A 124,412-nucleotide genomic window follows, 5' to 3' on the forward strand; every position below is an offset into this window, starting at 1 on the left:
GTCAACTGCACAAAAATTCCTATTTATACATCGCTAGATTCAAATTACTGACATTTTAACAGAGTTCCCTCCTGTTTTCTAAAATATTACATAAGATGGTATAATTTCATACTTAAATGCATGATAGAATTTACCAGTGAAGCCAACTGGGTGTAGAATCTTCTTTGTGAGAAGAATAGTAATTCAATTTCTTAAACAGATACAGAATATTCAAACTCTCTATTTCATGTCTGTTTTGGCAATTTGTGTCTTTCAAGAAATTTATCTATCTCATTTGTCCAAGTAACCAGTACACTGTATCTAAACAAAGACAAAGAGGACAAAGGCTGGTCCTTCCTTTGGGTGAGGCCAAATTCCTTACATTGCCTTTGCCGTCAGGAGAGACTTGATGATGAACTTAGGGGTAAGACTTGATGATGTCTGCGACCTACTTAAAAGAGAGAGCAATATGTAGCAGACATAAAACCGGTGAAGACATATGGGAATTTATTATACTATTTTTACAACTTCTCTACAGATGTAAAATTTTTGAAAAAGATTAAATGATCTATTCATATTCTATAACCCAGCAATTTAAAGAAATAACAAGAAAATCACACACATATTCAACACAAGGAGCTTTATCACGCATCAAAGTCTGAAAACAACCTAAACATCCTACAAAGAGGATTCGATAAACAAATGATAGTACATGACACAAACACCCAACAACAAAAACAAAATTAGATTTTTTTTCCTCAAGCGTATCTATGTGGGAAAATTTCAGTACAGACCATTGAAGGAAAAAGTTGCAACACTGAATATATGACTCCATCCTATATGCATAGGAAAAAGACTGCAAAAAAACCCCGTGATCTAAATGTGGTTGTCTCGGAGTGCTGGGGTCACAGGAGAACTGGAGTCTTCCTCGCACTCCTTTTCTCAGTTTCTTGAAGGATCCCAGAGACGCTCATCGCTCCAGGGGCACCAGAAAGGAGAGCCTGCATTGATTTAAGGGTGGAGCAGGCCAAGAGGCATGGGTCTGAATTAAGCTGAACACGGAGATACAGCAGGCCACAAGACAGCCCAGTGGAGTGGACACCACCGTGGACTAGGCAGATGCCTCCACTGGTGAGATCTGGTCTCACTCCCTCCGAGACAGGCAAAGGTTGGGAGACTAAAACGGTACACGTAAAAATGGTAACATTTCATACAAATGCAAAAGCAAATGCTTTTCTAATTTGTTCCACAGGTACATTCATGGACTTGGTAGCTCTTATTATAGGAAATCCACATGGGACAATGAGGTCTCAAAGTTTAAAGATCAGAGTGGAGATTTCAATAGGTGCTTCCTGCATGGTCCTGGGCTACCCGTTTAGCCTTTCTGAGCCTATTCCCACCTCTGAAAAACTGGTATGATGAAGATAATTTTAATCCCTGTCCTTCTGGGTCAAAGGAAGAGGTCTGTGAGGGCAGTCTATAATCTATAAAGTACTTTGTGAGGTTACTGTTCTTTTAGGGCATGAGTGGTCCAAAATGCTGTCATATCTGTGAAGACCTGGCCTTGGGTGAGAACAGCAGCATTTCAGTGCACCAATGGGCACTGCCACATGAAATCTCGGGGTAGTCAATGTCCAGGGTGACAAGGACAATCAACTTCATTTGACGGGCAGCACGGAATACCTGGGATCCGGGAGCCAACTGGGCAGAGGCCCTGCCAGGGAAGGATTAGGAGGGCAGGAACCACCCCTAGAAAGGGGAGGTGAGTGTGTGAGAATTCTTGGTTTTCACCACAGACTTAAACATCCTGTGAAGCTGTATTAGAGAATAGGGTTAAGGAGCTCACGTGATCCCCCCAATGCACCATGAGAGGGGAAAACTGCCCCAAGCCATAAAACCTGGGGCTGCGTTGGGCCCCCGGAGAGGGTTCCTGCAGCATCCCTGAGCACGGTGCCGACTGTGTGGGCTGCACCCCGGTCTAGGCTGCAAACACAAGAATGAGCACATTTCCTCCCGAAGTGCCCACGTGAGCCAGCTGGCAACCACACTAGTAGGAAGATTACCTTGGCTGGGCGTCAGAAGCCAGGGACTGGACAAGATATCTGCCTAACCTGCTGCTGGAGATGTGGCAACACGAAGCAAAACTAGCTGCTGAGGGAATATTTGGCTTTTCTACCCTTTTTATTGTTCTCCCTGTAATGCCAAGGACAAATCTTTCTGGGTTTGGGGTCAGTGACAATACGCACAGCAAGGAGCTCAGCCCCCCACCAAGATTCCTTTCACAAAAGCGATCTACTACTCTTTGAGTGTGAAACTGACCCATTTATTTGACTAAATCACTGTCACCCAGATACACTCAAAAAAATTTTTTTCCCCCAAAAAACCAATTCATTGCTTTCTGCATTAGGAATAATGAAAGCAAGAAATAATGTCAAATTGGGATGTTAAGAGGTAGGCTGCCCACTAAAACTGTAAAAATAATACAAATGCAAACGCCAGAGGTTAAATTCAGGCAATTTATTGTAAACAGGATTACCCTAGCACTCCACCATACTGGCTGTGTCACATGCTCTCCCCTTCACATCAACTAGGCGAAAAGAAGACTTTTTAAAAAAGTCGTAACTAATAACTTAGTCTGTTTCCCACAAATCTCATTTACTATGCGCTGAGTAAACAGCAGTATCCAAGGTGGTCTGTTATTGCTCATGGACTGCGGCTTGGACCCATTTCAATGAATCCATTAGAATGCCCGGGCGATCCAACAGCAGCCGGAGATCCAGTCTGGAAACCGGACAGTGCTGGCACACCCAGCGTGCAACCCCAGGTTCCTGGAAGACTACACGAGACTCCCTTCAGATTTCATGTGACTTTCTCACAAAAATGACACTGTTAAATTTCACCCATTTTTTTTTTTAAAGAGCTAAAAATTACTCAATAGCACATAATTTTCCACAGAAAAGGTAGGTGGAGTATTTACTCTTCCAGTGGTGGATTTAAACACTCAGGGCTAATAAATAGATCCCTCTTGTGTATATCTGCAGTTTGATGAAAAGCTGCATAGTCTACAAATGCATAAAACCAGAAGGAAGTGATGGCTCACCCACCTTCTGAGGGACAAAGACAGGCTTCCCACGAGGAAGCTCCTGCAGGTAGGGGTAAAAAGACGGGTACAGCACCACATTTATCTGACAGTAGACTGGAGGCCCGCTTTTGAAAGCAGCCTCCACAGCTGTGATTATATCACTCTTGCCCCAAATGTAGATTATCTGGGAAATGGCAAATGTGAAAACTGAAGGTGTGAAAAGACATGACTCTACAGAAAGAAGTCCTGGCCAGTCACTCACGTAGAGGTAAGATGTCATCAGAGAATGTCATCCTATACTTTGCCTGAGTTAGTGGACAACGGGGCCACGTACTATTACTAGGGCCTATGTGTGGAAGGATATTCACAATTTCTCCTAAAGCAAGTTTTAATAACAGTAAATATTTCAAAACAGCTGTTAAATCTACAGTAACAATTTCATCTAAAATAGTATTTCATGAAAAAAATAGTTTTTTAAAAGTCCACTCCAGTCTTCATCTGTGTTTCTATGTTTATATTTATATATTCAAAAAATAACTTAACACTTAAGGCAATATTAGACTGGTAGCAAAAAGGGATTTTAGAGTCTTCTGGAGATCACACTACTTAAGAATCAAGGCTTTATTTTTTATACCTTCAAAAAGGTGGCTTTGTACTTGCTGTCTTTTAAATTCATAATGGGGCAAATATTTTGGTTCATATACTGACTGCAATATCATGGCAGCAAAAAGTTACAAGTATTTTTAATAGCTGATGTTGGAAAAGCATGTCACACACTCAGTGGGATCTGAAGTTGACCCTATTTGTACTCATCAAATAAATACAATAAATGTTATTGATGGGAAAAGGTAAAACTGATGGAACACGGCAAACCATGAACAAAAACATCAATATAATTCAATCGGAAAGAAACAAATCACAGTAATCCTGAGAAATTCAGTTTGGGACAAAATTGATGTAAGGTAAGTCTATATTTCTAGCATTGTAAATAAGTAGGGTGTTCTAGGGTTTTCCAGCATTTTGCTAGTTTGAATAAAAAACATGTCCAAATTTTATAAAAAGATTAAAACCATGCTTTATATAATCAGCAATTTTACTAATAAAAGAAAATTATTTCGCTTTGTTCATTATCTGCCAAATGTTAATGTTCTCCATTGATTTACATGAAACCACCAAATAGAAAGCATATTTGAGAATCAGTTTTTAAAAAGGTATTACCTTTCTAAAGGTTTTAAAGCCTTTTCTGTCAACCTAGGAGGCTTTTAGGAAAAAAAAGTGACTAACATATTGTCTTCTGACAAGTGACTATTTTACAGAACAGGGAAGGTAAGATTCTATAGGAATATCATTTATCATTTTAAGTACTGTTATAGAAGGGTGATTTCTCTTAGTAATGAAAGAAAAATTTTAAAATATTTAAGAGGCATGTATTTAAAAAATATTCTACATCTATAAGATTTTGTAATTTAATTACTTTGGATTTTTAATATTTCTACATAATGACATTTGACAAACCCCTCTTTTTTCTGTTTGTCTAATAGTGAGCCAGAAACTACTAAAGTGGCTGAGGTTTTCCCAGCTCCTGGAAGACTCAGGGACGCATCCACCTGCACTCTCCCATCCTGGAGGAATCTTCAGAGTTTTGCAGCCATGAAGTTAATATGTGGTTTCACAAGGGGAAACAGTGGCAAACCACGCTTGAACTCAGTCATGTTCTGAATCACTTCAGGCTGCAAAGAAAAAAGTTCTTAGTGTTTATAGTCTAAAAAACCAGACTGACGAGAACGTTGACTTTTCTTTTCCTTCTTTCTTTCTTTACTTTTCTTTCCCTCCCTCCCTCTCCTCCCCCCTTCCTTCCTTTTCTTTCTTTTTCTTTCCTTCCTTCCCTCTCACCCACCCTCCCTCCCTCCCACACACACTCGTTTCTACCCCACTTATTAAGATCTAATCTTCCTGGCTCAGTAGGGCTGGATTGTCTATGCAAACCTATGGTGAGTGTCTGAGTGGGACCTGGGGTCAGAAAGAAGACGCCTGGCTTTCCTCTGGGCATACAAGGGTGAGGACGCAAGAGCGGGCACACAAGTCTCCAGCAGAATGCAGAGGCTGTTGTGCCTACTCGGCAGGGGCCTGGGCACACTGCCAGTTCCTTCCTCCTGCCAGGAAAGGCCAACCTTTCCAGATGATTAAAACATGCTTGCACCATGAAAGGGGCTAGATAAAAAGACATGGCTGGAGGTAACTCACTGCAGAGCAACATAACTCTTCAAACTAGAAGCAAAGGCAAACAAGGTCAGAGGCCAAGTCTTTCTGCTGATGAAAAGGGCATGAGCCCTGGGAGCTGTCAGAATGGCGAACCAGACTTTAAGGGGAACGTAAAGTAGAGGCTCAAACACCTGGTGACCTGAAACCTCTAGCCTTATGTGTCCTGATAAACAAGCTCCCTCCACAAAGGAAGTCCTCTAACCATGTGCTCTAACATGAGATTTGCATTTCTTACTTGTGGCAAGGCTGGTGCTTGTGACAAATTTATATCATTTTGACATGGGAACTCTCCAACCACAGGACCTAGAAGAAAATAAGAGGTTTACTACTGACATAATAAATACTGGCCTATAAGAGCAACTTTTAAGAAACTGAAACTGGACTTGGCCCATTTGGAAACTGTACCAGACCTGTGTCCCCCCCCAGGCTGTCTGCTCCCCAACACCTCAACTGCTGGTCCTACCTCCTATCCAGAATGTTGCCAGTGATGGTTCACAACATTACTGTGACTATAAAGCCTGGCCCACAGCAACTCTGATGCCCATGCCTGGCCTCACTGGACCCTGAGGCTCTGACCACCAGGAAGGATCCAGTAAAACAACCCAGAAGGCCAGGGGAGCTAATGGTTGGGTAAACCTTGGCCACTCAGAGACAGAAGATGGGAAGGACTGAGCAGATGAACTATATGCAGTGGTCCCTCACACAGCTTCTCCAAAGATGTCCTACGACTAACTAGCTGTGTCTCTTTGAAAAGCTGTGACCAGCTTGGCACTGTGGCAGCTAATGCTGGCGCTCTCTCCTCCCCTGCCTCATTTCCCTTTGCTCCTTATTTTTGCTTTGATAGAGCAGACCCTGCCTCCAGTTCGTCCCCTCCTCTCTTTACTCTCTGGTGCCCAATGGAGGGATGCTCCTAGGGCAAGGGATGACCATCAGGTGCCTAAAAATACACTTTAAGAAAAGTCAATATTTAATACTTACAAGAATCCATTTCTCTGGCAAGAACATGGACGGATACCTTATGTCTCCTTGGGGCATCTACTGCCAACATTTCCTAGGGAGAAAGAACAGCAGGGTCACCCTTCTGCGCCACTTAGGAACTTAAAATGAAATACTCTTTTACAAATGTGAAGAATTGGCTCTCACATAGCCAGAAACAAAAAAGAGGTTTCCCCTCACTTAAGAGTATTTCCTTTAAACTCTACAAAGGTTAGGTAAGGTAGCCAAGAATTATTATTAACCCCATTTTACAAATGAGAAAATGGAGTCCACAGAGATGAAGTAATGTACTCAAACTCCTACAGTTAATAAGTATCTGGGCTGGGATTGGAAACCTAGCCTAGGACTCACTGGGGTGTGACGCAGGACTACACCTAGTAACCTTTAATGACTCCAGAGGCGATGGCCGGAGCTTAGTCAAGGGTTGAGCACAACCTGCTCCTCTAAGAACCTTCTTAGCTTTTGCACCAGGGCACTACCATGGTTCCTCATCTACCGAAAGAGAAAGGAAACTAACATTTCTCGAGTGTCCCCTTATATCAGGCACTCTCCTGCAGCAGCACACTTGAGTCTCTGTAAGCTAAGTGTCACGATGGTCTGATTTTAGAGACACAGAGAGGTATGATGACTTGCTGAAGTCACACAGCTTACAGTGATGGTATGAGAGAAGCAAGCTGGTTCTCTTCACTCCACCAGGCTCCTTTGAAGGACTTCCCTAGGTCATACCATGAACACCAGGACCGATGAGTTGATAGATCCTGTGGCAAAGTGACTCTTGACCTTTTCCTTAATGCTGGACCACTATCTGTCTTTTCCAAGGGGAAAACACAAGTTGTGTGGAAGCTGCCCCTGATTACACTCTCAGAGGGAGAGATCGCTGCCAAAGCCACATCAGCTCACTAAGTATTTACGGAGCAGTTATGATAAGGCAGGTCTTGTGCAGCTGCAATGTGAACCCCACTGATGCTGCACCACTAACGCGACCACAGCTTCCGCCAGCTGCCAGGACAGCCCAGGTTTGCCCACAGGCCTCCCCCCAGGCCCCCCCAGCCTCTTTCAAGAGCTCGGCCCAGGTATGCCTCCAGTAACACAAAGTACCTCACTTGAGACTGTCTCACTTACTGAGTAAAAATTTGCTTCCAAAGATCTATTCGCTATTGCTTTTTACCCAAATCTTCACTGCCCTCTTATCAATCTTTTATCAGTAGAGTGTAACATCACCCTCTTCAGTTTCAGACTAGTCTCAATTTCCTGACCAACTTTGGACAATCGCCTTCCCTCCCTCCCTCCTTTTCTTTTTCTTTCTCCCTTTTCTTTCCTTCTTTTCTTTTTTCTTCCTTCTCCCCCCTTTCTTCCTTTCCTTCCCCCCACTTTTTAAAAAGATTTTATTTATTTATTTAGTTGAGAGAGAGCACCACTAGAGGGAAAAGGCAGAGGGAGAAGCAGACTCCCAACTGAGCAGGGCACTCGAGGCGGGACTCAATCCCAGGACCCTGGGACCCTGACCTGAAGAGAAGGCAGACGATTAACTGACTGAGCCACCCAGGTGCCCCAATCTCCATCTTTCTAAACACAAACGAACCAATAAAAAAATTGCATTTTCTTGCAAAACGTATTCTAAGGAACACTGGAGTCCCAGGAGATACTTATATTTGGTGGGGAGGAAAAAAGAAAAAAGGATGCATGCTAAATCACTTTAGGAAGTTTCGTTAGTCCGGGCACCTGGGTGGCTCAGTTGGTTAAGTGTCTGATTCTTGGGTTTTGGCTCAGGTCATGATCTAGGAGTTGTGAGATTGAGCCCACGTTGGGCTCTGGGCACTGTGCTCACCCAGTCTGCTAGGGATTCTCTTTCTCTCCCTCTGCCCTCTCCCTGCTCATGCTCTCTCTCTCTCTTCAATAAATAAATAATATCTTTTTAAAAAATGAACTTTTATTAGTCAAAATTAAATGCTAGGCTAAAGAAATTTTTACTGTGGGGTTTCTCAGAACTTCTAAAATGCTAACACACTGTTGATTCTCCAAAAACAAGAATGAAGAGTGTAGTCTTTCCCAAACTTGCATGGTCATGAAACCCTTTTTTGTAGGTGCCCCTACTAATATCTTGTGGAACACTAGTGTACCATGGAACACAGCTAGAAAAAAGATGCTCTAGACTTAGCTTAAGCTTGGTAATAAAACTCTTATTTTTTAAGACAAGAAAGACTCAGTCTTATAAACTGCTATTCTTACAAATTCAGTAATTAGGTACTACTTGTAATTTCAAATGAATAATAGAATTTGTGGAGGAGAAGAAAAAAAATCCTCACTGCTTGTGGAAACACAAGAGTAAGTTATATTGGGACATCACTCCTCTTAAATACCCACAACTAATAATGCCTTAGAAGCCAGAAAGAGCTGAACATGATCACCCTTTCTTGTAAGCCCTGGGAACAAAGACCTAACCTCACAAAGCAAATAGTCTGAAGCAATAAATAGACACAACTAAAACTTATTTTGTAATATCAACAAAGAAAACATATTCTGATTCAAAGCATTCTGATTAAAACATTTAAAAAACTCTGAGGCTGAGAATTACTACTGAAGAGGTAACAGCAACAGATACCATTTATTAAATGCTAAGTGCCAATGACTTTGCATACCTCACTTCAACTCATACTCCGATTAATCTCTATTGCATAAATAAGAAAACTGAGGTTCAGAAGCTCTAGTCCCCGGGGTCTTCATTCAGAAGCCATGCACAGTCCTGCTCCTGCTTCACAGGTAAAAGACCCTTCAGAGAAGGTCAGCTGACCGAGGCTGCAGCAGGTCCAAAGCAGTAACATACAACACGGCACAAATAATATCTGCTTATGAGTCAAAATCTCAACATGTAAGTTCAACTTACCTTGTAGAATTTGATGATATCTTCCTTGGTAAGTGTCTTTAAATATGCAACTTCTGTATTGTCTGAAACAGCAATCAAACAATAATTTACTAATATTTCCATCTTAAGTAGCCCAGAATACTACAGTAAATGACCATTTACTTCGCTCCAGTGCTCTTAGGTATCCCTATTTTTAAGTGATCTTCTGCTCCTGCAAGTAGTCAGGGGATAAATATCAAGTAAAGCGCCTGAAGACATCCTGGCTCTCTACTTAGGAGCTACTGGATCTGCAGTCCAGTCACATCAGCTTTTCTGAGCTTCAGTTTCCTCATCTGGAAATTGGGGGTAATAACTACTTAAAGGGGCTGCTGTGAGAACTAAGGAAAATGATGAGTGACAGTCACACGCTACTACCCACGTGGCAAATGCTCAAGAAATGGTAGGCACCACTGCCAATGGCTAAAAAAATGACAGGTAAGGAAACGGGAGCCCCAGATAAAGGCATCTTGGCTAAGATCTTCAGCTTGTTGGCGTCAGAATGAGAACACAAGCCCCTGACTTCCAGTGTGGCGCCCTGCCCTGTGACTCTCCACTGTAGAAGAAGGAAGCCACTGAGCAGGCGACTTCAGGGAGCACAACTGTCCCAAATGTAATGGCACTGACACATTTCTAGAGATCCCTGCAGGCAAAAGTTTAAATCCCTGTGCCTCAGGGCAGCCTTATCTTAGGAGAGTTCAATCTGCACATTTTCCTTTTTCTTTTTTTGGTGTTATGAGCCACAGATAAGTACATCATCTGTGCTCAGTGCCTCAGGGGCACGCTAACTCAACACAAAAAAGTGAAATTAGATTTATTATTACTGCATTATTATGAGATACAGGGAAATCCAGCTCTAGTTTTAGAGAAGAAAAAAAGATAAAGTTTTTTAATAAAAATTGTTATGATGTTAAAAAATGGCTCTTCAGAAGTGCTATTCTTCACACCCCAACCAAATTAGCACCAGAACATCACCTACAAGACGAGTACCATTTTGTAGAATGGCCTCCGTGTCCTCAAACATTACACTCATGTGTCGTAAATGTCGGGGCCCTCATTTTGCCTTACCTCTGTCAAAATTGTATTGCTGAGAGATGATTTCCCCCCAATATTTAGCACACTCTGCGGATAGTTTCTTTGGTTTGTCTAGTCGACGAATCGCTAATGCTTGAATGTGTTTTTGAAAAGCTTCTTCTGTCATGTCCTCTATGGACTTCTCCATGGTGATTAGGAAAGCTTCCACTCTGCTCTCTAGGTAGTGAGGCGGCTTTTCTGACTGGATGATGAATCGTAAGCCCTGTATGCCGTTGGCTCGACGCGGCCCGCTGAAGACGATATAGCCTGAAAAATGAACATCAGCCAGTCAGGACTCGGGCATCTGAGCCTTGGGTCACTTTTAATCCTTCAAAACTTATCCTATCAGAGCAGTAAAATCTACTTATAGGCTTTGTATTATTCACCTCTGAAGAAATATGAATAACTAGGATATCCTAAGTCCCTAAGGATAGAGCAAAAGAGCTCTTTGAAGAACAGTTAGAAAGTTGGGAGATAATTCTTTTTCTTAAAAAAAAAAAAAAAAAGGAAAAAACCCTCTTCATTATTCAGTCGCACATCCCACAACTGCTCCCTGTCCGCGAGCTAATCATCCTCCATCTATGTTAAAGTCATTCCCATCCCTAGGATAGACTGAACTCATTTTCATCCCCTAACCATGATTCCACCGCTGTTTCCTTTCACATCCAAGTTCCCTATGTGAATCCATTCCTAGACTGACTCTATTCAGACTAAAAATCTCAAGAGACCAAGTAACAGAAGGTCACACTTCTGCAGTCACCTTGTGAGTTCCTGCACAACCACCCTTCCACATCTTGTTCAAACTGAGCTGTGACTTGCGTCCTTCAGCTGCTCTTCCCTGAACCACATCTCTGACAGCTGTGGTGTCTTTGGGTCCAACTTCTGAGGAAGTCACTATCTTCAGCGTGACCTTTAGTTGCAGTGAAGTCTCTCAGCAACATTTACCACGTTGCACGGTAACTATTCTCTTATAGTTTGTTTATGGTCTGTCTCCCCCACCATAACGTCAGCTCAGAGAGGGCAGGGACTTCTCTTCTGTTCACTGCCGATCAGACAGTGAGCACCTGACGGGAGGGACCATCCATAGCTTATCCCTTTTCCGTGATGAGCATCTTAGCGTAGCGGTGGTTTAAAAAATGAAAATACTTGGAAAGATACACCCAAATCCTCTTTCATTGGTTCTTCCCAGTCATTACTGGGGATTCTTTCTTTCCTCATTGATTAAACCTGCCAGGAACTCCAGGACTTTAAATAGTGCCTAAAACATTGTCTGAAACATTTTCTCAACCCTTTCTATATGCCCTAGACCTGGGATGCAAAGATGGGTAAGAAATAATACCTGCCCTCAGGGAACCCAAAGTTTCACGAACCTAAACTTCTCTGCATGGCTTGCTTTCCATCTTGCCTTCCATAATAAATAATCTTCTGTTTGCATCCTCTCCCCCTACCCAAAATGTCCCTTATTGACAGGTTATGTACCGTAAACACACGGCCTTCTCCTAAGAAGTGCTTTAATGTCCACAAGATGTTAACTGCTTATTTTTTAAAGTGGATTCCCCATAACTTTGCCTACGGGCAAAGTTTTCACGGCCTTTCTCAACGCAGCAAGGCCGAGGCACCATGCAAGTGGACAGTACATGTGGAGAATGCTTCCTGAGGACAAGGGTTGCTCAAAGTCTATGGTATCCCGCTACTCCCCACTTCCCTCTCACCCAGCTGCTCCTTGGTGCGCAGGGTGTTGAAGCAAGGTTCAGAGATGATTTGACAGAAGAGCTCTAGAAACATATTCTCTGAGGTGCTCTGCATGTCTGTCTGGTAGTATATCTCGATGCCACAGTTATTGTGAACTTCATTCCTCTGCTGATACACAAACCATCCTCCTAGGAAGTTTTAAAAAGAGAACAGGTTCAAAATCTTATTTAGGGTTTAATAAAGCCAATGTTTTGTCTGGCTTTTTAAAGTTGTTTTATTTGGTTGGTTTTTTTTGGCAATTCCAAACTGCAATTAATTTATTAAGAATGTGAAACTCAACTAACTTACCTAAGGGAAGCCTTTGCTGAATATAGCAATTTGAACTTGGCAGGCCCCCAATAAACATTCATCAAATTTAAAGGGCAAAGAACTTATAAAAGACCCATTTTATGGCTAAGTATTAATGCTAAGTAAAACCCACAGTTAATACAATGTACAAGTTAGTGCATGTACTAGCTTAGAACTAGCTAATACAGATAAGATTCTCAACAGAAATACCACTTATGTTTTAATAAACATACAAAAGAATTCTTTTAAAACTAGTAGTTGTTGGGGCACCTGGTCGGCTTGGTCGGTTAAACATCTGCCTTTGGCTCAGGTCATGATCCCGGAGTCCTGGGACCGAGTCCCGCATCAAGATTCCTGCTTAGGGGTAAGCCTGCTTCTCCCTCTCCCACTCCTCCTGCTTGTATTCCCTCTTTCTTTGTCTCTCTCTCTCTCTCTGTGTGTCAAATAAATAAGTAAAATCTTAAAAAAAAAAATTACTAGTTTTGACTTTATTATCTTGGATTTCTATTTAGCATTTTATTTTTAATATCAACACCCACACCAAAGATCATTTCACAAATTTACAGAAATGTGTACAATGCTTGGAGATAACTTAGCCTAACTCCTCACTGTAGAGATGAGGAAGCTAGGGCCCTGAGAAGTGGGGGGACTTTTCTAAGGACACCACATTGAAATGGTGGACAAATACCTCATCGGAGTTACCCAGAGATGATCACGCTTCATGATTTAATAACTTTACTTCATGAGTCATCTATGTGACTGAGTATATATAGTGTTTAGTGCTTAGTATAAGACTCCCCAAGAAGATTTCTCAGAGTAGCAATGATACGTTGTGTTCACTTACAGATGGTGATTTAGATATCAACAGTGAAGGGAGACACACAAGCTGGAGTTGTATTTCACCTATTTCATTTTTCTGACCAGATCCAAGTTTGACCAACAGTCACACTTTCTGATTGTGTACTGGCGGCACAAAGTTTCCTCTTACCACAAGAGGAAGGGGAACATGGTCTGTAGCTACTATGACTTCCCCTCTCCCAACTTCTAGCCTTTTCACATATATCCCAAACTGTCTCCTTCACAAGGCTTGAACATTTCCTTTTTAAATTGTGAATACTGTCTTCTGGAGAGTTAACTGAAGGACTGTGTAAGACAGTCACACCTGGTCAACTGGCTAAGTCAGAATGACTCCCTAACTCCCAGTATTTGGAGACTGGGATGTGAAGTGAGCTGTTTCTGAGCATGGAACATCTGGCCAGTGCACTTGAAGAGAGAGAAGGCCCTAGGAGAGGAGAGAGAAAGCAGGAGGTGTGAGAAAAGAGGTGTGAAAGACTGATTTCACTTTGAAAATCTGTTTCTGGACTGGCCTCCCTTTGCCTGACACTCAAATGCTGTGGTGTCTGACTGGCATATCCTGATTCCTCCTCTCTGCTCCGTGGTGGTGAGAGACAGCGCCAGTTTGACATGAACCATTGCCAGGCCTGTGATGATGCAGAAGAGCAAGAGCTGTGTGAAGGGGTCTGCGAGCGTTCAACAACAGGAACACCGTGAGGTAACACGGTGAGGGAACACTGTGCTGGAGTAGCTTCAGCAGCTTCTCAAAGGGGTCAGACACAGAGCCCGACCTTAAGGACTGTACAGTCCAACAACGGAGATGGCGATGCACCTTAATCCCAATGCAAGAGAAGAAGGGCTCAGCATCTTCAACAAGGAAAGCTTCAGAAAACCTGTGCTGGGAGGTCGGAAGAGGAGGACTACTTCCAGCTGGGAGTTTGAGGAAAATTTTAGTGGAATGGGTGGCTAGTAAGATGGGGCCTGGAAGGAAGAATAGGGTAGAGATGTTGATAAGGAAGAGAGAAGGAAAGGGAGCACTATTTCAGACAGATAAAATAGTGTATGTGTGTGTGTGGCGGCGGGGGGGTGCCTGGCTTGGAGCACAGACCATGCATGCATGGGGAATAGCCAACATCCCATTTAGCTAAAAACAACAACAAAAAGAACACATAAAAAAAAAAAAAAAATCAATGCTTCTCATCCTTGGTCTAATTATTACCTATTACAAAATTTTGAACAATAAGTGAAAATAATGCTTAATGAGTTCTTCTATGAAAAGAAACCATTGTTAATACAAAAGTAATCCAACACTGCAAACTCCAGTGTATTAATTATTACCCATTCTTTTATGCTAATTCCTTATGAAATATGCATGTAATGAATACATGCTATTGTCTGCACCTCTGAGTTTCCTAAAACTATTTCTGCCAAAGACTCCTAGGGGCCTCCAATTCGGTATTATGACTCTAGTTTCCATTTTTCATAAATAGATTTTATTTCATGCTTCACAGTCAACACTTCTTCAGCTTTGTACCTTTCTTACTTCCTAACTCTTCTACATTCAACTGCCAGTCAATTCCGATGTCATTCTTTTAAAATTACTGCCTACCTCCAATTTCACCTCTTTGGCCTTACTGCAGAGAATTTTCCGGCAGAATTCTCCTTAACCATACTTCTATGAATAGTAGAGGATCCAGTAGATCTTCACCATAAAACTTATGTTATCATCCAAGTGACTTCAACCTACCTGTAATCACCCACAACATTATGTCAAAGCAGTCTGGTACCAAAGTTAAGACATCCAACTTACCGTCGGGGAGCTGAACTTCTCTATACCGAACCAGCTGACTTGGAAGGAGAGGTTTTGTATGAGCATGTTCAATGAGGGTGTCTTCAACCATCTGCATAATTCCTAGTGCAGCCTGTGGGAAAAGAGCACAGCACATTACAAAACCAAAAATGTCATCTGTGAGAATAAAAATGGCATACTGGGTGGTGGCCCATGCAATATGAAAACAACATAAACTAGTTATCATAAAAATGGATTTTTAAACCTTAAATATATTTGATCCTACTCAAATGGGTAAAAACTGAATTTATCAATCGGTAATATAGTCAGTGTGGCAGAGGTGAAGAAAAACAGACCCAGACCAGCATCGACAATGACCTCAGTGCTGTGGGAAAAGGTACCGCCAAAGCTGGAGAGGTACTGGTGATGGAAAGTTGGTCCCAAGTGAATGACCCTGACCACAGACACAAAGCAAAGGAAGTGAGTGAGCATAAGGCTTTTTAAGAAATACAACTGGGGTGCCTAGGTGGCTCAGTTGATTAAGCGCCTGACTCTTGGTTTCAACTCAGGTCATGATCTCAGGGTTCTAAGATCGAACCCCGCCCTGCGTTGGGCTCGGTGTTCAGTGGGGATTCTGTTTGAGATTCTCTCCCTCTACCTATACCCCACCCCCAATCGTGTGCACTCTCTCTCTCTAAAAATAAATAAAATCTTTAATAAATAAATCTCACCTTAGTTAAAAAATCCTGTCTCTGCTACTTATTAGCATCTGACCTCAGGCACACTGTTTTGGAGACAGTACAGCAGAGTAGTAGGGAATGTGTGGGGTCTTTTTTTTTTTTTAAGATTTTATTTATTTATTTGTCAGAGACAGAGAAAGAAAGCAAGCAAGCACAAGCAGGGAGAGTGGCAGACAGAGGGACAAGCAGGCTCCCCGCTGAGCAAGGAGCCTGATACAGGACTCGATCCCAGGACCCTGGGATCACGACCTGAGCCAAAGGCAGACGCTTAACTGACTAAGCCACTCAGGCATCCCGAAAGTGTGGGGTCTTGTGAGAGGCTGCCAGAATTCCAGAATGGGAATTCCAAGATGCCTTCCATGTGCTAAACCTTTGGCATGTACCATTTAATTTTATCTTTAAACTCTAATTTACAGATGAAAAAAACAGTACTGAGAGGTTAACACATTCTGGAAGAATAAGTATCTAGTACGTGACAGGGTCGGGATTTGAATGCAGGCTGATTGCACACCATGTGCTCTTATGCACTACACAGTCCTGGTGTCCTACACAGAGTAAGGATTATTATTTCCATTTCCTCCTGTGACTGCACAAGGCATCAAGAGTGGAGGAGGCAGCCATGAAAGTAGGTCCACAGTTGACCACCATCATTCTACCCCCTCATATGCTGTTCTATCTTCCTCCACAGAGCAGAGAAGTCAACACTAATGTGCTTATAATCACACTGTGGTGGTGAACAGTCTTAGGCCAGGGTAAAGAAAATCTCTTACACTGATCCATACAAGTCTGCTAGAACCTCAACCACTCACTTGCTTTGTTATGTTTCCATGGAGAAGGGCTTCAATGTGCAGCCGTGACAGGAGTTGAGGTATGAAGGCCTTAAGGCGAGGAAGGGTGACATCTGTAAAGGTGTAAAAAAATAGTGAGCTCTACCTATGAGGTTTCAAAAGAAACCACCCTGAGCTAACCGAAGACTTACAGAAGAGCTACAAAAACAGTACAGAGTTCCATATGCGCTTTACCCAGTTTCCCCGAATATTGGGAGCTTTCCATAGCACAATGGTCAAAACTAAGAAATTAACCCTGCTCCAATACTAGTCACCAATGGAGGATATATTTGATTTCAGTTTTTCCTAATATTCCTTTTCTGTTCTGTGACATAACCCATGATTCCACCTTGCATTTTAGTAACATGTCCTTAGTGCTGTAGGTCTCCTCTAATCTAGGACAATTCCTGTCTTTCCTTGACTTTTACGATCCTTAGATTTTTGAAAGTACTGTTCAGTTACTTTATAGAATGTCCTTTGAATCTGTCTACTGTTTTCCCATGATAAACTGAGCTTAAACACTCAGCTACTAGGAAGAGTACCACAGAGGTAATGTGTCCTTACCAATGTATCACAACAGGGGAATAGGATGTTGGTATGCTGTCATCCTGGTGATGTTAACACTGACCACTTGCTTACAGTGCTGTCTGCCAGATGTCTTTACTGTAAGTGCACTGTTTCATCTTTCAGTTAAAACAGAGTAACTCATGCATGTTCATCAAGCAATTAGGTCAAGCCATGTGCCCATCAACACTAACTTTTCCCAATGTGATTAATAAATATTTATTTGGGGGGAAATGTACTTTGAGACTATACAAATAACACCGTTTCCCCTTACTCACTAATTTAAGCATCCATTGGTGCACACTGCCTGTATCAATTACTGCTATGGCATCATTAACAGTGATTTTCCCCTCATTCCTTTCCCATGCATTGATTTATTTCTTCAGTAAGAAAGAGTCGTCCCTTCTCCATTAGGACATCATACTAGTAACTGCTGCAGTAGATGCTAAAAACAGTGACTAAAATTCAGAGACATGGAAAGGGAATTAGCCAGTGCTTACTATGGGTCATTTTATATGTGTTATCTTATAAACCTCAAAGTAGGCACCACAACCCCTGTTTTAAAGGTGAGAGAACCCAAGGGAAGATAATTTAAGTTTCTTTCCAAAGGCATCAAGCTAGTAAGTTGTAGAGCTGGCATGTAACCCCTGGCTTCACTAATCTTGAAGCGCACGCTTGTTCTCCAGACCCTGTGAGCACGCTCTGCAGATCACTATCACAACACCTACTCTCTCCGCCTACACTGAAATGATCTGTTTATGTTCAGGCTTGGCCACTAGACTGGAGGTCCCTGAACCAAGAAACCCCAACTATAACTGATCATTGTTTATCTCAAGCACCTGAAGTCTAGGGCCTGGTGCACAGCAGGAAGTCGGTAAGTGTTGTAGGACCGAACTGAACTCTGAGGTTCCTGCTACCCCAGCACCTGGACGGCTGACTGACCGACTGACAGTCATGAGGGAGCCAGCCTCTCACATTGAAACGTCAACATTCCTGGATGACTGTATGAGTATACACATATGCCGCAACAGAAGGATTATTTTTTGAGCAGAGAGTGTCAACCAAAAAAGCGCTTTCTCTATAAAAAATACATTTTAGGTTTCATATGCCTATGATATATTTTAGAGCTTATTCTGCTTAAAATTAATATACCATCTGACCCAGAATCTAACAAAGGGAGGAAAAAAACCAACATTTTTGCTTTCTGATTGTAATGAGTACAGGTTCAAGTTTCAAAATAGTTTTAAAATCAATTATGTGGCTTTTTTTTTTTTAAGGTAAAACTCTTGCTATTAACTAGACATGACTCAAACATTTTGTGAAGTATATTAACTGTCCAAATTAAAAATGCATTAGTTCTAGTTAATGAATTTTATAATCTATATGCCTACCCAATGACTGAGGCAACCACTAAAATGATTGTCAATACTCTGCTCTTGATTTGTCACTGAAGACATCAAAAGCATTATACTTACATAATAAGTAAGGACTTGTCATACAAGGTCATTAAAAATTCAACAGTATTCTTTTACTGCTGAGCATGTGGGGGAAAAGATGAGTTGGTGAAGTAATGCTGAGAAGCGAGACAGATAAAACAATAAAGGGCACTATCAGTCTTCATTCTTCCCAATGAAACAATCCTGAAGTAATTTCATTCCATTCAGTAGGCATTCATTACATGCATACTGAGGACATACTTTGCACTGGATACCAAATAAAGAGGGTAACAAGAAGGCATAATCACTGCCCTCAAGGAATTTAGGACTTTCAAATGAAACCTATGAAAACTAGATTTGAGATTTTAGAAAAAAAGCAACAGAGGATGACTCTTTAGGCTTTACACATTTTTCTGTGTTTAACTAACAGAGGTTCAGATGCCTGAGCACGATTCCTACGTGTCAAGACTTTCAACCTCAGCCCTTTTATCCTCTTCTGAAAACTTCAATATTAATAAGGTTAAGTGTTTTGGTCAAAACCTTTAGTCACCTGCAGAAATCTATGAACAGCAATAACTAACTGCTATGGGTCCAGGTTGAAAGCAGCAAATGTGGCAACACAGCCTGAATATGAAAGCCACTTCGAAGGGCACCACTATTTTTATTAAAAAAAAAAAAAAAAAAAAAAGAAAGTATATGCACAGCTGGCTTTAATAAAATTAGAAGTTATTAGAAACATAAACACTAGATATCAGGATAAATCAAAATGATTTTAGAAAAAAAATGAAGAGGCTTATAAGCAGAAAAAGTCTCACCATCCAGGGCTTCCTTTAATTCATCTTTAGTCCAGGCCACTTCAGTCATCAGCAGGCGGAGGTAGTACATGGCGTGCTGGTGAGGCTGCTCAGCTCGGAAATTGTTAAGCGATCGCATATACTAGTGAAGGAAGACACAGGTTCATTAATTTTATAAATCCTTTTAAAATCATCTGAAAAGATCAACTATAATCAAACTTTATTCTGCATAAATCCTGTGTTACTGGGATACAGGAATATTTGCTTCTTTCTCCTTTTTGAAGTGAGGTAATTTAGAATGGGGCTTACTCAAATATTCTCTGAACCTTTAATTAAAGGGCATGCTTTTTCTTTATCTGGGCTGCTGCTTTATCCACAGCATCTGACATGTATTCTAAGTGTCCTCCCTGTGGGACATCTTTCAACCCTCAAAAAGTCATCCCCAGTTTTCAGGGCCTGCATCTCTTGGTGTCCTTAGATTCTGTACCATAAGGACATTCCAAAAGTCTGTATAAGCAAGGAAGTCCACTTACATATGCAAAATATTGGATCTTCATCCAAAAACTACATTTGAAAATGGTGATTTTTCTTTTCTTTTTTTTTAATTTATTTATTTGACAGAGAGAGATCACAAGTAGGCAGAGAGGCAGGCAGCGAGATGGGGGAAGCAGGCTCCCCGCCAAGCAGAGAGCCCGATGCGGGGCTCGATCCCAGGACCCTGGGATCATGACCTGAGCCGAAGGCAGAGGGTTAACCCACTGAGCCACCCAGGCGCCCCAATGGTGATTTTTCTTTTGGTGTACAATTAAGGTCACAGTTTGGCTTCTAAAACTGTTATCTATCCCCTATTTCCATTATCAGGCCAACTATGAGTTGAGTTTAACTGGAAGATACCTCAAGCCTAAATAGTTTGCACTCATGTGACAAGGTTCTCATGACAGGCAGACCTCAGTCTGAAGAATCATGTGTCCTTCTGAAGTGGAGGGGGGATGAAAGTTTCAAGGGGTCTCTCGCAGCTACTAGGTATACCTCAGGCTTCTCTCTGAAAGTCAGTGCGGCAACATCCCCAGCTCTTGAGGGTCAGGTGTCCCCGAGTCACCAGGGGTCACTTCTGGGTAGAGGAAAGGACTTAGCAAAGACAGAGTGAGAGGCCTGCCATAGGGTTAGCAGTACTTTCCCTCCTCTCCTCTTAAAAATGTTCGAAATAAGGCAAAATTACCACCTTATGAACAACAAGATTACAAAAGTGAGTTCTGAAAACTTACTGCCTCTTTGATAATTTCAAATCTTTTTTCATCAATCTCAAAAGTAGCCATTTTCTCAATAATCTTCTTTAGCAAAATCGGCTGCTTGTCATTGTAACCTTTCACCGAGAGCTACAAAAAAGAGTTCAGAGTATTAGAAGTCTAAAAATATCACAAAAAAACCTTCCAAATAAACACTTTAAGCTTGATTTTTAAACACTGAGAAAATCCAAAGCCAGGTATATTAAAATAAAAGTGAAGAAGAAATTCAACTAATTTATCTTCTCATAAATATAATTTAACTTAGGAAGAGAACATCTTTATTTACATCTTTATTTACTAATAACCCAAAATCCTAATTTTGTTATTCTTAAACAAAGGAAATAATCAGAAAACTCACCTGATGCAAGATTACAGCAGAACACACCACATCATCAAAATTCAATTCTCATTAAATCAAAATTAACTGCAGAATGTGTTTTAAGTTTAATCTTAAAAATTAACTTCTAAGGAATGCCAGGCTTAAGGTGGTTTTTAGAGACGTGGTAAGAAGGTAAAAATCACCAGTAGTTATCATCTAGCGAACTGTTAGGAATGTCTCAAAATTGTTTATATTTAAATATTTTTTAAAAATCATCTTTGGCGAAATCAGACAGCCCCAATTCTGTGTGTGGGCATGTATATTTTTGTGGCATTTTGCCATTTTTGTCATTCAGTGTTGCCTTAAAAGGATCCGTATGTCTCACCACTTGCTTGTTTGATGAGTTCTCCTGATGTATCAAAAGCCAATGGCAAAACAGATGTACTATGAAGACACACTGTCTGTATCATCAGGATTTTTGCCTTGGGACAATTTACTTTAATAGTCTCCAAAAGCTAACACTGGAAAAGCAGAGGCTGCCTATTGTACTTCCACACGGTGGAACCCACAGCAATAGAGGACCTACTGCAACTAAAGAACTATGAAAGCCTCTACCTTACACAGAATGACGGGCAAGAATCTCAGGAGTGAAGGCCATTATTGACTATGGAGGCCACATCGTGTACCATGGGAACTAGATTTACAATGAGCAGAAAGCTCATTTTGTCATGAATTAAAAATGATCCATTTTAATGGTAATATGCTACTAAAACTCAAGAGCAAAAACTAAACAATAGATTATTACTTTTCTATTTGGAATTTATTTTGATCTCTGAGCTTCAAATTTCCCTAGACTCTGAAAATGGTTAGTTATGTACATACTTACACATTAAATGAAAGCTACCAGAAATTTTACTTGTTGTGGGGGGGGAAGCACTGCAAAATAAAAATTTTAAAACCCTAAAACCTTTTGTATAAGAATTGATAAAGAGGAGTACAGAGTACACAGCACATGCTCTCATTTTAGTTGTTACTAAAACGTACAATATTTTTTCAAGAAAAGTGAAGATGAATGTGTGCCATGGAAGGAATGTTAATTTGGAAATGAGATAGAAGTTGAAACACATCCGAAATAGTTTCAGGGAAAAAAATCCAGTTATTTTTTGGGATGTTTTTAATAATGATTATTTTAAAACACACTTAAAAGTAGTTAATGGTGCACGCTACAAAATAAATTAAATGAAAACATCAAATGTATTTGAACACAGGAGCTTTCTATTGCTGTCAGCAAAAATAAAAGAAGCTTATATAGGAGTAAAATTCAAGCACCACAACAGTAACTACAGATATCTTTCACTTATGGATGTTAATACACGCAAGCACATGGGAAGAACAACATGCTTTCAGAATTAATATGTTAAACATTTCAAGCAGAGGAACATGCAAATAAATGTAGCACACATACATGTTCACAAATTGCACTAAACTCTACGGAATCATTCATTAGTGGAACTACTACTAATTTGAGTTCTTCAATCATTAAAAAGGTGCAAGGAAAAAACCATCAACCTTCTCGTTTAAAAATGCGGAAGTTAATAGTTTTCCCAAGCTCAACATAACACTTAAATGGTGTGGCGCCTTTTCTTTGGTTTTCATTTTACTTACAAGTATTGCATTCATCCCTGATGCAATGCCATAGCTCAAACCTGAGAGGCGTGCTGCATATGTATACTCTTTTAAATCATCCTTCAATAACCTGATAAACAGGTATGTCATGTTGCAATGGAGAGGATCAGCATAAATGTAGCGACTAACAAAAAGAAAAACAAAAGAAATGCTTTGATACCTCAGGCAGTGGCATGGTAATGAAGAAACATGACCGAAGAGTATGGATATGCAGCCTCATGATCTGAATGTCTAGGGAAACAGAATCAGCCAACCTTATGTTTTACAATGGCAGGAAGACATTATTCTGTTGTGAAAGACCGAGATTTCACATAGAGAATGGGTGAGATCTAAACCTCAATCAGGGTCCCATTTTGTTTGAGGAGAAAAATACGACAATCTGATGAAAGATGTTAAAAAAAAAAAAAAAAAAACAGAAATCAAGGAAAATTTGCATAATGTGAATGTAATCACTGAATACTTAGAATAAGAGCTAACTGAAAAATTAAATGAGAAAATATGATTAGCCATAAATATTTTTTTAAAAAGAAATTAAACTCATACCCTCAATCAAAAACGCTTCCATCAAATCAATATAAAAAAATGTTGATGAGTGGAAGGCTCTAAGACGTGGGTACTTACATACATCCCATAGATGGTATTTTGGAGGTCATAGCTCAAGCCTGCTAGCTCTGCTGCATATGCATACTCGTTGAGTGAGTCTTTGAGGAGCTCAAGGTACAAATAGGCCATGTTACAGTGCAAGGGGTCCACATAAGCAAATGGGCTGGAAGAAAATGTTGACAGTAAAATAGCTGATTTATTACTTCCCAATGTGATGGGGCCTTTCGAGATGGATCAAGAAACTGAACATCGGTTAATATCATTTCCTGAAGATATGGTTTGAATTCTTGAGTCTGTTCTTCTCGGGAGGCAAAAAAATACAAGATGTCTGAAAAAGAAGCCTGAAGTATGCCATGTGTTCTGGTGGTGCCGAGGAGGGAGAAGCGACTGCTTGCCCCAGATGGTGTGCGGTCAGACTGACAAATTAGAAATGCAGGTAAGGAGTGGGGACAGGCCAAAAGGCATGCCTGCGTTGAGGATGAAAGGACAAGGCATGCTGGGGTGCCTGGCTGGCTCAGTTAGAAGTCACATGACTCCTGATCTTGGGGTCGTGAGCTCCAGTCCCACACTAGCTACTTAAAATGAAAAAATTAAAAAAAAAAAAAAAAAAAAAAAAAGGAGGCATGGCTGACAGAGCTCATCTGGCATTTAATGTCCTCCTCCCTTTAAGCAAGCCATACTCTGGGTGGACATGAGTATGAGACTGAGAAGTTTGTGTGCTGTGATTTTTGAACTTAAACAGGAAAAACGGATACCTGTGAAATGTTAGCTCATATCTGAGTTCCCCCACAAACCAATAAAGCTACAGCACTGTCAGTAAAATAATTGATAATTCCCACCATATAACTGCAGACAGAGCTAGGAAAAAATATTAAAATTAAAAAAAAATAAAAACTTAAATGAAGAAGAGCAACCAACATGAGGAAACAATCAGAGAGTGCAAAAGCTAAACAGGATCACAGCGATCCCCTAACTTGAATCATTTCCCAAATAAGAAACACAGCTTTCTGCATGTCACCTGGGCTGGTAGTGGCAGAATTAGGATTCAAATGTAAGTCAAGTGACAAAGTCACTTGATTATATGACACTGCTTACCTTTATGACAAATAAAAGTCATTTGCTCAACAAATGTGTACCACATGCTTACTACTGTAATACATGGAAGCAGGTATGACTCAGAAGAGCCTACTGCTAGGCCTTTCTCTAGGTACTGGGAATAAAATCAAGCAAAGCCACTGACCTGACTGAGTTTAATAGTCTAGTTGGAGGAGAGAATAAATCTTAATATATCAAATGGGGATAGTGCTATGAAAAAAATTAAGCAGGGTAAGAGGAACAGGATTGAAGGGCAGTGGTAGTAAGGTGGGATGATTGCTAATTTACATAAGATAATCAATGCCTCTCTCATAAGGTGACACCTGGGCCTAGACCTGAAGGAAGCAAAGGAACAGGCTCTGGGTATATCTGGGTGGGGCTGGTTGAGGAAAACAGCCAGTGCAAAGGACCTGAGCCCAAGGTGCCTGCTTGGCTTGTCTGGCAGCAAATTAAAGTTTCACTCTATCTGTAGCACAGTAAATATAACCAATATACTGATGGAAAAGGCAACAATTTTGTCAAACCAGATAATGAAGCAAAAAGAGAAGAAGCTTAGCCACTAAGAACTAATATCAAAGAGAAAATTCTGTAACTACATAAACATTCTCCATCTGGAAAATCTAAATGGATGCTCTGTCACTGTTTTTAAAGTACTGTATTATATACATGACAATTATAGTACCATATATAGTACAATTAAAGTACTGTATTATATACATGACACACTTCCTTCTTTAGGCAAACAACAGCTCAGAAACTCAGAGCACAATTCACAAAAGCAAAATTATCAAATAAAAGAGAACCTAGGAAGGACTTAGACCCACAGGCACCTCTGTGCCAATCTCAGGTGGAAGTGAAAAGCCAGAAAAAGCCAAGTCTGGGAGCTCAGAGCCATATGGCTCAAGCTTAGAACGCAATTGCAAAAAGTGTCCTAAAATGCTGCATGCACAGCAGCTGCGCTGGTGAGCTCTAAGAGAGAACATGATTAAATCGCAATGTTCAAACTCTGGTTCACTTGTTAATTAAAAAATATTATTATTTTGTATTCAGGTGCTGTATGCTCAGAGTTTTTAAAACTGTATCTAAGAATGGATAATATAACCCGGTTTCTGAAAATACTAAAAGGTGTACACACACAGAAAATGTCTTGAAGAGTACATAAGAAACCTAACAGTGTGAACTCTAGGAAGAGCAGAACACGGAGAGAGGAAATTTCAGGAAGCAAAACTATCAAACGGTCTCTCAAAAGGTAAAAAAAATCCATAAGCATATAAGTCAAATGGGAAAGTGGTGACAAGCTGCTTGGAGTGCTACAAATATCACTCTGAATATCAAAAAATAAAACCAGCTTTGTAATGCTCTCTACCAACACCAAGCCATAGCCAGACAGCTCATGTTTAGTGTGAGAAGTATCTCAGGAAGTTCCAGGCTAAGTCCATGAATCTCCTGCTATAAAATACAGTGTTTACATCCACCTGCAAGCTCAGCTGTACATGTTGGTGAAATACTAATTTTCTATTTAGAGTTTCTTTTTCCCTATTCCAAAACATTTAAAAATGCATTTAGTTTTAATTTCAAGTCAAGTAGATCAAATAAAAATTAGTGAACATTATTATGTGATGACCGATCTCATAAACACACACCATTGAATTTTAAATAAAAAATCATAAAGTATAAACTCACAAAGTAAAATTTGAACTGGATGGTACACTGTACTATACAAATAAATAAAAGGAGACAGAGATGAGCTGCAGATTTATATTGTGAAATCATTCCAACAGTAGTATTCATAAATGTTACTAAACATGTTCTTCCTTTTTAATTAAATCATTTTTAAGTGGCCATGCCAAGAACAGAGAAAACAATATCTAAGGGCTTCAGACATGTAAAGGCTGGAAAGGACTCCAAATGGTTTAGTAACTACCACCTCCTCCTCTGGGCAAGTTTCAGAAATACAAAACTGAAGCTACAACAGAAAACACCCTCAATTATTTAACTTTTCCTGAATGAAATTTCTGGGTAAGTCTACAACCTCCCCAGGATCCAAAGTTTTGAAGGCTAGGAAGGTCCTCAAGATGGCTAACAGAAATCATGTCAGTTAAAGGGTGTGCTCACCAGTGCAAAGGAAGACTTAACAACCTCGACTTTTACAATATCCCTTACCAGCAGCAGCCCTCCCTGGTCCAGGCTATGTAACTCTAGTTCCTTCCATTTCTACACATGGGTCCTCCCGGAAGCAAAGAAAACTTTTAGGAATGAGATTGTTGATTTTTATAAGAAACTGTGTAGCTAGATTCATTTAACATACCTGAAAAATTCAAAGTTGAGACAAGCCTTTGGCAAGAAAAACTTATCATCTTGTTTGAACCAGAGTTTGCTCATAGCTGTATCCTGTGATGGAGAAACAATTCGGTTAATAAAATATGGGCACATTCGGCAAAAAGCTCAAACTACTCTTCAAGAGGAGTAGGATAGAGGCAATGTTGAGTTTCATGGCCTTGAAGCATACTCAGAAGGTCACCAGGTGGGAAGGTGTAGAGAGAAAACTGCCGATTCTAGCAGCAGAGAGAAATCACCCTTCTGTCCCCCCTTGATGAGGGAAAAGGGGACATAGCAGAGGAAGAGACAGACTGGAGAAGCCAATACCACTGTCCTATTCTTGTCTTTCTGAACACTGGGAGGCAGATGCAGGAGTCCTTAGCAGGGTGCGGCTGCCAGCCTCCAAGGTAGGCTACAGCAACTCCTGCCTAAGGGCATTTACCTCCCTGTAGAGTCATCTCTCCCACAATGAACCAGGACTGGTATATGCGAGCACAGACTAGGACAGAAGGGATGGCATGGTACCTCTGAGATTAGGCTCTAAAAGACGTCGTGGCTTCCATCTTGATCACCCACTTTTCTCTCTTGAATCACTCACTTTGGGGGAAGCCAGCTTCCAGGTCAAGCAACTCTACTGAGAGGCCTATGTGTTGAAGAACTAAAGGCCTGCCAACAACCACACAACTGAATTTAGAAGAAAATCCTTCAGCCTTTATTGAGCTTCAAGAGGCTGAAGGCCCAGCCAACAGTTTGACTATAACCTAATAAGACACCCTGGGCCAAAATTACCCAACTAAGTCACTTCCAGATTCCTGACACTCAAAAACCGCATGGAGATAAATGTTTTAAGTTCCTAACTTTTGGAGGAATTTGTTATGTAGTCATACATAACACAACCAAAGATGAACAAATAAGGCACTACTTTAATTTTCCACTTCACTCATACTGTATTAAAACTCTTGAAACTCTTACAAGAGTTAGAAATGTTCTCCTTAGTTTAGTTTGAGAAGACCTATTTAAAACAAACAACAAATAATAGGAGAGGTAAACAAGATTTCTCCTTGAATAACCTAACCTATGACTCATTAAAAGATCATTTTTTTTTCTTTTCAAGCTTTTAATTTAAATTCTAGTTAGTTAACGTATAGTGCAATATTAGTTTCAGGAAAATTCAGAGATTCATCACTTACATACAACACCCAGTCAGTGCTCATCATAACATGCCCTCCTTAATACCCACCTCCCTCTGTTAATCCTGTTTGTTCTCTAAGAGTCTCTTATGGTTTGTTTCCCTCTCTCTTTTTTCTTTTTTTCTTCTCCCTCCCCCCTATGTTCATCTATTTTGCTTCTTAAATTCCACATGTGACTGATATCATATGGTATTTGTCCAACTTCTTTCTCTTAGCGTAATACACTCTGGCTCCGTCCACACCATTACAAATAACAAGATTTCATTCTTTCTGATGGCCAAGTAATGTTTCATTGTATATATATGCCACATCTTCTTTATCCATTCATCAATCAATGGGCATTTGGGCTCTCTCCATAGTTTGGCTAGTGCTGATAATGCTACTATAAGTATCATGGTGCATGTATCCTTTTGAACCTATATTTTTGTAACCTTTGGGTAAATACCTAGTAGTGTAATTGCTGGATGGCAGTGAATGATTCTTTAAATGTACTGTTGGATTCAATTTGCTAGTATCTTGAGAATTTTTGCATCCGTGTTCATCAGGGATAATGGTATATAATTCTCCATTTTAATGGCATGTAATTCTTCTCTTTGTCTGGTTTTGGGATCAAGGACTAGCTTTGTAGAAGGAGTTTCAGAGTTTTCCTTCCATTCTATTTTTTGGAACAGTTTGAGAATAGCTTTGAACTCTTCTTCAAATATCTGGTAGAATTCCCCTAGAAAGCCATCTGGCCCTGGACTTTTGTTTGTTGGGAGATTTTTGATTACTGATTTAATTTCTTTGCCGATTATGGGTCTGTTCAGATTTTCTACTTCTTCCTGTTTCAGTTTTGGTAGTTTGTGTATTTCTGAGAATTTATCCATTCCATCCAGATTGTCCAGTTTGTTGGCATATAACTTTTCATGATATTCTGATTATCTGTGTTTCTGTGGTGCCGGTTATCATCTCTTTCTTCATCATTTAAATTTATTTGGGTCCTTTCTCTTTTCTTTTTCATAAGTCTGACTATGGGTTTATCAACTTCATTGATTCTTTCAAAGAACAAGCTCTTAGTTTTGTTGATCCATTCTGGTTTTTTTGTTTGTTTCTATATCATTTATTTCTGCTCTAATCTTTACTATTTCCCTTCTTCTATTAGCTTCAGGCTTTATCTGCTGCTCCTTTTCTAGCTCCTTTGGGTGTAAGGTTAGCTCGTGCATTTGAGACTCTTCCTGCTGCCGCTTTTTTTTTTTTTTTTTTTTTTTTTTTTGAGACTTTTCCTGCTTCTTGAGAAGGTCTGTATTGCAATATGTTTCCCTCTTAGGACTGCCTTTGCTGCAACCTAAAAATCTTGGACTATGGTATTTTTTTCTTTTTGATTATTTTTATTGATATATAATGTATTATTTGCCCTAGGGGTACAAGTCTGTGAATCATCAGGCTTACACATTTCACAGCACTCACCATATCACATACCCTCCCCAATGTCCATAACCCAACTACCCTCTCCATACCCCAGCATTCCCCCCAGCAGCCCTCAGTTTGTTTTGTGAGATTAAGAATCTCTTATGGTTTGTCTCCCTCCTGATCCCATCTTGTTTCATTTTTTCCTTCGGACTGGGGTATTTTCATTTTCAGTTGCTTCCATGTACTTTTTAATTTCTTCTTTAATTTTCTGGTTAACCCATTCATTCTTTTAGCAGGATGTTCTTTACCCTCCATGTATTTGTGGTCTTTCCAAATGTTTTCATGGTTGACTTCAAGTTTCAAAGCACTGTGCTCTGAAAATATGCATGGAATTATCTTGATCATTTTATACTTCTTAAGGGCCAATTTGTGTGTGATCCAGTATATGATCTATTCTAAAGAATGTTCCACATACACTAGAAAAGAATGTGTATTCTATGTTTGAGGATGAAATGTTCTGAATATATGTTAAGTCTGTCAGGTCCAATGTGTCATTCAAAGCCATTATTTCCTTGATTTTCTGCTTAGATGATCTGTCCATTGCTCTGTAAGAGGGACGTTAAAGTCCCCTACTATCACTGTTTCATTATCAATGACTTTATATTTGTTATTAATTGATTTATATATTTGGATGCCCCTAAACTGGGGGGCATAAGTATTTACAACTGTTAAATCTTATTGATGGATAGATTCATTATGATATAATGCCCTTCATCTCTTAAGTCTTTGTTTTAAAATCTAGTTTGTCTGACATAAGCATGGATACTCTGGCTTTTTTCTGACATACATTAACCTGAGAGATGGTTCTCCATCCACTCACTTTCAATCTGCAGGTGTCTTTAGGTATAAAATGAGTCTCTTGTGGGACACCTGGGTGGTTCAGTTCATGATCTCAGGGTCCTGGGATCAAGCCCCCCATTGGGCTCCCTACTCAGTGGAAAGCCTGCTTCTCCCTCTCCCACTCCCCCTGCTTGTGTTCCCTCTCTCGCTGTCTCTCTGTCAAATACATAATTAAAATCTTTTAAAAATAGTAATAATAAATAAAATGAGTCTCTTGTAGGCAGCATTTGGATGCATCTTGTCTTTTTTTTTTTTTTAATCCATTCTGATACCCTATGTCTTGTGATTAGAGCATTTAGTCTGTTTATATTCAGAGTAATTATTAAAAGCTATGAATTTAGGGGCACCTGGGTGGCTCAGTGGGTTAAAGCCTCTGCCTTCGGCTCGGGTCATGATCCCAGGGTCCTGGAATTGAGCCCCACGTCAGGCTCTCTGCTCGGCGGGGAGCCTGCTTCCTTTCCTCTCTCTGCCTACTTGTGATCTCTATCTGTCGAATAAATAAATAAAAATCTTAAAAAAAAAAAAAGCGATGAATTTAGTACCTTTGTATTACCTGTAAGGTCATTGTTCCTGTAGATTTTCTGTTCCTTTCTAGTCTTTGTTACTTTTGGTCTCTCCTTCTCAAAGGGTCCCTTTAATATTCCTTGCAGGGCTGGAACTCCTTTAGTTTTTGTGTGTCTGGGAAACTCTTTACCTCTTCTTCTGTTCTGAATGACAGCCTTGCTGGATAAAGTATTCTTAGCTGCATATTTTTCCCATTCAGTACATTGAATATATCCTGCCATTCTCCTCTGGTCTGCCAAGTTTCTGTGGACAGATCGGTTGCAAACCTGATTTGTCTTCCCTTGTAGGTTAAGGACTTTTTTTTCCATTGCTACTTTTAGAATTCTTTCCTTGTCTGTGTATTTTGTGAATTTGACTATAATATATATAGGTGATGCCTGGCCTTTGTTGAATTTAATGGGAATTCTCTGGGCTTCTTGGATTTCAATATCTGTATCCTTTCCTGGATTAGGAAAGTTTTTAGTTAATTTGTTCAAGTAAACTTTCTGCCCCTTTTTCTCTCTCATCACTCCTGGGGCTCCTATGATAGGAATGTTATTACATTTTAAGAAGCTGCTGAGTTCCCTAAGTCTACCTTCATGATCCAATACCTTTCCCTTTTCTTTCAGCTTCATTATTTTCCTAATTCTATCTTCTATATCACTGATTCATTCCTCTGCTTCATTCACTCTTATTGTTATGGCATCCATTCAGGTTTGCATCTCGGTTATACCATTTTAATTTCGGTCTGACTAGATTCTAGTTCTTTTATCTCTACAGTAAGGAATTCTCTAGTGTCTTCTATGCTTTTTTCAAGCCCAAGTAGTATTCCTATAATTGTTGTTTTAAATTCTAGTGCAGAGGCGCCTGGGTAACTCAGTTGGTTGGGCTTCTGCCTTCGACTCAGGTCATAATCCTGGAGTCCCAGGATCAAGCCCTCATCCAGCTCCCTGCTTAGCAGGGAATTTGCTCTCCCTCCACCCCTACCCCCCTGCTCATGTGCTCTCTCTCTCCTTCTCAAATAAAGAAAATTTAAAAATAAAGTAAATAAATTCTAGTTCAAACATCTCACTTATATCTGTATTGGTTAAATCCCTCGCTGTTACTTCTATTTCCTTCTCTTTCTTTTGGGGTGAATTCCATCTTGTCATTTTGTCCAGAAAAACAAAAACAAAAACAAAACCACAACAAACTAGATCCTAGGTGTATTTTGGTCTGCCTATCAAAAGAAGCTAGATCCTATTGCCCCTAGAGCTGAAGCTCTGTAGCACTTTATGATCTGTAGACTTGGTACATGCAAGGGGTTTGTGCTGGTCTTCTGGGGGAAGGGCCTGCTGCACTGATTCTCAGGTCTATTTGCCCTTGTAGAGATGCGCCTGTATGGTGTTGCGGGGGGGTGGTATAAGTGACTCTGATCTCTGCTTGATGGTGTGGTTTAGCTCACTGAGGTCAGTCAGTGTTGATGGGGTGGGAGATGGGAAGAACAGGGGATATGGCTCCACTCTGCTCTCATCTCTGCAGCGCAAAGCTCGTGCCCACCACTCTTCAGGAAGCCCTCACAGAAAAGCAAACAATCACCCCTCTTGTGCCCTAGCTTCTGTCAAATCCCTGCCTTCACCCTGTCTGTGTCCAAGCTGTTTTATCTCAGGGCACAGCTAGGATTCTAAACTCCAAATTTTAGGGACTCCCGCAGCACCACTCCATACTGATCCTCTGGGGAAGCTCCCCACTTTTGCTGTTTGCATCCAGTCCCAGGAAGGACTGCAGGACTGAGAAGCAGTTCAGAGTTTATAGTAAAGCAGAGCCAAAAGCCTGGTGTCTCCCTGTCCTCAGCTGGTGTCCCTGCTCCTGTGCCTAGGAACAGCGCAGCACCTTGGTGCCACCCTTTCTTCTGTCCATGGAGAGGCCTTGCTGTCACTCTAAAATGTACTCCAAAGAGGGGAACTGTTTCCCCCTGCAACCCAGGGGATCCTCAGACTACATTGTCCACTCCTAGGTATCTGCCCTCTTCCCCCACAGGAGCACCACTAAGGCAGGCATGACCCTGGTGGCGGAAGACTTCTAAAACTTCAGATTTTGTGGTCCAATGCTTATAATACCCTGCAGTAGTCTCCGTAAGTAGGGGTCCCTCCCCTCTGCAGCTTCCACAGTTCTTAACTCCCCCAAATCCACTCTCCATAGCCCCTACCTTCCACAATTCTACTGGTACACTTGCGGTTTTGTTCTTGCAGTCCTCAGATTGATTTCTTGGGTGATCGGAATGATTTGATATTTATCTGGATGTGTTCAAGGAACAAGGCAAGCTTAGATTCCCCTACTCCTCTGCCATCTGAATTCCTCCCTTTTTTAGGGAAAAATGATTGTCTAGTTAATAATCTAGTTGCTTGTGATAAATTTCAAGTTTCTAAACACTAATTCTTATCTCATTGAGTTGATCTGAATGTTAGGTGCTTTCAAGAAAAGAAAAAGATGTATGTCTTTGGTGGTGAGCTTAGAAAGAGAATTTAGGAAAGAGGATGTGCAGTAATAATTTGATCCATTTTTCTACACAATCTACTCAAGGTGTGAAATAATGAAAAGAGAAAATTCTGAAAAAGAAAAACAAGCCCCATTTCTCAATCACTGTTCTCACTGACTTACTAATTTCCTAAGTTCATTGTTCTTATCAACTTCCTAAAGCCACTCTAACAAATTGAGAGTTAATTTTAAGGGCAGGAAATCCAACAGCTTCCCTTGGATATGCCCTCTTCCAGGGTTTAGAAATTCTCTTTATCTCTAACTTTAACGATGCAGCACATATCAACTTCCTCACTCGGTCTTCAGTGAATATGGAAAGTAGGCCAATAACTTTCAGTAGATTTGTGGTTATACAAGGTGCCTGAGTGGCTCAGTCGTTAAGTATCTGACTTTGGCTCAGGTCATGATTCCAGCATCCTGAGATGGAGCCCCCATATAGGTCTCCCTGCTCAGCGGGAAGACTGCTTCTCTCTCTCCAACTACCCCATGCTTGTGTTCCCTCTCTCGCTATCTCTCTGTCATAAATAAATAAAATCTTGAAACAAAAATTGTGATTGTAGTCCAGACTTAACTTTTTTTCTGCAAAGAAAACAATACCCTAGATTCTAAATTGTTTAGTAGTTTGTTTGCTTTAACACTTCTAACCTCTTAATATTCCTTGCAATTATTCTTTCTACAACTTTCGGTAGCTCTTAGGATGTGAGCCCCCAAAACCAACATAGTACCAAATGCAAGAAATCATCTCTCCATCTCTCCAGTCTCTTCCATGTAATAGGTATATCGCCTAAATTTAAAAATCACCCATTCCAACATGTTACCTTAATAAGAGATGGGTACGGTGTCGCTTCTTTTTCCAATGATAAAATCTCAAAATTCGTGGGAATAAATTCATTCTTCGTTGGAAGTTTAAATTTCCCATTCAAGTCAGCATTTTGCCATTTCTGGATGAATAATGAAAAAACACACAAAAGCAATTAAAGTTGGATTCAGAAGTTTAAAATAGCCCTTTTGCTTAATATCTAGCCAAGTATTAAGGGGATAAATGTCACACAGCTTTTCTTCTCCACTCCCAAGATCCACTGATGGCTTTTCATGAAACTTGAGTTGTTCTCTCTGTTACTAATCAAGATTTTATACTTAGTAATCTTTCTTCTTTACATATTTCCAAAATGACTGGCTGAGGTTAAGGGGCAATCTGTGACTACAGAAACATGAGAGACTACTTAGTTCATATGAAGATCACATGGGCTCTAGCTCTTTAAAGAAGGAAGAATAATTGTATAGGGATATATTCCTGCAACTGGTAGACAATAGGTCATTTACAGAAGAATAAAACTTCCAGATGCACTAGGTTATTTTTATGTGTAGCCTGAAAACTACTAAGTTTCAGTATTGCTCCTTAGGGCCTGGTCCACAACTGTCCTAGACGACCATGTGAACTTCCAAGTGAACCAGTAATTCAAGCACAAGGTCAAGAACAAGGTGGAGTCTTAAGCCTGGATTGTGCAACAGGGTGGATACAACCTGCAGGTTGGATGTGCTCGATGGGCTAGTTCTGAAAGCTCAGTGGGACAGATCACAGGTCAGTGATTGTTGGACTCTTATTATAAGACTTCATTATTAAAAAAAAACAAAACAAAACAAAAAACCAAGTGCCAATAATCCCGGGTTCAGTAATTTGTTCTCCAGATTAACTAGCACAGCCTTGTAGCTTCTGCAGTTCTATTTTGGTCCCTGAGTTTATGTTTTTTGGCACTAGCATGGTGGGGATGTTGGCCATATTGTTTATGAGTAACAGCTTAAATCTCCCAAATGGCTGAACAGTGGGGGCTGGGAAACATGTAGTAAATCGTTTCACTGCTAAACTCCCAGATAAATTTGGATTGTTTTGTTTTTAAAATTAAGTAAGCTCTATACCCAACATGGAGCTTGAACTCACGACCCTGAGATAAAGAATCTTGGGCTCTACCAACTGAGCCAGCCAGGCATCCCCCAGGTAAATTTGTTTTAAAAAAATTCCCATTCAGGCAGCGCCTGGGTGGCTCAGTCAGTTAAGCATCCAACTCTTGGGTTTAGACTCAGGTCATGATCTCAGGGTCATGAGATCAAGCCCATGTCAGGTTCTTTCCCTCCCCACCCCCTGGCCTTCCCTCCACTTGCACACTCTCAAATAAATAAATAAATAAATAAAATCTTTTTTTAAAAATTTGAGGTAGGTTTGTTATCGTCAGAGTTTGGTGACTAGAGGTTCTCTTCTGTTTTATGGATTAATTCATGGGAGATCAGCATTCCTCATCGTTTAGCTAAATGAGTATTTTTCCACACAAAGTGGCTCCAGTGATCTCATCCTATGTTGTGAACATGTCAGAGAAGTACCAGCAATGATTTTCTTAAACTATTTCTTTTTTTTTTCTGTATTACACAGGTATACTTAAGAAATGTCCATTACTGGGCGCCTGGGTGGCTCAGTGGGTTGAGCCTCTGCCCTCAGCTCTGGTCATGATCTCAGGGTCCTGGGATCAAGCCCCATATCAGGCTCCCTGCTAAGCAGGGAGCCTGCTTCCCCCTCCCCCTCTGCCTGCCTCTCTGCCTATTTGTGATATCTCTCTCTGCCAAATAAATAAATAAAATCATTAAAAAAAGAAAAAGAAATGTCCATTACTCAAGTTTAACTAGAATCTAGTCAGAGCAAGGCTTTCTGGTGTCTTCCCATGAATAAAGGACACAATCTCAAAGATAAAATGACAATGAAAACCAAAAAAGAAAAAACACTAGACAAGTAGAAAAGACTCAGAAACAAAATCTGGACTACTGATGAATGCGGTAAGATACTATCTAAACACGCCTGTTTTGAAGCAAATTTTAACTCCCTTACTTAGAAAAAAGAGCAACAAGACAACATGAGGCATACAATATAGCATCTCCTAAAGTGAAGACAGTGTGAATCCAGAGTCCGCTCCCACCTGTATACACAGAATGACCATAAGGCCTCTGGAGCCCTTGTTATCTGTCTTTCATGCTCTCTACTTCCATCTCTTCTTGCCTGTTTTGCTCCTCTGTGTACTTTGGACTTCAGTGATCTCTGAGTGCGTGAAGCCGGGAGTCTGCTTTCAGCTCTGCTGATCTAACAGACACAAGAGAAGGTGGCCATAGTGCCATTTCTTAATGCAAAAATCTCTCTAGTTCTCCATCTCCTTGTTCATTTTGTTCAGGACAGCACAGACAGCCGTGGGCCATCACTCTCCATACTCTGGGCTGTGAGTTGGTTGATGTGGAAAGCTCATGCTCTTGTGTGTCCCTCACACATCAAGTTTATTCACAGATGAACGAACCCTACCTTAATGACTTCATCTGGTATAGCTTCTTGCTTGTACTGGGTTCCGTACCACTCTTCTGTGCGGTCAGTTTTTCCTTCAAAGGACTTGGAAACTATTGCAACCCTAAAGGTAAGTGGAAAAAAACAAACAAACACTATAAACTCATGTTGTATATATGCATTTATAAAACCTGAGTCATGAAAACGTACATAATATCCAAGAGCATGCTAAGACCCAGTAAATCCAATAACGCTTAATCAAAACAGGCAATCAAATATAGAGGCTTCTGATCACGGTCTCTATTACCCTTTGGCTAGAGCCCTTCATTTTTAATGTGAAAAACTGCATGCAGGAATCTTGTGGGTAATGCTACTGACTAAAATTTTAAAAGAAGAGTAGCTAGGGAAAAAATGGAACCAAGTCAGTTGAAAAATAGTCTTTAAAAAAGCAAAACAAAGTACTCCTTCCCAGGAACAGCTGAGGCCCGGGGTTAACAAAAATGGTAAGAGAAAAAAAAAAAACCAACCCACCCTTATTGGCTCATCCAGAGATCCAAAAAAACAAAAACATACTTTTATTATTATTTGCTAAGTTTGTGCTCCGTGGGTTTTTTTCCTGCCAGAGACTACCATCAACTATATTGGCCTTTATACTTCTAGAGGTAAAGAAAACAAGACCAAGAAACACTTATGTTCTGGTTTATTAAAATCTTTCATTGAGGGCAAGACAGAAACAGCCCAGAAAAAAAGTCAGAAGGAAAAAAAGTTCAGGGAGAGAGGGTAGAGATAAGATGATGTCAAAAGATATGTGAACAGAAGATTACGAGAAGCATAGCAAAAGCAGCTCTGTATACCACAGCAGAACTCCTGTCCCCTGCAGCATCATCAAGGACATTTCTGCCTCTGCTGCCTTGTAATTATCAAAGTGGGAATCACTGCCATCCTCTCAGCAGACTCAGTGCCAGCCTGGGACCAATCTTATTTGAATCTTGTGGATAAAGAAGCTCTAGGCCAAGAGCTTTGATGGCTTGCCATGAGGTCAGTCCTGTCACTGATCCCACTTCTCCCTTACATCCCAATTCAAGTAACAAGGCCTATGTCTTCTCCCACTTGTTCTTATCCATCCTCTCAGAGGTTTGGTTCTAGCCTCTGAATGTCCATCTCACAGCTGAAAGCCCACTACTTGCAATGAAAACTCCCCTTTACCGAATACCCATCCATTTTCAATGTGTTCCTACTCCTCATTGGACCTTCGCAACTCCAATGCCTGACCATCAGAACCACTGTCCATTTCTTATTTATTCTAGACAAAATACTCTACCTGGCTAGCTGGACTTAGTCCTACTGCCTGGTGTAGGGTAGATAAAAGCAATCTGACTAACCTCTCTGTGAGTATGGCTGACTAATCCCCCAGCTGATGGTATTCCTGATCTGGCCTAGCTGCCTCTGACCACTACCAGTTCGAAAAACATGCTGAGGGGCACCTGGGTGGCTCAGTGGGTTAAAGCCTCTGCCTTCGGCTCAGGTCAGGATCCCAGGGTCCTGGGATTGAGCCCCACATCGGGCTCTCTGCTCAGCAGGGAGCCTGCTTCTCCCTCTCTCTCTCTCTTCCTGCCTCTCTGCCTACTTGGGATCTCTGTCAAATAAATAAATAATCTTTTAAAAATTAAAAAAAAAATTTTTAAAAAAACGTGCTGAATAAGAATATTTTCCATACAAACACAGGGAGGAATCGTAAGGCTTAATGGATGGAAGAGTTCTGTTACTGTGTCCAGAAGAAATGTTCCATGTTGGCATTTTGAGAATTCCTTTTGAGGGGTATACATAGGGTGCATACAGAACTCACATGGCCACATGAAGGACATGTAATGTTTGTTTAGGACTTTCTTTCAATACATGGGAGAACCTGCTAAGACTCAGCCCAAGAAAGTGCTTCTACTCCTGCTGACTTCCTAAAAAAATGAATGGGCTAAGTCTCAAGGAGAACTCTGAAAATTGTGTTAGGAAGTAAAATAACTTGGTAGACAGATGGTATTACCATCTTCTCTTCCACAAGGTGCCTGATTTTGGACAAGTTTGTTACACTGGTGGCTTTGGTCTCCCTGAATGACAGCCCACGCATCAGAACAATGTACAAGAGATTGATGACAACTCGTAAACATTCATGAAGCATTCATCTGGGAGTGGACACAGCCCCTGCAACAAGAGCACTTTCAACTCTGTCCTGAGAGAAAGTGAAAAAGCTCGGGGAGAACTGCCAGAGGCTTTGGAGGATGACTTCTGACACAAAATGCAACAGACACTGGCGGCTGCGCAGTAATGCTCAGGTTACGAAGGGGGAAATAAGGGGGGACTGGCCAGGTACAATCCTAAGGGATTTAGACAGCTGTATGCCAAAGTAAAGTGGATGGGTAATATTTGAAATGTTATTCTAAGCAAGTAAGTACGAAATAGATGAACACAGTTCCCTCAAACAAGGCAAACATCAAATACTGGTCTAACAAAGAGGGATACATTTGCAAAACAAGAATTAGTGTACCACTGAAGAATTCAGAACTGAAACACACAGTGAAAGACAATTCAAAAATAAATTACAGGGCACAGACCTGTATCCCTGGGGCTAATAATACATTATATGTTAATATAAATAAATAAATTATAGGGGTGCCTGGGTGGCTCAGTGGGTTAAGCCTCTGCCTTCAGCTCAGGTCATGATCTCAGGGTCCTGGGATGGAGCCCCACATCGGGCTCTCTGCTCAGCAGAGAGCCTGCTTCCCCCTTCCCCTATGCCTGCTTCTCTGCCTACTTGTGACTTCTCTCTCTCTGTCAAGTAAATAAATAAAAAATCTTAAATAAATAAATAAAGGTAAGCAAGAGGAATAACAAAAGAGACACAGCATATACACATCAAACTTACACCAAAATCTACAAACCAGAGTATGAAAGTGTAAGAGACTTAAGTTAGGAGAAAAAGAAGAGAAAGCACAGTAATCTAAGTATGCCATGGAGAGCTGCAAAATATTTAACTGCAGACAGCTGAGAGAAACTAGCACAGAGACTGCTGCATCCTTAGACTATCTGCTGGAAATCTAATTATGCTTAAAAATAGTCTTGACGAGTTTTTTAAGTGTGTGTATGTGACAAGGCTATTTTTTTTTATTTATTTTTTTTTTTTTAGATTTTACTTATTTATTTGACGGGGAGAGAGAGGGATCACAAATGGGCAGAGAGGCAGGCAGGGGGAGGGTGGCGGGGGAAGCAGGCCCCCTGCTGAGCAGAGAGCCCAACACGGGGCTTAATCCCAGGACCCCGAGATCATAACCTGAGCGGAAGGCAGAGGCTTAAACGACTGAGCTACCCAGGCTATTCTTTAATTGTATCCACAAAGAATTGGCTGCTGATATGGTACTATACAGTCCTTAGGGGAGAGAAAAGAACTTTTCTTTTCATACTGAAACTTACAGCAGTGAACTTACAGTGAAACTTACAGCAGTGGGCTAGAATGAATGCCCACTACCAACTTCAAGTCAGCCATTTAGAAATGTTCAGAGGAAATGAACAGCTGTTATGGCTGGACAGCACTCTTTCAGAAACAATAAGCATCCTGACTATAGACAATCGGGAATATGGCTCCCCAGACATGAATTCTCATGAGACTTTGGCAAATAATTCCTGAGAGAGCAAAGAAAGACATCCAAGAATGAGAAGAGGCTTCACAGGTAACTGTGATGAATTCAAACAGAATTAGTACAGAGAGTACAGATCTGGCCATCAGAAACTTGGATTCTGGTCAATACTCTGACTCATTTTCTTTGAGATCTTGCCAAAATCACAGTTAAGATCTAAATTAGGCAAGCCTCTGAGCTTCGGTTTCATTACTTTTTAAATAAGGATTCTAAGTAGATGAATTCTATCCTTCCACCGGAAGAATTCTACCATATCATGATATCAAATCCTATTTCCAAAAAACATGCCTCAAAGAAGAAAAAAAGTACAAAAAAAAAATTATTGATGAAACCCAAAGCCTTAAAGAATTGTAATAGGAAGGCTACAGTGCTGAAGAAATAGAGGTTCATGAAACATGATAAAAAAAAACACTTCTTAAAGGGGTTTCTTAAAGAAAGAAGGAATCAAGAAAGGTTAGGCTAAAGGCTTAGGGAAGTCAACCACCTTTTTTTGAGCCCTTGGTAACTTGATTCTGAAAAAAACACAGTTCTTACCTGGAAGGACCTCATAATCCAATAGGACATAAGACCTAAAGCAAAATGTGATACACTGGTCTTAGGCTGGCAGATGACAGGACTAATAACATCTTATTTATATTGTTTTTAGAAAACACATGGGCCGGGGTGCCTGCATGGCTCAGTCCATTAAGCAGTCCATTGCCTTCAGCTCAGGTCGTGATCCCAGGTACTGGGACTGAGGCCCACGTTGGGCTCTCTGCTCAGAGAGAAGCCTGCTTCACCCTCTCTCTCTGCCCCTCCTGATACTTGTACACACTCTCTCCCTCAAATAAATAAATAAAATCTTTTAGAAAAAAGAAAAAACATGGGTCTTTAAACTGCAAAGGTGGACCAAACAACAGAAAAAAAGGTGGTCAAAACCCAGGCCAGTATTAATGAGTGAGCCAGCCAAGTAATTCAAATGAATTCACATCTCCAGTGCAGATCATTCACATTCTCTGATACTTAGGCAACTAACAAATCCCAAAAGGATCACTGCCCACCACCTTTTTAGAAATACCGGAGGTGAGGCACCTGGGTGACTCAGTCATTAAGCGTCTGCCTTTGGCTCGGGTCACGATCCCAGAGTCCTAGGATCAAGCCCTACATCGGGCTCCCTGCTCAGCAAGGAGCCTGCTTCTCCCTCTCCCACTCCCCTGCTTGTGTTCCCTCTCTTGCTATGTCTTTCTCTGCCAAATAAATAAAATATTAAAAAAAAAAAAAGAAAGAAAGAAAAGAAATACCAGAGGATGAGAGAAGAGGCAGAAGATGGAGATGGACAAATGTGGAGCCTATAAAAGCATAAGCCATAGGCACTGACCTCTCATAAAATTCTAGTTAACTATCAGACTACCAAACATTTAGACAAGAACCCAGTATCCTAGGACCTGCATGGATTCAGCAAGAACTCCTAAGCAAAGATTTATTTATGATTTAAGCAGGGCATGTGGCCAAGACTCTACAGTCATATTTGTAGATTTGGCAAAACAAATTCTGTCACATAGTACAACACCTTTGAATCTAACAGACATTATGTTAAGTGAAACAAAGATATATTGTATGAGTTCACTGATATTACATAATAAGTAGTCAAATTCATGAAAACAAAACAGAATGGTGGTTACCAGGAGATGGTAGGAGGGAGAAAAGAGGACTTGTTGTTTAATGGGCACAGTTTCAGTTTTACAATGTGATAAAGTTCTGGAGATCTGCTTCACAATATGAATATATTTAACAATATGAACATAATACTGAATTGCAAACCTAGAAATGGTTAAAACTGTAAATTTCATGTGTTTTACCACCACCAAAACAAAAATTCTCTGAGCATGTATGTGTGGGCCTATTTCTGGGCTCTGTTCTATGCTAATGATTTCTTTTTGATCCTCAGGCCAATGCACAATGTCTTAATTAACATAGCTTTATAGTTAGCCTTTAAATCCAGCAGCTTGAGTCCTCCAACTTTTGTTTTTATGTTCAAGGGTGTTAGGGCTGGGCACATGGGTGGCTCAGTTGGTTCAGCATCTGACTTTTGGTTTCAGCTCAAGTCATTATCTCAGGATCCTAGGTTCAAGTCCCCCGTCCGGCTCCAGGCTCAGCATGGGGTCTGCTCGAGATTCTCCCTCTCTCTCCTGATGCCCTTCCCCCTGCCCCACATCTGCTCTCACTCTAAAATAAATAAAAAAATCTTAAAAAAAAAAAAAAAAAAAAAAAGGTGTATGGATAATCCAGGTCCTTTGTATGCCCATAGGTATTTTGGAATCAATTTACCAATTACTGAAGGAAAAAAGGCTACAAGGATTTTGATTGTGATTACACAGAGCCTCTGAATCAGCCTGGAGAAAATTTAATAGCAAGTCTCCTAACAAGGTCTTTAACTTCTTTCAGCACTGTTTTGTAGTTTTGTATGATGAAGTCTTGCTTATCTTTGATTAAATTCATTCCTAGTTATGTTACATTTTTGTTGCTATTGTAAATATTTTTTCTTTCAAGTCTGAAATAATTACAAATTCACAGAAGTTACAAAAATAATACAGGGAGGTTCCATGTACTCTTCACCCAGTTCCCTCAATGGATACATCTTACATTAATTATAGTAAAATACCCAAACTAGGAAAATTATATTTGATAGAATGTGTACATAGAATGAGTTCTATGTCATTTTATCATATTTATCACATTACATAACTACCAATAATATTTCTTTTAATTTTCCCATCGTTTGTTGCCAGTACATGTCTGGAAAAATGCAAACAATGGTAACTAGGAAAAAGACACTGATGGAACAGTTCGGTCAGAAGGATTTTTCTTCTTCAAAATCTTCAGCCAGATTGTTGATTTTATTCATAAAATGACTGTTCCAAAAAACATATTTACTCAATCTCCATGTTCCCAGGAGAATTTTGGAAATACGTGCTTGACAGAGGAGAAAAAATAAAAATGCAAAATATGTGCCCCTTAAATATACTTCTGGTATTATTTCACTTTGGAAAACATGGATGAAATTCAATTTTAAGGCAGAAATATCATGGGATAGTTCATAAGCTCTGTAGGGCTGAACCTCCTCTAATAAGAACATATTTGTTACTGTGAGAGCTCCTCCAACTTTTGATCTGCTGGTTAATCACTGGTCAGTGAGAAGGCTTTTGAGACTGTAATCCCTACTTCCACTTAAGAAAAAAGAGGGTGTCCTCACTTGTTTATGAAGCCAGATATGTACAGTGATTTGAGTTGGGATGAAGTCAGGTTAAGATGATCTATTACTACATTTTATTCATGACAATGAAATTATGATTTCTTTTTAATATTTATTTATTTATTTGAGAGAGAGAGAATGAGTGGGAGAAAGAGAAAAAGAGAGAGATGGGGGAGAATCCTCAACAGACTCCCTTCTGAGCATGAAGCCTGATGCGGGCTCAATCCCGGGACCCTGAGGTCATGACCTGAGCCAAAATCAGGAGTCAGAAGCCCAACCGACTGAGCTACCCAGGCACCCCTTGCTTCATTTTTTAAAAAAAAAAGTCTTCATGGTTTTAGGGCACCTGGGTGGCTCAGTGGGTTAAGCCTCTGCCTTCGGCTCAGGTCATGATCTCAGGGTCCTGGGACGGAGCCCCGCATCCGGCTCTCTGCTCACCGGAGAGCCTGCTTCCCCACCCACTCCCTGCCTGCCTACTTGTGATCTCTCTGTCAAATAAATAAATAAAATCTTTAAAATAAATAAATAAAAAATAAATAAAAAGTCTTCATGTTTTAGAGGTCCTTCCTCAAAATAATCTAGAGTGGAGGGAAAATGAGTGAGGAGCAGTGGTTAAAGATAACAAAGGCTGGTCATGTTTTGATTTGCTGATGTTTCTATTCTTTCTACTTTAATCATGCTCCATAACAAGTTTAAAAACGTTTTACTCACAGTTCCAAATTTTCAGCTTCTAGCCATTATTGAAAATATAGTATGTAGCAGTAAAATCTATAGAGTGACTCACCGGACATTTTCTGGTCTGAGTTTGTCGAGAACCATCTCTATTAAGTCAGGTCTAAATTCTTCCAGTAAATATTCAGCTGTGAGCACTTCTTCTAGGGGATAATACTTATTAAAAGGAAAATAAATAGATAAATGAAATGTGCAAGGCTACTACAGAGTCTAACTTATTAAGAGCAAACAAATATCTAACACATTAAACCCATTATTTTACATCCCCCCATCCTCCTTCAACTAAATTTTACTCAGCTGGAAAAATTTCCTTTTTCTTTCTTACCACACTTGAAGCAGTTTCCTATTGCAGGATGATTTTGCAGTTAATCCCCAAATACATTTACATTATTGAGAGCAAAATCACAATTTTTTCAGGGAAAAGTGTAATATTTCTGGCTAAAAACTGAATCCTTGTTAATGAAGAAAATTTGATAGTGAAATGCTGACACCTGTAGGATTCTTACTATAAAGTACACACATTTTTATAAACAGAATTTCCTCTCAAATTTCTATGAATGAAATTAGAAAAGCATTTAGAAAGGTGCTGGGGGAGGAGTGGCTTATATTTTTGGCTAGTGAAGAAAAATAATGTCGAAGGTGTTTTTTATTAGTAAGAGCAACTTCCAATATACTGAGACAGATTGAGTCACTTGTTCAACAAATATTTAACAAACATCTACTCTGTGCCAGGCAAGACAGATGATATCCCTGCTCCCTAATGAGCTTATATTCCTTTTTTTTTTATTGTGGTATACAATAATGCAGTTAATAATAATAATAATTCATTTGGGGATTAAGACTCAAGGCTGAACTAAAATACAGAACAATGAACATGTAAGTTAGGAGAGGGAGTGACCAGGGTTTTAAGGTTTTGGTTTTTTTTATTCCAGTTTGGTTAACATAGAGTGTTATATTAGCTTCGGATGTACAGTGATTCAACAATTCTATATTATTGCTCAGTGTTCATCAAGGTAAGTGCACTCTTAATCCCCTTCACTTACTGGACCCAAGGAGCTTATATTCTAATTAGGAGGGAGGCAGACAATAAACAAATTGTGTTGTTATAGTGATAGGTGCTATGAAATAAAAAGGGGCAGGGCATGACTGAGAGGTCAGGGAAGGTCTCTGTGAGGAAGACACACTTAAGTGGAAACCCAAATAAGAACCAAGCCATGCAAAGACAAGAGAGAGGAGTTCTAGGCAGAGAAAACAGCTAATGTAAAAGGTTCCATGAGGGAGAATAAACTTAACACTTGAAAATTAGGCAGGCAGGCAGCCAGTACAGCTGGAGGGGAAAGAACAGGGAGATGGGTTGGGGAGTCATATAGAACATGGTTAGAGAGTCAGGCAGATCACTTTGTAATCCAACATGCCATTTTGGATTTTATTCTGATAGGGAACTACTGAAGGATTACACAGAGAGACAAACAATCTGATTTTGGTTTTCAAAATATTCCTGAGGCTGGAAAAATAAACTATAGTGTGAAACAAGAGGGAAAACAGAGATCCCAGGTAAGAGATTATAATGGTAGTCAAGGCAAGAAATGATGGTAGCTCAGACTAGGGTAGTAGCAACAGAAATGGAGACCAGTAGATGATCTTTATAGCTTTCACACAATCAGCAACTGATACATTGTAGAATTGAAAAATATTTCAAATATTTAAAATATTTAAATCCAAGAAACAAAATGCCTCTGTAATGAGAAATATTATAGATGATAATTTTTAGGGTGATGAAAATTAAGATTTTAAGCATGGTTTGACATCAAAGTTTGCCAGGTTGCTACAACATCTGAAGTTTTATACTACAGTTTCTATTTTTATCATTCGTGTAGTACTGAAGGTAATATATGCAGGATCACAAAAATACTCTATATACTAATGTATACATAAAATAACAAACTTACATGCAATATTCCTGCAATCTTAGAGGTATAGCCCCGTGGCCTCTCTTTATCTTTAAACCTAAATGCAACAGCATTCAAGTCCTAAAATGGAAAATTAATCCAATTACATGTAAGTCAACTACTACTTAGAAATACTTAAAAAAAGTTCTTTTTTTAGTGTCTAGCTTGCACTACAGACTTTCTACTCCATATTTAACTTTATCAGGAAAAATCAGCTATGCTTGATTTAGAAATGTACCGAACACAAATGAAAATAACCAAAACAGAGTATGATTGTTTAGCCTAAAATATTGAAACTATTAGTCAAAGAATTTAGGAAAATTGTGCAAGAACTTTGCAAGATCAACAGTTACACAGATGATCATTTTGTTGATCCATTCAGAGAATTGCACCCAGATTAGAAGCTCCTATCCTAAGTTCCACAAGCAGAGTATCCCTTTAAACTTTAACCTAAGTAAAAAGAACTTCTTTTGGGCACCTGGGTGGCTCAGCTGGTTAAGCGGCTGCCTTTGGCTCAGGTTATGATCCCAGGGTCCTCGGATCGAGTCCCACATACAGTCTCCCTGCTCAGCGGAGATCCTGCTTCTCCCTCTGCCTGCTGCTCCCCCACTTGTGCTATCTCTCACTCACTCTCTCTCTCAAATAAAGAAAATCTTGAAAAAAAAACCACACAAAAAAACCAGGATTTCTCTCTTTTTATTTATTTATTTTTTTAATTTGACAGAGAGAGAGAGAGAGAGAGAGAGATCACAAGTAAGTAGAGAGGCAGGCAGAGGGAGAGGGGGGAGCAGGCTCCTCACCAAGCAGAGAGCCTAATGCGGGACTCAATCCCAGGACCTTGAGATCATGACCTGAGTCGTAGGCAGAGGCTTAACCCACCGAGCCACCTAGGCGCCTGGATTTCTCTTATCTTAAAAATACATTTCAGAATCTCAATAAGCCTTAAATATAAAGCACATATTTCTAAAAAACATTTTAAAGAAGGCTTTAAAATTCTGGCAGGGACACCTGGGTGGCGCGGGTGGTTGAGTGTCCAACTTCTGGTCTTGGCTCAGGTCATATCTCAGGGTTGTGGGATAGAGCCCTGTGTCTGCTTAAACACTGCCCTTCCCGCTGTCCCTCTCCCCTGTGCGCACTCTCTCTCAAATAAATTGAACTTTAAAAATAAAGCAATAATAGTAAAATTCTGAAAGAGAACATCTGTTTTATTAAAAAATAGTAAGAGATAGCGAGGCTTTTCCAAACATACAATAAAAGCACTTTTAAGAACATAATCATATAAAAAACAATTCACAATTTCTTTCAAAGTTCACTGTAGATTTTTGTCAGCAGATCTGAAAATGACAGAGGCTCATGAAGCTTTTGGCAAACACTAAGGTACGCCCTGATAGATACAAGCTCAAGAAACTGCTGGCTTTGTTCTGAGGGACAGAAAAGCAATTCCTTTTTCCCTCCGAAAAAAAGTTACTTGATGCTTTAGCCCTAATTGTGCCCCAGGTAGTCAATCAGAGTAGTACAACTAAGCTTTAACTAAAGCTATTACGCATTGCAAGATTTTAGAGTTTAAATAACAACAACAAAAAACCCCAAAACTTTAAAAGTTTCATTGGGCCTTAAATTTAAATTAATTCACATATATATGTTTCCTGAAAAAATTTCCTTAAGAAAAATTTTGGTGAAACAAAATTACCTTGCACTCTTGGAAAACCCATTCTTGAGGTCCTTCTGCACGTAACTTCTGAATGTACTGAAACATGTGCAAAATTATATCTTCAACGTGTACTGGAAGAAAGGGGCACACTTAAAAACCATTCAGTCTTTGTATCCTTCAAAGCAGTGAGCTCACTCCTAAGGTAAAGTCAGGTAGGTAGAAATGGAGTCCTCACCTCCCTGACACTGGTTTTAGGGTTCCACACACATGGCCCTCCAGGCTCTAGGACATGGGACAGAAGGGACTTTGGGGAAGTTAATGAGCCAACGAAAGGCCAAGGACACATTTCATAAATGTAACATAATGACAGGTTGTTAAGGAGGAAAAAGTCATCCATGAAATGAAGGCCAAGCTGCACATGAAAAATACAATGGATGAATTGTATGAATTAAAGGCTTTATGGCTTTACATAAAACAGATCCACAGCATTAAGAAAATTTTAAGAATTTATCATAAGAAGTCAATTTTCATTAAAAAACAAACAGGTCAATACTTACATAATCCTTCCTCAGTCAGGTCCACATTAATGATAAAAAACATAAAACCTCGGGCTCCTTCCTTCTGTCCACCAACAAGAGTATTTACCCAGCCTGTAAAATTCAAAGGAAATCAAAACAGGCTTATATGTGTAGCTTCCTTTAAGATAAAGAATTTTTTTTTTAAATTTATACTGTATGTTCCCAAGATATTACAATGGATCATTTGCACAAAAAAGCAGAAAAAATTGGTTCAGAAAAACTACTTCAGACACTGTGGAAGACTGAAGGGATTTTTTCGGGTTGGGAGGTTTCCTCAGGACTCTTTAAGTCATGAAAGAAGAGCCTGAGCTGAGAGGGGCCTTGGAATCACCTACTAACTAGATCCTTATACAACCTCTGGTCTGATGGGTAAGAGCAGGCAAATAAATAATGTGTACTGTTATTCCACAGAGATGAGAAAGAATACCAACGTGAACTTTTACTTTTGAACCTGTCTGTTATTTAAAACATGCAGCACAATCTCTTGAAAAATCTAAACCTCGCTGCACAATACTGAAGAGTAAAACAAATTATGGCGGCAGGGGGAGAACCCAGAGCAAAAAATCAAAAGCACATTAACAACCACCACCTCACTCTCCCATAAACCCAAAACTGTCTCATCCAAATATGTTCCTTCACACAAAAAAATCTAGGAGAAAATAAGAGCCAGAGTAAAAGGATGTGTGGTACTACCCTCGGAAGCTGGTACCCAAAAGACTTACCTTTTGATTTAAGTTCTGATAACAGACTTCCAGGACCTTCATGACCAATGAGATGACCAAGATAATGGCCAGGATTTGATTTGTAGTATTTCTGAAGGTCAGGTATGGGAAATGTCACGTAAAGATTCCTAATGTCCTTAATGGGTACTATTTTGTAAAGTTGCTGGAAAAAAAAATCAAGAAAGATTAGCTATATCAACTCCTACTGAATAAAATATTTATGAACTATGAAAAATACAGATTTTCATGGAAAAATCCCAAATTCAAGAGAATCAATTGCCCCAGAGAAAACTGTACTGACCACAAACAGTAATTGGCTTGGGCTCTTTCTAAATGGACTTTCATTACAGTTGGTGTACAGCCCATGTCTGGTCCCCTCGGCCATGCGGCTCAATATGCTTGCCTTCTGGCACTGGAGAAGAGCTTCTACAGTTTAGCAAGGCTCTACTACCATAACTACTTTTAGTATGCAAAGATCAGATATATGTCGATATCTCTTTGGTGATACATATCCCTAATAAATGTGAAACTGATTCAACTATCCAAACAAATATTAAAAACTGTATAAACACGGGCACCTGGGTGGTTCAGTCAGTTGGATGTCTGCCTTCAACTCGGGTCATGGTCTCTGGGTCCTGGGATCGAACCCCACATTGGTCTTTCTGCTCAGTGGGGAGTCTGCTTCTCTCTCTCTCTCCCTGTCTGCCTCTCCCCACCACTCATTTTCTCTCTCTCTCAAAATAGATTAATTAAATCCTTAAAAAAAAAAAAGGATGAAAAAAACCTGTATAAATAAAACTTCCAAAATTTTTCATCTACTCTTTGGTAAACTGGCATATATTATGACCCTGAATTAAAAAAGAAAAAATAACAGAAATACATGCACTTACTTTAAGATGTTCTTCTTGGAAAGGGTGTTCAGGAAATTCTGGCAGTGGGACATTTTTGTTCTCAACTTCAGAAAATAACTTTACCACCAGATCAGTTAGGTCGTCTAAAGATTCTGTAAGAAAATAATGAAAACAGAACTTAAACTACTTGTAACATGACAGGCAGTATTTAAAACCTTAGGATCTTTTATACATATATAAAATCACTATATTGTATACCTTAAACTTATCCAATGTTACATGTCAATCATATCTCAGTAAAGCTAAACAAAACCTTAGGATCTCCTGAAAAACCTCCAGACTATTAAAAAGAAAACCTATGATTTTTTTAAAGCTGCATCTGATGAAACTGAAGCACTCTGCTCAATCCCGTCGGGGCCTGTGCAACTTCTAAAGCCGAGCCATACCGGTAACTATACCTCACACATGTCTAGCTCTTTACGGTTTAAAAACTGTTTTACAAATGTTGTCTTGCAATAAATTTAAAACGTGTATTAAAACAGTAAAAGAAGAGTTGGCTGCATTTGGAAAACTAATTGATCTACAACTGCCAACAGGCACATATGAAACCATCAGCTGATCGATGATAGCATATACTTTATAAACAGACACAGTCTAAGCCCATTGTTAAAAGTCAAATATTAGAACTTGTGAGTGATTCTGTGGGAAAAGAGTACAAAATAGTGAAAAGAGTCCTGGGTGGGGAGATGAGACGACTTGGATCCTAACCCTGGCTTCACCAACCATATCAACTGACTACCTGGACAACCCTGGTTAACCACTTCAGGCTCTGTAAAATGAGAACACTGGGGGAGATGATCACATGTCTCTTCCAAGGTCTAACATTATATGGTTCTGTATCATAATGTGCCAAACCCATTCAAAGGCTTGTAATTACGGTTAGAATGAAATGGCCACTTGAAGTTATTCTATGTTATCACCTACCTATATTCTTTTATAAAGAGTTATACTTGAAAAGTTTATAAACATGTATGGCATGTTCACTGCAGCATTTTTTTTTTTTAAAGATTTTATTTATTTATTTGTCAGAGAGAGAGAGGGAGAGAGAACGAGCACAGGCAGACAGAATGGCAGGCAGAGGGAGAAGCAGGCTCCCTGACGAGCAAGGAGCCCGATGTGGGACTCGATCCCAGGACGCTGGGATCATGACCTGAGCCGAAGGCAGCTGCTTAACCAACTGAGCCACCCAGGCGTCCCTGCAGCATTTTTTTAATAACAAAAACTAGAGATGACCTAAACATCTACGAGTATGTGAATATTATTAAATGTCTATACATTAGAATTTTATGCAGTCATTAATAAGGGAGAGATCTCTATGTGCTGATACAAAAATATCTTAAAGCTCTATGAAGTGAAAATGGCAGGCAATCTCAATTTTTTTAACAGGCATACTTACGTGTGAGTATATTAACAAAATCCCACTTTTGGAAGTATAACAAAAAATGACTTAAGGTGAGATTTTTTTTTTTTTTTTAGATTTTTTTTTTTAAGGTTCTTTTTAAAAATTTACTTATTTGAGAGACAGAGAGAGAGCGCATGAGAGGGGAGGTCAGAGGGAGAAGCAGACTCCCCATGGAGCTGGGAGCCCGATATGGGACTCGATCCCAGGACTCCAGGATCATGACCTGAGCCTAAGGCAGTTGCTTAACCAACTGAGCCACCCAGGTGCCCATAAGGTGAGATTTTTGAGGAGAGGGCACTATTATCACAGGATGGGAGAAAAGAGAAAAACTTGATTTCTACTTTGTATCTTTCCATGTGGAGTAAATTTTTTTCTGTGTATACGTATTTCCATCATTCAAAAAATTAAAAAGTGGAAAAAGGACTGTTTTTTTTGTTGTTGCTGTTGTTTTCTTTTTAAGTAATCTCTATGTCCAACATGGGGCTTGAACTCATGGAACCTGAGATCAAGAGTGACATGCTCTGACTGAGCCAGCGAGGTGCCCAAAAAGTTATCTTTTAATAAACAAGATAACCACTCACCTTGATTCTGTCTCCTCAAGAATAGGGTATTTATATATGGTATAAACATTCAAATCACCTGTAACTGTCAGGAAGCATTTGGATCAAGTAAGAAATTTCCCTCGGTATTCTGTAACCCATTTTGAACTTTTTAAGAGAGCACTTAATCACTACTTGAGATCTGCCTTTATATAGTATGAAATTCTCCTTTAGGCCTATGAATATGAGCATTTGTACTTCACGTATTAAACGTACATATTTTTACTTCTATTTTTTCTGACATGTACACAGGACCTCAAAATGTCCAGAATCCAATACAAGGCAGACCAGCGGCTGCTCGTTATATGACAAGGAAGCTCAGGAATGGAGTAAGTGTATCTGGAGCAAGAGACGGCAGGCATATCTTCATGCACAGATGGAACATGTGACTTGAAACAAGGTGGGCAGTACACAAAGCTTTACCAGGCTGAGGGGCTGGCAAGAGCGAGGCTTATTAAAGCAAGGTTCTGCCTGGTGAGCCTTTCGAGTATTTCTACCCTGAAAGCATTAGGTTCACAGTGTAGTTTTTTTAAAGGTAAAGCAGCTCTATGATACTGCAGTCTGTCTTTTCCCCTCTGCAGTGCGCTACGGGACATCACGGAAGCAAGTCCCTTTCATCGTGACATCATGAGGATTTGGCAATCCCAGGGTCTGTACTTGATAGTTACCTATTTGCCAAGTTTCCAGGTAATTAGTGCTGTCACAACTAGAGGGATGGTGGTGGGAGAACAGAGAAAAACCTTTTTGTCCCTTTGTGATAGAGATCCTTCCACGTGCTTACTCTTTCTCTCCCCCTCATCCTAGAAGAAGGAGCAGATTTTCTATTAAACCTGAGAGTTCCTGTTTCCTCCTCACACCTCTTGTGCTGCAAGGACACCTCTCCCAGGCCCTCATCAAATCCACTGAACTGAGCACAGGTCAGTCCCACTAGGAGAGTGGTGTGTATCCAATCAGGAAACTGAAACATCTGTTTCTTTTAGACACTTGTTCTGTCACTTCCAATAAACAGGGAACAAGGAAGGCAGGCCTCCTGGATGATTCATCTGTTGTCATCATCACTTGCCCAGTAAGTGCTTACTGAAATCAAGTGTTTTTTATTTCAACACAACACAGATAAAAATATTCCCAGGACTAGGCTCTAAATACCCAGGGTTACTTAACACTCTAGAACTAGCTACTGTTAGCAAGCACACAGAGTTACAAAGACTCCTTTTATTTTATTGCCTTCACTCCTTGGACCCATTTTATATCCTGGTTCCTATTACCAACTTAAAATATATATAGTTGTTTATTTTCTACTTACAAATGTAACATTTGCCAAAAGTAGAAAACGAAAAACAAATGCAAAAAGAAGGAAACAAAAGTTGCTCATAATCTCAGGATTATGGGATGCTAAAAGCAGCTACCGTTTATGGAGCGTTTGCTATGTGCCAGGCACCATGCTAAACACTTCCACGTTACCTTGATTAAACCTAATAACAGCTTGTGAGGTAGCACACTTCCATTTTAAAAATGTAAAAACTAGAGTACAGAGATCTGAAAAGTCTGTTAGCTCAAGGCCGCACAGCTAAGTAGGTGGTATATCTGGAATTCAAACTCAAGTTGTAAGAGTCTAGAGCATGATTCCCAACTACTATATCACATTAAATTTCTAGTATATGTTTATTTTGTCTTATGTCTATATTATATATGTCTATTGTAAGTTTTTATAAATCCCCAAAGAGACCATATAGCACATTGTTTTTATAGAGTGCTTTTGCTTTCTATTGGACATATTAAGAATATTTTCCCATGTTATTGAAACACTGTCATAAAATTATTTATTCACTCAATATATATTTACCATGTGCCTATGATGGTCAAGCACTAACTCAGGCACTGCAGACAAAGCAGTGAACAGAATAGCTTCTATTCTCAAGTACATTACTTTCTAGTATGGTGGACAATGACAAATAAATATTTAATATTTCAGGTGGTAATAAATGTTGTAAAGAAAAATAAAGCAGGAAGGAGAACAGAAAGTGGGAGAAGACATGCAGTTTTCTATAAGATGCCATATTACATAGCTATAACATCATTATTTAACCTACCTTCCATTAGTTGAACAATCAGATCATTTCTAACTTTTCACTAATACTATACTGACAGAAACATCCTAGTACATCCACTTTTTGAACAACTCTGGTTATTTCCTTAGACTGCATTTCTAGAAGTAAAAACAAACTTTTTAAGGGTGATACACCTTGTTAATTTGTTCTCCAGAAAGTCTAGAACAACTGCATAAATTGTATACACCATCACCAACACAAAAAGGGCACTGCTCCTCCATAATGAGTATTACTTAAAACAAAAACAAAATTATGGTAATTTAACAGGAGGAAACAGTACATTGTCTTACTTAATTTGCATTTAAAAAGTCAAACCTTTATGTGGAAGTACCCAAGTATCCACAAATAAATGAATGAATAAAGATGTGATATATAGAGAGAGAGAGACAGAGAGAGAGAGAATGGATTATATTACTCATCCATAAAAAAGAATGAAATGTTACCATCTGCAACAACACTGACAGAGCTAGACAGCATAATGCTAAGAGAAATAAGTCAGTCAGAGAAAGACCAATACTATATGATTTCATGCTTTTTTTTTTTTAAGATTTTATTTATTTATTTGACAGAGAGAGATCACAAGTAGACGGAGAGGCAGGCAGAAAGAGAGAGAGAGGGAAGCAGGCTCCCTGCTGAGCAGAGAGCCCGATGCGGGACTCGATCCCAGGACCCTGAGATCGTGACCTGAGCCCAGGACCCTGAGATCATGACCTGAGCCGAAGGCAGCGGCTTAACCCACTGAGCCACCCAGGCGCCCTATGATTTCATTCTTATGTGGAATTTAAGAAACAAAACAAGGGGGCGGGGAAGGAGAGAGACAAATCAAGAAACAGACTTGTAATGACAAAGAACAAACTGATGGTTACCAGAGGGGAAGTTGAGGGGGATGGATGGAATAGTTGATGGGGATTAAGGAACGCACTTTTGTCATGATGAGCACTGGGTAATGTACAGAATTGTTGAATCAGTATACTGTACACCTGAAACTAATATAACACTGCATATTAACTGGAATTAAAATAAAAACTTAAAAAATAAAATTAAAAAATAAGAAAATAAATAGTCAAACCTTTAAACCTTTATTTATATTCCAAATCATTTTTCCAGTGTACCATCATCTGATTCCCCCCACCCTTCACCTGCCTTTTAATCCTATTCCTAGTTTTCTGAATTGCTACAAGGTCAAATCTATTAATCTGTTTATACTTCCTTTCTTTGCTTTTATATGTTTATAGGACCTACTATATATAGTGCCTACTATATATAGTGCCTTTTATATATAGTGCCTACTGTATATTTTTCTCAGGTCTCCATTTTAAAGCATCTATACTCCTTTTTAGAATACAGAGTTAAAAACAAAATTCCCCTCCACATATTCTCCAACAAGGATATCATTTTCAAAAGCCTCTCTGTAGATAAAAGACCGTATATTCTTCTCCCAATACTTTGAAAGAGTCAAATGGAAAACTAAGATTATCCAATTCTATGGAAAATTTTAAGGATTCTTACCTCGACCTAACACACAAATAGCCATTAAGTTGGATGAATAATAAGTAGAATGGAATTTCAGTAGCTCCTGTCTTACATCAATGCCTTCTTGGTTTGGTCTAGTCTCTAAAGTATATTTGTTACCTGAAAAGGAAGAAAAACATTTTTTAGAAAAAGAAAAATATGTGAACTTTAAAGTTATGGAATTGTTATGGACATTGCTATAAAGTAAACTTAAAAAACAGAGTTCTAGCTAACACACATAATGATTAGTTAATATGTCTGAATGTAAGCCGGATACACAGGAAAGAAGAACACAAATTAATAACATTTTAAAACACAGAGAATGTCCCCTTAGGAACTTAAAGGGCTTTATGAAAATTATACACCTTAAAATCCCTATGAGATAGTAGGTATTACGAGCACTTATAGGACAAAATGAGATCTACATGGCCTCCATTCACACTTACTTTAATTTTCGATTCCCTATGTGCTCCATAATTAATTGAAGAAAGTCACTGAGGGATCTTTTTGGAACTTGCCAAGTTACTTGTGGAAAGAAATGTACTATTCTTGGCTGTAACATTAAATTTGTGATGTGAATTCTCATGGATTTGATCTAGACTGGTAAAAATAGGATGCAATGCTATTTTTATAAGTCTCAAGCAATGTGCATACATATATATGAACCACGGAGATCTCTTACAAAATGTAATAACTCAATTACAGTAAACTAGGCAAGTCAAAAGCAAATGGTCACAATCTCTAAGTACTACCTTTCTAATAAAAATCCTGCCATTTAGGGACTCGGAGAATTCTAGTGATTGGAGTCTCCCCCAAAATAGCATCTTGACTAGAAACATCCTAAAATCCTTGTATAACAACTTTAATTGTTGTTCCTTCTTACACTACTAAATGGGTTGCTTTCATCTGCAGAGATGAAACTATGGCAGAACACATTCTTGGGGCACCTGGGTGGGTGGCTCAGTCAGTTAAGCGTCTGTCTTCAGCTCAGGTCATCCAGGGTCCTGGGATTGGCTCCCTGCTCAGCAGAGAGCCTGCTTCTCCCTCTGCTTGCCACTCTGCCTACTTGTGCTATCTCTTTGTCAAATAAATAAATAAAATCCTTAAAAAAAAAAAAAAAACATTCTTTATATATTTTCTTTCCTTGGGCCATTATAATGGCTGTGCTGAACTGGCATTGGAAGAGTCCCTTTCATTAACTTGGGTATCTATAAAGAACCACCAGATGGCGCTCTTAGATCCAGTCTTTAGCCCTGTATGACTGCATAGTCCTGCGCCAAGGTGAGATGCCTCAGTGTTTGAATCCACAGATCTAGTGGAGAGTGTGTGCAAGCAACAGCCTAACAATGTGCTTATTAAACTTTTTCTAGTCACAAAGCAATCAAATGTACTCAATATTCACTAGCAGTAGCTTTTTAGTCAAGTTTTCAGGTTCTTAACCAGTCCTCTCAGTTTCTTACTTAAGAAATTACTTAAATTCAATTCCAGATTTGCTCTACTTGGGGTCCTGAGATATCCCCTCACTCTATCTGAGGGATTCAAGTGCTCTTAAAAGTATCCAGAAGAGGGGTGCCTGGGTGGCTCCGTCAGTTAAGCATCTGTCTTCAGCTCAGGTCATAATCCCAGGGTCCTGGAACCCAGTCCCATACTGGGCTCCCTGCTCCGTGGAGTCGGCTTCTCCCTCTCTCTATACCTCTGTCCCCTTCTTGTGCTCGCTCTCTCTCACAAATAAATAAATATGATCTTTTAAAAAAAGTATCTAGAAGAAAAAGCACTTTTTGCTGGGTAATGTTTTGAAGTTCTCTCATATTAAGGTAAAACTTGCATACTGATGGTATCTTCCTTTCCTACTAACCGAAGATTCTAAAAGCCTCAATTCCAGAGGATACTAGTCGTTACATTTTCCTTAGTCATTTAGACTGTGAAGCTCAGATTTCTATAATATGTGAACTAAATGACACCGGGACACTCAAGTTTGGAGAAATTAAGTTTTATTTCAACAGACTATAAATGTCATAGTGTGAGATCAAAACCAGAATTTTAGTCTAAATGTGCTCTGATTTGCCTACTCACAATCAGGTCAATATTCTCGGTTTAAAAAAACAACCCTCAGATCAAAGCTTATGTAGACCGAGATCATGGCCTCCCTCCATCTAGAACATTAAAGTTCCATCAGGTTAGCCAGCTCTAGAACATCCTACTTTAACTTCAGTGCACCTGAACATCCTAGCATTCTAGTCCCTATTCTTTTATTTTTAGGCCCATTTTAAAAATAAGACATGGGGCACCTGGGTGGGTCAGTCAACTGAGCATCTGACTCTTGGTTTCAGCTCTGGTCACAATCTTGGGGTTGTGGCTCTGTGCTTGGTAGGGAATTTGCTTCTTTCCCTGTGCCTCTGCCCTTCCCCCTGTGCCCACATGTGCCTGCTGACATGCTCATACTCTCTTTCTAAAATAAATAAATCTCAATAAATAAATAAATAAATAAAATAAAAATAGAGATAAAGTAGGAACATACACCAAACACACTAGACCACAGATTATGGCAAAACACTGACGATGCTGTATTAAAATGAGCAAAAGAACTGCGACAGAATACTAGACTAGCAAAGAGAATGAATAATCCACTGTTTCTATGCAACAGTATGAACGAAGTTCACAACCTCAAGGTACAGTGAGAGAAGTCAAACACAAAAGAATACACAGTTTTTCATTTCACTTATATAAAGCATAAAAACAGGCAAAACTAACCTGGGTTACTAGAAGTCAGACAGAGGTTACCCTTAGGGGATGGACAGTGACTACAAAGGGGCACAAAGAGGGCTAGGGAGGTGCAGGTAATGCTCTGTTTCTTCACTCGTTCCATGGTGTGCTCAGTTTTTGAAAATTCAGTGATTCATATATATATAACAGCAGAACATTCATTTACTTGATTCTTTAAATAGCAACAAAAGTAAGAATAACAAGAATAATTGATCAGAACCACACACAGGCTTATGCATACTTGCTATACTTTACAACACAAAGTTAAAAGAAACAAAGAGCCAAAAGAATCATTGTCAACAACAATTTAGCTCACCTGAGGTCCTATATCTAATGATATGGGACCTCTGGCCAAACTGCTGAAGAGAAGCTCAGTCACATCTGCTCTGAAAAGTGGCTTTCAGCCATAAATAGGTAACTATTCCATCAATCTACATATTCTTTGCTGCCTAGATGTTTTCATCTTTTCTAATACACAATGACAGAAGGAAGTTACAGTCCACTTGGGAACACAGCCCAGCGTGGCAGCTCCATGTCCTCCGAGGTACCTGAATCAGAAAGAGGAAGGGGTTCTCCACTATAACTATCTTGGGATCAGGATAGTCAGCTCTCAATCCATTGACAGAGAAACACGGATACTAGGTATGATGAGCCAACCAAAAAAAATTTTTAAATAATAAATCAATACATACATACAAAGCATTTTTCTTGGCAAGTGGCAGAGGAAGAAGTCAAAGATTCAAAAAATAAGAAAGAACTGACCAGCATACCATCACGGCTACAGGACCGTGTAGCAAGGAATACAGGTGACATTTAGGAGCTCAGAGCAGCCCCTGGTTGACAGCCAGCATGGAAATGGTGATCTCAGTCTGATGGCTAAAAGGAACTGAATTTTGCCTATGGTTAAGAATAACCTTGGAAGATGTTTTTCCCAGGTGGGCATTTTATGTAGTCAGTATCTTGGTTTCAGCCTGTGATACCCTGAGCAAAGAATTCCATGCCATGCCATGCCAGACTTCAGACCTATAAAACTAGGAGCTAATAAATGGGTACTGTTTTATAATAATAAGTTTTTAAAAATTTTTATTTATTTACTTGAGAGAGAGAGAGAGTGAGTGCACAAAGAGGGAGAGGGAGAAGCAGACACCCCACTGAGCAGGGAGCACAACACAGGCTTGATCCCAGGACCCTGAGATCACTACCTGAGCCGAAGGCAGATGCTTAACAGACTGAGCCACCCAGGTGTGCCTGTAATAATTTTAAAAATCCAAAAAACAAATGGGCCAAAGAGTCAGGCTCACTGTTAAGTTTATTAATCCTTTTATAACAAATCCTTTAAAAGAGTTTACTAAAAACAGGAAGTCTAGCTGATGGAATTTCTCAAGAAACAGTGAGACAAGGAAATGAAAGGACAAGCAGGACATAAAGCACAGAACTCTGTAATTAGTCCTTAAATCAACTGGGCTCTGCTAGAGTTGGTGGCAAGACCCTTAGGCAGAGAAGTGCAGAGAAACAGGCCCAGCTTTGGTGCTCACAGAGCTCTCATCTCATCCAGCCTCAGCCAGCTTCCACTGCATGACCTTAAGCAAATTACTTTACTCCCCTTAGGCTCAGTCTCCATTCTGACATTGGTAGGTTTATACCAAATTAGAAAAAAAAAAAAAAAAAAAAATTCGTGTAAAAAAGCTTAAGAATAATATTTACATTCAATAAATAGCAAAAATATGAAAGTCTGATGACAGCTACTGCAGTTTAGGGATGCAGAGAAACAAGAACTCAGCCACCGCAAGAGAAAGTATGAACTGAATCAGCTGCTACAAGCACCAGTTTGGCAGATGTACCGAATGTGAGGAGGGACATACCCTACGACACGGTAACTCCCTAAAGAACTCTGTGCACAAGGACACATGTACGAGACCGCTCACAGCAGCACTATTTCATTAACAGGAAAACACAAACAGTGACACAATTAATTTGTCAAATAGCAGCAATGAAAATTTAAAAACTCACCAGAGGTACATTCACCAACTTACAAATATAACAGTGAATGAAAAATACAAGTGGCAGAGATTATTCAGAATAAAATACCATTTTTGTAAAACTAAAGACTATATTAGTTTAGTTTACCTCTAAACATAATGTTTAGAGGTAAATACATGACTAGCGATTTTTTTTTTTTTTTTAAACATGAGACCTGACAGTCACCAAACTTAAGATAGTGGTTGTGTCCCAGAAGCAGGGAGGAAAATGCAACTGGAGAAAAAAACATCAGATGTTCAAACTGTATTTGTAACGCTCTGCATCTTTAAGTACTATGTAGAGAATGACCTGCCAAATGCTTTTGAACTTATCTCTTTTATGACCTAGCGAATCTGTAAAAATGTTAACATATTCAAGAGAATACTTGATGTATAACAAAATAAACACACAATAAACAGCAGCTACTGCTACTATGCTGTGGACTGTAGGAGGGACTCCTGGCTTCTGAGAATATCACAGAAACCATGGCACTTAAGCAGAGAAGAAAGCTCAGGAAATGGTCTAGATGACTTTCCTCTACCTAAGAATCCATTCGTGGAGAACAATGTGAATATGGCTGGGATACCAAATACCAAGCAGTTCAATCTCTAGACACATACTGTCCTAATTTGGTGCTAACTCAGTGAGGTCATTCCTATCAAACGGAAATGCTGCTACCAAAATCCTGACTCCTACCTTTCTGGCTCTGTTACCATTCCAGGGAGCTCCAGCAGTGGACTGAGGACATCAGGGTTGCTGACTGGGACACTTCCACTCTGGGCTGAAGAGAGCACTGGCTTGGCAGATGGGAGACTCAGGGTTTCTTGTCCTGACTCCATCATGTATCAATTAAGCAACCTTGGAAAAGTCTCTCAATATCTCCAAGGGGTCATTTATTTGATCTGCAAAATAGGGGCAATATGGATACATGCCCAGTTGTTAAGAGCTGGGGCTCAATCCCTGACTCCTCTGTCTCCCAGCCACGAGACACAGGCAAGTCTCTTAACCTCACTAGACCCCAGTTTCCTTATTTGTAACTAAGAATAATAAGAGAACCAAACTCACGGGATTGCAAGGATTGAATGAATAGCCTCTGTCAGACAATAACTATTAAATATTAACCTGGATTGTCATGAAGATGATGAAAAGTGAAAATGGAGATGAAAAAGGTTTTGTAAACTATAAAGCTCAGTAAATACGATCTTCTACTTTCACTGCTACGACTACTTTAAACACTATTAAAAAGAGAAAAACTTACAAACTCAGTACTAATAGATACAAAAACTGAATTTATTTTCCTAGAAAATTCTGGAGCCAGGAATATATTCCTTACATTGTAGGAAAGACTGAGTTTGAAGTTTTAGATATCTGTTTTAGAATATAAAGCTGTCTTCAACCGTGTCTGATAAGGTGTTCAAGGAAGGATCAAGTTGATAGTAATAACCATGAAAATCTTAAATGTTTTCTGATAACCCAAGATTCTAAAAATTAGTATTATCTATAGCTAGTTACTTGAAATTACATTTGAACCTTGAACAACATGAGTTTGAACTTCATAGGTCCACTCCTATGCAGACTTTTTTTCAATAAATACAGTACATGTGTAAATGAATACAATTAAATAAATACTATAAATGTACTTTCTCTTATGATTTCAACATTCTCTTTTCTCTGGCTTACTTTAAGAATACAGTATACAACACAAAGAATATATAAAATCTATATTAACTGATTGTTTATGTTATTGGTAAGGCTTCTGGTCCACATAGGCTATTAGTAGTTAAGATTTTGGGAAGTCAAAAGTTACACAAGAGGGGCCCCTGGCTGGCTCAGACAGAGGACTGTGCAACTCCCACACTGTTCAAGGATTGAATGTATTATAAATCCTTTTTTCTAAAAAAGCTCTTTCTTCCTGCTATAACAATCTTCTAAAAATCCTGGAAGAGACTAGGGCCTTTTGAGACACATATGAATTTTCCTATAAAATTAAAAAGGGCAATTCTCCTGCCCCTGGGTTAGTACATACAAGTACAGGATGCAAATTATGAGACAGGACTAGAAGTGAAAACCTCACAAGTGCCCTAATAAAGCATCTGTACACTTGATTAATCCAGTTCTGGATTCCCGTAAATTTCTAGTTTTCCAAAGACCCATATCCTAGCAAGGAAAAAAACAAGACAGTAAAAACATCCTGGAAAAACTTAGGGAATATTAAATGACTAACTGGGCTGAAACATATCAAATATTTGTAATGTCCAAACAAATGAGTCATCATCCAAAGATGCTAGGGAACCAACTCATTATTTTGAAAACTGTAAATGAAGGGAATGAATCAAGCATTTGTCGGGGTGCCTTTCCTATAACAACTATTATTCAAATAGGAGGAGAAATAACCGAATTAGAATTAGGGAGGCGAAGCACTGAGAATCAATGGTTGTGACACTACAAATAGACAACTAGACTTTATATGCCCCTGATGGAAGAACACACCACCACCTATAAACTCTTGTCCAAAAACACCCCAACTACCAATTTGTGGAAATTATGACAGAGGTCAGAGGAATATGTTAAACTACATTGTTGGGATGCACGTAGAAAAATCTGGGCTATGCAAAGTTATATACAGCAACCAACCTAATCCTTCATTAACTAAATTCTAGGGGGGTAAGAGGAGGGAGATGAAGGATGAACCTATACCTACCAACCAGAAGATATTTAAAGACCTATCAATTACTAACATTTCAACATTATGTGGACCCTAATCCAAATAAACTTTTAAAAATTATAGATTTTTATGAGACAACTAGAAATTTGAAAACTAGATATTGGAGATTAGTGATAGTGCTATTTTTGTCATTGTTAAAAGAGTCATTATCTTTTAGAGACATATATTGAAATATTTGTGAGTAAAAGGATATGATGTTTAGGATCTCCTCAAAATAATACAAGAGGGTAAATGGGAATGTGGATTAGCCAGGACTGGCCAGTGGCAGAGTGATACATACATAGGGTTTATTATAGTATCTGTCTATTATTGTAGGTTTTAAAGTCTTCGTTTAAAAAAGAGAAAGGGATGGAGAGATGAGAGAAATGGTAAATAATTAACTGTTATCAGGGTCCCATTCTGTGTCATTATCATCATCCCAAGATCAGAAGTCAATTACCTTGGGGTTTATATTTCATACTTTTCAATTCTAATCTATTTTCTTGCTCTGTTCCTCTTCCTATGGAAAAGTGTCTTTTATTATAACTAAATTACTCTGAGTCATATGCTCTAAAAGATATTGGGTTCATTCCTCAGTCACAGTTTCTTCTTCTTGTCACAGTTTTGGGGGCCAAGCTAACATTATGGTAGAGTACATAGGCTTTGAGTTAAGACTGACTTGGTATGGAAACTTCTAACCTACACAAACTTCAATTGTCACCCTACCTCCCTCTCCCTGCTTGCCCTCTCTTAGTTCAGTTCAGCATCTGTCAAAGGGCATGAGGAAATTTCAGTATTGGTGGTGAAGGTTAAGTGAAATCATATTAGGCAGAACGCCTACCCAGTGTGTGGCATTTAATACTCATACAATAAATATTAGTTCTTTTTCCTCTTGAATGGCTCTTCCTTCTGCTTAAGAAAATCCTACCTACCCTTCAGAAGAATTCAGTTTGCATTTCCTCTAAGGTCCTGGAAAATTTAATTCCAGGGAACACTAAGCAGGTAGAATAGAACAGTGATTAAAAGCTGGGTTTTTAATCACTGGTTCACATCACAGCTCCAGCATTTAAAAGCTGAGTGACACCAAGCAATTTACTGACCTCTCAAGTGTTAGTGTACTCATCTATAAAGTGAAAATAATAAGCACGTATCTACAAAGGATATTTTAAGAATTAAGTTAAATAATCCATTTAAAATACTTTGCACAGTGCTCAATAAAATTTAGTGCAGAGGAAGAGAAAAAAGAGATAATGATCCTGGAAAATCAAACCCGACATTATTCTCCAGTGAAATCCTGGATTTGCCATAAGTTTCCAACTCAACTATAAGCACCTTGAGTGCAAAGATATTGGCTACATTTCTTCACATATTCTAACGTACTTTACATGTAGGGGGGTTAGAGAAGAATTACTTGTCAACTAAGGGAGACAGACATCATCTGGGCTAACTTATAACACTCTACTCAAATTCTTTTTTTTTTTTTTTATAGATTTTACCTATTTATTCGTCAGAGAGAGAGAGAGAGAGAGCGAGAGTGAGCACAGGCAGATAGAGTGGCAGGCAGAGGCAGAGGGAGAAGCAGGCTCCCTGCTGAGCAAGGAGCCCGATGTGGGACTCGATCCCAGGACCCTGGGATCATGACCTGAGCCGAAAGCAGCCGCTTAACCAACTGAGCCACCCAGGTGTCCCATCTACTCAAATTCTTATAATCCTGTGGCACATACTACAAAGCGTACTCAAGTAAATAACAATTAAGTAAGAAAAATAGCACCTATCCCTAAAATACAATGCTACCCACCCTCTTTTTCCATGTGCCCTCCTACTTTGTCTTTCACTCCACCTGTACAACAAGGAGGGCCTGTTTTGTTTCCCTCATCCACTCCCTGATTTCCTTCTTTTATTTCCTTTCCAGCTGACTAAATCCAGTTGTTCGCACAGTGTGTGTGGTGTTATGTTCAGAGAAAGAGATCACTGAAAATAAACGAGAACTAGGGGCTCGTGGGTGGCTCAGTGGGTTAAGCCTCTGCCTTCAGCTCAGGTCATGATCCCAGGGTCCTGGGATCGAGCCCCACATCAGGCTCTCTGCTTAGCGGGGAGCCTGCTTCTCCCTCTCTCTCTGCCTGCCTCTCTGCCTATTTGTAATCTCTGTCTGTCAAATAAATAAATAGATAAATCTTTAAAAAAAAAAAAAAAACAGAACTAAGGTTTTCCCTTTCCTTTTCTAAACTACTTTAAAAAATCCAATTGCTCCTGCTTTTATTCCAGGGAGAGGCAAAATGAATGAATAAATCCATAAATGGCATCCAATTTATCAGGAACCATGGAACTCAAACTAAAGGCACAGGTAACGATACATGAAGTAAAAAGCTCATGTGGACACCAAGAGAACAACATTCCTCTAAGAACACAATGCCTAAAAGTCAGTTCACCAAACCTACTCTGGAGTCGCTCTTGGCTGACCAACTTACCTTTCATGGCAAGGTCCTTTTCAAACTTTGGACCTCTCTCACAGCTATGATATAATTATTGTGAAGACTACTATTATTTATTTAAAATTATTACAGTCCCCAGACATTTTGCTAGCCACTTCACATGTATAGCTTCATTTAATTCTCATGTCAACCCAATATGGGAGGAAACTGAGGCTTACAGAAGGTAAGAAACTTGCCCAGAGTCTCTGAGCTGCCCAGTGGTAGTGGAAATATTCACCTTGAGTACTGCCCAACTTTGGAAGCCAAACTTAAAATCACCTAGGAATATGCTAGTTGGAAGTGGGATTCTTGGCTGAAGTCTGAGGCTAGGAAAGTCACACAGGGATTCAATGAAGACATATGTGTGGAGACAGATTTAACACACAGTAGCTATGAAAACAACTTTCAAACAGATTAACTGACTTCAAACAGAAAAATACTTGCCAGATGTCATCTTGAGAATGTGAGAACTGAGCATGGGAACCCAAGACACAAGAAAAAGGACAACAGTTTAAGGGCTTGTCCCACTTGGTTAGACAAAGGTTTACAAAACCAAATGCTTAGTAGAACAAGACAGGTAATCTGCAGATTTCTTTCAATACAGACAAGCTTAAGTAGTAAACATACAAACAGTCCTCACACACAAAAGTAGGCTTTCTCCCGCTCATCTTGAGAAGTGCTACCCTCTCAGCCTTTCATTTTCCCCTTTTCGTTAGGTAATCGGGTAAAAGAAATATTTCATTTCTCTTTTAATCTTAAAATTGTGAAATATTTATAAATATTTAAGCATCCAGCATTACACCATTTATACCTATGTACTCACTACCCAATTTTATCACTCTTCACATTTTGCTGTATTTTGTCACAAAATTATTTCCGCCCAGAGATAAAGTCTTGCCTCCCCTCTCCTCCTGTCTCTCTCTCCCCACTCCCAGAGATACTAAAAAGAATTTGGTGTTTAATCATTCACATGCATATTTTATACTATATTATATAAACATAAGGACATTAACAAGATGCAGTACTGTTCTGCCTGTTTTCAGATTTTATAGAAAGCTATCCCACAAAACACAATCTGCAAGTTGAATTTTGCTCAAAATATTTTGTTCTTTACTTGGTTTCGATACATGAGCTCTAGTTCACTCATTTTAACTTTTCTAGAATATTCCACTGTATGAACAGACAAAAATGTATTAATGTATTCAACTGTTGACAGTCATTTTAAGTCATTTCCTACTTTTTACTAGTTCAAAAAAATGCTTCTTGACCATTCTTGTGTATGTTCCCCTGTGCACAACAACTAAACTTGTTTCTCTCTAGGGTATATGTCAAGAAATGGGTTCCTTGGGTCAAAGGGCATGGGCACCACTTCATTAGATATTGCTAAACTGCTTTATGATGTGGATGAACCAATTTATTTCCCCAAAAACAGCATATGAGTTTGTTTTTCTACATCCTAACCAACACAATTCTCAGTTTTGCCTGACTTTTGATTGTTGCCAACCTGATAGATGTGAAATGGTATCACATTATTTATTTTTATTTTAATTTTTTAAGTAGGCTCCATGCCCAGCATGGAGCCCAACTCAGGGCTTGAACTCTCAACCCCGAGGTCAAGACCTGAGCTGAGATCAAGAGCCCAGGCGCCCCTCGTTATTTCATTTTTTATTTTTTTATTTTATTTTTCCCTCATTTTAATGATTTGAACATCTTTTTAATGTTTATTCGACTACCCTCTTCTTTTAACTCCATATTCATATTCCATGGCTATTTCTCTAATGAGCCCTTTTATCTTTTACTTATTTACTTACAGAAGTTTTTCTGTTATATGCTTTGTAAATATCTTCACTGGATATGTGGATTATCTTTTGCTTTTAGGTCTATTGAACAGAAATTTAAAATTTTAATGAAGACAAATTTATCTTTAAACAAGTAATTTATCTTTATCTCTAGAAGATATGATTTGTGCTTTGTGTGTTTAATAACACTTCAAAAAATTTTAATTCCAGCACTGTTAAGATAAAGGGTATTAGTTTCAGGTGTACAGTATAGTGGTTTGATAATTCTGTACACTAGTCAGTGTTCTTCATAAGTGTATACTTAATCCCCTTCACCTATTTCACCTATCCCCACCCACCTCCCCCCTGATAACCATCAGCTTCAGTTTGTTCTCTATAGTTTAAAAGTCTGTTTTTTGATTTGTCTCTCTCCTTTTTTCTTCCCCCTTTAAGAACACTTTTCTTAAGATGAAAAAAAAATCTGTATTTTTCTCTACAAGTTGTAAAGTTTTCTTTCTATAATTAGAAAGAATTATAATTGACCTGCAATTTATCTTTCTGTATGGTATGAGACAAGCACCTAATTTTACTTATTTCTATACAGGTAATTTCCCTTCATCTTTTTGTAATGTAGCTCTGTCTTGGGTCAAATTTCCATATATGTGTAGTTATATTTCTAGGGCCTATAATCTGTTATCTTTCTGTATTCTTGCACCAATTCCCCTACGGTAACAACTAGAACTTTATAAGAAGTGTTGGTATCCGGTAGAATTAGTATTTTCTTTGTTGTTCTTCAAAAGCATCTTTGCTATTCTTGGCCCTTTACTCTAATTTTTTTTTTAAGATTTATTTATTTTAGAGAGAGAGAATGTGCACCCGCAAAAGGGGCAGAGAGAGAGGGAGAGAAAGAATCTCAGATTCCCCACTAAATGGGGAACCTGACATTGGGCTCAATCTCACGACCCTGAGATGATGATCCGAACTGAAACCTTTTTGGTTTTTGGATGCTCAACCAACTGAGTCACCCAGGCACCCCTCTTTCTTACTAATTTTATAATCAGATTATCAGATTCCTCAAACAAACAGATAAACAAAACAAGACAAAACTAGGGCTTTCAACTGGCACTGCATTGGATTAAGATAAATTTGTGGTGAACTCACATCTGTGTGATACTGAGTTTACCCATTCATGAACATGGTTTATTTTCCCATTTACTAAAGTATTCTTTCATATGCACTATATATTTCTTGCACCTCTTGTTAGATTTATTTCTAAATACCTTATAGATATTTTTATACTAAGTAAAATCACTTTTCCTGTAATATTCTTCTAATTGATTACTAATAATACAAGAAAGCAATTTTAGTGTTTCTTGTCTTTTGGCAACCTTGACGTATTATCTTACTTTTAATGGTTAATGTAAAGATATTCTTGGGGGTACCTGGGTGGCTCACTGGGTTAAGCCTCTGCCTTCATCTCAGGTCATGGTCTCAGGGTCCTGGGATAGAGCCCCACATCAGGCTCTCTGCTCAGCAAGGAGCCTGCCTCCCCACTCTCTCTCTCTGCCTGCCTCTCTGCCTACTTGTGATCTCTCTCTCTCTCTCTGTCAAATAAATAAATAAAATCTTTTTTAAAAAAAATAAAATAAAGATTTTCTTGAATACTTTTATGCAGACAATCATGAAATAAGTTTTCTTTTGCTTCCTTTCTACCTCGTACATATCACACTGCCTTCCCTTATTTCAACAATTAGTAACTATAGTATAGTAGCTGAACAAAAAACAAAAAAGTAAGCACACAGTATTCCTGTTTTGTTTTTGCCTTTCAATGGAAATCCTTCTGAAACCCTATCATTAATTATGTTTGACACAGGTTTTTATCAGCTCAAGAGTATTGTTGTTGTTTTGGAGAGAACACATGTGTGCACATGTACACACACACGTATGTGCGCAAGCTGGGGAGGGAGGGGAGAGGAAGAGAGAGAGAATCTTAAGCAGGCTCCAGCCCAGTGCAGAGCCCAAGGTAGGTCTTGATCTCATGATCCTGAGATCATGACCTGATTCAAAAATCAAGAGTCAGAATACTTTATCAACTGAGCCACTCATGCACCCTCTTGCTGTTCTTATCCATGAACAAGTGCTGAGCTTTAACAAATGCTTTTTCTGAGTCTACCAAAATGCCTAATAACACTTGGTTTGGGACCTATTATGATGAAATAAAATTTTTTAAAAAGATTGTATTTATTTATTTGACAGAAATCACAAGTAGGCAGAGAGGCAGGCAGAGAGAGAGGGGGGAAGCAGGCTCCCAGCTGAGCAGAGAGCCCGATGTGGGGCTTGATCTCAGGACCCTGAGATCATGACCTGAGCCGAAGGCAGAGCTTAACCCACTGAGCCACTCAAGTGCCCCATGATGAAATAAATTTAATGTACTGGCAGACCAGAATTTTTTTTTTAAAGAAAGAATATAACAGAGGGATCAAGATATTAGATAGAGACTATTTGGTAAAACTTTCATTTGGCTGCTTACAAAATCACACATCTATATGCTCTGAATTATTAAGTAAAACATGCTTCTACAGTGGGCTGTATACAAAAAAGTTTGAAAGCAACTGATCTATACTATTTTGAAGCATGAAAAACCACTATGAAGGACAAACATCTTACTGTAAGGTTTTCTTAAAAATAAATAGCACAATACTTGGCCTTTGTTCATTTAAAAATACTCAGCTTTTCCTGTTATCTTTATCTAAATAATGTTTTAGGGGCACACGGGTGGCTCAGTTGTTAAGTGTCTGCCCTGGGCTCAGGTCGTTATCCCAGAATCCTGGGATCGAGCCCCGCATCAGGCTCCCTGCTCAGCGGGGAAGCCTGCTTCTCCCTCCCTCACTCTCCCTGCTTGTGTTCCCTCTCGTTCTCTGTCAAATAAACAAAATGCTTAAAAAAGTTTTAAATATATTTTAATATTTTAAGTATTATTATTATTATTATTAACATAAGAAGTCCTAATCCCTTGATGGAGAAAATGACCCATTCACAGAAATATCTGAAGTCAATAAAAGTAAAAGAAGTAAACTAAGTATAAATTTCTGAAAAGGATTCTTTTTCAAGGATCACTTTTGTAAAATGTTATATGTGTAATTTCTAGAGTAAGTGTATACAGCTTCCATCATGTTTTCAAACATATCTGTGACCTTAAAAATGGACAGAACCTCTACCCCAAAAAGTTCAATGTTAGGTTATACTTCTTTTAAAAACAATTTTTTGAAAAGATTATTTTAGAGAGAGAGAGCACGCACACAAGCGCGCGTGCCTGCATGAGTAGAGGGAGGGGCAGAGGCAGAATATCTCCAATAATCTCCTTGCTGAACACGGAGCCCAGTGCAAGGCTCAATCCACAACCCTGAGATCAGGACCCAAGCCCAGACAGAGTCGGACACTTAACTGACTGAACCACCCAGGCGCCCCTAGTTTATACTTCTAAAATAAGAAGGTAACTGGACATTTGCATTACATCTATCACATTTTCTGTACTTCTGTGCTGAGTCTGGCTCAGTCATCTCTTAACTGTTCCTCTTAGCTCATACTTCACTGACTAACTCCCAGCCTTGTCATAGGTTTATTAAAAACAAGCATGCCCTCAGAATCCATCCATACATAAATGACCATTCAATGTTTCTCTTCACCCATCACTCCTAAAACCTTCCTCCAGAACATTTTAAGACTGTTCCTAGCTTGTGACCAGAAGTAATATCACCGGCCTTATTCACCGGATTTATTTCTGGAAGATTTAGGGCTGCTTCCTGATTATGCTGATTATGATTTGTCACCAGTGAGGCTATTTAAAAGAAAGCAACTCTCAAAGAGGAGCTCCAACATGTTCTGCACAAAAGCAGCATTGTTGGTATGGAACCTACCAGAGAGACGACTTAAAGTACAACAGTTTGGATGGAATGATTTTGAAATTTGTTGTTTTTGTTATTGTTTTTACAACTCATATCCCCTTCTTGATATATCACACATGTTCACATTCTCTACCAAAGCCACCTTTCTTTTTCTTTTTCTTTTTTTTCTTATGGGGGGAGAAGCAGAGGAAGAGGGACAGAGAGAATCTTAAGTAGGCTCTACACCTAGCACAGAGCCCGACACGGGGCTCAATCTCTCACAACCTTGTGATCATGACCTGAGCCAAAATCAAGAGTCGGACACTAAACCGACTAAGCCACCTAGGTGTACCCAAAAGCCACTTTTCAGACAACTGAGATCTGCACAGACATTTGAGGGACCACAGTATTCATGTTAACCATGATGCTGACACTGACTGCCACGTACTAGAGATAAAAACCTAAAGAACATAGTATCACTGCTTCTAACCGCAATGTTTAAAAACTCTTATAATTCTCTTTTCTCTCTCTGCCCCTCCCCCTGCTTGTTCTCTGGTTCTCGCTCTCTCTAAAATAATAAATCTTTTTTGGGGCACCTCGGTGGCTCAGGTCACGATCCCAGAGTCCTGGGATCAACCCACACATCAGGATCCCTGCTCAGCGGGAAGCCTGCTTTTCCCTCTCCCACTCCCCCGGCTTGTGTTCCCTCTCTCGCTGTGTCTCTTCCTGCCAAATAAATAAATATAATCTTAAAAAAAAATAGAGTAATAAATTTTTTTTGAAAAATAAATGAAACAAATAAAAACTCCTAATTCAGGGCACCTGGAGGGGCTCAGTCAGGAGAGCATGTGACTCTTAATCTTGGGGTCATGAGTTTGAGCGCACTGAATGTAGCAATTACCAAAAAAAAAAAAAAAAAAAAAAAAAAAACAAAACCCTTAAAAAAAAAAAAATCCTTCTAATTCTGCAAAGCTATGCTAATTCCCTGGCTGCTGTTGGGATATACTGGAATGGTATCCAAACTGAAAGAAAGCTGTCTTTATAGTCTTAAGAAATGTTCCCAAATTAAGTTATATAAGATGCATAAATTTGTAAGTGCACTGAACAATCTATTATTTTTATGCCATTTTATAATCCCCAAAGCAGTATTTTAATCATAGCAACCTGTTAACGATTACATCTGGTGAGTGGGATTGGCAGAAGTAGATGACGAAAAGAGAGTTTTTGTTTTTGCTTTTTTTAAAAAATACTTTTGCACTGTTTAAATATTTAAACACACACTTTTTAATGAAAAATTGAATAAAGAAAAACACTACAATTATGAAATCAAGAATCTCCACATTTATTGTATTCTACTCCCTGTCATCACCACCTCTAATCTCTTTCCAGGAGATTGCAGCACCCTGACAGCAAGCGCCTGGTGCGTCTTCCACAGTGTTCGAGCTCCCACAGCCATCCCTAGGAGGGATGCTAAGCCTGTGCAGGGAGTAGAGGTGGAGGCGATGGGAGCAAGACAATTCAACAAGCCTTGAAGTGAGCATTAAAAAAAGCACTCCTGGGGCGCCTGGGTGGCTCAGTGGGTTAAAGCCTCTGCCTTCGGCTCAGATCATGATCCCAGGGTCCTGGGATCGAGCCCGGTATCGGGCTCTCTGCTCGGCGGGGAGCCTGCTTCCTCCTCTCTCTCTGCCTGCCTCTCTGCCTACTTGTGATCTCTGTCTGTCAAATAAATAAATAAAATCTTAAAAAAAAAAAAAAAGGCACTCCTATTTGGAAGGTAAACTTCAGAATACAAGGATCTATTTTCTCTTTGAAATGCTACTTAACGTCTATTCACATCTCTAACTGCTGTGCTCCTTAAACATCCAGACCCCACCCTGTATGAATGACGGCCAGAGTACATCTCCTAGAGGGCGAAATAATTGCTTACGTCATTATTACCATCACTTTGAGTATATCATCCCAAGTTATATGTATGAAGTCCACTGCCCATCTGACATCTGACATCTTTTTGAACTACCAGCTAAAATGCTAGTCACCTGTTAGAGTGACTTCATTCTTACTGTTGCTAAACTCTGAATACATTTTATATCTTCTTATCCAACAAACTTGCTTCATATTTGATCACTGTTCTTAATAACCCATCACTTTCTCCATGCATCTCTTACAACTAAGCTTCAGCCTCATTTCAGGTCACAAGCCACAAATATGAGTGCCAACACAGGGACCAGACAGATAACAAACGTAGGGGTATGGTAAGCAATAACAGGGAGTAGCAACAATATAACATCTTCTCAGGACTGCCAGTTTATAAAAAACAAGGTACTAGGAATGGGGAGTCCTAAAATCCTCTAACCTGAACTGTAAAATACAATACTGTGAAAAGAGGCCATGGGTTTAAATGAGGTCAGAGAGAACTAATGCATGAAAGCCGATGTTTGACAAACCTGTCCCAAATTTGCTGAAGGGGTGTTTGGGATTCCCCGTAGCTTTTTCCAACTGAAAGAGTCTCCAGGCATCGTTCATCACATTCTTCTCATGTTCTGAATCAACCGCATTCACCTCTCTGTCTTTGCAACTCTCATCAAATAAAGGGCACAAGAAAAATTGTGCAAACCTAAGGGTGTGAAACACAATTAACAATTTGAAAGCTGTTATTTTAAAAGAGTGGCCTTTAAAAAATAAGTTTGAAACTTAACAGATAAGAAATATGAATTCTACTGAACCAAAAAACTGCCATTGCTACCAAGAAAAAAGAAATGAGAAATAAGTTCCAAGTAACAGAAGAAAAATACTGGACATGTGTAAATTCAGAGGAACCAATCTACCTCAGATATTAGTGAAAATATACTCCACAGACACACTTCAGATGCCAATCCCAAGTTCACCTTGTACCTGGGCTTCTAACTAACAGCCTACAGGTCAGAGGTTCCCACCACCTCCTCTGGTTCAATTAATTTGCTACAGCAGCTCACAGGACTCAGAGAAACCTTTTAGTTACTAGATTACCAGTTTATGATAAAAGGATACAATTCAGGAATAGCCAGATGGAAACAATGCACAGGACAAGGTACACAGAAAAAGGCATGGAAGCCACTCTCCCCAAGCTCCAGGTTTTCACCAACTAGGAAGTTCTGCAAACCCTGCCCTCTTGGTTTTTTTATGGACGCTTCATTACATAAGCATGACTGATTAAATCACAGGCCATTGGTGACTGAACTCCAGCCCCTCCTCCCCCTCCTGGAAGGTCTAGGGATAGGAGTGAAAGTTCCAACCTTCCAATCATAGGGCTAGTTGCACTGGAAACCAGCGCCCCATCAGGTTACCTAAGGGCTTCCCAAAGTCGCCTCAATAACATACCAAAGACACCTTTAACACTCTCAATCACTTAGGAAATCCTAAGGGTTTTAGGAGGTTTTGGCCAGGAATAGGGAGAAAGACCAAATATATATTTCTTTTTTTTTTTTTTTTAAGATTTTATTTATTTATTTGAGAGAGAGACAGTGAGAGAGAGCATGAGCAAGGAGAAGGTCAGAGGGAGAAGCAGCCTCCCCATGGAGCTGGGAGCCTGATGCGGGACTCGATCCCAGGACTCCGGGATCATGACCTGAGCCAAAGGCAGTCGTCCAACCAACTGAGCCACCCAGGCGTCCCTATATTTCTTATTATAAGCCAACAACAGCAAAAAGTCAGGCAGACTTAGAAGACAGTAGCAATCTATTTAAAATATGCAATTTGACAAGTCATGAAAATCCTTGCTATGTACGGCTAATTCTCCAAAAAAGGAAAATGCAGGTGACAGTTCTTGGGCAAATCAATCTTAAATTTACAGTTTTAGGTGCAAAGACACAGACATTTCAGGACAAACTAAGTGACCTACTTTTTTTTTAATTTCTTTTTAAGTAGTCTCCACACTGAGCATGGAGTCCAACATGGGGCTCAAACTCACGACCGTGAGATCAAGACCCAAGCCGAGATCAAGAGTCTAACACTTGGGGCACCTGGGTGGCTCAGTGGGTTAAAGCCTCTGCCTTCGGCTCAGGTCATGATCCCAGGGTCCTGGGATCGAGCCCCGCATCAGGCTCCCTGCTCAGCGGGGAGCCTGCTTCCCTTCCTCTCTCTCTGCCTGTCTCTCTGCCTACTTGTGATCTCTGTCAAATAAATAAATAAAATCTTTAAAAAAAAAAAAAAAGTCGAACACTTAACCAACTGAGCCACCCAGGCACTTCAAGTGACCCACTTTTTTAAAGGCTCTACTTGAATAACTTTTCTTCTTATGGAGAAAAACAAACCACCTTTAACTAGTGGGGAAAGAATAATGGAATGAAAATCCTACAACATACTAGTTTGACAAAGACACAATTATGGGCTTTTATAAAATATTAAAGAGAATTTAAAATTTTAATATTAATTATTAAATTATTAATGGCTCAGTGGGTTAAAGCCTCTGCCTTCGGCTCAGGTCATGATCTCAGGGTCCTGGGATCGAGCCCCGCATCAGGCTCTCTACTCGGTGGGAGGCCTGCTTCCTCCTCTCTCTGCCTGCCTCTCTGCCTACTTGTGATTTCTCTCTCTCTGTCAAATAAATAAATAAAATCTTTAAAAAAAAAAAAAAGAAAAGAAAAGAAATAGGTCAGACAGAGAAAGACAAATATGATCTCACGTTTTGTAGAATGTGAAAAACAAAACTCATAAATACAGAGAACAGACTGGCAGTTGTCAAAAGAAAGGGGATTTAGGAAGTGAGTAAAAGGAGTAAAGAGATACAAACTTCCAGTTGTAAATGTCATGGGGCTATAACATGCAGCATGGTAACTATAGTCAATAATATAGCATTGCAAACTTGAACGCTGCAGAAGGGTAAATCCTAAAAGTTCTCATCATAAGAAAAAAAATTTTTTTGTAATTTTGTATGATGACAGATGGTAACTAGACCTCCAATGGTGATCATTTTGTAATGTACACAAATATTGAATCATGATGTTGTATACCTGAAACTGCTACAATGTCAACTATACTCCAATTAAAAAAAAAAAAATTCCATATGCACTAAGTATCCCTGAGACTAGAGTAACTAAAGGAGAACAGAATGTTTAAGTTCTAGCATTCTGGAATAGGAGCACGTTTGAAAAGAAATCCATGACACTATTACAGTTTATTCTTCATGACATGCTTCATATGGAATACCAGTAAGAACGGGAAGAGCTGGTGAGAATTCTGTAAGTCAGTAAAATATTATGTAGGGCTGAAGACTGGCTTAAAGTCATGCCATTATTTTCCCTCTACCACAAGGTAAATACGTAATATCACCCATTATTTTTCTTCTTTTTTATAAAACATAGGGGAAAATACTAGTTAAAATACTTTTTGTTAAGCTATAAAGCTGTGGAGACATCTTTGTAAAAACAGTAACTGTTACTACTATTAATGTAATAAAGTACACAAAACTGGATAATTCATAGGGTATTTGGCATTACCTGTCCAGGGCACCCTCTAGGTGTTCGTGGGAAACATCAAAATAGTAATTGGTATGTTCTCCACTAGTAAAGGCATTTGAACTTCCTGCATGCTCACTGAGAAACTGGCTGTATTCATTTTCTTTAGGGTATTTCTTTGTTCCCAAAAATAGCATATGTTCACAAAAATGACTTAAGCCAGCAATATTTGGAGGATCTGACAATGAACCTGAAAGAGAAGAAAAAAACACATCTTTTTTTATGTTGAAAGTTATAAAATACAGATGGATTGCAAATGATCTGGAACTTCCGTTAACATGACAACTCCAACCATAGAGCCAGAGAAAGTTAGGCACAGTCTGCTCTAAAATGGTATTGTGTAGATTCTAGCCTCAGCTTCTGATAGTAATTAGTCGGTAACTTGGGACAGATTACTCAGTCTCTCTGGACATTAGTTTCCTCACACATCACTGGAGGGAAAGAAAGAGTTGAACTGACTCTTTTATAAGAGCTAGAACTTTCTAGTTCAGGCATCTTATTGCAGGAGATAATACAGTGTAGTGGTAAGAGCATAGATTGAGGGTTACCAGCTCTGCGAAATTGTGAGCACAATACTTTATCTGGCCTCAGTTGCTTTTTCTATACATACCTAATCTAGAGAGCTGTGCGAACACAAATCAAATGAGAGCTGCAAAGTGCACTATGTCATACTTGGCAATAATTATTTGTTCAATACATGATGGTTATTACCTTATTTCTTCAATTTTAAAACGCTATTGAGTTAAATAAAAGCTTTTCAAAGAGGAAAAAAAGAAACACACCTATGTACAGATAGGTGAGAAACAACCCGATGAAAGCTACATTAAATTAAAAGGAAATGTGCACACAAGAATCTAGAAAACATGGTATTCCCTAGTGTACCAAAAGTATACAAAAGTGAAAGCATTACCATTGCTACTGTAAAGGATGGGAATTGATTTCCTTACCACTAGGTCACCTTAACTGAGAACCTGACAAAATGTCTTGGTAAATAAATGTAAGATTATTTGATTTTGATGAATATAGATTGTCAATAGCTGTACAGGGCTACTGCACGAAGTAAGGTACATCAAACCGGTAACTAGGAGGTCTTCATTTGCACATATATGGAGAGTTCTAATAAATGTCAATATTAGATGAAGAAAACAGAACCAAGCTTAATTCACAATTTTAAACTGTACCTATGTGCACATCAAGTGCTGCTGATGACTTATCCGTGGTCGGATCACTGATGAGAAGTACTTTGATACCATTGGCCAGCTCTAGCCCACGGTATTCTCGCTTGTCTTCGGGAGATTTGATAATGTGATTTCCTAGTCTCTTGATAGCTGGATTATTCATCTTGCTGTAAGTCTTCTCTTGGAAACTGAAAAGAAAAAAAAGTTTTAATTGTTGCATTGTGGCTTAATTTTTTTTAACGAATAAAGAATAGTATCAAGCAAACCCACATATCATCAGATAAAAAAATAACTGGAGGAATTTTTTTTATAGCTCATCAACAGAGTATAATCATTCCTCTCTTCCCTCTTACCCCTCATTCTTTTGTTAGAGAAATGCTAACAATATTGTTTTTGTGGAGCCCTATTTAATCAAGGAGAGCATCTGGGATAAGGATTTGAGACAGGATAGCTGGTCAGCTGTGCTGACCTAGAATGGATTCTTAATTACCAATAACTGCTTTCCACATATTTCAGAAATATTTACTAAAGTAAGATGAGAGATTGTGTAAAGATTATTATTGGACCAACCAAAACATTGCTCAACCTGATGATATTCAAAGACAGGACAGAGCTAGAACTCACACGTCTGATACGCACATGCTCATAACATAGAGGACAACCCCCCATGAGAAAAAAAACCTGTTAAGTCCTGATACAAATAAGAGACCTGGGTTACACTATGAAAGCAAAAAAAAAAGGAAAGAAAGAAAGAAAGGTAAGAAAGGGAGGAAGGAAGGAAAGAAGGAAGGACATACAAACAAAAAGTGGGAAGGATCCCAAGTAATTTTTATAATCTGGTGAAGCAGTCCTCTCCTGTCCTCTCTAGGAAAGCTGAATTACTAAGATGGGAAGAGGCTGTTAACACACAGAATTCTGTAGGAGTATTATCTGGTATTAGCACAGGGAAGGGATGTTCCAGAGTCTGGGATTATGCATGTTTTTGAAACAAAGAGTAGATGCTTTTTTGGTCTATGTTGGGAATCATCTAAGAGACAAAAATGAGCCTGTTATTATCAATAGGCTAATAATCAGGTAAAGCCCAAAACATCTGACATTAGAGAGGAAAAATGACCCTATGCTAGCATATTTTCTTCTTACCTGAAAGACAAAAGAAGTAGATCTGTCTGCTCCTTAAAGACTGACAGATGTTCAGATTTAAAGATAAATCAGAAGGGGCATAAATAGGCATTACTATTATCTTCAATAAAACCTTTATTTTTTGCATTAAAATACCTGGAAATTGGGGAGGGAAAAAATCTGGCTTGCTTTTATCACAATACCTTCCTCTCTGAAATTGTCTAACTATTCTTCTGAGTAACAACTGATAAAACAAAGAGGTCTGCTCCTATTAAGACTGTCATCTAGGCACCTGGGTGGCTCATTAGTTAAGTGTCTGCCTTTGGCTCAGGTCATGATCTCAGGGTCCAGGGATAGGGCTCCCTTCTCTGCGGGGAGTCTGTTTCTCCCTCTGCTCCTCTCCCTGCTTGTGATCTCTCTCTCTCTCTCTCTGTCTCACTCTCCCTCTCTCTCAGATAAATAAAATCTTAAAAAAAAAAAACTGTCGTCTAGATGTCGTCTAGATCTCCTTTTGGGAAGACTCTTCAGAATTTTAAAATAGTATAAGTCATACCAAAAATATAATACTGGTTTTTTAAAAATCACATAGTACTTTATATAGATAGTGCTAATAGTCATGCCCTATTTATAGTAAAACTATTTTTTGAAAAATAAAGCATAAAATATAATGCTAACATTTTTGGAATATAAGATCACCACTGGAAAATTCAAAAGCAATTTGGAAGTTATAAGGTATTATTAACAGCTCCTTTCTATTTCATTAGTCACAAGCCACTGAAGTTCGATGCTCAAGACAGATGAAAATATCTGAGTGCAAAGTCTTAGAAAAGGTGTTTTGCGGTTAAAAAAAAAAAAAATCTCAGGGTAACAGAAAATGATCTACCTGAGCCCCCAAAGAGGGGCACAAAGATAACAATCCTGGCTAAGACATTTCCCAAAGGACAATCTGTTTCCACTACAACAAATGCCTTCAGTACGTAGCTGATTTCAAGGACTTTAATCTGGGTTAAGATTAAATAAACCACGAGGCAACCTCCATTAAGACCCCCAAGAAGAAGAGCAGCATTAAAAGAAAATAGGAAAGCTCAGTGTGTACCACAGAGAAGAGCCTATGCTCCTTCCTATAAGGCTCTACTGGGTGGGCGGGGGGGATTCTTATGGGTTTCACCAAGCGGGAGGAAAAACCAAAGACTATTTTTTATTTCAATATGCCATTGCTTTCACCTAACTCCCTCTACTGTGCTCGCCCCAGTTAGTCTGGCCTAGGAGAACCAAGGGCTACAAATGACTAAAATGTAATGACAATGACAATGGAGCTCTAAAAAGTCTGTCCAACCCCCAGCTGTGGTGGGGAAATGAAACACAGCTTACTTTCCTAGGACGAATGGTCTTATTCTGTGGGAGGTGAAAAATTCATTAGAAGATAACCACCTTCCACTACAGGCTACATTCCCCTTATCCAGATTTCCATTTTTTCAAAGGAAAAAAAAATATGTGCCATCACAGTTCATCACAGTCATGTACAGAACTCATTGAGATAGTGAAGGCATGCCTGATTGATATCCTTGCTGCGGCTGACTACAAGGAGATGAATTTATTCTCTAAGTCAAATATAAAAATTAGTCCAACTACTTTTAGACATTTGTATAAGAGATCAAGGACAACTATAAATTTCTATGCTGGCAATGCTACCAAATCAAATATCATGACTTCTTGAGGAAGTAAAAGCCGAAAGAAACAGTAGCAACATCTTCGAACGAGACCCATCCCCAGCAATCTATATTCAGTAGGCATAGTCTGGATCCCTGCAGCCTAGCTATATCAGCACATCCAACAACAATCCGATTCTCACCTTCTGGAGAACTGAAGGAAATGATCGGGAACTCCTCTGATGATGAATTCATCAACAGCTTGTCTGTCTCTGTATTTATACTCATGAGATCATATCCCAGCTCCCTCATTAGCATAAAGCCTTCAGGAGTAATTCTGACTTTCAGATGACAGGCTGATGCTAACTCAAATGCTTTCCCAGACACTTATTTGATATTTTTAACCTAAGTCAAAATCTTAGGAGCAATAAAACTACTTTCCATTTTAGCAACCTTATCATACATTGGAAACTTCGTAAAGCACAACATTGTCAGTGTTCAGCATTCTGATAAACTGGAGAGAGATCGAGTAATTACAGCGTATTTTGTAGTTCCGTTCAGAATTTAAAACAATGCCTAAAATCACATTAGGTAAAAGCTGGAAGAGTCATCACAGATTATCTGGTCGTTTGCAGTATGGGGACTGGCAGCACTGGTCATTCCAGAGAGCTGGTTAATAATGCAAAATATCAGAAACCACTGAGATACCCACTGAGCCAGAATCTGCATTTGAACAAGCTCCCTAAGTGGGCTAGTCTCATCTTACTTATATGGAAACTGAAGGTCAAGGAATTTAAATTGCTTGTCCAGGATCATACAGCAAAAGGTTACAATTAGAACTCAACTCTTAACTTCCAGTCCTGTGTCCACCCCAGCTCCCCCAGAGCCAAAGGAATATTTAAAGACGTCTATTAAAGGGGCGCCTGGGTGGCTCAGTGGGTTAAGCCTCTACCTTTGGCTCAGGTTATGATCTCAGCGTCCTGGGATCGCGCCCCGCATCATCGGGCTGTCTGCTCAGTGGGGAGCCTGCTTCCCTCTCTCTCTGCCTGCCTCTCTGCCTACTTGTGATCTGTCAAATAAATAAATAAAATCTTAAAGAAAAAAAAAAGAGGCCTATTAAGGTGCAGACACTACATCACATATGTTAGCTATAAAGATGCGTGCCCCAGAGCCCTTGCTCTGAAGGAACCAGGACTAGTGAAGGGAAAACAGGTCATTATCTTTTAAGTGTGGTGACAAAGTTGTTCCCGGGGCACTACGAGAATAATGAAATGAGGAAGGGGGAGTAACGAAATGGGGGCAAAACTCTGTCTAAGAGGGGAGAGAGGGGAAAGAGGAAGTGGAAGCATGCCAAATAAAAGGAAGGACATACCTGAGCAAAGGACTGGTGGTGAGAAAAAAAAGAGGAGGCATAAAGGAGAAAAACAAGAGCTTGGAGTTAATAGAACTACAACCAGAACACTCCCTGAAAGATCATTAATTTTTATCTAGACAAGTAAAGACCTAAACTGCAGGTGTGCAAAATCAAATTCCCACACAGGTCATTTCCAAATTCCCATACCAAGAGGAAATTTTTTATGCAAATAATCTTTTATTCAAATGACCTTCTGCAGTCTTTTTTTCCCTTTTTTTGTAAAGATTTTATTTATTTATTTGACAGAGAGAGAGAGATCACAAGTAGGCAGAGAGGCAGGCAGAGAGACAGGGGAAAGCAGGCTCCCCACCGAGCAGAGAGCCCAATGCAGGGCTCATCCCAGGACCCTGAGATCATGACCTGAGCCGAAGGCAGAGGCTTAACCCACTGAGCCACCCAGGTGCCCCTCTCCTATCTCTTTAAAAGGTGTCTCCCAGCCTATGTAACAGGAGATTGAGAAATTTTACTTTGCGTTTGCTCTTTACCCACCCCCATAGCCCCAGACATATAAAGGTAGACCTCATCTATTTCTAATTTCTAAATGCATGACCTATAAACCTGAACAGGTGAGTGACCATGCTAATAGCAAAATTATAAATCAAAACCTCCCTTCTGTGGAATCCACCCACCCACTCCTAAAACCATGGGCAGAAGCTGAGCTTGCCTACCACGTTCCTAAATGTGGGGGAGGCAGCCAGAGAGAAAAATGCCTGAAATCAGAACCACACAATAAACGTCCTTTCCTCCATGAGGAAGACAGAGGTAAGAGAGAATATCAAGGTAGTAGTGGTATGAGCTCTAGGATGCTTCAGTATAAGATCACATATTCTCAAATACTATTCATGTTATTTGACCTAAAAAATCACAACATCTCTCAGGGAAGCAAATACCCATGGCTCTTCAGTTATACGGACCAGTACACCTCACTTTATACACCAGCTAGATCACAAAGGTGGGTATAAACTAAAATCTTGTCAATTAAATCTTATTTTCCTGTGATGAGATGTTTGCCTTTCTTTGTTCCAAGCAGAATGTCAGCTGTTCTAACTTTGCAGCCTATGGAAAGAAGTTTACCATGAAAAAATGAACTTTAAATGAATAAGGGTGGTTGCAAGTTAAAGGACTCCTACAGCAGCACCTGGGTGGTTAAGCATCTGACTCTTGATTTCAGCTCAGGTCATGATTTCAAAGTTGTGAGATGGAGCCCTGTGGCATCAGCTCCCCAGTCAGTGCCCTGTCTGCTCGAGATTCTCTCTCCCTCTGCCCCTCCCCCTGTGGTGGTGTGTGCGCGCTCTCTCTCTCTCTCTCTCTGAAATAAATAAAATTTTGAAAAATAAATAAAGGAATCCTATAGCAGCATTTTAGAGATAAGTGCTTTTGCAAATTTTTAGCTTTGGTGACTACATATCACTGGCTATTCATTTCAAAAGTGACAAGCTTAACATGAAACACTTCATAGGGGCCTTATGGAGGTTGAAGCAAACTAGAAAAACCTTCATTTTATACCTCTTGCCACACAGTTACTTAACTATGGTTTTCTTACAGTTGTAGTTTGGGTTCTGAAGGTGTTTCACACCTTCTTCCTTCTCCTATAGGTAGCCTTCAGGCTGTTAGAAAATTTAAGATGCCACAGTACAAAACCAAGACTAACAATTACTCTCATTTTTAAAGTGTCCTATGCTTTATAAACTGCTCATTTAATTCTCCCATTCTCCCTAAGTGACAGGTCACAGCAGCTGTTGATGGTCATTCTCCTCAACCCCAGAAGAGGAAACAAAAGCTCAGTGATTAAGTGACTTGCCCAACGGCATTTACACAATTGATTCACGGCAGAGCTGCAACTACAGAGAAAAAGGAAGCGTGGGAAGGGGAGGAGCAGAAGGTGGTACTTAAGAAAATCATATATGGCTTTCTTCCTCAGCTCCCACAGCCCTTCCTTGACCCAATTCCCCTGCCTTACAATCCCACATAACAAAAACAAGGAAACAAAAATTAAAATAGGTCAAAATAAATGCTCCAGTTCTTTTACTCCTTTCTCCCCATAGAAAATAGAGATAGGTAGTGGAAGGAGCCTGGAAGAATGCTTCTAATCTGCCAGACTCCTGAGAGGAGAACCATACTATCTCATGATACTTAGATAATGAAAAAATAAAAAGGAAAACGTATGGCAGGATTAAATGTGTGGCAAGTTCAAAGGGAGAGAAGAGTGTACAATTGTTTCATGCATGAAAGGGAATACAATAATAATGACTACAGTAGATCAGTAGAGCTAATTTATTTAATTTTTATTTTTCAGAAACATAGAGTAAGCCACATGAACAAACAAAAAGGAGAAAAATAACAATCATCTGAGTAGATGCAGAAAAAAGTTAACTAAACTCAACAATTTATTTTAAGTCTGCAAACTAGAAGAAAATTCCTTCATCTGAAAAAATATTCATAAAAACTACAGCAATCATCATACGCAATGGTAAAATAATGCAGACACCCACAACCCCCTTCCCCACAAATAGTATGTCATTATCCTCTCTTCTATTCAACAATGGGTTGATGATTCTGACCAGTCCAATAATGCAAGAAAAAGAAAACACAAAAACATGAGAAAGAAAGGGGAAAAGCAACTCACCTTATTCGTAGGTGACATGAGACATGACTGTGTATGAAGGGGTTCTGGGCAAGTGTCCCCAAATTGTGCCACTTTGGCATGTGGACTATTTTGAGCTGAAGGCAATTAAGACCCTGCAGGCTCGGGGTGCCTGGGTGGCTCAGTGGGTGAAAGCCTCTGCCTTCAGCTCAGGTCATGATCCTAGGGTCCTGGGGTGGAGCCCCGCATCAGGCTCTCTGCTCAGCGGGGAGCCTGCTTCCCCCTCTCTCTGTCTCTGCCTGCCTCTCTGCCCACTTGTGATCTCTGTCAAATAAATAAATAAAATCTTAAAAAAAAAAAAAAAAAAAGACACCATGCAGGCACTAGAGAAATTATGGTCCCTCTTGTAACTACCTAGAAGAATCTAAATTGGGGGGGCGCCTGGGTGGCTCAGTGGGTTAAGCCTCTGCCTTCGGCTCAGGTCATGATCTCAGGGTCCTGGGATCAAGCCCCGCATAAGGGCTCTCTGCTTGGCAGGGAGCCTGCTTCCCCCTCTCTCTGCCTGCCTCTCTGCCTACTTGTGATCTCTATCAAATAAATAAATAAAATCTTTAAAAAAAAAAAAGAATCTAAATTGGGGGTCTTCCCCAGAAGTAGGGTTATTACCAGAGATAAATTTTATCTGAGTGACTCATATGTATGGGGGCCAAACACTTAGTTATCAAACATCTGTTGTTCTTACCGCCCTGTAAACTGCCCTGCTCCCCTTTGAGGCCCCAGGCCTCAACCCACTCCTTAGCTCAGGATGGCAATTTCACCTTTCTGTCTTTGAACCTCTCTCTCATCTGTGTATGGTTCCTATATACACAAAATTAAAATTTTATTTTCTGTTACTCTGTCTCATGTCAATTCTTAGACCAGCTAGAAGAACCTCTGAAGGATAGAAGAAAAATTTTCCTCCCTAACATGTACACAGAAAACCCCAAGAATCTCTGACAACTTCCATTTCTGAATGGTTAATAATAGGTCATGGCAACCACATTCAGCTTCAATAAACAGAAAAGGCCATGATGAATTAGAAAATCACATTTTCAAAGATATTGGAGAGTTGTAGAAGAAATGAGGATTGGATGAACGCAAATCCAGAGACAGTCAAGCCCTCTGGGGTGGGCTTGACAACCATCTCCAGTCTTCTTCTCGGGGTGCATTTGCTAATTTTGAATGCAGACTGAAGATCACACTTGGCCTAAGAAGAAGGACTATAATCAGGGAAGATAATCAAGGCTTTGGTGGGTACATGAGTTAAGTGTGACAGATTACAGGCTCAAGATGCCCCAAATCCACAGCTGATTTTTGTCACAGATTTTCTGAGCTATCACTACATATCCACCAGAATGGCTAAAATGAAAAAGATGGAAAATACCAAGTGTTACAGAACTTATAGGGTAACCCAAATTCTCATATATTGCTGGTGAGAACAGAAATTGGTACATCCATTTTCTTAAAACTGGCAGTCTAGGGGCACCTGGGTGGTGCCATCAGTTAAGCATCCAACTCTTGGGTTTGGCTCAGGTCTGATCTCAGGGTCGTAAGATCAAGCCAGGCATCAGATTCCACATTTAACACAAGTCCACTTGGGTTTCTCCCTCCTTTCCCCTTTACCCCTCCTCCCACATGGGTGCACTCTCTCTTAAACAAATAAAATCTTCAAAAAATGGCAGTCTATACTGAAACTGACAATATGACATAAAAATTCATAAATTAGGGCGCCTGGGTGGCTCAGTGGGTTAGGCTGCTGCCTTCGGCTCAGGTCATGATCTCAGGGTCCTGGGATCGAGTCCCGCATCAGGCTCTCTGCTCAGCAGGGAGCCTGCTTCCCTCTCTCTCTGCCTGCCTCTCTGTCTACTTGTGATCTCTCTGTCAAGTAAATAAATAAAATCTTAAAAAAAAAATTCATAAATTAGATATATACCCGAAATAAGTGCATTTATATGTTACAGCAATACGATGTACAATAGCCAAAACTAGAAATGATCAAATGTCCATTAATAGTGAAAAGACATGCTGTGATATATTCACACAATGAAGTAATATACAACATGAAATATACAAAATGAAAAGCCTAGAACAAGGCTCAATAAGGATGAATCTAACATAAGGTTGAGTGAAAGAAGCTTTATGCAAATATTGTGTCCTCCCACTTATATAAAGTGCAAGAACAAGTAAAATCAAGCTAAGCCTTTTGTCAAGATAGTGGTTTCCCTTGGGGTCAGGGAGCAGTGATTAGAAGTAAGCATGAGGGAGGCTTCTGGGACACTGGTCACATGTCGGATTACACAGGTATGTTCAGTTTGTGAAAATTATCAACTTGAACACTTATGATATATTTCAATTAAAGGTTTTTTAAAATAGGGGTGCCTGGGTGGCTCAGTGGGTTAAAGCCTCTGCCTTCAGCTCAGGTCATGATCCCAGGGTCCTGGGATCGAGCCCCACATCAGGTTTTCTGCTCAGTGGGGAGCCTGCTTCCCCTTCTTTCTCTCCCTGCCTCTCTGCCTACTTGTCTGTCTGTCAAAGAAAGAAAGAAAGGAAGAAAGAAAGAAAAATCTTTCAGTTTTTTAAAATAGAGCTTTTAAATTTTTTTAAAGGTTTTATTTATTTATTTGACAGAGGGAGAGAGAGATAACATGTAGGCAGAGAGTCAGGCGGGGTTGGGGGGTGGGTGAGCAGGCTCCCCGCCGAACAGAGAGCCTGATGCAGGGCTCGATCCCAGAACCCTGAGATCACGACCCGAGCTGAAGGCAGAGGCTTAACCCACTGAGCCACTCAGGCACCCCTAAAATAGAGTTTTTCAAAATATCAAACATGGGGCACCTGGGTGGCTTAGTCATTAAGCATCTGCCTTTGGCTCAGGTCATGATCCCAGGGTACTAGGATCAAGCCCCACATTGGGCTCCCTGCTCCACAGGAAGCCTGCTTCCCCTCTCCCACTCCCCCTGCTTGTATTCCCTCTCTCGCTGTGTCTCTCTGTCAAGTAAATAAATAAATGAATAAATAAAAATAAAAATAAAATAATAAAAACATCAAACATAAAAAAATAAAGGAGGAAGCAGATACATGAACTACTCAAGGCTAATATCATCATGCACAAAAAGTCATCTTGGAAATGGTGCCACATGGAAACTGAGAAGAAGCTCTTCAGATCAAACAAGTGCTAAGCTAGGAAGGCTCACTAAGAAACAATAGTCCAATTAACATGATAATTATCTAACCCTTCTCAGGTGTGTCTTGAGACAACTATTTGTGTTGATGTCATCTTGGCCAGAAGAAATAGGAGGCCCATATAAGTACAGCATGAGTCAATTTAACTAAATCAATAATGAAGTATGATGTTAAATATTTTAACTCAAGTCTTTAGTCACTAAGTATGATATGAAAACTAGCTTTGGAGTAATTACTTAAGATCACAGTTAAGATTTAAAAATAAAATTTGATACTCCCAGCAACCAAGAGTGACAAGCAATGAACATAATCCAAATTTAAAAAATGAAAAAACTTTAAATAAATGTTCCCCTCAGCAATTTTCGACATTTACAATCAAACAACTTCTAACTCAGAAGAATTAGGTTCTTTATTTTAAAACAAAACAAAAAGAATACTACATAAAGTTAAAATTTCTTGGGCAGATGGGTGGCTCAGTGGGTTAAATGTTGGACTCTTGGTTTCAGCTCAGGTCATGATCTCACAGGTCATGAGATCAAGCCCCAAGTCAGGCTCCCTGCTCAAAGGGGAGCCTGCTTGGATACTCTCCATCTGCCCCTCCCCCCACTCAACCTCTCTCTCTCAAATGAATAAATAAATCTTTAAAAAAAAAAAAAAGTTATGTGAGGTGGGGTGCCCAGGTGGCTCAGTCAGTTGGGTGAACGACTCTTGGTTTTGGCTTGGGTCATGATATCAAGCCCCACATTGGACTCTGTACCCAGCAGAGTCTGCTTGAGATTCTCTCTCGCTCTCTCTCTATCCCTCTCCCTGTGCCCTCCCTCCCTCTCTCTCAAATAATCTTTAAAAAAAAAAAAGGAATGTGAAGTGTTCATGTGAGTCTGTTAAACCTGACAGAGGTAACTAAAATTCCATCAGACTTGAGCAGCTTTTATAGCATTTCTCCTGTAAAATAGGTATAAGACAAAATGAAACAAACTTCATCAAGGCACAGTGTCTGGTACATATGAGGCACTCACAAATGGTATAATCATCATTATTATGGTCCCACAGGGGTGATATGCAAACAGACCCACCTCAGTAACCACCATGTTATTACCAGCGTTCTTATTATACACTCATGCAAGTTCCAGTGGTACGTTGTCATCTCTAGAGGTCAAAACATTCACTGGACAGGCTGGTAATAGCATGGTACTTTATAAGACTATCAGAAAAACAGGTAAATAATTATCCCTTTATAATTGCTATAGGCAATCCACTGTTTATGGCTGTGGTTCTCAACAGGTGACAATTTTGTGGGACATGTGGCAATGTGTCACAACTGAATGATCACAACTGAAGGGTGAAACTGGTCACTAGTGAGCAAAGGCCAGGGATGCTGCAGTGCACAGCACAGTCCCCACAACAAAGAATTATCCAGCCCCAAATGTCAACAGGGCCAAGGGTGGAAGACACTAGTTTATAGTTCTGAATTTATCATCCAAAAATAATGGATGAGAACCACTGCAACCAATTCAATCCACTTAAAATAAAACCAGGAGATAGCCTCATCAAAACAAAGAAAGCTGGGGCCCTTGGGTGGCTCAGCAGTTAGGAGTCCAACTCTTGATTTTGTCTCAGGTCATGCTCTCAGGGTCCTGGAATAGAGCCTGCCTCAGGCTCTGTGCTCAGTAGGGAGTCTGCTTGAAGATTCTCTCTCCCTCTCCCTACGCTCCCCTCCCCATTGCTCATGCTCACAGGTGCTCTCATCCTCTCAAATAAATAAGTAAAGTCTTTAAAAAAACTACAGAAAGTTGAGAGGGTATTGACATTTTAGCACAAGGAAAGAAAAGGAACCACACACCAGTAGAAGACAATGTTGCTCAGAAATCAAAATTTTATTAGCACTAATGGGGATTTTGAAGCTACTTAGTTTGACGTCCAGTAAAAAGTCCCATGCAGAGTAACCCATTCAAGATAACAAAGTCAATCTGTGCCAAAGAGGGCTTTACCTCAGACCTTACGACCACTAGACAGAGTGACTATTTCACTATACTACACTGCCCCCCACCCCCAGAACAGAATTACAGCACAAATAAGACATTCTGTCACCAGATGGCAGTCTGGAGTACAAACTCAGAACCAGAAATCTAGGGGTGCCTGGGTGGCTCAGTCCTTAAGTGTCTGCCTTAGGTTCAGGTTATGATTCCAAGGTCCTGGGGATCAAGCCCCACATCGGGCTCCCTGCTTGGTGGGAAGCCTGCTTCTCCCTCTTCCTCTACGTGTGTTCCCTCTCTTGCTGTGTCTCTGTCAAATAAATAATTAAAATTTTTTTAAAAAATAGAGAGAGAACCAGAAGTCTAGCTCACTGATACTCTCCTAGGGTACCTGGATGGTTCAGTTGGTTAAGCGTCCAACTCTGGATATTCTTTCCTGTTTTGTGGATGATTAGTTGACCACAGAGTTGACAGCCCATTTCTGGATTTTCTATTCTGTTCACTGACCTATGTTTTTGTGCCAGCACCATACTGTCTTGGTAATTACAGCTTTGTAACAGAAGTCTGGAATCATGATGCTTTTAGATTTGCTTTTCTTTTTCAGGGTTGCTTTGGCTATTCAGGGTCTTTACAAATTTTAAGATGGTTCAATATTTGCAAATCACTCAACATGATATACCACACCAACAAAACAAAGAATAAAAACCATATGATCATCTCAATCAATGGATGCAGGAAAAGCACTTGACAAAAATTCAGCATGTTTATAATAAAAACTCTCAACAAAGTGGACTTAGTAGGAAGATACCTCAACATAATAAAGGCCATATATGAAAAACCCTCAGCTAACATCATATACAATGGTGAAAAACTGAGCTTTTCCTCTAAGATCAGGAATAAGACTAGAATGTCCACTTTTGCCTCTTTTATTCAATTAGTACTGGAAGTCCTAGACACAGCAACACTAATAATGAAATGACAGAAAGAGAAACAGTCCACAAATTCAATGTAAGCCCATGAAAATACCAATAGTATTTTTCACAGAACCAGAACAAATAATATTAAAATTCGTATGGAACCACAGAAGACCCAAAACAGCCAAAGCAATCTTGAGAAAGAAAAAGCTGGTGGTATCACAATTCCAGATCTCAAGATATACTACAAAGTTGTAACAATCAAAACAGTATAGTACTGGCACAATAACAGACACACAGATCAATGGGGCAGAAGAGAGAGCCCAGAAGTAAACCTATGCTTACTTACAATGGTCAATTAATCTACGACAAAGGAGGCAAGAATATAAAACAGGGAAAAGACAGTCTCTTCAACAAATGGTGTTGGGAAAACTGGACAGCTACATGCAAAAGAATGAAAGTGAACCACTGTCTTACACCACACACAAAAATAAACTCAAAATGAGTTAAAAACCTAAATGTGTGACCTGAAACCATGAAACTCCTAGAAGAAAATACAGGGAATAATCTCATGAACATTGGCCTTAGAAATGTTTTTCTAGCTATGTCTCCTCAAGCAAAGGCAATAAAAGCAAAAATAAACTATCAGAACTACCCCGAAATAAAAACCTTTGCAGAGCAAAGGAAACTATAAATAAAATATAAGGCAACCTATTGAAGAGAAGATATTCACAGATGATATGTCCAATAAAGAGTTAATATACAAAATATAGGGATGCCTGGGTAGCTCAGTCAATTAAGCCCTTGCCTCTGGTTCAGGTCATTATCCCAGGGTCCTGGAATGGAGTCCCACATCGGGCTCCTTGGTCAGTGGGGAGCCTACTTCTCCTGGCTGCCACTCCCCTTGCTTGTGCTCTCTCTCTGACAAATAAACAAACAAAAATTTAAAATATATATATATATATACAAAATATGAAGTTATACAACTCAACACCAAAAAACCAAATACACAATTTAAAGATGGGCAGAGAACTAAACAGACATTTTTCCAAAGGTGACATAACAGATGAAAAGAGTCTCAACATTACTAACCAGCAAAGAAATGAAAATCAAAAACCACAATTAGGGGGTGCCTCAGTGGCTCAGTCGGTAAGTATCTGCCTTTGGCTCAGGTCATGATCCCAGAGTACTGGGATCGAGCCCTGCATCAGGATCCCTGTTCAACGGAGAGTCTGCTTTTCCCTCTTGTGCATGTTCTCTCTCTCTCTCTCTCTCTCTCTCTCAAATAAATAAATAATCTTTAAAAAAATCCACAATGAGGGGTGCCTGGGGGGCACAGTCAGTTAAGCATCTGGCTTTTTATTTCAGCTCATGTCATGATCAACCCCCACACTGACTATGTGCTCAGCAGGGAGTCTGCTGGAGATTCTCTCTTCCTCTGCCCCTTTCCCTGCTGTCTCTCCTTCTCTCTAAAATAAAAAAAGAAAGGGGAGGGGGGCCTAGGTGGCTCAGTCGTTAAGCATCTGCCTTCAGCTCAGGTCATGATCTCAGGGTCCTGGGATCAAGCCCTGCATCTGGCTGCCTACTCAGTGGTAAGTCTGCTTCTCCCTCTCCCACTCCCTCCTTGTGTTCCCTCTTTTGCTGTCTCTCTCTCTGTCAAATAAATAAATAAAATCTTAAGTTAAATTAAATTTTAAAAAACCCACAATGTGGGTGCCTGGGTGTCTCAGTGGATTAAAGCCTCTGCCTTCGGCTCAGGTCATGATCCCGGGGTCCTGGAATCGAATACCACATCAGGCTCTGCTCAGCGGGGAGCCTGCTTCCCTCTCTCTCTCTGCCTGCCTCTCTGCCTAATGGTGATCTGTCTCTCTGTCAAATAAATAAATAAAAATCTTTAGAAAAAATAAAAATAAAAATAAAAATAAATAAAATAAAAAACCCACAATGGGACAGCACCTCACATCTGTCAGAATGTCTAAAATCAAAAAGAATTAAGTGTTCAAAAAAATGAATTAAGTGTTGGTGAGGATGTAGAGAAAAAGGAACCCTCATGCACTGTTGTTAGGAATGCAAATCGGTGCAGCCACTGTGGAAAACAGTATGTAAGTTTCCTCAAAAAATTAAAAATAGAAATACCGGGGCGCCTGGGTGGCTCAGTGGGTTAAGCCTCTGCCTTCAGCTCAGGTCATGATCCCAGAGTCCTGGGATTGAGCCCCGCATCGGGCTCTCTGCTCAGCAGGGAGCCTGCTTCCTCCTCTCTTTCTGCCTGCCTCTCTGCCTACTTGCGATCGCTGTCAAATAAATAAATAAATCTTAAAAAAAAAAATAGAAATACCATATGATTCAGTAATTCCAGTACTGGTTAGTTACCCAAAGAGAATAATAAAAAGATATACACACATACACACCCCACACCAAAAAAGATATAAATACTCCCATGTTCACTGCAGCATTATTTACAATAGCCAAGTTATGGAAACAATCAAAATGTCCACCAATAGATGAATGGATAAAAGATGATGTGTGTATATATATGTGGAATTTAATGAAATATTACTCAATCATAAAAAAGAATGAGATTTTTGCCATTTGCAACAACAAGGATAGACCCTGAAGGTATTATGCTAAGTGAAAATAAGTCAGAGAAAAATAAATATCATATGATTTCATTTATATGTGGTATCTAAAAACAAACAGCCAGCAGAAACAGACCCATAAATACAGAGAACTGATGATTGCCAGAGGGAAGGCATGTCAGGTGATGGGCAAAATGGGTGAAGGAGGGGCGCCTGGGTGGCTCAGTGGGTTAAATCCTCTGCCTTCGGCTCAGGTCATGATCCCAGGGTCCTGGGATGGAGCCCCACATCCAGCTCTCCACTTGGTGGGGAGTCTGCTTCCCCCTCTCTCTCTCTGCCTGCCTCTCTGCCTACTTGTGATCTCTCTCTCTGTCAAATAAATAATAAAATCTTAAAAAAAAAAAAATGGGTGAAGGAGAGTGGGGGAAACAGACTTCCAGCTATGGAATGAACAAGTCACGGAGATGAAAGGGAAGACAGTCAATGGTATAGCATTGTGTAGTACAGTGACAGACAGTAGATACACTATGGTTAGCAGAGTATAAGGTATAGACTTGTCCAATCACTGTGTTGTAAAACTAAAACTAATGTAACATTGTGGGTCAACTATACCTAAAAAATAGATGTGAATAATAAAATGTTAAATTATAACATTATACTCTAGCATACTATTATACTCTGTTTCAAAGTCTATAAAAATATACATAATAAATTTTAAAACTTCACCTCAAACATTTAAAAAATGTAGAATATACAGCAAATGACTCTTACAGGACAAGTTTTCACTTATGTGAAATGCTTTATTTCTTTATAATGCTAGGACTAAGCTACTGCTTTACTCCAGAGTTTACTAAATCTAAAGCTCTTCAATTCTATAAAATTAACTATCAGGATTTTTTTTTTTTTTAAAGATTTTATTTATTTATTTTTCAGAGAGAGAGAGGGAGAGAGAGCGAGCACAGGCAGACAGAATGGCAGGCAGAGGCAGAGGGAGAAGCAGGCTCCCTGACGAGCAAGGAGCCCAATGTGGGACTCGATCCCAGGACACTGGGATCATGACCTGAGCCAAAGACAGCTGCTTAACCAACTGAGCCACCCAGGCGTCCCACAATCAGGATTTTAAATGCACTCAATTCCATGTTACTTTAAAACAAATAAACATTTGCTTTACTTATCTGATCATCTGTCTTCCCCACTAGAAGGATGGGGATTTTTGTCTCTTGTTTTTTCTTATATCCACAGCACTTAAATTAATGCTGACACATACTAGTTGAACAGTAATTTTTACTTTTGATTTATAATTCATGTAAAAGTAGACCTTGGGATGCCTGGGTGGCTCAGTCAGTTAGGAGTCTGCCTTTGGCTCAGGTCATGATCCCGGGGTCCTGGGATCAAGTCCCACATTGGGATCTCTGCCCAGTGGGGAATCTACTTCTCCCTCTGCTGATCTCTCTCTGTCAAATAAATAAAATCTTAAAAAAAAAAAAAAAGATCCATTTCTAATTAAACACAAATAAAATGAAAACTTTGCTAAGTGAATAGTAATAAAAGTAATCACAGTGGGATTTCCAAAATGTTAAATAAAAACAATTTTCTGTGAAAACAAAAACAAGACTAGAATCCAGTGGAAGTAAGCCTTTGTAATGTAGAGCTCTTTTCCACCACACTGTCCTTTCCTTTATGTCTGATCCCTTTTCAAACTGCCTTAGCTCCTATGAATAACTCAGAAACACAAGAAATCTTTAAAACACACTCCTACCCCTAATATCCTTATAATAGGAACAGACACACAATACTACTTACTAGCTACACTGACAAATTGTGAACAAAAACTAAATTGAGTTTATGACTAGGGCTCTCACTACTTCCAGGAGTCCATGTCTCTGGACAAATTCATCCAACAAACACTAAACTCTTACTATGTGCCAGACACTGTGCTAGGTGCCAGCAATACCACTATATGGGACCCTTCCTTCTTCAGAGGTTCTGGCTACAAATAGAACTCTAGAGATCCTAAAATAGCCTGTAGAGTTGGGCAAAGAATCACCATGTTAAATGAACTGGAACCCATTCTCCATACTAGACCCTGGGAGCATTCCTTAAAAATCCAACCTTTCTTTTGATGGCTGCATAGTATTCCATTTGCAACGATGTGGATGGAACTAGAGGGTATCATGCTTAGCGAAATAAGTCAATCGGAGAAAGACAACTATCACATGATCTCCCTGATATGAGGGAGAGGAGATGCAACATGGGGGGGTTAAGGGGGTAGGAGAAGAGTAAATGAAACAAGATGGGATTGGGAGGGAGACAAACCATAAGTGACTCTTAATCTCACAAAACAAACTGAGGGTTGATGGGGGGAGGGGGGTTGGGAGAGGGGGGTGGGATTATGGACATTGGGGAGGGTATGTGCTATGGTGAGTGCTGTGAAGTGTGTAAACCTGGTGATTCACAGACCTGTACCCCTGGGGATAAAAATATATTATATGTTTATAAAGAATAAAATTAAAAAAAAAAAAATCCAACCTTTTTTTTTTTTTTCAGCTGCTGGTATTAACAGCATAGAGAAAAATGTGAGAACTTAGAGCTAGAAGGGTCCCTTCTTCAAATGAGGAAACTGAGGTCCAGAGTTTTAAGGATCACTTACCTTTTTTAAACTCTTTATAAGCAACTGCCCTTTTAAATCAATACCTATAAGATATTACCTATAATCAATACCTATAAGATATAAGAGGGTAACATTGGAAGAACAAAGATTTATTTAAGAAATAAATAAATAAATAAAGATTTATTTAAGAAATAAATAAAGATTTATTTAAGAAATAAATCTTTATTCTTCCAATGTTACCCTCTTCACCTATATCTTCATACCCACTTTTTCCAGGCCTTTCCTTCAGAATTATTCTCCTCCACTAGCTTCTTCCTCTTAGCCACCAGTACTAAGGTGGCTTCCATACTTCTGCTCAACCCTGCTCTTTCCAGCTACTACCTATTTTCTCCAACTTAATACCAACATTTTTTTCAAAGTCACTCTCTAGGGCCCCATGAAACTTGGCTTCTATTCCTTCCCCTTTATTTGCAGGTTACCAATGAAATGGTCTCTGGTCTTTCCCAAGGCCCCAGTCTGCTTAAAACCTCTCTGGCTGGGGGCACCTAGGTGTCTCAGCAGTTGGGCCTCTGCCTTCGGCTCATGATCTCCAGGTTCTGGGATCAAGCCCCAAGTCGGGCTCCTTGCCCAGTAGGGAGTCTGCTTCTCCTTCTCCTTCTTCTCCTCCTCCCCATCCCACCACCGTCCAGCTCCTGCTTCTATTTCTCTCTCAAATCTTTTTTTCTTAAGATTTTATTTATGAGAGAGAGGGAGTACAAGCAGGGGGAGCAGCAAGCAGAGGGACAAGGAAGCTCCCCACTGAGCAAGGAGGACCCTGGGATCATGACCTGAGCCAAAGGCAGAAACTCAACTGACTGAGCCACCCAGCACCCCATAAATAAATAAAATCTTAAAAACAAAACAAAACAAACCTCTTTGGCTGGACACTTCTAATCATTCTGCTTTTGATATTATCTTCTGCCTCTCTAACCCCCAATGTCGCCAAGTCTGTTTCCTCATCCTTAAATGTCAGCATTCCTCAGGGTGTAACTTGGGCCCTCTGTATCTCTACACAGGTATTTCCCAGATACCAATCCATCTCAGTGTCTTCGACTATCATCTCTACACACAACTATCTGATGTAGGAAATCAGCTCAGACCTTTTTGTCAAGGTCCAGCCGTATTTCAAATGCTTCAAACCCTCCATTAACTACTCAGCAATAGCTCCAGATTCACTATTACCAACTCACCATATACCACGTCTATCCCTTCCAAAGCCTCCTTGTTCTGACTTCCCCATCTTCACTACAGATGTCAAGCTATCTCTAAGGAGGTAAAAAATATAAAGTTCTTGAGTGAGCCCATTTGGATTCACTTCTGGCTAAGTCACTCACTAGTGTATCCCTGAGCAAGCTGACCTCTTTGAGCCTCATTCTCCTTATCTGAAAAGAAGAAAAGAACCACAATACCTCTCTCAGAGGTAAAAACATAGGGGAAGCTCCAAATATAAGGCAAAACACACAACAGGCATTCAATAAATGTGAGCTACTACATCTTTTATGGTTCACATTAACAGCAACACCAAGAGTCTCACATCTGAGTCTAGTTAGCCTTCACTGCAGCTTAGTCTTGTTCTAGGCTCTGGACCCATTTCCCATCCTTAAACAGTGGAAATTTTAGACACTCCTGTTCAAGACTCATCAACCAGGTTCTGAACTTTAAACTAAATTCTTTCCTTAACTACAATCTGCAAGCTGGATCACCATTTTGGTTCTGAGTATTTAAGGACTGCTCAGTCTTGTCCACTGCCCTGAGGGACCCTGGGTCACCTACCTTTCTGATGGTTAACAGCTAACTACAAGATAGTTAACAGTGCCTATAAGACTGCCCCACCACTGCACCTGACCAACCTGTTCTTGGTATGACTTTAGAACACCAGCCCCCCACCTGCCAAGACCAACATCTCACGTAACTGGACTTCTTCCCTCTGCCTGGAGGTCAATCTCCCCACAAGAGCCTTCCCTACCCTGGTGGCCCTCCTAGTCACGTCTCATCTCAGCACTCATCTGAAAGTCACTCAGGACCAAGACCTTAAGCCTCTTGGATTCTTCCATCTCCCCCCATACGCAATCAAAGCTGCTGAAATCTTCTTCCACACACACCCTCTGCAGACACTCTTCTTGTTATATATACTTCTTCTTTACCCTTTTCTCTGCCTGCATTTTAACTGTGCTTCCGAAAAACAGCTAGATTTATCATAAGAAAAACACAGTTTTCATATATGACTGTACTGCTCAAAAGATATCAGAGATTCTCTACTTCCTATAGGTTAAAATCTACTGTCCCTTGATTATATTGCAAATTTTCCTACTTCTGAGCTTTTGCTAACACTATTCCTTCTAAAATATCCTCTCTTCCCCTTCTCTGTTCATCCAAATTTTTTATTTCCTTCAAAGACATTTGCTCAAACCCTATGCTCTCTGTGAAGCCCTCCCTATCAATCAGTGGTAGAAGTGCAAATAATCTAAGACTGAGTCAAGTAAATAGACCAGTGTGACTAGAATGGGGTGAGAGCGATTATTTTAGAATCAAGATCAGAGAGGTGATGTGAGGCCAGGTCCCACGGGGCCTTCCTGGCTATTATAAGGATTTTGTCTTTAAATATGAGCAAAATGGGGATCAACCACAAGGTTTTAAGCATTCACTAGCAAAGATATAGGATTTGGATTTCAAAAAGATCATGCTACCTATGGTGACAAAAGAAAGCTACACAGACAGAGGCAAGTGCAGAAGCAAGGAAACTGATTAAGAGGCTATTACAGTATTTTGGTAAAAGAGTGTGATTAGAACCAGGGTGGTGGCAGGCAGAAGCGGTCCAAATCTGAATGCATATGCTGACTGATGAAGGATATGAAAACAAAAAAGGAGTTAAGGATGACTCCAAGTTTTTAACCTAAACTAGTGTAAGAATAGAGATGTTAATCACTGAGATGGGGGAGAAGATGGTGGGAGGAGCAGGTTTTGAACATGGTAAGTTTAAGATATATATTGGTCATCCAAAGGAAATGATAAGTAGGAAGTTTATTACCCAAATCTGAAATTCAGGGGAGAGAGGTACATTTGGGAACTATTGGAATACGGATCAGGTGGGTTTCACAAAACATTAGTGATGACAATTGCTCTGTAATTGCTCTGCCTCAAATGATAGCCATGAGCTACATGTGACTTGAAATGCAGCTAGGGTGACTGAAAAACTGAATTTTTAATTTTCATTAATTTACATTTAAAGCACTTGTGCCTCATGGCTACAGAATGGACAAGCATATATAAATAATATTTAAAGCAATGTGATTGAATGAGAACTCTACTTGAGTGTAGGCAGAGAAGGTGTCCTAAGAGTGGGTACTGGGGCATGCCAACAACATGGATTATTTGCAATAGGAGAAAAAAAAAAGTGCAACAATCCAAATCTCCATCAACAACAGAACAGAAAAATAATTACTGGCATATTCACATAAGACTGCCATTCAGCAGTGAACGCACATATCTATGTGAGTTCCAAAACAAGGCTAAGAGAAAAAAAAAGTAACTCAGAGAAGAAAATTTCCATGAAGATCAAAGGCAGAAAAAACTAAAAAGTACACTGTTTAAGAATATATTCACTTCTATTTTTGCTCCTTTTTGCCACCATCCTGGTGTGTGTGGCTGACCGTTCCTCACCATGTCTTCTCACAAGACTTTCAGAATCAAGCGATTTCTGGCCAAGAAACAAAAGCAGAATCATCCCATTTCCCCAGAGGATTCAGATGAAAACTGGTAATAAAATCAGGTACACCGCCAAGAGGCAGTGGAGAAGAACCAAGTTGGATCCATAAGGTATCACACATCATGAGACGACACATGTAATTGGCACACATATTTAAGGGGGATGAAAGTCATGTGTTCCTATCCTATTACTCCTGTAAACATCCTTCCTACCTGGCCAACAGACATGTTTTATCAGGGAAATTATTTTTCTGTCACTACACCTCTACACCAGGAGGTTGGTTAAGTAATAAATATAAGAACTTTCAGCTGGGACGGGGTGGGGTACTTAATCACTTCCTCAAGAAACAAGAAAAATCTCAAACACACAAGCTAATCTTACACCTAAAGACCTAAAGGAGCTGGAAAAAGAACAGCAAATAAAGCCTAAATCCAGCAGCAGAAGAGAATAATAAAGATGAGAGCAAAAATCAACGACATAGAAATCATAAATGCAGTAAAACAGATCAATATAACTAGGAACCGGTTCTTTGAAAGTATTAATAAAACTGATAAATCCCTAGCCAGACTTAGAAAAAGAAAAGAGAAAGGACCCAAACAAATAAAATCATGAATGAAAAAGGAGACATCACAACTAACACCAAAGAAATAAAATTATATGAACAAGCATATGCCAACAAATTAGGTAGTCTGGAAGAAATGCATAAATTCCTAGGAACATATCAATGATCAAAACTGAAACAGGAAAAAATAGAAAACCTGAACAGACCCATAACCAGCAAAGAAATTGAAACAGTAATCAAAACTCTCCCAACAAACAAAAGTCCAGGGTCAGATGGTTTCCCAGGGGAATTCTACTAAACATTTAAAGAAGAATTAACAACTATTCTTCTGAAACTGTTCCCAAAAATAGCAATGGAAGGGAAATTTCCAAGCTCATTCTATGAAGCCAGCATCACCTTGATCCCAAACCAGACAAAGACCCCACTAAAAAGGAGAATTACAGACCAATATCCCTGTTGAATATGGATGCAAAAATTCTCACCAAGATATCAGCTAATAGGATCCAACAGTACATTAAAGAATTATTCACCACAAGCAAGCGGGATTTATTCCTGGGCTGCAGGGGTGGTTCAACATCTGCAAATCAATCAGTGTGTTACACCACATTAATAAAAGAAAGGACAAGAACTATATGATCCTCTCAAAGACGCAGAAAAAAGCATATGACAAAATACAGCATCCTTTTTTTTTAATATTTTATTTATTTATTTGACAGAGAGAGGGAGATCACAAGTAGGCAGAGTGAGAGGGAAAAGCAGGCTCCCTGCTGAGCACAAAGCCCGACGTGGGGCTCGATCCAAGGACCCTGAGATCATGACCTAAGCCGAAGGCAGAGGCTTAACCCACTGAGCCACCCAGGTGCCACCTATAGCATCCTTTCTTGATAAGAACTCTTTGCCATGCAGGGATAGAGGAAACGGACCTCAATATCATAAAAGCCATATATGAAAGACCCACAGCGAGTATCATCCTCAATGAGGAGAAACAAAGCTTTCCCCAAAAGTCAGGAACATGACAAGGATGCCCACTCTCACTACTGTTGTTCATCATGGTACTGGAAGTCCTAGCCTTCATAACCAGACAACAAAAAAAATAAAAGGCATCCAAATTGGCAAAGAAGTCAAACTTTCACTATTTGTAGACAACATAATACTCTACATAGAAAACCTGAAACACTCCACCAAAAAATTGCTAGAACTGATACAGGAATTCAGCAAAGTCTCAGGATATAAAATCAATGCACAGAAGTCAGTTGCATTTCTATACACTAACACTGAAGCAGAAGAGAAATCAAGGAATCAATCCCATTTACAATTACACCAAAAACTATAAGATACCTAGGAATAAATCTAACCAAAGAAGGATCTATACCCTGAAACCTATAGAACACTTATGAAAGAAATGGAGGAAGACACAAAGAAATGGAAAAACATTCCATACTCATGGATTGGAAGAAGAAGAAATATTGCTAAAATGTCTATGCTACCCAAAGCAATCTACATATTCAATGCAATCCCTATCAAAATACTATCCGCATTTTTCACAGAACTGGAACAAACAATCCTAATAATTTGTATGGAACCATAAAAGATACCAAATAGCGACCAAACAAAACCCAAAGCTGGAGGCATCACAATTCCAGGGTTCAAGCTGTACTACAAAGCTGTAATCAACAAGACAGTAGGGTATTGGCACAAAACAGAAACATAGGTCAATGCAACAGAATAGAAAATCCAGAAATGGACGTCAACTCTATGGTCAACTAATCTTTGACAAAGCAGGAAAGAATATCCAGTGGAGAAAAGACAGTTTCTTCAACAAATGGTGCTGGGAATACTGAACAGCAACATGTAAAAGAATGAAGCTGTACCACTTTCTTAAACCATACACAAAAATAAATTCAAAATGGATGAAAGACCTAAACATGAGACAGGAAACCATAAAAATCCTGGAGGAGAACACAGGCAGCAACCTCTCTGACCTTGGATGCAGCAACTTCTTTCTAGACATGTCTCCAAAGGCAAGGGAAACAAAAATAAAAATGAACTATTGGGACCTCATCAGGATAAAAAGCTTCAGCACAGCAAAGGAAACAGTTAACAAAACTAAAAGGCAACCTATGGAATGGGAGAAGGTATTTGCAAATGACTTACCAGATAAAGGATTAGCATCCAGAATCTATAAAGAACTTATCAAACTCAACACCCAAAAAGCAAAAATCCAGTCAAGAAATGGGAAGAAGACATAAGCAGATATTTCTCCAAAGACGACATACAAATGGCCAACAGATAGATGGAAATATGCTCAACATCACTCACCATCAGGGAAATACAAATCAAAACCAAATGAAGTACCACCTCACAGCTGTCAGAAAGGCTAAAATCAACAAGGCAGGAAACAACAGGTGTTGGTGAGGATGCAGAGAAAGGGGAACCCTCTCACACTATTGGTGGGAATGCAAACTGGTGCAGCCATTGTGGAAAACAGTATGGCGGCTCCTCAAAGTTAAAAATAGAGGGACGCCTGGGTGGCTCAGTGGGTTAAGCCTCTGCCTTTGGCTCAGGTCATGATCTCAGGGTCCTGGGATCAAGTCCCACATCGGGCTCTCTGCTCGGTGGGGAGCCTGCTTCCCCCTCTCTATCTGCCTGCCTCTGCATACTTGTGATCTCTGTCAAATAAATAATTAAAATCTTAAAAAAAAAAAAAAAGAAAAACTACCCTACAATCCAACAATTGCACTACTAGTTATCCATCCAAAGGATACAAACATACTGATTCCAAGGGGCATATGCACCCCCAATGTTTATAGCAATGTCCACAATAGCCAAAATATGGAGAGAGCCCAGATGTCCATCGACAGAAGAATGGATATAGAAGATGTGGCATATTTATACAATGGAAAATTACTCAGCTATCAAAAAGAATGAAATCTTGCCATGCAAAGACATGGATAGAACTAGTGGGTATTATGCTAAGCAAAATAAGTCAATAAGAGAAAGACAAATATCATAGGATTTTACTCATATGTGCAATTTAAGAAATAAAACAGATGAACATAAGGAAAGGGAAGGAAAAATAAAATAAGATGGAAACAGAGAGGGAAGCAAATCATAAGAGACTCTTAACTCTAGGAAACAAACTGAGAGTTACTAGAGGGGAGGTGGGTAGGAGGATGGGGTAACTGAGTGATGAGCAATAAGGAGGGCACCTGAGGTAATGAACACTGGTGTTATATGCAACTGATGAATCACTAAATCCTACCCCTGATACTAATAATACAGTATATGCTAACTTAATTGAATTTAAATTAAAAATTTAAAAATAAAAACACTTTCACCTTCATGAAAGAAAAAAATATACTCAGATTGATAAAGTATAAAGAACATCAAGGGAATTATTATCCAAATACAGGATAACACCACCTCTCCAGAAGAGGGAGAAGGTTGCAATTAGGGAGGTGAACACAGAGAGCTTCAAAGTTACTGGAAATGTTCTATTTCCTGGGCACCTGGGTGGCTCAGTTGGTTAAGGGTCTGAATTTTGACCTCAATTCAGGTCTTGATCTCAGGGTTGTGAGATCAAGCGCCCTACTTAAAAATAAAAAATTAAAAAAATAATAATAAAAAGTTTATTTCTTAAACTAGGTGTTTGCTATTCTTCTTTATCCTATATACTCTGCCATGTATGATATTAAGAGTAAAAAAAAATAAGAGGGGCCATCGGGGTGGCTCAGTCGGTTAAGCATCTGCCATCAGCTCAGGTCATGATCCCAGGGTCCTGGGATCAAGGCCTGCACTCGGCTCTCTGGGAGCCTGCTTCTGCTTCTCCCTCTCCCACTCCCCCTGCTTCTGCTCTCTCTGTCAAATAAATAAATAAAACCTTTAAAAATATATATATATGACGCAGTATACGGTTAAATGTCAAATGGATGTTTCAAAATCTCAAATAAATCTTTAAGTTTAGAAAAAGAAAATACAACTGTATAACCTAAATAAGGTCTAAAAAAGAATGACAGATTTAGTCATTTAAAAGAAAAGACAGAGGGCATTTGAGAATTGGGAATGAACAGCTCATGTACAAGAGACCAGAAACTGACGGACCTGACTGAGAAGAGGAAAGTTAGATTGAAAAGTTAGGCTAGGGCCAGCTTATGAGATGCTTAAATGCTGGGTCAAGAAGTTTGGACCTGATCTTTAAATAGTGCAGAACCCAAGACAATGGCATGGGGAAAGTGGTATACTAGAATTAATGAGATGATAAGGATCAACTAGTAGGGAGACAGGAGCCTAGAAAAATCAGTTACAGCGATGTATGTACCACTATATTTATTGCAGTATTGTTTCCAATAGCCAAGATACAGAAGCAACTCAAGTGTCCATCCACAGATGAATGGATAAAGAAGATTTATAAATGTATATACATACAATGGAATATTACTCAGCCATAAAAAAGAATGAACTCTTGCCATAAGCAATAATAGATGTATCTAGAGATTATAATGCTAAGTGAAATAAGCCAGCAAAAGGCAAATACCGGGGTGCCTGGCTGGCTCAGTGGGTTGAAGCCTCTGCCTTCGGCTCAGGTCATGATCTCAGGGTCCTGGGATCGAGCCCCACATCTGGCTCTCTGCTCAGCAGGGAGCCTGCTGCCTCCACTCTCTCTGCCTGCCTCTCTGCCTACTTGTGATCTCTGTCTGTCAAATAAATAAATAAAATCTTAAAAAAAAAAAAAGGCAAATACCATATAACTTCACTCATTTGTGGAATTTAAGAAAACAAATGAAGGAAAAAAAGAGACAACCAAAGAAACAGACTCTTAAATATAAAGAACTGCTGGTTGCCAGAGGGGAGGAGGGAGGAGAATGGGTGAAATAGGTGAAGGGGCTTAAAAGTATATTTATCACTATGAGCACTGAGCAATGTATAGAATTATTTAAGTCACTATAATGTACACTTGAAACTAATATAACATTATATGTTAATTATACTAGAGTTAAAATATATGTACTTACAGAACTTATAGATGTGAGATGTCAGGGAAGATAATCATAGTCTAAACTAGGAGGATAATGGAAGATTAAGTTTACTCCAAAAAACTTCAGGATGAAAGACTCAAGAGTTTGGTCTTCAGAATAGGCAGCGAGAGAAAAAGAGATGCAAAGATTACTCCAATTTTGAAGCTAAACTGAGAAAATGATTAACAGCAATATTTGCAAAACTAGGGAAATCACAGAGAAAACTGGTTTTGAAAAAAGACCATTCATTAATTTATATAATAAATATGCCAGGCAGAGTGTGATACCTTCCCCTCAGGGAACAGCTTATGGGTCCCACCTTTTTTTTTTTAAAAACAGTTACACATTTTTAATAGGCAAAGAGAAACTACATAGTTCTTTGCAGGAAATAAAAGCTTTTATAGCTTTTAATGCAACAACAATTTCTAAGTCCCACTTTTAAAAGAAAGAGTACTATAATAAAATACTGAGCTGCTTTTCAAAATAAACTGAAAGAGGCAACAATGCAAAAATGAGGCTGTTTAGTAAAAGATCCTGAGTAAAGGAGTGGAATCACTCTTTCACTGAAAGCTCCTTGAGGACAGAATTTATCACTGACTCTTTGCATCCGCCCACAGTGCTGAGCACACTGTAGTGAATGATCACTACAAAATAGATATTCAAATGATGGCTAAAGGAACAGAAAAGAGTGAGGGTTGACTCAAGAAAAACAAAGTAGGAATGCCCTACCCAAGCCTCCACCCAGCATACCTAGAGGATCTACCCCTGTCACCCCGGCTGAAAGGCAGCCTGGTTATCTGGGTACCTCTTTAGGAGATCTAAAATACCAATGGAAAAACAGAAAGGAAATCAATTCTTATGAAAACATACATTGAAATTCTGCTCCCCACATTCCTCCCTGGTAAGATTATCCCCAACCCTAACCTTAAAGGCAGCAAGGCAGAATGTAATTTTTACTTTGTATGGTTTGGGCTAATGCTAATTAAAGATACTCAAGGGCATTCTTTCCTTTTAGATCATTAAAAGATATTTTTCAGGTTAAAAGTAATTTAAAAGCCTGGTGGCACTTGGCTGGCTCAGTAGAGCATGGGACTCTTGATCTCAGGGTCAGCAGTTCAAGCCCTACAGTGGGTGTAGAGCTTGCTTACATGCATACATACATACATACATACATAGTGCTTGTACCATTAAAAAAAGTAATTTAAAAACCTGGATCTTAATAGTTACTCCATTTGCCATACCACTGTTACCTATACCCAGAGAACAGAGAAATGCAAAAGAGAGCTGCCTGAAAAGTGAGAAGACCGATGCACAGGTGCTCCAAGTAGTTGCCTGGGACTGGGCTATTACCTCTAGGTTCCCCCAACAGTTCAGATAATTACACACAGCCCCAACTTATCCAATATAGCTAAACAGAGGACAATGAAGCTGATTTTTAAAAGAATAAATCTTATGAAAGTGCTTTAAGAACATCTCTTTCTCAAAAAGTTAGAACAGGAGTGAATGCCTCAACACTGGCCAAAGTAGTATTATAGTTAAGAGCTCAGGCTTTGGCTCCAGACAGACATGGGTTAAATCTCAACTCTCCCAGTAAACAGCCCTGTAACCACCACTGTTACTACATCTCCCTACTTTGGGATGACTGGGTGGCTCAGTCAGTTAAGCATCTGCCTTTCACTCAGGTCATGATCCCAGAGTCCTGGAATTAAATCCCACATCAGGCTGCCTGCAGCTCCCCCTGCTCACTCATGCTCTCTCCAATAAATAAAATCTTAAAATATATATATATATATGTATGTATACACACACACACACATACTTTGTACAGCAGTATTACCTTCCTTAAGATTTGACTATGGGGTAGCTTCGGATGGTAGCTTTCCTTCCTATAACTATACCCTGATCCCTTTGATTGGAACTGTATTTTCCCTAATAGCCTCAACCACTAATTTTTAATGTAGAGCTTTCTAGATGGTCAATCTCATTCATTATCTTTGAATCTTCTGAATTTCCTTCTTTGAGAACAACAGTATGTTGAAGCGCTAGCAGTTCAACAACCCATGCCCTGAACTTTATCAGTGGAAGTAAAGAGCAATGGGACAAAAGCAGAGAAAACTGGACTGTAGGTAGAACATACAAACCTCTCTTGTATAAAACTGGTGCTTTCTTTAAAATCCCAAATTCTGGGATGCCTGGGTGGCTCAGCTGATTAAGCAGCTGTCTTCAGCTCAGGTCATGATCCCAGAGTCCTGGGATCGAGCCCCACATCCAGCTCCCGGCTCAGGGGAGAGCCTACTTCTCCCTCTCCCTCTGCCTGCTGCTCTACCTACTTGGTGCTCTCTCTCCCTCTGTCAAATCAACAAAATCTTAAAAAGAAAAATCCCAAGTTCTGGGACACCTGACTAGCTCAGTTAGTAGAGCACTCAACTCTTGATATCAAGGCTGTGAGTCTGAGCCCCACAACGGGTGCAGCGATTACTTAAAAATAAAATCTTTTATTTATTTATTTGTCAGAGAGAGAGAGAGAGAGATCACAAGTAGGCAGAGAGGCAGGCAGAGAGGCAGGCAGAGACAGAGGGAGAAGCAGGTTCCCTGCCGAGCAAGGAGCCCGATATGGGACTCGATCCCAGGACGCTGGGATCATGACCTGAGCCGAAGGCAGCCGCCTAACCAACTGAGCCACTCAGGCATCCCAAAAATAAAATCTTTAATAAAAAATAAATAAAAATAAAATTCCAAATTCTATACACTGGAGACAATATGGAGCTAAGCACAGCCTATTAGCAACAAATTAAGTACCAAAAAAAAAAATTTTTTTTAAGATTTTATTTATTTATTTGACAGACAGAGATCACAAGTAGGCAGAGAGGCAGGCAGAAAGACAGGGGGAAGCAGGCTCCCTACTGAGCAGAGAGCCTGATATGGGGCTAGATCCCACGACCCTGGAATCATGACTTGAGCCAAAGGCAGAGGGTTTAACCCAGAGCCACCAAGGACCCCCAGTACCAAAAAAAAATTCTGACCTGAAGGAGGCCCACAAAGGTACCCTGCCCATGCTCACCACTCCCACTTCTTTATCTAAACTCAGGGATCTTTATCCATGTTGTAGTGGATTTTGCATAGAGGGGGAAAAAGGGAAAACAATTTTTTTCATTTGCATTTGGCCTTTTTAGCACCATTATTACTACCATCCTAGTTTAGTCAGGAAAGACTAAGTCCCAACCAATTTCTCTGCTTCAGGTCTCTCCATCCCTTAAAACCTGTGCACAGCCATTAAACTAATTTCCTAAACTACCAGTTTCATTAGATCACTCCCCACCTCAAAAACTCTTAACAGCTCGCAATAATATGCACTGGAAAAACCCAACTAACATTCAAAGCCCAGGCTAGCATTATCCTACTTTTATAGTACACGATTTGTTTCCTCCTAATTCCCCCACAAATTCTCTAAGGCTCCAACTAGACTAATCTGGTCACTGCCCGTCCCCGACCCGAAAACCCTGCGTGCCTGGGCTGGATTACACCCACCACTGTTCATCCTCTCACCCACTTTCTGCTTTTCCTTTAAAGGCCAGCCCAGCCCAGCCCAGCCCCCCTCCTCTATCTCTGCCCTAAATTGTGCTCCCAAAGCACGCACTGCCCATACTACCCATCTTCTGACCCTAGTCAAACACATCCTTTTTAGCTGGCTATACTCTCTTGGCATCCTAATCCGCTCAAATGAAGTCAAAGTTCTTGGAAGGCAGACCACATACTTACATAGAGGGTCCATCACGGTGCCCTGCGCTTTCTAGATATTTCTAGATATTATTAAAATCAGAGGAGGGGTTCAAATGACACATCTAAGTAGGGCAAAAGCATACTGCCCGTTTCTGCCAAGTCCTCTCTATTCACAGTAAAGGACATTCAGCGTTCGCTACAAGCCTCTGTATTTCTAGTATACACTGAGCAGCGAGTAGAGAGAGCACGCCACCGGATGGCAAAAAAAACCCCGCGTCCCCATCCTGGTTTTTGCCACAAGCCCTGCAACTGGTAAATCACACAATCTCTCTGGGCCTCGGTTGTCTCAGGTGTAAAACAAGGGAGCTGCTTTGATGGATGCTAAGGTATTCTTCGGCTCTCGAATTCTCCGGGACAGGAAACCCAACACTAGTCTACTCACTAAGGCGCAGGCAGGCAAACTTTTACGGTTCCCAACGCAGGCATTTCCATATAGTAGTGGAAACTCCGTCCCCATGGAAAAAAGCAGGGCTAAGTGGAGGTTGAGAAGCGGTCTCCCTGGACGCGTATTCCTTTACCCATGGCCAGGGGTGGTCGGACTCGGGTTCCCGGCCCCTCACCGGCGGACTCCAGGAGAGTGGCACGGCAAGGCTCCCGGGAGCCGGCCGGAGTCAGTCCGTCCGCGCCCGCGCCCGCCGCACTTGTGACACACGCCCCGTGACCCTGGGTCACAGTCCCCGTCCGCCCTCACCGGCCCGAGGGGCGCCCTCCTCTCCCGGCAAGGCCCCGCGCTCCCGCCCGGCCGGCCGCCCTTCCGGGCCCCAGGGCGGCCTCTGCGCGGGCGTCCGGGCCCCAGGCCGGCGGGACTGGCGGCGTGAGGGGCGGCGGCGGCGGCTTTAAGTGCTGAATCACCACTTTGCAACCCGAGCCCCAAACCACCGTGACCCGCGGGCCCCGAGGGCCCGGGTGCTCCGCTCCGCTTACCCACAGAGGCGCTCCGGGAACAGCAGGCGGGCGCCGAGGACAGAGCGGAAGGTGCTGGGCCGCGCCGAGTGCAGCAGCCACGCTAGCCCGTACCGCATACCCCAGCGCAGCCGCCGGGAGCACCGCGGACGCTTCCTTCTTGCGCCGGGAGCCGGCCCTGCCCACTGCGCATGCTCAGTCCGCCGTGCCGCGCCGCCTCCCGGGAGCCGCTGAGCAGCCGGCGCTCCGGGTTTTGCCGGGAACCCGACAGGGTGGGGGTGGCAGGCGTCCCCGGCCCCAGCCAGCGAGCTGGACGGAGTCTGGCCGGGGAGCGGCGGAAGCCCAGCAACTCGGCTTTCCCAGGCTGAGGGTTACCGGCCGGGTCATGCGGGGCGCACATGGGAGGGCGGCGAGGTGTACCTGGCTAAGCGCATGGGGTGGGAGGGGGGGGGCAGAGCCTCACGAATACTGTGAGAGCGCAAGGGGCCATGTTTGCGGAGGCGCCCCCATTGGCTGTCGTCCTGGGCGGTGCAGGTGTTGGAAAGAAATCCGAGGACTAGGCGGCCTCACGCGAACGTCTCCTCTGTGCGCGCGCGGTCCGCGGGCTCCCTCTAGAGCGCAATGGGGACGTGGGACCCGGGGGGATTTAGATCGGGGCGAGGAGTGGGGGCACCAGAGGGAGGCGAGGACCCTGGGGGAATTTAGCGGCCCCTCACAGAGCCCGGGGGAGATGGGACTGGCCACGGCGAAGAAAGGCTTCGGTGGACTTTCAAATCCAGAGTAGAAACTCCTACTCCGTACTACTGCCGTATTAAAACACCACACATATATAATACTTCTCCTTTTGTCAGTGTACTTTAATCATTTTTTATAACACAAGAATCTTTCCCCTGATGGCTTTATGGTGGTGTGCATCCAAAAACAACCTAATAGTTGTTAGGGATCTGACTTTCGATTACATTTGCATTTTACGAGGGTTTTTAGGGCAAAGTGCAATTAAGGATAGCGACTCCCTAACTTGAGTACCTTTAGGTTTCCGTTGTGGGGGACCTAAGGCTGCAGTCATACCCAATGCTTTGAATCCCCTTATTGCTTCAAATAGGAATTCAGGAGGAGGTTCCCTTAATTAAATGGACGCTTCATTAAAGAGCTACAGGGATTCTTTCTTTCTTTTTTTTTTTTTTAAATACAGTTTCAGCTAAAGGCAAACGTTGGATGGGTGGAAACTGAGGTGCTGAAGATGAGGAACCACTCCAAGTGCAATGTAGGGTAAAATTCCGCAGTATTACATTCTAGCTTCAATCCACCTCTAGTGTCCTGCAGCTGCCATAACAAATTATCACAAGAGGAATGTATTCTCTCACAGTCTGGAGGCCAGAAGTCCAAAATCAAGGTATTGTCAGGGAGGCACTCCCTACGGAGGATCTTAGGGGAGAATCCGTTCTTTGCTACTTTCAGCTTCTTTTGGATGCCAGTTTCCTTGGCTTATGGCCACATCACTCCAATCTCCGCCTCCATCTTCACATTGCTTTCTCCTCTGTGTATCTTTTCTTCTGTCTTTTGCAAGGACATTTGTCATTGGATTTAGGGTACAATCACATAATCCAGGATTATCTCATCTCATCCTTAACGTGATTGCATCTGCAAAGATACTTTTTCCAAACAATGTAACACAGGTTCCTGGGATTAGGACATGGACAGTACCTTAGGGGCCACCACTCAACTCAGTACCCCACATTTCCAGCTTCTATCCCTACCCTCTACTAACAGCAATTCACACAGCTGTCACAACAAATTAATGCTTATAGCAATAGTAACTTGTCAGATCTCTAGCAACTTTCAAGCCCAGTTGAAATAATGTTGCCTTAACAAAACTTTCCCTCACATAACTTATTGGAAGTAACCACTCTCTGATCTGAGCTGCCAGAGTAGTTTGCCTCTCTCCAAAGGCATTTATTTGATTTTTAACCTTCCATGCTTGTAAGAAGCAGTAGATTATAAATGATGTCTTGGACATTTTTGTATCTCACCTGGCAGCAAGCACAGTGCTTAGTTAACACTTGTCAACTGCGTGTTTGCTGAGTGTGATTAAGCCTGTAGATGTAACTACCATTCATAGGAAATACAGGGTATAAGCATGTTAAATCACACCATAATTGTACAATCAGCTAAATTTAGAATGTTTGGAACCCTACAGGAAAAGTGACTGAATTGAAAAATAAGAAAGGAAGGAGAAACCTATGCTTTAAAGGAGACTTAGAATAGACAAGTTATTACAAGTTGTTCATAAACTTTTATATGAAAATGCAAAAGGTTAGGAAGACCCAAGCCTGTCTGGAAGAAGAATCTGGAACACTTATAGTACCAAGTATTAGGAGTTACTATTAAGCTATAGTATTTGAGGTCATATGATAATGGCATCAGGGCAGACAAATGGTCCATGGAAAACTATTTGGTAAGATCTCTTAAAGCTGCATATATGCATAAGCTATGACCTAGCAATTCAACTTCTAATTATATAGTTAACAGAAATGTAAACATGCATCCACAAAAATACATATACTAGAATGTTTACAGCAGCACAATCAATAATAATCCCAAACTGGAAACAATCTAAAGCATAACAACAGTAAAATACACAGGAAAAATAAAGTGGGGGATATTGACACAATGGAATACCATACAGCAATGAAAATGAACAGAGGGGAAAACTACACCTAAAAATATGGACATCTCTCACAAACATGGTGAAAGAAGCCAGACCCAAAAGAGTATTTACTCTATAAGTCCATTTATATAAAGTTGAAAATCAGGCCAAACTAATCTGCAGTATAGTCAGATTAGTGGTTAAGAAGAACAAAGGGGGTTAGGGGGGTATGTTTTAAGTGGTTGTATTCCGTTTTTGAAAATAAATTGAGCTGTACACATGATTTATTTACTTTTCTGCTTGGAGCACTTCAGTAACACCTTCAAAAGATAGTATTTAAAAATGCAAAACAGGGGAGCCTGGGCGGCTCAATGGGTTAAAGCCTCTGCCTTCGGCTTGGGTCATGATCCCAGGGTCCTGGGATCTAGCCCCACATTGGGCTCTCCATTCAGCAGGGAACCTGCTTCCCCCTCTCTATCTGCCTGCCTCTCTGCCTACTTGTGATCTCTGTCTGCCAAATAAATAAATAAAATCTTTAAAAAAAGATTAAAAAAATAAAAATAAAAATAAAAATGCAAAACAGGGGGACATCTGGCTGGCTTAGTTGGTAGAGCATGTGACACTGGGTCTGAGGGGTTGTGAGTTCAAGCCGCACATTTGGTGGGGAGGCTACTTAAAATTTAAAAAATAAAAAAATACATTAACTGAATTATATGTTTGGTTTTTATTTGAATCCTAATTTGAGCAGACCTGTTATGAAAAAGGAACATTTATGAGAGATTTAGAAAAGTAAGAATAGTGAGTAGATATTTGATGATATTAAATAATCATGTTACTTCTGATGGTGTGTTAATGGCTGTGGGTTTTTCTTTTTAGAGTTCTTTGAGATGTGTACTATAATAAATAATAATAAATAATGCAATAATAAATAATGCAATGCCTGGGATTCAATTCAGATAATTCAGTGGAGGATGAGGGAGGAGGGGAATATATAGATAAAACAATATTACTGGCCATGAACTGATGATTATGGAAGCTGGATAATGAATGTTGGGGTGGGGGGCATTATACTATTCTCTTTGCCTTTGTGTCTGTTTGAAGTTTTCCATGACAAAAAGTTTTATGCCGTGGCTGGCTGACTCAGTCAGTAGAGCATGTGGCTCTTAATCTCTGGGTCATGAGTTCAAGCCCTGTACTCGGCATGGAATCTACTTAAAAGTTTTATAATGTATGGTAGTTTTAAATACAGTACTATGGTAATAAAATACCTAAAAGCAACATGAATTTTTAAAGATGTTTATATAAGTGATTTATTAATTATAAATATGTTCTTTAAGACTTTTTTTTTTTTTAAAGATTTTATTTATTTATTTGTCAGAGAGAGAGAGAGGGAGAGAGAGCGAGCACAGGCAGACAGAATGGCAGGCAGAGGCAGAGGGAGAAGCAGGCTCCCTGACGAGCAAGGAGCCCGATGTGGGACTTGATCCCAGGACGCTGGGATCATGACCTGAGCTGAAGGCAGCTGCTTAACCAACTGAGCCACCCAGGCGTCCCTTAAGACTTTTTCTAAATGACTTACTTGCTAGTCCTTGAAGGTAAGTTTGAGTCACTTTATGGACAATACTTGAAATATTAATGCAAAAATCTATAACTCGTATTTTCCACAGTTACAACTACTCTTGATTTATCCACTCAACAAATATGGGCCCACCCCTTGTTTTATATGTTGAGGATACACCAGAAGAAAGAGCAACCACATTTCTATTTTTGTGGGTTTTACATTATAGCAAGAGAAAGAAACAAGTAAACTAATAATTATATAAGATAATTACATAATATAATTAAAATAATATTAGGGTGGGGCGTCTAGGTGGCACAATAGATTAAAGCATCTGACTCTTGGTTTTGGCTCAGGTCATGATATCAGCATCCTGGGATCAAGACTGTGATGGACTCCCTGCTCAGCATGGAGTCTGCTTTAGATTCTCCCTCTCCCTCTACCCCTCCCGTTCGTGCATTCCCTCTTTCTCTCTCTCAAATAATTAAATAAATAAATCTTTAAAATAATAATAAAGTTAACCAGGGGGTTTTTATGCTAACTCCACCCAAGTAGCACTTCTGGGACTTTCCCTCTATTGTCACTACTGTCCATCCGTAGGGGGAGGTGGCAAGTTCTCACCAGCTGTATTAAGGAAGCTGTTTAGGTGGGAGATCAGCAAAAACCTAGAGCATAGGGTTCAATGGGCTGCATAGGCTGCTGTCAATGGAGAGCCAGCTTCTGTGGTCCTCCTTATGGGTTAACCCCTGCGCCCCACCACCACCACCAGAACCTCTCTTAGGATTTCTTCTCTCTCTCTCTCTCTCTCTCTCTCTCTCTCCAGTTCCTATTCTCCATCATCTTTTTCCTAAATCCCTTTTATCCCATCTAATGTTCCAGCCAGGAGTTTCTCGAGTTTGAAAGTTGTGGAGGGGCAGTCATCTACTTCTTCTTATGTCATTGTCTTACTTAGGACTCTTCTCAGGACTTTCCCTTAAAAGCCTAGTTTGAGGGGCGCCTGGGTGGCTCAGTGGGTTAAAGCCTCTGCCTTCGGCTCAGGTCATGATCCCAGAGTCCTGGGATCGAGCCCCACATCGGGCTCTCTGCTCAGCAGGGAGCCTGCTTCCCTCTCTCTCTCTGCCTGCCTTTCTGTCTACTTGTGATCTCTCTCTCTGTCAAATAAATAAATAAAATCTTAAAAAAAAAAAAAGCCTAGTTTGAAAGTTGCAAACACTGAATATCGCCTTTTCTCTTTGCTTTCCTGCTGTAAGAATCCTAATTCGCTTGGACATCTTTGGTCTCTAGGAAAGGGTTCTGAGGTATGACAAAGAAAGAAAAAACTGAAGAATACAATTTCAACATCTTTTGCTATGTGGAAAAAGAAATTGCGTTTCATGAAAGAGGTCTGGGGGCTACTTCAGATAGAGTGTTTGGGGAAGGGGGCGTTTCCTCTGAGGAAGCAAACTTTAAGTTGTAACTTGAAAGGTAAGAGGGAACCAGTTACAGGAACAGGTAAGGGAAAGATTCCAGACAGTGGGGAAATATCAGTTGCAATGGTTTGGGAGAAGAGAGAGTCTGGCATAATCTGGCATCTGCCAGAAGGCCAGAGAACTAGAAACCTCTTCTTTCCTGTTCTCTCACAGCTAACCTTTGCTACTGAGATTCTACTATTAGGACACTACAGCAACCCAGATTTGGATTTGGGGAACTCTACATGTAAGCATTTTGGGATTTTTTTTTTAATAGACTTATAAACAGTTCATAAACTCTGTTTTTTTCCTCAGTTTATAAGGACATGCAGACACACTGTTTATTCTCTTTGACATTCATAACATAGAACCTAACATGGCTCGGGCAACTATGGAAAAAGATAGCTAAAGTTAAGGGCTCCTCGACTGTTTACTAAAGATTTGCATACATGTTGCTCAAGAGCCTTAAAAGAGCATACAACTAAAAATATTTATGAAGAACTTTCAAGGGCTTGGAAGAATGCTTATGATAAATAAAAATTCAAGGTGCAAAATTACATATTTAATTATAATCTCAATTATGAAAAATATAGATAATTGGAAAGAAATACATCAAAATATTAATATTGGTAATCACTAGGTGGTGGCAGTCTACTATCCACACATAGGAATTCCAGAAAGGAAAAACAGAGAAAACAAGTAGAAATGTTTGACAGATAATTTATTTATTTTTTTTAAAGATTTTATTTATTTATTTGACAGAGAGCATGAGCTGGGAGAGAGGTGGAGGTACAAGCAGACTCCCTGCTGAGCGGGAAGCCCAACTTGGGGCTTGATTCCCAGATCTGGAGATCATGATATGAGCCAAAATCAGACCCTTAACCTACTGAGCCATTCAGGTGCCCTCAATGTATAATTTAAAAACATTTCCCACAACTGAAGGAAATGAGTCACCAGACTGAAAGATTCACCAAATGCTCAGCCCAATAGGTGAAAACAGACACACACCAAGACATGTCATTACAGAATTACAACACACTGAAGGGAAAGAACAGACTGTTTAAAGTTCCACAGAGAGAGAGGGGAAAAAAAAAAAAAAAAGAGGCCACACACAAATGATCAGGAATTGGAATGGCTTTGGACTTCTTAGCAGAAGCAGAAACTAGAAAACTCTGTCTTCAAAATTCTGGGGCAAAAATGCCCTTGCACTAATGGTGACACAAAGGCCACAGAGCTCCCAGTCTTCAGGAACTACTTGCAGTTGTATAAATCAGCATCTCAGAAGTAACCTGTATAAATCAAAGCCCGGAAGGTTCTCCACACATGTTTTTCCCTGTGTGAAACCCCTGGACCTCTTCATATCCTAGAGTGTGAATGTGGGAGGGATTTGCAATGGTAATCAAGACTGATTTTTCCAGGTGGAAGAACTCGGGGTCATATTTTTTTTTCAGGGTCATATTTAATATATGATATTTCTTATACAAACCACCCATGTTTGTAAAATCATATCTACTATAATAATTAATAGGGTAAATTTTAAAAACATAAAGTTGCAGTAATAATCACAGATATAAACTAGTATCTTTGATGACAAAAATGCTAATGAATTCGCGGGTTATGTAAAACACTCATTGTCCAGATTACTAGTACTTCCCAAAAAGTTGCAAATAGAAAGTCCAAGACAGTAGCAAACATTTGTCATCATTCAATTATTCAGAAAGGCCTACCTACTTGCTTAGAAGGAAATACAGGGAGAACAAAATGCAAATTCATATTTCAGTAAAATGCAGTTCTGTACTAAGATAGTAGGATGCCTATTAAAAATGCTTTTGTTTGTTGTCAAGGTAAGAATAAAGCTCTGTGAAATTATTAGAATCTTTTTCCCCCAAGGGATCAAAGCCTTTATTTTTATTTTTAAAAACTTATAAAGATTTTATTTTTATTTTATTATTTTTTAAGATTTTATCTGACTGAGAGAGAAATCACAAGTAGGCAGAGAGAGAGGGATGTGGGGCTCCATCCCAGGACCCTGAGATCATGACCCAAGCCAAAGGCAGAGCCTTAACCCACTGAGCCAGCCAGGCGCCCAAGATTTTATTTTATTTTTTTTATAAAGATTTTATTTATTCGTTTGACAGATCACAAGCAGGCAGAGAAGCAGGCAGAGAGAGAGGAGGAAGCAGGTTCCCCACTGAGCAGAGAGCCCCGATGCGGGGCTCGATCCCAGGATCCTGGGATCATGACCTGACCCGAAGGCAGAGGCTTTAACCCACTGAGCCACCCAGATGCCCCCAAGATTTTATTTTTAAGTAATCTCCACACCTAACATGGAGCTCAGACTCATAACCCCAAATCCAAGAGTCACATACTCCACAGGCTGAGCCAACCAAGCACCACTGGTTTATTTATTTGTTTGTTTGTTTTTTAAAGATTTTATTTATTTATTTGTCAGAGAGAGAGAGAGAGGGAGAGCACAGGCAGACAGAGTGGCAGGCAGAGGCAGAGGGAGAAGCAGGCTCCCCGCCGAGCAAGGAGCCCGTTGTGGACTCAATCCCAGGACGCTGGGATCATGACCTGAGCCGAAGGCAGCGGCTTAACCAACTGAGCCACCCAGGCGTCCCAGTTTGTTTGTTTGTTTTTGAGCAGTTTCAGATTAACCAAAAAGATGAGGAAAGGAATATAGATATCCCATATATTCCTGGTCCCACACATACATAGCCTCCCCTATTATCAATATTCATCCACCATCAATTTATTACAATGGATGAACCTACATTGACACATCATTATCACCCAAAGTCCTTAGTTTACATTAGGGCTCACTCTTGGTATTGTACGTTCTTTTTTTTTTATGATTTATTTATTTATTTATTTGAGAGCGAGAGAGTTGGGGGGAGGGTCAGGAGAAGAGGGAGAAAGAGACTCTCAAGCAGACTCCCTGCTGATCAAAAGCCTGATCCAGGATTGTACAGGGCTCCAGTATTGTACAGTCTATGGGTTTGGACAAATGTATAATGACATACATTCACCATTATAGTATAGTACGTAGCATTTTCACTGCCCTAAAAATCCTCTATGCTAGGGGTTCTTGGGTGGCTCAGTCAGTTAAGTGGCCAACTCTTGATTTGGGCTCAGAGTTGTGAGATCTAGCCCCACTTTGGGCTCTGTGCTGGGTGTGGAGCCTGCTTAAGATTCTCTTTCTTCTCCCTCTGCCTTCGTATAGATACCCTATACGCTGGGTATCTCATTATTGTTTCAATGTGCATTCAATGTGCATTTCCCCGATGACACGACACGGAGCATATTTTCATATGCTTATTTGGCATCTGTATATCTTCTTTGCTCAGGTCTCCGTTAAGGTCTTTAGGCTGTTTGCCAGCCCTCTCCCCAGCTTTACTGAGGTGTAATTGACCAAATTATATTTAAAGTGTCCAATGTGGCAGCACTTGGGGCTGGCTCAGTAAATGGAGGATGTGACACTTGATCTCAGGGTTGTGAGTTCAAACGCTTGCTGGATGTAGAGATTACTTAAAAATAAAATCTTAGGGGTGCCTGGGTGGCTCAGTGGGTTAAGCCTCTGCCTTCAGCTCAGGTCATGATCCCAGGGTCCTGGGATCGAGCCCCACATTGGGGTCTCTGCTCGGCAGGGAACCTACTTCCTCCTCTCTCTCTGCCTGCCTCTCTGCCTACTTGTGATCTCTTTCCCTCTGTCAAATAAATAAATAAAATCTTTTTAAAAAAATAAAATAAAATCTTAAAACTGGGGTGCCCGGGTGGCTCCAGTTGGTTAGGCATCTGACTTCACCTCAGGTCATGATCTTGGGTGGAGACCCATGTTAGGCTTTGTGCTCAGTGGAGAGTCTGCTTCTCCCTCTCCCTCTGGCCCTTCCCCACTCAGGCTTGTGTTCTCTTTCTCTCTCTCTCTCAAATAAATAAAACCTTTTTTAAAATCTAAAAAAAAAACCCAAAAATCATATTGAATTTTTCTTCTTGAGATATAATTCATATACTACAAAATTTGCAATTTTAAGATTTTATAGAGAGAGGGAGAGATAGCACACACACGCAATGTGGTGATGTGTGTATGTATACATCGTGAAAAGAGTCCTTCCATTGATATGGGCCCATTTATAACTGAGTTTTCTTATTTTTGAGTTTTGAGTTTTCTTTGCATTTTTGGTATAATAGTCCAAATACATCTTTTGCTAATATTTTCTCCAGTCTGTGGCTTGTCTTTTCTTTCTCTTGATATCTTTCACAGAGCAGAAAATTTTAATTTTAATGTAATCCAGTTTACTGATTATTTCTTTCATGGATTGTACCTTTGATGTTGTATCTAAAAAATCATCACCAGGGGTGCCTGGATGGCTGAATAGGTTAAAGCCTCTGCCTTTGGCTCAGGTCATGGTTCCAGGGTCCTGGGATTGAGCCCTGCACTGGGCTCAATGCTCAGCAGGGAGCCTGCTTCCCTTCCTCTCTCTCTGCCTACTTGTGATCTCTGTCTGTCAAATAAATAAATAATCTTTAAAAAAAAAAGAGTCATCACCAAATCCAAGGCCATCAAGATATTTTTCTATATTGCCTTCTAGGAGTTTTATAGTTTTGTAGTTTTTATAGTTTTATGTTTATGCAGAATTTTGAGTTAATTTTTATAAAGGGTATAAGGTTTGTGTCTAGATTAATTTTTTTTGCCAAAAGCACTTTTTATATTTATTTTTAATAAGATTTATTTATTTTAAAGAGAGAGAGAGAGCACAAGTGGGAGGGGCAGAGGGAGAGGGCAAAAGAATCTCAAGCAGACTCCACACTGAGCATGGAGCCAGAGGCTGGCTTCAATCTTACCACCCCAAGACCATGACGAGCTGAAACCAAGAGTTGGATGCCTAACCGACTACATTATCCAGGTGCCCCAGCACTTTTTAAAAATTATTATCATATGGTATCACATATGCTTTTGATACTCTTTTCCTTTTTTAAAGATTTATGTATTTATTACAGAGAGAGAGGGAGTGCACGAGTGTGGTGCGGGGGCAGAGAATCGCAATCGGACTCCATGCTGAGCTTGGAGCCTGACTTGGGGCTTGATCTCACCATGCCAAGATCACAACCTGAGCTGAGACCAAGAATCAGACACTCAACCAACTGCGCCACCCAGAAGCCCCAGTCCTAGCAATTTTTATATTTAAAAATGAATCTACAGGGTGCCTGGGTGGCTCAGCGGGTTAAGCCTCTGCCTTCAGCTCAGGTCATGATTCCAGAGTCCTGGGATCGAGTCCCACATCGGGCTCTCTGCTCAGCAGGGAGCCTGCTTCCCCTCCCCTCTCTCTCTGCCTACTTGTGATCTCTCTCTCTGTCAAATAAATAAATAAAATCTTAAAAAAAAATGAATCTACAGAGAGAAGGTAGGAGTATTTCCATTTCAAATAACAAAAACCACATTGATATTTTATTATTGAGATATAATTCATATACCACACAATTTGCCATTTTAAGTTTTGTTGTTTTTTTTTTTTGAGAGGGGGAGAAAGAGAGAGAGAGTGCGCACCCATGAGCAAGGGGTGGGGGGCAGAAGGAAAGAGAGAGAGACTTTTAAGCAGGCTCCACACCTAGTCCAGAGCCCAGCACGGAGTCACACGGGTCTCAATCTCACAACCCTGAGCTCATGACATGAGCCAAAATCAAGAGTTGGATGCTTAACTGACAGAGCCACCCAGGTGCCCCTGCATAGAAATTTTTATGTGGATATTTGTTTGTTTTTTTTTTTTAAAGACTGTCATTGGAATTTTTTTTTTAAGATTTTATTTATTTATTTGTCAGAGAGAGAGAGAGAGAGAGCGAGCACAGGCAGACAGAGTGGCAGGCAGAGGCGGAGGGAGAAGCAGGCTCCCCACAGAACAAGGAGCCCGATGTGGGACTCGATCCCAGGATGCTGGGATCATGACCTGAGCTGAAGGCAGTGGCTTAACCAACTGAGCCACCCAGGCGTCCCTGGATATTTGTTTTAATTCCTACTGAGTGACTACCTAGTAGTGGAATTGCTAGGTCATATGGTAAGTCTAGGAACAGCCAGGCTGTTTTGCAAAGTGGCTATGCCATTTTGCATTCCTACCAGCAATGTGGGAGGATTTCAATTTCTCTACATCCTCACAACACTTGTTATTATCTGTTGTTTTTTGTTTTTGCTTTTAATATACTAGTGAATGTGAGGCAGTATCTCCACATTGAGATTTTAAAAGTATTTTTGGAACAATTACTGATTATAAATTATAGGTTGTAGAATAAATATTAATTGGGGGACAATTATTTTATGATTATTTTAATCAGTAAAGAGCTTTTCAAAGTTCAAAATTCAGTTTTTTCTGAAGTGATTAATGAGTGTAATTAATGGAGCATCACTATCTCCGACACTAGCCTTGTTTTATGACTTCCCATAAGTATCTAAATCAATTCTATAACCCTGGGGCGCCTGGGTGGCTCAGTTGGTTAAGCATCTGCCTTCAGCTCAGGTCATGATCCCAGGGTCCTGGGATTGATACCCACTCCCGGCTCCCTGTTCAGTGGGGAGCCTGCTTTTCCCTCTCCCTCTGCCTGCCACTCCCCATTTGTGTGCAGGAGCTCTCTGTCAAATAAACAAATAAAATCTTTTTTTTTTTTTTAAAGATTTTATTTATTTATTTGACAGAGAGAGATCACAAGCAGGCAGAGAGGCAGGTAGAGAGAGAGGAGGAAGCAGGCTCCCTGCTGAGCAGAGAGCCCAACGCGGGGCTCGATCCCAGGACCCTGAGATCATGACCCGAGCCGAAGGCAGCAGCTTAACCCACTGAGCCACCCAGGCGCCCCACAAATAAAATCTTTTAAAAAAATTATATAACCCTGACAATTATACAAATATCGGAAGATTATATTTCTAATGGTTAAGAACAGAATCTATAATAAAACCACCGACAGCTAGACATCCAGAATGACAGCATATGGAAAGAAAAATTTTCACTTTTGATAAGAGAACAGAATATAACTACATTTAGACTTATTTGGGGTTTTTGCTTTAGCTTTTTCATTACTAATGAAAGCCTTTTTTTTAATCCACTAGAATATAAACCCAGGATCCTTAATCAGCACAGACTAAGACATTTAACAGCACAGCAAATGACTAAATATTTTTATGACCTCTTTCCTATGGTAGGTTGAATGGCTCCCCAAAAAGACATCAGCTTCCTAATCCTTGTGAATGTCACCTTATACAGCAGAAAAGGACATTGAAGATATGGTTAAGAATCTTGAGGGTGCCTGGGTGACTCAGTTGGTTAAGTGACTGCCTTCAGCTCAGGTCATGATCCTGGAGTCCTGGGATCAAGTCCCACATTGGGGTCCCAGCTCCACAGGGAGTCTGCTTCTCTCTCTGACCGTCTCCTCATTCATGCTCTCTCTCACTGTCTCTCTCTCAAATAAATAAATAAAATGTTTTAAAAAAAGAATCTTGATATGGGGAGATTATCCCTGATTACCCAGGTAAACCCTAAATGTAATCACATGTATGCTTATAAGAGAGAGTCAGAGGGAGATTTGACACAGAACTAAAAGGCATTAAGGCAGAGATTGCAGTGATGTGCCATAAGCCAATGAATGCTAGCAGTCACCAGAAGCTGGAAGGCATGAGGAATGGATTCTCCCCTAGAACTTCCAAAGGAGCCCAGCCCTGCTGATATCTTGATTTTGACCCTGTGGATTTGATTTCAGGTTTCTGGCCTCCAGTACTGTGAAAGAATTGATATTTGGGTTTTATCTATTTTTTGCCTATTATGAATAATACTGTGATTGAACATTTGCATACTGACTTTTATGTGACATTTTTTTCATCTCTACTGTGTGTATATCTAGGAGTGGAATTGCTGGGTCATGTGGTAAGTCTAGGAGCTGCCAGACTATTTTGTAGTTGATTTTAGACTTCTGGCCTCTAGAACTGTGAAAGAATAAACTGAAAGAAAAAATAAATTTGTTGTTTGAAACCACCAAGTTTGTGGTGATTTATTATAGCAGCCAAAGGAAACCAATACACACACCCTCTGAAAAAAAATGTGAAGTAAAAATACTTAGATTCTAGAATTCTCCATATAATCTGCCTAGCAATCAAATATCAGGGTAGAATAAAAACAAGTAAGTTCTCAAGCAATATTTCTCCTAGGCACTCTTTTTCAGGATGTGCTCCACCTAAATAATGGAATAAACTAAGAAAAAATACACAAATGAAATCCAGAAAACATATCCAACCCAGGAAAAAGGCAAAAGGAATTCTTGGGATAAAAAAAAGAAGGGGGATGCCTGGGTGGCTCAGTTGGTTAAGCCGCTGCCTTCGGCTCAGGTCATGATCCCAGCGTCCTGGGATCAAGTCCCACATCAGGCTCCTTGCTCAGTGGAAGCCTGCTTCTCCATCTGCCTCTGCCTGCCACTCTGTCTGCCTGTGCTCACTCTGACAAATAAATAAATAAAATCTTTAAAAAAAAAAAAAGAAGGAAATCCAGGGATGGCAACTGGGCTGCAACTCTAGAGAGTAAGCAATCCAATTAGAAACAACTTGAGGGCTCCTGATGGGGCTGGGTGGCTCAATTGGTTGAGTGCCTGCCTTCAGCTCAGGTCACAATCTTGGGGTCCTGGGATCGAGTCCCATGTCAGGCTCCCTGTTTGGCGGGAAGTCTGCTTCTCCCTTTGTCCCTCCCCCTGCTCATGCTCTTTCTCTATCTATCTCTGACAAATGAATAAGTAAAATCTTAAAAGAAACTAATAAATTTCTGATGTGTTGAATTGGCAGATAATTTTAGTGAGAGTCTATTGAGAGTTGTAAGAAGAA

General features: G+C 40.0%; 1 protein-coding gene and 1 pseudogene across 4 annotated transcripts; one reads left to right on the top strand and one right to left on the bottom strand.

The window, feature by feature from the left end:
* Positions 1-570: 570 nt before the first annotated feature.
* Positions 571-110,033, bottom strand: LOC111144834 (insulin degrading enzyme). 4 transcript variants are annotated; one of them, XM_022499355.1, is made up of 25 exons: positions 109,936-110,033; positions 77,854-78,038; positions 76,655-76,862; positions 73,625-73,794; positions 55,559-55,564; positions 49,920-50,032; positions 49,030-49,192; positions 48,287-48,379; positions 47,769-47,860; positions 46,079-46,159; positions 44,182-44,285; positions 36,501-36,603; positions 33,982-34,104; positions 26,614-26,696; positions 23,229-23,373; positions 20,582-20,692; positions 19,338-19,458; positions 16,505-16,596; positions 14,977-15,088; positions 12,005-12,172; positions 10,287-10,559; positions 9,204-9,265; positions 6,302-6,374; positions 5,559-5,626; positions 571-4,791 (listed from the first exon to the last, which is right to left on the bottom strand). In XM_022499355.1, the coding sequence occupies exons 1-25, from the start codon at positions 110,031-110,033 to the stop codon at positions 4,696-4,698; spliced, it is 2,943 nt and encodes a 980-aa protein (XP_022355063.1). In that variant the 3' UTR covers positions 571-4,695. The 4 variants fall into 4 exon arrangements, with proteins under 4 accessions (XP_022355063.1, XP_022355062.1, XP_022355061.1 ...); XM_022499354.1 differs by lacking the exon at positions 23,229-23,373 and adding an exon at positions 22,587-22,731 and having other exon boundaries at positions 55,559-55,681; XM_022499353.1 differs by having other exon boundaries at positions 55,559-55,681.
* Positions 99,610-99,763, top strand: LOC111144726 (annotated as a pseudogene).
* Positions 110,034-124,412: the final 14,379 nt, after the last annotated feature.

The sequence above is a fragment of the Enhydra lutris genome, unplaced genomic scaffold (assembly GCF_002288905.1).
Source record: "Enhydra lutris kenyoni isolate GAN:26980312 unplaced genomic scaffold, ASM228890v2 scaffoldscaffold12, whole genome shotgun sequence".
NCBI classification, from domain to species: domain Eukaryota; kingdom Metazoa; phylum Chordata; class Mammalia; order Carnivora; family Mustelidae; genus Enhydra; species Enhydra lutris.

Coding starts and splice junctions, on each gene's coding strand:
- LOC111144834 (XM_022499354.1), bottom strand. CDS start 110,033: ATGCGGTACGGGCTAGCGTGGCTGCTGCACTCGGCGCGGCCCAGCACC. Junction 49,193..49,919: donor TCCAAGAAGAACATCTTAAA/GTAAGTGCATGT, acceptor TTTTTTTTCCAG/CAACTTTACAAAATAGTACC. Junction 34,105..36,500: donor TACCAGATGAAGTCATTAAG/GTAGGGTTCGTT, acceptor TTATTCATCCAG/AAATGGCAAAATGCTGACTT.